Raw genomic sequence first — 140339 nt, 5'->3', positions numbered from 1 at the left:
TTCAATCATTTTGCAAATTTTTGCCATTATTCTGATTACTTCTCGGCTTGACATTGGTCTGTCACCAAACTTAATATACATAAAAAAATAATAAAAGGTTGTCAAGTGGAGTCCAGGTTTGAGATCCCAGAAACAGCCACTAAGAACACTGGCTCTGAGTGAGCAATATAAAAGACTCTATGATTTGAAATGCTGTATGCTGTAAGCTGTAACTAAGATGAATGAGTGATTCAACTACTGAGGCTACTTAGTTGGATCAACTATCAGAAGAAGCAGGATAGGCGTCTGGATTAAGGCAGTTAGAAACGAGGCGAGTTTCCTCATCACCAACTTAAGCAGTTCTATAGAATTCTCGTAGGTCAAGGGCCTGCAGGCAGTTAGAGCTTAACCCTAGTAACGGAGAGCTGGACAAGTAGCCCCGTATGTGGTAATACCGGTGCGGAACAACAGATAGCGCCCCACAAAGGGTGGCGCCTACACTCATCATTACACACACATTTCTAGTAGATGTAACAGACACTCATTATTACACATACATTTCTAATAGATGTTTCACCTTTCTACCACTTAGTACAATGAGTTTCATCCTTCAGGACACAGTTTGGCAAACACAGGATATACAACGTTTGTTTACCCAAAGAGGAGCTAGAAACTGCCTTAGCAATGAGTTCCCACTGCAGACATCCTGTGACTAGTGTCCTCATATAACGTGGTCAGACATGCCCTGTCTTTACAGACACTGTCAAATAAGAAGGAAGATAAATCATCTACCCTTTTCCCAGAATTGTGGCTTTATTCTTAATGTGCACTGTGTTCTCTCATGCAAGCTTCTATTGAGTAGCATTTTTCATTGCAGTGGTTTTGAAAATGTCTTGGAACCTCAAATTGCCTCCGAAATTCATGCATAGCTGTCACGTACTGGCAGCAGGCATCATACCATAATCCCAGATTAAGCTTTGAAGCAAGGTTACTCAGTGATTAATCTTAGAAGCTGTACATCATTTGGTAGGTATCCATCAGTGTTTAACTGTGAGTTTCAGTTCCCCAACTGCAGAATGTGTCCTACGAAATGAAAGGATGGATTACATTAGACAAAAATCAGACTCGTTAATGATGTATCATTATGCATTCGCTCACGTCTTACTCCTTCTTTTTTGTCTTACTTTGCTTCCTTTGTCTAGATTTTTATTCTTGAAACAAGCATCACAATGAATATTTTCTTTTTCCACTTTGAAGTGCAGAACATTGATGGATTGGTGAGGCATGAAAAACCTTGTATTTTTTACAAAGCATGCCAACTTGACCGTTCTTCAGCTAATTCAGAGTGATTGCAGATCCCAGGTGCCACAAATCATCTAAATGGCAGACATGACCAGACGCACCTGGGCCAAAAGACACCAACATATAAGTTGCAGGCTTTGTGTGCTCACTTATAATAGCTGTCACTGGTAAAGCCGTCAAGCATCTGTATTCATTGTAAAGTTGTTTGCAGTTTCTCACTGAACAACCATTCACTTATTTGAGACAACCTGTTACAGCAGCTGAAAATCTACAAAATATTATTTCCTTGGGCTTTGAAAGATATTTCTCTGAAAATATTAAGCAACACCTCTGCAATTTTGATTTTGTTGTGTACAAGTGGAAAAAGTGTTGCTTAAAAGTTTCATTATCCTGGGACTACGACTATTCAAAAGGGTACTTTTTTTTTTTTACCAGATTAAAAAATGAAATGTTAGGAATTCACACAAAAATGGTGTTCAATCTTTGTCACTTCTTGAAAGTTTCATATTTAAAACTCTTACTACTGTAGCAAATACTTCCCTCCCAATAAGATCTAAATGTTTTGGGTTTTTTAAATATGTAATATCATGCAGTAGGTTACGCATTCGCTTTTTTCCCCTATACTCTCTACTTGGCTCCACTCAACTATAATAGGTTGGACTTCTGCTCCTGTAGGGGGGGACACCTATAGTATATACACATAAATATAATGGATTTTTATAGAGGGATTCAAATGGTAGGCTGCTAAGTAAACCAGTCTTTGGGATTTATTTGTTTTAATGATTCCATTCTTGCACCCTGCTTTTATTTGTAATGCATTCACAAACCACATCTCAGGTAAACAAGATTTGTTTGTCTGGCGGCTGATGGATGTCAGTGATGAACTGAAATTTTCCAGTACCCCAACTGTTAGACTCCTTAGTCATCAGCATGTAATGGCTGTGGGTGTTTTTCTAAAATGTGTTGTTTCTGGTTAAAATGTTTTGTGAATGGTTTGGTAGACAAGACATTTGCATAGCAGGACACATTTAGTTAAGGCAAAGCTGAATAATATTTGACAGATGCTTTCTCTCTCTCTGATGTTAAAAAAAATGAGCATTTGCAGCATTGAGCATTTTATAGTCCACATGGCTTTATGTATACATCTGTAAGCAAGTAAAATGCGGGGAAATCCATATAATTTATGGATATTCCATATAAGTTGACATGTAAGAAAATATGATCAGAAGCCCAGATAGCCTATGAGTTTATCACTTTTAAATGCAAAACAAAACAGAAAGTTTAATTCTGTCATTGATCTTCCGCACTCAGCACTAAAGTTTTAGACAGTGCTGGCGGCAACCAAGTCCGATCACATTTTCCAAAGACATAAAGCTTTGAAAGCGTGGGAGTACTATTAACACAACGCACAAACATCTGAAGAAAAAACACTCAGGCACTATTCGACATGAAGACACTTTACATTTGTCCTCTTATCTTCTCTCCCGGTCTCTGTGCTCACATGTAGCGTATTTTAATCCAGCCAAATTCCCCAAAAAGCTGTTCTCATTTGCATATTTTTCTGTTTCTGCTTTCAGACAGTGGAACGAGTTTAAATGGTGAGTAAAACCCCGAGTTTGTTAAGGTTACATGTCGCGTCACTCTGCACTGCCAAAATGCTGGTTTCACAACTCCAACATCTTCTGACAAACTCACTATTCACATGAAGTGAAGATGATGGGTTGCTTTTGCGGCTCCATACTGGCAACATATGATTGTTTATTTAATACAATAGCTGAACTATTTAAGGCATTTAATTGAGTCTTTTAAATGATTTTTATTACATTGTTGACATTAAGTTTAACCCCACAGTTTTGCACCCTGTCTAAATAAAAAAGCAATTTAATGAAATAGCTTTTTTAGTTTGTTTCGAGGAAGATTAATCTTTTCGATTATCTGTAAAAAATAAAAATAAAAAATTTGGTAGATCAATTGATAGATAAAATAGATAATTATACAGTAAAGCTGACAATAACAATCATGTCTGATGTCTATCCGTGAGAGCTAATGGCATTTACTTTGGCTATTCTGACAACAACAGCAATTTTACCAACTGATGCACTTTCTTTGGACACCAGCGTATATATATTTTTTTTTTATTTACCATGGGGTTTAAGTGGTATTAAAAGGGCCGAGAACATTAAAGAAGTGGACAGTCAGCGTGGGACCTTCTGCTCATGCTAGCTTTAATATATGTTTATGACTCACACTTCCTGCGTCACTTCTGTTCTTTGTGCACTTTAACGTGTCCTACATATACAATATACAGTGTAATCAGTGCCATTTGCAGCATGAATGAGAATTAGTTCTGGAGCTGTTTATGACCGACATATAACACCCACAAGGAAAATTCATACATGTACCACTGCCTGGCATAATCATGCTTACATAAACATACAATAAAGACAAAAAGACAAACCGGGACACACGCACGCATCTTTCAATGCTGTCATTGTCAGCTTGGCCTAAAATAAATTCGTAACTGTAATTGCAAAAGATAATACATTCTCTTTCTGTTTGATTAAAGGAAAAAATGTTCTGTTGCAGGACTATTTTTATACACAAAAAAATGACCTTTTTTTCCAATGCTGAACCTCTTTTTGTGTAAGATTACAGAATCGCTAATTGAAAATCAAGGTCAATTAACCCCTTCACATCATTCCTGACCTAAATCTAACAAACAGAGTTTTTTGTTTTTTTAATCACCTGTTTTTTAATAAGATTTCTGTCTACAGGATATTGCAATACAATACTACCTATTTGCTGTAATTGTAGCAGCAATGATGCTGTATTATCAACAGTGCTTTGCTGTTGGTGTGATATGATAGCTTCGTAGATACCAGCTGTTTCAGCTTCCCTTCATTTTTCAAAGGTGTCTAATAAAAATCATTTTGATTTCTGTTTGTTCTCACTGTCTGTTTTTGTGTTTACAGGTTTTTGTGAGCTTAAATCCTAAGAAAGGAAAAATCACATCCATTTCAGAAAGAAGGCTGAATGAATATCACAACAAAAGGAGTGAGTGCTCACTAAGCAAATTTAATCCAGAGGTCAGCATGACTAATGGCAGCACACACTGAGCACCACAGAGATGAAACAACACAGGAAAGATTGGCGTGTTTGAGGCCATCTTAAAAATTGAAGTTCAGTCTACACTTTTTTTTGGCTCGTTTTTGGTCTCAACCAACTCTTTGGAAGCTCTTTAGCTGCTAGATGCTCCAGCATATTTACAAGCTACTAGTGTCTGTTTGCTGTTGCTAAGAAGGAACATTTTCTCTGAAATGAAATTTTTTAAAAACCAATTAGCCTAAAAGTTTTTTTTTGTTTGTTTGTTTGTTTTTTATTTAGCTTGTTGAAGAGTGAGAGTATGCTTTAAATTCTGTTTATTGATGAAATGTTAATACAATATTTTGATGATATAAAATGTTCTTTTACAGAACTAAATACAGAACAGCTTGGGGTGATTTAGAAATCACATAGTTTGTCCAGCGGAGCAGCGCTGACTCCATTGTTTACAATATCTCTGCCCTGTCTGCAGCACATGTAGCAGAGTAAGTTGCTGAGTAGTTAGTGAAATAAATTGCTAGAAGGTTAACAATAACACTCTCATTTTTGCTTTTTAATATGACTCTAACATACATGTAAACAAAATCTGCCAATATACCACTATTAGAATTTCTTACTCCCCAAAATTGATATTGGCCCTAAAAATCCAGTGTTGATCGAGCTCTAATTTTTATAGATTATATATTGAAGAAGCTATAAATTAGTTATAAATCTGCGGTTTTTGCAGATTAAAGAAATATAATAGTGTTGCTACTGCAATAGGTTAATATTGTGTAATGCAACAATGTCATTGTATCAGTTACGTTAAGCTTATAATTCAGATAACAGCATTAGTAAAAAATCATTTTAAAAAAGCATTAGTCTTATAATGTAAATAAAGACTACAGTAAAAGCTGCTATATCATGAATTACAGTAACAGTGTAGCAACAGCACTGTGTTGTTTTTTCCACTCGAGCAACTATGTATCTGCTGTAGCATAAATTACAGACTGTTGCTGGATAAGTGTTGCCAGAAAGTTGCTGTTTTTCTTGTGTAATCTTGTTGGCCATCCGATGCTTTGGCATGGAAAAATATATCAGCAATGGCGGCTTGATAGCCAGATTGGCAATGGGTGTTCACAGTCCACAGAGGATAAATCTTGAAGCTTTTGGCTGACACTATGGCTCTATTTTGTGGTACTGCCATGCAGAGAAGAAACATTGAAAAACAAATTGCATAACATTTGAATGATGCATTTTAGAAACGTGGCAATCAAATGGGCAACTTTGTATGCATGATATTGAAAGCCTAATCCCCAGGTTTTCAGGAACACAATGAGCTCAGACATTTAACATTTTGGACTGATACAGCGGTCAGATATCAGCTGTATTTTTTCTTTGATGAGTATTACATTCCCTGAAATGACAGGTGTTGCTCTTGAGCAGAAGTAGGCTTTTATTTTGTCTCTGTGAACTTCCATATTCAATTTATGCATTAAACTCTCTACTCCACTTCACCACATACTATACATTGCCCAGGCACTTAAAGCGCACTTTACACATGCATGCGATGCCATTATACAGTCGCTACTGTATATGGGCTCTCCATAAAGGTGGTATAGCATGATAAATACTGATCCTGCAGCAGCAGTGAGCAGTCACCATTTCCTCATTAACATTTGTATGTTTCTTAGGATTTTTATCAGAGAGAAGTAAAATAGAACTACAGAAATGCGCACACGTGTAAGGGTGGGGGAAACATATGTAACTTAATTAAAAGTGACAAGTCTTGAAAATGTCATTCTGTGTCTCTGTTATTAAATAAGACTATAATTAAGAGCCCTGATTAAATTCTGGCCATCTCATAAAGACTGCACACTGCATTTAAAACATTTGCCAATTTAACTGTGGAATCTAATTAGAATGAATGACTTGTGGATCAAGTCCAACGTAGTCTGCCATGCTGCATTCACAATAATGGAAAGGGAGGATGAGGAGATTGGGGGGGATCAAGTGAAGTGGGAGAGAGAAGAGTCTTTGAACAAGTAAGAGATGCGTGTGTTGGACCATATCGAAGCTCTTGGTTTATGTGTCTGTCTGGCTCTCTTGTATTTCACTCACTACACTCTGGTATAATATTCTCTGACTGTTACCATACCTCTGTCAGTGGGACAGTTATGTCAATTCACTATAATATTATATCTAGCAGCAAAAATCTTATTTCTTCAGTCAAAATCTCACCAAACAACTCCATTAGAAGTTTCTTGAATGGAAAATATTTTATAAAATATGAGTTGAAGAATGGGTTGCAAGGTGGCTCGGTGGTTAGCAGCGTTGCCTCGCAGCAAGAAGGTTGCCGGTTCGCGTCCTGGTGAAGACACCCGGGATCTTTCTGTGTGGAGTTTGCATGTTATCCCTGTGCAGCATGGGTTCTCTCCAGGTTCTCCGGTTTCCTCCCACAAGGTCAAAAATCATGTTAAGGTTAATTGGTGATTCTAAATTGTCCGTAGGTGTGAATGTGAGTGTGCTTGGTTGTCTGTCTCTAAGTGTAGCCCTGTGATAGACTGGTGACCTGTCCAGGGTGTCCCCTGCCTTCACCCTAAGTCAGCTGGGATAGACTCCAGGCCCCCCGTGACCCTAGTGAGGATTAAGTGGTGTATAGATAATGGATGGATGGATGGAGTTGAGGAGTTGCATGCAAGTAGGCAATTTAAGGAGGAAAATAGCAGGAGGAAAACTGGCATGAAATAGATTATGATAAAAAAACAACACGCCATCTGAAAATTATTTTTAAAAAGCATAGGGAAAGATTTAGGGATGTGTGTGAGATGGATTCTGTGTTTCCACTTACAAGTGACAGAGAAAACCTATGCCCCCTGATCTAAGTGAGAGTCACTATCATTCACTGCAACACCGAACATCAGCTAACATCTGCTAATGGGCAGAGGCTGCTTCACAATTTACAACAACATAAACAAGGTTTACACTTCCAGGGAAAAGTAGCCTGTCTCCCTGCTGCTGATCATTCTGTTTCTAACAAGATAGTCAAGAACTGTGCAATCGATGAGAACATCAGTGTTTCGAGTACAGCTTCTCCCCACTCGATTCAGATTCTCATTGTCCCCCGAGTGTTATTGTTTGAACCCTGCTACTGAATAAAAAGCATGTTGCATAATGTGAATGGTTTCTCTGTGTATGAATTGTATGACGTGAGTGTTTACCTCTTATTTAACTATGTTAAACACAGGCATATTTATCGGTCACAAAGTAAAAGCATTCACAGTTTGTGACTGTTCACGGTGTGAAAGAGTAACTGTGACGTCTTTTCACATGTTGTCATTGTAAGAGGAGCCACAGAGCAGGAAATGTGCTATACTGTTGGCCTTAGCTTAAAGTAGGCGTTCCACAGCCTCTATTTGATGCTGTTCTGTTTCACAGCTTGTTATCAGTGCTGAATAATTCCTTTTCTGCAGTCACAGTAATGTCCATTAATAGAAGATGTCAGATGTTAGGAATGCCTAGGAAAAGGGAAAAAATATTATCAAGATATTGCTCTGTGTCTGTAGTAATTGGGAAATGCCATATATATTTAAAAAAAAAAAAAGGTGCAGCTTCCTGGATCCCTGAATGGTTTTGATAGAGACATGACCTCCTCAAATTCAAACAGAGTTTGCATCATTAAGTATTTATGCTCCAAACAAGAATGCTAACATAAATAAAAGTTTAAAAAGTCCATATATTTTCACTAAGAAGTGGAAAACAGATGCAGACACGGGTCACAGTAAGGATATCATCAAACATTAAGCACATGAGAAGTGACGTACACTGAGCTGAGCTGGCTTCAAGAACGAACTTGAACAGCAACACTAACAGTCACAGAGGAACTACAGATAGAAACAGAGCTGAGAGAAGCAGATCAACAATCATCCCAGCTGCACGGTTCATTAGGACTTATTCTGTTGCACACAGTTAGCCCAGTGCTTCATTGAGGGGGACAGCTAGATCATGCCCTTGTGGAATAGCAGCACTGAGCGCATTTGGGACTGCAGTGCAACAGCAAGCTCCTGTCAGACCAAGGTTTGTCACATGACGCTTCCAGGGACGACAAAACCAAAACACAACTGCGCAACACAAAGCCTCAGCAGAGGTTGGAAGTTGGTAAAATAAAGGAGGCTTCTTTGTGGATCCACATGGGGCTCGAAATCAGACTGGATCTAAATATATTTAAGAAACAAGCCTGTCACTTAGAAATTTTTGTTAATTTGCTTAGCTAGATATTGTATACACAACATTTTTGTCTTTTCTAGTGACAGAGGTGCCACATTTTTTGGAAAAAAATAAAATAAAATGCCAGTCAGAAAGGTGGCCAGGGTAGATGGTGGGCAAACGAAGCACAGGACCTTCATAGCTGAGACTGGACTCCAAAGTCATGTATGTGGTTAGATATCAGTTAAAAAAATAAAATAAAATGAAAGTGTTTGTTTAAGGTTAAAAAAAGGCAAGATTTCATGGCTAATTGTCAAAATTAAACATCAAACTCAATATCAAATTGCCACTGATGCCCCATGGGGACATGATGTATGCAGGCAAAAGGATTGCACATTCGAAAGAGTGGTTTGTATTTTTCTTAGCACCAGGTGGTGCCAATGGTGCTACCCAATCTTCCCAAAAACCAAGTAAATACTAAAAAAATACAACTGAAATCAAGTCGAATTAAAGTAAACATCCAGAGAATTCAAAGACCCAAAGCAAGTATTATGCTGATGTCAAAGTCACATCCTTTATACCACAAACTGTCCATACCAAAGTCATGGTTGAATTTTTTTCCAGAGTTAAAACATCAGCTGCAAAAAATCATTTGTCTTCGCATAAAAAAGGACGAATATTCCAGCAAGAGGTTGTTTAGAAATCATACACATGCTTCAGGTTGTTTAAAGTGTTCACTGTTCTTTTTTTGTGGTGGTCTTAGGAAACTGCATTTCTCATTGTGGATTTCTATTTTCATTTTTATGTGATCTTCTTGTTAATGTGTTAGCACACTCTCTTATTGTCCGTATGCTGCATTGGCTTACTGCCACAGTTCAAACGGAGCAGCCAGCTAACCAGCTGGAAGTCAGGATGCACATACCATGACCATGCTCTTTCTCAGTGTGTGGACGCTGGAACTGCTGTTGCTGCTGTGCTTCACAATCTAACAAACTGGCTGTTTGCCTGAACAAGAACAGTGGTCGTTGCATAAGCAGGCTTGATGTGGGTAGAGAGTCAGACACAGATCCTGCTTTGTAATACTGAGAAGTCTAATGTGTAATCGTCTCTGACGTACCATTTGCTGTCTCTGGCAGCTTTTTGAAAGATGAAGAGAACACTTCTATTTAACGTGGGATTTTTTTTTGCAATATTTTGTAGGTATGAATCCAGAAGGTTATATAATCGACAACATATGAGATATGTTCCGGTGTGTTTATGTTTACTGGTAAAACAAAAAAAAAAGAGAGAAGCAAATAATATTGGTAAAAAAAATGTTTTTCATTACTGACTTGACTCACTGGCTTCACTCCTCCAAAGTTGCTAAAACTTATCAGACACAACTCAACAAGAACCTAATGTTCCTTCAGGTTCATGTCAAAGTTTCTAGGTTACACTGATTTTCCGTTTTCTCCTTTCTTAGAGGAAAAATCAGGCCAGTGACCCTGTAACGTTGGCAAACTGTCTTCTTTGGGTGTAGTAAGCAGCCTGTGACTAAACAAACCATCAATAGTAGCTATTTCCAAAATTACATGGTTCAGAATCTACAAGCATACAGACTTGCCTACTTTCGTAGTGATGCCAACAGAGAAAGCTGTAATTATGTAATACATAGGCAAATATGAAGGCTTGCCTGAAGCTCATCAGAGATGTGACATGCATACGGGACCCCCTCTGGTAAAGAAAATAACAAGTCATTAACTGCCATCTTTGCCCTGATGAAGCTAAGGTTCTCAGCAGAGCACTATCAGGGCCTTTATTACCCACTGATGGGAGAGCTTTTCGTCGATTTGTTGTCCTTTAATCAACCACCTGCGAGCAAAAATTGACCCTCTTAGAGAATGCTTACACAAAAGGTGCAGCGAGTAAAGCAATACCTGAATTGAAAAATTGGTAGCTATCCAGGACTCTTGACACTGAAGATCTAATGAGGTGGCTTTAAGGATGACAGTACCAGTCTGTCAGCCCACTGCTCTGGGCCAAAATGAAAAACATTAACAAACTGGATCAGCTGACATTAAACAACTGTTGCCATGATATTTTTTACAGATAAACATGGTGGTCTCATGATGAATCATTATGACTTTGGTGAACCCTAACTGTCTTTCATGCAAGCAGCTTATTGTGACCCATAGTTCCATTGGGTGGGGACAGGAGTAAAGGAGGAAGTGAGGTTGTAGAGCCACAAACTCAGCTAGAATTAGTTTACTCTACAAACAGAAAGCTCTGGAAAGTTAGTAATGTTTTGAGCGGGAAGCATTCTTTTTTTATTCCCAGAATGTTTTTTCTTTAAAGGTAGGATAACATTATCTAAATACATTGTTCGACCATTATGCACCAATATTCTTAAAACATTTTCCAAATGTTGCATTAGGAATGTCCTACTTTTGTTACCATGTACCACTGGTTAACATTTGTGGTATTGTTTTACAACAGATTCTTCGATAGCGTGTTTGCTCAGCAACATTCTGAAAAAACATCCTCAGAACATTGCAGGCAAAATGTTTTACCTTTTTTAATATATCGTAACACTGGAACGTTTAATAAAAAAATGTTCTGTCGTCAGAAGATTCCATAACATACTGAAAACCTTTTTTTGAACACTAGTTTGAGAACATTCTTCCATTGTTATGTGGCCAAGACAACATCTTCCAGACATTCTTTGAATGTTACAGTTTAAGTCTACATTTACTTGAAAATGATGAAAATATCCTGAAATTCGACATTAAACTGAAACATTTTATCGAAAACCCTTGAAGGTAATATTAGCCAGCATTGTGGAAATGTTTCCTGCTAGCTGGACAGTCCAAGAAGATTCAGTCTTGAGACTGCAAGGCAGATGTGGAAATGTGTAAGGACATAAGATGTAGCAGGAAGCAAGGGAGTCATGGATGTGCATCCAGAAGCCTGAAGCCTGAACCTTAACCAGCATGCAGGCACAGCATCTTTTAATAGATGTGACTTGTAGCGTGACATTATATCTTGTATAATTATCTAGAAGCAAGTGCTATTTGTAGCGGGTGTGTCTTGGAGTCTTGCAGGCTGCAGAAGGATGCTGTTAAAAAAGTCCACTCAGGGAGGAATTTGTGGTGGATGGATGGTTCAACAAAACATTAGCCTTCAACATTGAAAAGAGCTGTTCAGTAAGTGGTTTAATTAATGTAATAAGTAATAAAAAAAATCAATTTCCTACTTTGACTGTTACAAAATCATTTTTACTTTGTCTCCTTTTCTAATTTCTGTCTCCATTATTAGCATTTTCCACCACTTATAATTACCAAACAGACATTTTGATATTTCATATCAAAATGAATGTCATCAGTCATCGTAAAGGGATGCTAACCGCTGCACATAAAATTTCTCATATCGACTTTGCGTATAGGGAATGATATTGGGCGTGTGGTATGGCGCTCTCTGTCAGAGGCAGCTAAAGTGGAGACAATCATGACAACTAATAGAAACGAATTGTTGAAGGACTGGAAGTGGAATTAGCCACAAGGATAATGAGTCATGTCTCAATGTGACTCCGTTACACCATGCCAGCACTGCAGCACCTTATGCCACTCTAAACACTGCTGCCTAGTTGGCAACTCTCTGCTCACTTCTGTAAGTCAGAAAGGACCACAGAAACCTGCTTAGTCGGCAGTTTTTCAAATAACAAGAAAAAAAAAAACTGACCTTCAATATTTTTAGGAATTGGCACTATGCTTTTCAGACCTTAAATTCACTGTGCAATCCAGTAAGTATATTTGATTTGTATAAACGGATTTACGTGGAAAACGCTGCTAACCTGCTCTGATGTGAGCAAAAACTCAAAAATTCAATTTTAAAAACACCGGTCAAAACAATTAGGCGTATAATATAAATATACAAGGATATATGTGAGGGCTACAGTGCTATTGTAGGTATTTCTCTTTGCCTGAATAGCATTTTGGAGCTATTTTCTTTGATATTTTAGAGATAAAATGCTTCCTTTAGTAAGATGTAAAAAGAAATTGTTGTGACTGCAAAGAGGCATTTGGTAGAGTCAGTGTGATGTAAAGTAACAACAACACTGTCTTCTGTGTTTATTGCCAGTGCAACACACATGTTTACGAGAGTGTGTGCTTGTCTGCGTGCAGATGCACATGTGAAGCAACACAGAAATGGCTTAAAAGCAAAATGCCACGGCAGAATTGCTTTCTGCACAATGGACACATTTCTCAACAGCATTATTACAGAAAACTTTATAAAGAACTGTTGTTTTTGTTGTTTGCTGTTTTGTTCTGGGTAAAAAAGAGAAACTGCTCTCCTCTCCTCAATTATTACAGTACTTTGCCAAAACACATGATTCTGCTAGAGCCACTACACACTGAAAACCAAGTGGGGCACATCAAGAGACAATTGCGTATATCATACAGTGGGAGCCAACGTGGTTGTACAAACTCTGCCGCTATGATTTGATTGGAACGGAAGGAGAAAGCTGGAGAGTTGTTTATTTGTCCCCTGCCCTCAAAACACATGGAAGCGCACACAGACAAAAGCACACAGACACACGTATTCCTGAGCCAGATTAGATTTCAATCCTTTGTCACAGTTCCAGTCAAGCCGTGGACATAAATGCTCCATATTCTGCTAATTTTGTGCATCCTAAGGGTCCCTAGACAAGATGCCAAAATCTTAAACCCTCTCAAATGTTGTTACAGATAATTACGGACTAAATACCCCACTGAAAATTGTCAGATGTGAGCAGCGTGTGTGTTGGTGTGCGCGCTTAAATATGTGAGGAATCCTGAAGCCTTAGTGTTAATAGCTTGCGTTATTAGCGTAAAAGACTGATTGGAGGCTTTTTCCAAGAAATTATCTGTAATTTTGCCGAGGGAAACACATAGCAGGTCTCATTACATCAATCAACTCATTCATATCAAGGTTCTGCATTTTAAAGCGGAAACCGTGACATCATGTGCAGATGCTGGGTAAAAAAAAGCATGTATGATAATGACAAGTTCTATATGAACACAGTTTTAAAATCATGCAAATTGCTAAAAGCGGTAAAAGCAAGTAAATCTGTATTTTACACGTCATCAGTTTTTGCAAACTTTAACAGCATACGTGAGAAGCTGATAAAAAAGCTGCCGCCCCGGCTAACACGACTGTAAAAATTCAAGCCAGAAATTGCAGCTAAAACTAACTACCCCACCCAAAAGAAAGACCAACTTTTATTTAAGGATCGTTTTTTGTTTATTTATCATTCTGGTAGGTCAACTATGAACTAAGTTTCTTAATTTATTTGACAACCATTGAGGTTGTGGCGATCCTGAAATAAAAGAAACTGAGAAAATAATCGTCTTTTGAGTGTTTCATTCGCTGCGCAAGGAAGGTCAGTCGTCATACAGAGTGCAAAGCAGTCTGCTGAGGAAGAACAAAGAATAATAACTACTGTTTACAGAAACATGGAAAACCCCCTAGACTACCATGCAAAGGCTGGTTGTTAGCTATGCGAGTTCAACCATCGGACACAGGTTAAACAGCGGTCTTTAGTGTACAGAAAAAGAATACTACCACAGTAAAAAATTACTATTACACCATTTAAAATTCCATCTATTATCTATACACCACTTCATCCAGCCATCCATCCATCATCTACACACCACTTAATCCTCACAAGGGTCGCGGGGGGGCTGGAGCCTATCCCAGCTGACTGAGGACGAAGGCAGGGGACACCCTGGACAGGTCACCAGTCTATCACAGGGCTACACTTAGAGACAGACAACCAAGCACACTCACATTCACACCTATGGACAATTTAGAATCACCAATTAACCTCAACATGGTTTTGGACTGTGTGGGAGGAAGAACCCGGAGAGAACCCACGCTGCACAGGAAGGACATGCAAGCTCCACGTAGAAAGATCCCTGGAGTCCTAACCAGGATTCAATTTTTGGTCATTCTCAAAAACTTTTAATATAATTCATGTAAACATTGCAATTTTTGGAAAGCTGCTTGCCCCATTCTAAACTGTTTTGTGTCCTCATTTTCCTGAATCTCTTCAACGTGGGTGGAGGTTGCAAAAGCAGCCACGACCCACAACAGCCACATTAAAGGGAAATAAGTGAGGTTGAAGTAAAGCACAATTACCCTTTCAAAGTGAATACCCAGCAGACACAGTGTGACATTAGCACACATTCTTTAGGAGTATATTCTCACTATTTTAAATGTAAGTCCAGCATTTAGCTGAGTTTTTTTCTCCACCGACTCCTGAGAACAATAACTGTCGTTTGCTTGCTGAAAATGTACCATCCCCAACATTGTCCGTCTGCCTCGGTAGTGTGCATTGGGTTAGCAGAGATCTTTTTTTTTTTTTTGTTAAAAACAACTGCCTGCTGCTACTGGAAATGAGGTTCATGAAAGCACAGTGATTGAACCATACATTAAATTTGCTGGCCGTAAAACTGAAAAACAGAGCTAAAGCAAGCTGTACAGCTCTGTAGAGACGCAGTCTTTGTGGATTCATCACTTTGAGTCCCCAGTTTCAAATGATACATGTTCTTTTGCTTTGGCTTTAAGCGCGCATGATTCTTCGTTATGGTAAATATTTATCAACTCGCAAGATTGGATACCTTACTTAATAAGTTGCATTCCACTAGTAATTCCTCCTAAGGATCAGAATCCAAACCCAGGTTCAATGATAATAAATTATAGCTACTAAGAAATTCTACATGTGGTTGGAAGATCTCTTGAGAGCTAAGCCACATTCAACTTTAATCAATGGATGATGTTCCAGGGAGAGACGGCAACACACTGCTGAAGGGAAATACGTGGTAAAGTAGTAGTTGGAGTACGGGGTCGAACGTGAGATGGAGCCGTGTATATCATATTAAGCTTGAGCTAACAGTTGAAGCCCGAGGTTCTCATCTGTTGGGTTAGTTCTTCCTCGGTGCGCTAAATCAGGTTCCCAGGAGACTTGCATTCAAGCAAGAAGCCCTAAGACATCAGAGTAAAGGTTCTGTGTTACAGCAAAAATTAACTAACTCCAGTAGCCTACTTTGAGTTTACTTTAAAGCACTTTCACACACACACACACACGCTGAGAACACGGCTCATTATGTGCTCATTATCAGTGCTGCGGTACTGTAAGATAAATTCTACTAATACGTAAACAAAAGTACAACCCGACAAATTTACTAAGTCTCTTTGTGCTGTCAGATCAATCAGTGTAAACGCAAGAGACGGTAAAAAGAGAAGCATGTCACACCCACTGGAGGGAGTAAACGGAAATAAAGGGAATTAAGATAAACAAGAGAATTTAACGCCTTTCACATAGAGAAAATCCGACTTGAAGCACTTGTTTTAGTGGCTTCATGGGCTCAAATAACAATTTTAGATATACCACAAATAAACTCCTCTTCACCACTTGGGGGAAGTGGCTGGATGCCATTTCTTTTGTTGTGCAGAATAGCAAAAGAAGAAAAAAAAAACATTTGTGCATTCAAAACTCTAGATTTGTGTCACACTCACTTTTATTCACTGTCTCTGCTTTGTTTGTTGGAGATATTTTATTCATATCCAGGGGATAATTGGGGATTATCAGCTTTCCGGTATAGGACAAGGATGGGAGCCTTTGTGAAAACATGAAAGTATGTAGTAAGGGAAACAAGCGACCTCAAACTAAAATGAAGTTGTCCACCCAATTAAATCCATCTCTTTTTGTCATGTAAACTATTTACGCAGCCTTTCGCTTAAAGTAGCGGCAGATTTTGCTGGATTTTGTTACTGGCTTCAGTTGGTTTGTGAGATCCCATTAAACTGTAGATTCTTCTTGCGGTTTATGATTGTATAATGAGATTTGTTTTTGTGCTATTTTGCCATGCTTGATTGTACAAAATTGTTGTTATTCAGTGTCTGTATATTGTAGATTTTTCTGCTGCTACTTCGCTTTGCTCTGTTCAAACAACCAGCCGAGAAAAAAAAACAACAAAATCAGCTCTCAGATTTCTTTTCTTTCTCTGTCTTTAAAGAATTAAAGGTCTAACAGTGCCTGTATAAATGGTTGTTTATTTTGAAAGGTCAGTGGACGTCATATAATTGGTCAAAAGTGATAACTTTCTCCAACGATCCTACCGATTATATACGATAATGTATAATAATGCATTTCCCCTAATCCCTCCCTGCTTTAAATGTCTTGCACACTTCTTGCCTGAAACCATGAAAATACCAAAAGTTCACCTCCAGCTCTTATGCGCACTGCACACTTGACTACACTTCACATTTCATTTGCTGATTCACAAAAACAGAGCTTTTCTATCAGTGTTTTGAAGAACAGGTGTTGCAACTAGCTCATTTTTACTTCCATGGTCAATTAAAATTAGAATTTAATATAATTAGGTTTAATATTTTTTTTGTCTGACTAACTCTGAAGGCTAGGTAGTCAGAAAAAAAAAAAAAGTGCAACCATGAGTAAAAGAATTTGAATATCATGTTCTCTCATTGCATATGATTAGTTCAGTTGTTGGAGTAGCGTTTTACCGTTGGCGCTTCTCATTGTGTCATTTTTTTTTTTTCTAAGGTGGGTGAGTGAATGAGTAATGCATAAATTGTTACATTTCTGTTTTTGCTATCCCACCTTACACCCCCATACACTATTCAGCATTGCAAACCATTCATTCTGTGGCCCATTGTGTACAGTCCTGACAAGTTATAAAACTCATTTTCATCCAGCACAATGGCACACTCAATTTGTCTCTCCCTCACTCGCTCACGCTCCCACTCTCCGATAGTTTCCAAAATGTCATACTTTCAGAAACTTTAATGTTGTTCAGAGTTTGAGGTTGCTCCGTTATTGCTGCACTTATTATTTGTCTCCTTCCATTTATTCTTCAAAAGAACCACTGAACTTTTTCCCCAAACATTGGGGGTAATGAGGAAAATCTGAGGCACACATAAAAGGAACAATCGAGGAACGGTGAACAGGGTGAAAACAATCATTGCGGTTTTCTGGGTGGGTCACCGTCTTTCCCCAAAATAAGTGCAGAAATAAAAGACTGCCTCCCCCCAAAATTTTGAGTCCTAATACACTATTTTATTTTTCAGTCCAGATTTCAGTCAGAATTCTGTGATGGCTAGGAATGAGGTGTTGATCTTTCTGTCTCGTGGTCCAGCAGCTCAACAGGTATCGACTGTGGTAGGGTTAATCACAGTTCCTGGAACATGTTGTTCACTTGGAGCTCCTTGAAACTTGGAGCAGCGTTACTGGTCAAAAGAACGAGGCAGGGTTTTTCAACCAAACAACAGCCATTATATAAGTTGAGATGACCTTTTGAACTGAGATTCACGGTCTCCAGAGGATGTAGCCAAATGGCTTTGACATTTGGATACATTTTCAACTATTTTAAATTAAATTTGTCTAAACATTTGTGTGGTTGTCACTGTCAGCACGACGGCATAACATTTAGCTCAAGTGCAACCTCACAGAGACACTGACTGTAAGCTCTCATTACATCTTTACAATATCCTCCATTCATAATTAAAGATTGTCTTACATGTATGAAATATAAATAGCCGAGCTTTCTAAATAAGTAATTGTGGGGACACAGAGAATCCCTGTCAGAACTGCCAAGACTGACTTTTGAAAGCAGCACTGTCACAATTTAATTGGGATGTCTGGTTTTCCAATTGCACCCTCTAGGAGGCCACTTGTTTCAGTCTTGGTGGTTAGAATTTTACATTCCAAAAAAGAGAACAAGTTCATTCCTCAGTAGGAACGCTTAGAGGGACAGTAGCACATGAGGTGTAAATGTGAATGGGGACTGAATTCTTCACAGCCGAGGCTTTTACAAGTGGAGTTCTCAACCTGCATGTGAAAACATATAACCTGTATGTAGCTACAATCAGGGAAGGAAGCACGTTCGCTGCTATAAATGGATTCAAGTTAACCAACTCAAGAGCCTCTACATCTGACACAGCTCAGCAATGTTATAAAAATGGACATAAGATTCTATAGTACCATGGCTATACAATACCGTAATAACCACACTCTCTCAGCCATAAGGCCTTCTGGCAAGCTATTTGAACATGAACGTGCAGCATAAATTGTTAATCTTTCTCATGGGGTCATAGAATACCTTCCCCAACATAAGATCTTTAGTATAGTTTCATATTCAAACCACTTTTCTACTATAATCAATGCTCTGATCGGATGATTAAAAATAGATCGTCATTTCTTTTTCATCTGAAGTTTAGAACGTGAAATCAATCCAAGTTGCACTTAGATTAAGAAGCAGCACAACAAAACGGCCTCTCGAGGCTCTGACTGGTTTGTAGTAAGACAATCTGTATAACATGCCCATGTTTTTAATAATACATTGCCTCTAAAAAATCACATTGTTCGCAGAGATAACACTGCGCTCGCAGCGAAGTCTGAGCAGCAAACGTGTCTAAATGAGCAGTGCAGAATGTGCGAATGTGTATTAACACTGGTCCCGCACACAGCCCTGAGGTCAGCAGATACACAAACATATACCTCAACACAAACGCACAAATATCTACACACAGAGTTGACAATTAGTGTTCTGGTGCAATATGCTGCAAAAAGTGCAATTTGCTGCAGGTCACAGGGTATCCAGGAGCCCTGGGGACTTTCAGGGCTGGCGTGACCTCAGTGTGGAACTATTACGACTACTGTGTGCAGGAGGGGGGCAGGGTGCGCCAGCAGGTTACAGCACTTTCTTTCCTTCTCGGCACATCAAAAAAGGAAAAAAAAAAAGCCGGAAACAGAGCCTACCTACTAATACCAGTGATTTTCTCCATTGTTGTTTAACTCTGTGAATGTGAGAATAACTCTTGTTTAATAGTTTCGCTCAGGAACGCTGTGAATTGATCAGAAACTACAACACTGCTAATTGTTTGGATGCTTTTCATTTTGTTCTCAACATTTTTCTTGGACCACTGAACGAAGTAATCACAGCGATGTCGTGTGTGTGTGTGTGTCAGAAATTGTTGAGACTTTCAAGACTCCCGAGGGAAGGGATGCTGCCCTTATCAAAAGGAGCAATACAGCAAGGTCCCCTTACACGTTGATAAAACACTGACAGAATACTGATAAATCTCCTATAGGGTGGCAGTGACTCTTCTAAGCCCTAATATAAGTTATAAAGGTCAGGCGCAGAATATAACTGTTAAATTATCAATCATCTTAAATGTAGTGCTGGGTCCACGGGGAGTATTTATAATGAATGAAGGGTAGAGCTCATAATATGTGGAGAAGAGATAAAGAGAATAAAAGGTGGGCAAGCTGTTTGGATATCAGCATTTTGTGATAGTAATAATTAAAATTCCTTTTTCTCTGATTAGCTAAATTAGATACTGGAAACTGTTACATTTACCTTTGAAAAGCATTGCTACCCATTCATCAAACATGAATATCAACAGGTTTTTGTTTTCTTTATCTTAAATCCTTTAAGAGCAAAAAAACATTTGCCGAATTATCAGCTTCTTCTTAGCTTGAGCTCACTATTATGTAGATATGCACAAAGCCTTTGGTTAGAAGATTTAAACAAAATTTCCCACTTTATTCTTGTGATCTGTGCTAATTGGACATAGTTATTTGAAGCTATTGCTCTCAAAGCTGCAGACAAATGATTCCATTTTCTTTGAAGAATTAATTCATGCATTTGAAATTCAGTGTTGTGGCATTGTAATAATATTATGCAAGGAATAATATTGCTTGCATCTAATGAATATGGTAAACATATTAGGGTAAAAAGTATTTATAGGAGTAATAAAATCACATTCGCCAAGATTGCAAATTATATTTGTGATGTTTTCTTTTATCTCTCGCTGTCAGTGGAAGTGTGACAAGCTTTATAGTTAAGTTCTGCTCTAAGACATTAACCGCCGACAAGCACAGAAGACAAAACAAAGGCAAATAATATCAAGCGATCACTTCATCTGATGTTTCAGTCATAACATTTGTGTGTCATATATATACACAAATACAGAATGCTATAATGTGCAGTGTTTCATGAAAAGTAAACAAACCAAATGAGGGGACAGTCAGATTTCTTAGTCATGCTGTCTGTTGAGTAGGCAATGAACATGTACTGTGTATGCATGCACATCGTAGTCACAAACATTCGCCACGTGTGTATGTTTTCATATGTGTGTTTGGCTTTTAATAACCAAGTTTGCTTTGTGTGTTTGAGACAGTTGACCCATAAAAAAAAGCACACAAAACAAATACGAAAGTGCCAAAAACTGAAGTTCCTTCAATAGACACTTGAGGCTGGATCTGAAAGCAAGTCAATCCATATAGATCCCCATGATAAAATATCCAACTTTACAGTAGATATAAACATGTTTACAGCCTCATATGAAAATAGTTTTGGTCTCATACGCTGTTTCAGAACTGCTCTCCAAAAATCCTATGGGTAAAGTTACAGAGGGTGTCTCCATTTTATATGCAACCAGTGACGTCTACGTTCACATGGCACTTCAGTGTCTACAGTAAACATAATGGTGGCAAACAAGAAAGTGACATTGTTCAGGAGTCACAAATGAAAGTCTGGGTGAATAGATGGGCCAAAAAAACACTGTAACAAGAGGGACTGCCATTAAACCTGTGCCTGTTTGAAGTTAATTAGTAAGAGAGAAGTTTATTTAGATGAGCATAAATTAATCTTTCAGTCCTGTTTGGGTTCGGGTGTTCCCTTGGTATCATTCTTCCTGGATGATTTAGATCATTACTGACGTAATCCGAAATCAAATGAGTTATTGTTCTGCATTGTGTTAGTTAGACCAGACAAAAAGAATAAATAATGATAAGAACTGCAAGATCTATGTTTTTTGCAACTACGTGCTCTGCACCAGGGTTTTTTTTTACCACAAAGCTTTAGCACTACACATATGACTCACTCTGTCTCTCTGTGTGGCTTCCTGTAAAAGATAGGTCGTCCTGTTCACTGTCTCACAGTCTCAGCCCGACACTTTAACCTCAGTTGACAGTGCACTGTTTCTGTCTCTGTTGAATCCCTCAACGAATTCAGCCTGATTGATCTAATGAGTTTGGGGAACTCAAACATGGCTGGAAATGCACAGGGAACGGCCTTCTCTCTCCTGCTTCTTGCCTCTATTATTCAAGGTAATCCTGGACATCCAAATGTGATGTAGCTCATATAATATACCAGCAAAGACAGGATATTCACTACGGGTTTGAACTGTGTATTGGCTTCTGGTGTGACAAGCTGCCTCAGTATAATGCTATGATTTTATCTGCCTGCATCCCAGCGGACTGCAGTCTGTATTATCAACTTCAAAGTGTAAGTGATTTTGTCTCCTCACTTTTCTTGCTTCTAACGCTATCTGAATTGCCTGACAGGGCTCCAGAATGTCGAGTTGTTCCATTATGAAGCGCTGGAAGCTGTAGAGGGCCAGAACATTACCTTACCTTGCTTTGTAAAGAACCGCACTGATGCAAAGATTGCAAGTATTGAATGGAGTATAAGAAAACATGGAATTACAAAGCTGGCTCTCTACAGCCCAGGTCATGGATTCCACCTGTTCAGGCCTAATGTCACCATCCAGCTTAAGAACAATGATGGAAAAAATTTGACTGGCTCCTATCTACACCTTCCTGAAGTGATGAAATGGGACAGTGGCGTCTATGTTTGTGACCTTACAACTTTCCCTTATGGATCCATCCAGTCTGAAACAGTGCTAACAGTCAAAGGTAAGAAGAAGCCCTTATGTCAACCAGCCTCTGCAGAAAACACAGTGTTGAAGACAGAAATATATACAACATGTTTCTATCTTATTGTCCATTGTATACATTTAGTGTTTCTCCTGATTGCATCAGGCTACTGCTCCTCTGCCAATCTACGCAGTGATTTACTTCAGAGCAAATGCACGTAATAATTGCAAGAACACATCTTGGAGCTTTGTTTGCCACAAGCCACATCTTTTCAATTCTCTGTTTGGCCTATTTTTTTTTTCTTTCTCATCAGTCATGTAGTTGTCCCATGACGCAGGCACAATACGCAGCTCTCTTCAGCTCTGAGTGAAGTGAAGGGATGTCATGATCATAATCGAGGCAGAAGACACTTTACAGAATGTGTTGTGCAGGTGTTTTACCACCAGACCAACAGCAGTATCAGTAATTAGCTAAGCTTTACCTGATATTTGCTGCATTTGATCCACAGTGTTGTATTTATGTTATCAAGAACTCAAATAACGTCACCTTTTCTCTCCAGATGACATTAAAATAATGTGTGACACGGATGGCCCTGTTGAGGTCCATAATGGAGAAAATGTGACAATTCGCTGCACATTATACCCTCATGCACAGTACAGCTGGACCAAGGTAAAGAAAGAAAAAAAAATCTGCAGCCCTTTCCTGCCGTTTCAGTGAACTTCACTTCATTCAATGAACATCAAGATGATTCGATTAACTCTGACATCAAAACCTACATCACAAAAACATATTTTCAATATGAACGGTATTTATGTGCTACATAATCTTGTTTTGCCCCAGAACAAGAAGCTGGTGTCAGCGAAAGAATCTCTGGAGCTCTGGTGGGTGACTGATGCTCTTGCAGGGGTTTATACACTGACTGTCAACACAGGAAACAAAAGTCTGCATAAAGAGTTTATCATCACAGTGCTAACAGAAGCCACAAGCTTAAGGACAGGTGAGCCTCTTTATTTCTTCGCTGCTATCTGCCTTTTTGTGTCGTACTCAATTTCATCATCTCCTCAGGGCTGGATTAACAATCTAGCAGAGGGCCCAAGAGACTGAATGACTTAATAAACTGCAGTGGACCAGAAAGCTGATACTTGAACTTTTATTATACTGTAGCTCACTCAATTTTAATTTTTAATTAGCTGAAAGGAAGGAGAGAGATTCAAAGGATTTTGGAGCTGCCAGCCATGTTATGAGAACATACTAGTAATGGCGAATAAATGGGGAACTACTAAACTTTAAAAAAAAAAAAAAGAAAGAAAGAAAGAAAGAAAACAGTGACAGTTCTCAATTATTTTAAATCAATCCGTCCCATGAGAGTTGAGTGGGAACTAAACTAAGCTCAGCCAAAACAGCATTCACAGGTCTACACTGTAAAACAAGCAAACTGCGTGTCATCTGCCACCACTGGTTACAAAGCTTGGTATAGTGCTGCAAGCCGGCTGTGGTCAGGTTAGAAAGGAACTTGTCTACTTTCTCATCCTGTATACACGTTTCCCATGAGAATTTGAAAATGTAAGAAAAGCAAAAAGAAAAGTCACACAGACGTGAGAAGTTACTTCCTGTTCTTCCCGTCTTTATACTTTCAAAACCACAAGAATAAACACAAAGCAGAGCCTCAATGCAAACTCTGAATCATGGCATGGGGTGAGAGCACAATCTGTTGGACAGATTGGAGTAGTACAGCACATGAAGGTTTTGAAAAAATATTGAGATAAGCTACTTGAAACGGGCACAGTGTAGTAATAGATCACGCTGCCTGGCAGCATTACATGACATTTAATATAATTCTAAATTAGCAAAATTTTGCGTAATTGCAATCTCTCGGGTGTGTCTTGTTGGAGATGTCTACATATATGTGTTGACAGAAAAGCAAAAAGCTGACATGCAACAAATAAACTGCCCTTAAAATGTAGGAATATATATACAACATACCACTGAATTTGCAATTCACACCCACACCTTTGCCTCATAAATCTGTACCCGTGGCCTCACAGTCTGGGTTCTTGAATGGATTTTACTTATATTGATTATGCATGTTCTCATAAATGCCAACTCGGCCCATGTTTTAATGATGTATCACTGTGTGCTGGGTATTTTAAAGTTTTGTGGTACATTATTTATAATTCCTGCTCTATATTCTGGTCCAAAGTGAAGTTCATTAAAGGAATAGTTTGATATTTTAGGAAATACACACAAAAAGTGAAGTAAAAAAAAAAAAAAACAGCAGCTGTTTTACGGAGGGGTTATGTGGCGGACCATTTCTTACCAGGAGCAGTTGCCTGGCAACCAGCAAAGACTATAGGAAATTATTGTTCCTAGCGAAAAATTGTTTCAAGCACAACTCCCTGTGAAAACACAACTTACCATTTTAAAGGGATTGTTTGTGCTGGGATTGAACAAACAAGATGTTAAGTAGCAAACTTTAGGTGCTGAAATACACATTTTGTTACCTTTGCATATCCAGTCTTTATGCTAAGCTATGCTAACAGGTTTCTGGCTTCAACTACATTTTTACTGGATAGATATGAGTGGCACTGACTTTGAAACCAATTATTTCCCAACACATCAAACTATGTCATAAACCTGAAATGCTGCAAACATGCAGAGATTCCCATGTGACAGGTAGAGTTTGTTCCATGTCAGTCTTTTCAAGAGAGTGACTGCTCCAGAGCTCCAGGAAAGTATGTGTTTGATACGACAGCAAAATAGTACAGTATACTGTTGCTGACAGCATGTTTATTGTTCCTTGTTTTGATCCTTTCAGATCTTGTGACAACATCACCACAGGGTTTGACTGAATCAGCAGACAGCAGCCTTAACACATCAGCGACTACTGGGTTCTTAACCCATGCAAATGTGAACACGAATACGGATACTGTTAATCTAAACACAAGTGATTTTACAATCACAACTGTAGAGAATATAACTTCTACGGAATCAACACATATCAGTGTTAGATCCTCCTCTGCCACGCACTCCACAGCATCCAGTTATGGTAGAACAGTGTTCAAATCAACACCAGAAACGGCCAGTGATGAGACAAGGAATGAGTCCACATCGCACCCAGAGGACACTTTCTCAGGATGGCCAGAGGGGACCAGCACCTTAGAAAACCTTTCAGAAAATTCTGAAAATCCTGACGCAGCTTCAACTCCAAGTGTTGGAACTATAACTGTATTTGAGGACAAAGGTAATATTTGGCTTCCTTTTATCCATGAATGTCACTCCAACAAATGTGTTGGAACCGTTTAAGAAAAATACCTTTCATGTAACAACAGCATTATGTATTACCAGTCTGCCTCTGACATCCTGTATCTACACTAGCTTGTTACTGATGCTATTAGACTGTTTGGGGCATATCGTTTGCCCTAGGGACTGTCAACAGTGTGGGTAGCTTTGTTCGTGGCTATCAAGGCAAGGCCACAGGGCTGAAAAGTAAACAATAAAAACTGTTTGATAGCAGCAAATAACTACCCAACAGCAGAGCTAAATGCTCAAAAGGCAAAAACCTGACAATCTATGGGTGAATATTAGCTGCAGTTTCTTCGCCTTCACCATCTGCATCTTCATCACATGTGGAACCTTTGCAGATTCTAGTTTTTCTCAGCCTCGGGCTAGATGCCTTTTCGAGGTAGAAAACTCATTAAACGCAGTGTCTACTTCAAGGGCCGGTGCACAAGTAACTGAGGGGGAGGATTGTGAGACACACTTTGCTGCCACAAGGCAAAAAGTTTCGCATTGTAGCGTTCCATTTATTATCAATATTTGTTGGAGTCTGCTCGGTTTCACCAGAGCAAGATGATCAATATGTTAGTATCTGTTGTTGACTGTTTATGTCCTACAAAAAACACATTTCCCTTTACTGCAATCTGCTTCCTAGATGCGGGACGGAGTCATCTGTTGCCGTTAATCATCGTTCCAATGCTGGTATTGATTGCCGTGGCCGGCTTTCTCTACAGGAGACAAATGATAAAGAAAAGGTAAAACTGTCACTATGTATCAGTCAACCTTCCTCTACACCTGCTTGTGTGTATTCGAGGTCGTACGCTGGATAAATAGTATTGATATCTCTCATATTTTTGGATAGATGCACATGACCTATAATTTCGACCTGCTTCCTGGGTACAGTTAACTGTCTAGCAGTGCCACCAGTCAATATCTGTGCTCTTACTCTCCCCCTGCAGAATGGATCTACCACCTCCGTTCAAACCCCCTCCACCTCCTGTCAAGTATGCAGCTGCAAGACAAAGCGAGAATTCAGCACCGCTTTTCCCCACTTCAAGGTGTAACTCAGTTGCAGAATCGAAAGATATGCAACAACTGTTTGTTATGATATGACATAAGGAGTCATTTGGGAAATATGGTTTGAGCAGGTGCGTCGCATAGGGATTTCACATGTCGAATCTTTTTGCATTGGTGGGTTACATTAATGGCTAGGAACACAAATGTAAATAACTTCAATAAACATATATTATCGATTGTTACGGTAAAGCTAATTACTTTTTGATAGGTTATGTCTAGAATGTTATCAGAACCCCAGTTCATCACTGTAAATGGAAAACAAAATGAAAAGCTTCTGTCAGGTGCCATTCTGACACAACAAAGGAGTACATTAAACTCCAGTTGCACATGTTTTTTTTATTGCTGAAAGTAACAGTTGATACTGTATTACGTCATCACCTGTGCATGTTAATCTTGTCTGACGCAGTTTTAAGATGTACTTTCTTTTTTTTTATCTTGTCTTGGTTTTACAAAGAGTTACAAAATGCATTACTTTCAGTTGTGGCCAGTTTTAAACTGCAGTTACAACCCTGTCACAGGAAACTGTGGATGGGTTCCTTGAATAAAGAAGAGCGTTTTTATCATTTGCTTGTACTCTGGCAGATATGACATATTTTGTGATGATTTTTGTTTTGTAGTAAATGGATTAAAATTCAGCATGTTTTGAATTATTTCAATAAAAACTTGTTCAATTTGACTACAAATTGATTCTGAACTGCTACACAGCAGGTACTTGTGTTCATTTACTTCTTGTGACATTCTTGCAGTAATATGTATTCACTATGCTTTGAAATGCAGTCATTTGGATTTGACGTTCCAACTCTTGTATCATAGGTTAAGCGAGCATTCTATTCATAAACACTAAACTGTTGAAAGTACAGGAAGGCTTATTTTTTTCTGTCCTTTAAATATCTGCAGCTTCTGTCGACTTCCTCTTATGTGAATCTTTATAAGTGATTTGGGAAATTTACACACAGCTAAGTGTTAAGGACCGCCGCTGTCCACAGGTACCACAGAGTGACAATTACAAGGTGGCTAAAACCACAAACCACACAGGCTTAATGGCTATGAAACATATCGACCACTGGATGCTACCAAAACACACACCTAAAATGAGTTTTGCAAAGGTCGACGATACAGCTTTCCATATTTTTGAGAATTTAATAATTTCTTCTTTTTTTAACTTTTTTTATTCCTGTGTGTTAAACTTGTCTTTAAATTTATTTCAAAATTTTGCCAGAGGCTAAATTAGGTGGGCCCTGCTCCTAATTTGGTTACTCACCAATGTATTTATTCACATAAACTCTAAATGCAAGCACGTATTTAGCTGTACTGAGAACCCTGCAGTTTTTCTTCTGATTTTCCAACCACACTAGCAAAACCACAATGCACTGTGTGCATGCATGATATAAATTCATGATATACGCTCTGAAGCCCCATGAACATGAGCGTTATAATGTGGAAAGCTCTCCTGTACTGTACTAGTTCACTGTGTTGTGGTGCTGTGTTAAGGTTAACACATGGTTGGTTATGGTCAGAATCAGGATCAGTGAACTAAAGTCCAGAAAAGGGCTTTAGGCTGCCAAATAAAATTAAGTGAAACATTTCTGCCATTATATGTTGAAATGTCTATTTTTTTGTTTCTTTGTTACTGTGCTTACATTTAAAAATCTACACAATTTGAATAAACATTGAATTTGCTAACACTCGTGATGTCATTATAATAACACAGTGATCCGTGTGAAATCATATTGCACCCCACAACAGCACGGTGCCTGCTTCAGAATGAGGTTACATTGCTTCCTGTTTGTAACTGAAGAGCAGCAACTTTTCAAAGCTCTGTGATAACAGAGGAGTAACTAAGGCAGGGTAAAAATAGACTACAGTGTAGCACACCTCACTGATTAAACCCAGTGATGCCTCGTAGCCTGAGAGCAATTGTGTCAGACAGACAACCTGTGTTATTCAAGACGGCTGGAATATGAGCGAACCACCACCAGGTAGGATCAGAGCAACTGTTAAAACTTCTACAATTATACTTCAGATATCAACCTAATATTTCTACTTTGTACATGTCAGTGTGCGCGTTTTATGTATACCCAAGTATATTTCTGTAAAATGTTGCTTTTACCACGAAACTAGAAACAGCCGGATGGTTTCCAAAGCACATGTCACAAATATGGCAGAACAAAAAGGGCAAGTAAAAACTGGAGGTTTACCTCGAAACAAAACAACCAGTTAACAATCATAACTTTTACATACGTCATTGTATTTTGCTTTGCCTGTTGTCGTATCTCACATGACACTTTTCAACCAAATTATTTATTCTTTTGCTTACACAGAAGTGATGATAAACTCAGAAAAAAAAATTTAGTAGGAAAACTTAATTTCCAGTGAAATTCGTCAGTTTTGTGGCGTTGAAATGAGGCTGAAAGGGAAAAATAAATTTCTGAAAATCCACCTGTTCTTTATGCAGTGAAATATACATTCATACCTTTACAGTCGTCATAACATTCTTGAATGGTGTTCTATTTCTCATCTTCAAGCTCAGGGTTTGTTAAAGGATTTAATGTGTGTCACCAGCGCAAAAGTGATAATGACTTTTTTAAATGTTTCATCTTCTCTGTTTGTTACTGAGAGGTATATTAACGGTGGTTAATACAAATGTAAGTCTCAAATTCTGTGCACAGACTCAGAACTCTTTAATTTTTAAGTTCTGAGGTGTTAAAAGCCATTTTCTGTTGTTCATTTAGCCTGTATCATTTATGTGGTGCCTCTGGTGCTGTTGTCTCTGGCCCTGTTGGTCTCCTTGTGTCTCAATATCATCCTTTGCATCAGACAAAGAGCCACTTTGTGCAGAGGTACAGTAACTTTTCTTTTTTTTGGTCATATCGTTTTGATTTATTTTTTTTTTTTAATGTAGTCCTTGTTAATTCTAAACCTATCTCAGCTTTTGCAAGGACAACAGGACATTGTTTAAATTGTTAAATATTTTGTTCACACAAAAACAGATGAGTCCTGCTACCCTGAAAATCCTCAAGGAGTAACGTATGTTTTTTTCAAATAAATTTTTTATATTCTGCTATTCAGTCAAGTGTTATTTAGTCAACTACATACGAATTCATAGTCAGTAATATTAGGTAACTCCCTGTTTTCATTTTCTTTCTTATGTACAAATTACAATTTACAAATTATACAAACTGTGACATTGTTCCTTCATGTCTTGCTGAAGCCTGACACAAAACGAAGGGCAATATTTTCATTACCTCAATCGTGACGAGCAACAGGAAAATCCCCACGATCATCATGAGCAACAGGAAAATCCAATCTACGGCAACATCAGCACAGACAGCAGAGGTGAGCGCAGGCCTGCATTCTGTCACCTTTTCAAAAACATAAGGGGAAATCAGAACATGTTTTTACAATAACACCTTATGACTCACACTGGCATGAAAAAAAAATATATCCTGTCTTTGCTGTACATGCTTTGCCTACACAATCACTTTTTTACTCTCTCTGTATTTATATACAGTATATTTTTTCAAATGCTAAGCATGACCAAAAAATTTCCAAAGCCTGTATCAATGTAAGCGGAAGGTTTGCGGATCAATTTCACACAGGGTGCACTTTAGATGAGTTTAGATGATTTAGATAAACCTGTGTAGATTTGCGTAAACCAACTATTTAATTCCTTCTGACGTTCAAGTTTTAGCAAAACTGCTTGGTTTTTGTCTTGTGTTCCTTGATAATGACAATCGTGATTTACTTTAGGTTCTGTAGAGGGCTGCTATGAGATGATGACCATGCAACGAACACGAGACTGTGAAAAGGTAAATGCCGTTCATCAGCGTATTACAACGTCTCTACTACTTTGTTTCAGTGGATGTCCGTGACTCTCTAAATGCAACATTTCTTCATTTCGTCTGCATAATTTGCAGATTGTTTTCATCAGTTATGGTATAATTGCATTATGTTTCATTTGTGTTGTTTGTAATATAGTTGAAAGCACGCGTACGGGCTGTCGGCATTATCGCAGTGAAAACATGCTTCTCCGTGTGTGTGGTGAAAGTTCAAATCTGCTAAAAGTCAATGTCTTTTTACTGATTATACCTGGTTTACAAGTGTTTTTTTTTTTTGCTAAATTTCACATTACGTAGAATTACATTGTTTCCCCTTTCTAAGGCATCTTCAATAAGGAGATTGACATCAAGTGAGCATAATATACACTTGAAGGCAACATGCAAAAACAGGTCACAGGTCACTCGTGTACAAATAATCATATTCTAAACTGATTGAGTATATTTGGTTAATGCTTGTATTTTAGTGATTTTTTTCAGTTTGTTCACACTGGAACTAAATATATAAAAACATAAAACATTTAAAATACATCTGCAGACCAGTTTAGCCTGTGCTAGTAGGACTGCTTTCAAAACGGAAAGTAGCTGACACCAAAGACGCATTGTGGTCAATGAAACTGTGAAACAGTGAACACAATTAAGGACAAAAGGTTCTAAAAATAAACTCGACAAACTCAAACGTATGAGAGTCTGCACAGGCATCATTATTTGATATACATACTGGTCTGTATAGTTACTGCATTTTTGTTTTAAATTGTCCTTATAAACTATTTTACCAAATCATTTTTTCTGGAACCAGCCTTTAGAGCCTGACCTGAATTACGCCTCGTTGGATCTGAAGATTGCCAAGAAACACAAGAAGAAGCATCGCCACCAGCAAAGCCAAACGCAGGGACGAAACAAGCTTCACGAGCAGCTGTCGGTCGCCTTCACAACTCCTGTGCCAACCTTCTTGGAGGTGGACGCAGATGTGGATGCTCTTCTTCCTTCTAGAGACACCAGCACGATGGTTTCACACAGCAGCATCTACCTGAACAGTCAGCAGATAGCCCAAGAGGCAGGGGAAATGGAAAGAGGAAGGAGCACAAACATGGAGAGGGAGAATGTCGGTTGGGATAGTATGCGAAGGTACGAGGATAGGGGAAGTAGAGAGTGGAAAGGAGATCAAGAGAGTGGGGAAAGAATAGTCCAACAAGATGGTAGCAATGGGAATGTATGTCCACAGCTTTCAGAGGGGGAAATTATTAACTGTGACAGTGGCCAACACGATTAGACAAATATCATACTAAGACTTTTTCAGTGTTTCAAACTGTTCTGAACTGAATACTAGAGCACCTGAAATACTCAGGAAACTACTATCTATCACTGTATCGCCAAGAGTAAAAAACTGTGTCATCTTGATTATTCAAAGAGCTTCACAAAGTTGAGTAATATCCTGTTTGACGCAGACAAACTACCTCTTGAACTCTCCATGTTGGGCAACTTAGGAAAATATCTTTCTTTCTTTTGTATCTTTCTGTGCAGAGGACGCAATAAGTGTAGAACTTATCAAAAGAAAAGGAAAGTATGTCTGACATTTAGAGGTCAAGAGCCACGTGGAAATTTTCAATTTGTTGCAAAAGACGTGGAAAATCTCAAATCATCACAGGACACAGAAACAACTTTCATTGTTTTGATGCCTCATAATCACACATGAACGGATGTCTTATAAAAAGGTGTGAAGTAAAAGCTAATCTTACACTTATTTTCCACAGCGTAGGCGATGGCTTAATCACGACAAATCTTGTTGCCTGTTTCGGGCAAATGAATGAATTTGCTTCTCAGTCCTGGTAAAACTGAAGATAACATTGATGTGAAGAAAAAAATTAAAGGCAAGAAGGTGAAAAGGGGAAGGCTGTAAGTGGAGGCATTTTATTCTCCCTGTGGGCAAACTGTTGTATATTGTTCATGCCACATGAAAGTGATCATCATGGCCATTACCTTTATAATCTGTTGCACTTATGCGCCATCTGCTTAAATGATTATTTCGCTCTCAGCAATCCTCGTTCTGGGCGGATAATTTACTGGCCTGCTTTCTGCTGAGGGAGCTGAGCTCTGAAGTGAACTCAGCAGTCAAAGGCCTGCAGCACACTAACTGTTTGGTGACAGTTTTTCAATAGCTGACCATGGCCTACTTTCCCCTCTATGGATTAATTTTCGGCTTGAGGCATTTCCGATGTAACTGCTGCCGGTATATGGGAAGCCAAGAAATAACACCCTCACAAATGATAGTCTACTGTAGTGATAGTCACATTTTTTTCTAAATTGTGCTCCCATAAAGACCAGCTCAGTCATATACAAAGTTGTATTTAGTCGTCTTTTTCATAATGCATGACTAAATATCAGCGATATTTGGGCTATAAGTAACATAAATGACTCATCTATGAGTCGCTACATTGCATTTTACACTGTGTACCCAAGTTGGATTGCACAGAATATTTCCTTGTTTTTGTTGTTGTGGGTGACAATAAAAGCAGTCACTTGTTTTTTTTTGTTGTTTTTTTTTTATCCAGCTAAAACAGAGCTAAAGCTTTTAAAGGTTCTTGCAATGGCAGATGGTGGCATGATGACAGGTAAAAGGAAAATCATTTTTGGCTTCCCCCCCCTCTTTACAAAACAAAGGCATATGTCAAGATAACACTGAGGTATGATCGTTAAATTGACAGTGACGGCTTAATGTGTACAAATGCTCTTAGTTTCCGCCCACGAGCCTCAATGTGGCTCAGAGAGAATATTTTAATGCAGTGGGTTAGACCATCAAAGGCTCTCGCTACAATTTAATGCTTCTGTCGCAGCGTGACAATAAATGCTGGTTGACAAAAGGAGGATATCATTTAACTTGATAAATGAAGATGACTTTTTTTTTTTCCAGAGTGTCTATGGTTTTCATTAAACGGTTATGCAATGCATAAGAATGGTTCAATCAAACTGAATATTGCCTGGATTTCTTTCTCTTTAAAGACTTTGCTTTTTAAGGACTTTCCTAGCAAACTTTGCTTGTCGACAAGTGATTAAGGCCGTTCAGTGATATTTTGCGGTTGTCTGCAAGAATTCGGAGAACACAGATCCCAGAAGAGATCATCTTCCATGCTGCAGATTTTATGGTTGGTGAGATTACACAAAGCCAGCTGTGGCAAAACAATGCAGCCACTTCCTATGCCCTTGCAGCTGAGCTTGTGGTTTGTATGCGTTTGTCATCTTGATGCAACTGTAAAGTTTGTGTAGGGTGGCCTGCAGTTGCCCTTGTGGCCTCATGCAACAGCTCTTACTTCATGATTTACTTTTAAACTATTTTGCAGGAGCACTTTTTTTGTACAATAAAGAATAACAAGAAAATCAGGGACGGGAGAGCGGAGATAGCGGAAAGTAAAGCCAGACAGGAAATGGAAGACACTGCAATTTGTGATTGACTTGCAAGATAACACCAAAATGACCAGACAAAACTGAGTCATAAGTGTCCACTATAATCTGCTAAAGTTGATAAGATTACCTTTAGGAAATTAAAAAAAACATTGGCTCCATTTTTTAAATTAGTGTATGACACAACACTATTTCTGCTTTTGCTACTGAGACATTCTCATATCCGGTCACATGAAGAGGATATGAATTTAAATTGTTTACACAAATGACCAATGTTGTTGTTGTTGTTGTCTCCGACACATGAGGAACCCCAAGTGTATTCAGACAACATTATGAAAAAATAAAAACGTCACTCAAAATGTGCTTTTATAGTATTTTACGAAACAAAAACAACAATTCTATACCGAATTTGTGTGTTCAAATACTATTGGAAAGAGACATTGGTGACTTACCTGTTCAGCTTCCAGGAAGAAGACGAGCTAGCGCTTTTAGCTTTTTGGCTAAATGCTACAACGTCATTCAAATAACGGTTTAATGGCTCAGTGTCATATTTTACCACCACAGTGGCTAATAATTCAGCTTGGAAGACGGACAAAATACGTTGTCATTTCAACCCAGAGTCATTGTGGGATACTAGCTAAACATAAGCTTAAAAAACAAACAAACCAAAAAAAAGCTAAATTAAATAAAGTTTTGACTACTATCTCTGTCAGGCTGTAAGGAACAGTCATTTTAAAATAGGGACAGTTTGTGTGTTTTTAAAATGTTTCTCAAAAATAGACATGTATTGTTATTTTTTATGTATAACTCAGAAAACAACTTTGGTAGAAGTTGAATGCAACTCCAAAAGATTACTGCATACAAAAAAAGCTAAATTTCCATTTTGCAACCCGGAAGTGTTTTTTCGTACGTCACCGAGTGAGCCCTCTCCTCACCAGCGGAGACGATCTTCGTGACAAACATGGCAGCCCACATGTGAATGTCATGCTATTCCAATCCATTACCTGAATCAGTTCATTTCAGTTTCAAGACGCCGGTGCTCACATGCGGATCATATCTTGCGGAATAGTGCCTTTATTCCTGTCAGACAGCCGAAAGCCGGGGAGACTATACATTTCTGAATTCTTTAGCTGACTAGCGCTCATGTTAGCATATTAGCTAACCAGCTGACTACTTCCAACGGAATCGAGATGGAGCCTGACCAACAGCTGAGAAATGTGAGTTGTGTTTGCGGCTACGTGCGTGCTTATTTGTTCATAAGCACAAATGGTTGTTGACTTTAAATATGTCTCTTGCAGCTGCGGGATTTTCTTCTGGTTTACAACCGCATGACTGAAGTCTGCTTTCAGCGATGCACCAGCAACTTCAACTACAGAAACCTCACGATGGACGAGGTAAGAAGAGTTGAAATCAGAATTAATTCCTATCTTGATTACTCTGTGTGTACATACATGTTACACTGGTCTGCAACTCTTATTACCGTTGTTTTGCACCACTCTGTTTCAGATCCCCTTTTTCGATTCATTACATTACATGATAATTACATGACTAAAGCTAAATAACACCTTTGACATGGATATGCAGTTCAGCTCCTGCTCTTCTCTGAGGACTTTACACCAGAACCTTGGTACAGGAGTTTTCTGCTATTCAGCCCCAAGAGCATTAGTAAGGTTAGGCACTGAAGTAGTTGAGTATGTTTGGACCTAATGCAGATGATGGACGTGGCTGAGGTCAGGGTTTTGTGCAGGCCTCTGACCTTGATTTGTGCAATAGAGGCATCGTCACTCTGACAGGCCTTTACCAAACTACTGCCATAAGGAAGGAAGCCCCCTGTTGTTTAGTATGACATTGTATGTTATTGCTTTAATATTTTCATTGATTACAGCCAGGGGTCCAGATCACTGAGAAAAATGCTTATGCATGTATAGACAACAACTCTCTACGCTAATGATCAAGTAGTGTGTCATTCATACATGCTGTAGTTGTCCACTCACTACCTCAATTTGGTGCTGTCTTTCCAGGAGCGCTGTGTGGACAGCTGTGCAGGGAAGCTGATTCGCTCTAACCACCGGCTGATGAGCACCTACGTGCAGCTGATGCCCCGGATGGTGCAGCGCCGGATGGAGGAGATGGAGACCAAAGTCAAGGCAGCAGAGGAGGCAGCAGCAGCAGCAGCAGCAACACCCGCAGCTGTTGGGACTGTAACTACAGAGGCTTCGCCAGCACTTCAAACCCCGATTACCTCATCTCCACCCCCAGAAGTACTTCCACTTTTAAGTCCCTCAGTGACTGATGCTGCAGCAGAGGTCCATGGCTCAGTCTTAAAGCCAGTAGGATTAGATATTCCAGCTGAGCTGGATGCTGCTGTACCTAAAGCCACAACAGCCATAGATGTGAAATTATCAGCTGCTGCAGCACTCACACCTACGACTGAAACAGTAAATCCCTCAGTGCTTAACAACACTGGTAATGGACCTTTATATACAGCAGGATTTCCTCAGCCGCCCACACCTGCTGCCCAGATTGATTCTGGGAGCCCAGCGCCTGTGTTTATGCCACCTAAACCAACATCCTTATCAGAAGATGTAGCTCTGTCAAGTGTAGCACCTACAGTGTCTAAATCAGAGAGCTTGTCAAGCCAAGAGAAACCGTCACAGGTTCCCCCGCTGTCAGGCCAGTAATGATGGCCAGTCTGAGTCAGTCTTAGTGGTCAAACTGTGATACGGCCCGACTCCCACCACGAACAGCTGAAATCTGATGAGCAACCCATTCATGGTAGATAATGGATAGGTGGATATAAACTATAAAATAAAATATCAGATTTTTAGTTACTATGATATATAATGGCATCATAACAGATTACATTTTGTTGGCTTAAGTCTCTCAAATGTCAGCATTTGCTGCTTTTCTCTGTTTTAGTATTGTAACTGTATTTTTTACCTACAACAGAATTGCAACGTCACTATTGACCATTAACCTGAGATGAGGGTTGTATTTGAGTTGTTTTTTTTGTTTGTTTTTTTACATTTTTGACACATCAGTAAATAAACTGTAAAACATTAATTTATCATCACAAGTTGCACTTCTGGTGCCCTGTGATCTACAGAAAACAAGTCGAGCCCTTCTGAAAAAGCGTGGTAGCAGTTAAACAGCAATTTCTGACACAGTACTGAAAATATTTCATGATTGTAAAAATAAAAAAGCTGGCATTGAAATCCCAAGTGTAAAATGTTATGTCATTTGGAGATGAGAGGCACAAACAAAATGTTGTTTGACTGTGTGTGTGGGCGGGTGGTGGGCAATAATGATTGAAAAGTGATTTTAGTAATATTGCCAGTAAAAGCTCCACAGAGATCAATCGCCACTCTGCAGCCCTGGATTATGGAGGTCTGATCACATAAGCCTGGAGGGCTCAGTCTGATGATGACCCAAAAACACAGTGAAACACAGTAAAAGCCAAAATAAAATAATCTTCAATGACAAAATGAGTCGAACTTTTTTAATGTTTTCCTTATTGAAGATGCTCCAATGACAACATGTTGTATTCATTGTTTGAACACATTAAAGGCCCTCGTGGCTGCTGGATGTCTGAATGCAGCAGCGAGTTGTGGGGCGTGTGCCACATGCTCTTGAAATTGTGGGTGTGAAAACAGTTTCTGACCTTTGTCATGCAGCCTCATCTCCTCCCATCATTTCCTGTCGTTGCACTGTCAACAATACGTACTCTCTAATCCCGTATGAAGGCAATGATAAACAATCCTAAAACAGCATTCCCAGTGGCTTTACTCCTCAGACACAATCTTCATGATATAACAGCTGTGACAGTTAAGAATTAAATAAGAAGCTGTTTTTTTTTTTTCTCTTTCGGCTGCATATGAAAATATTTAGTTCAGATCATTGATGTTTGGATGATATGGTGATGAAATAGTCCGTTATGTTTAGTCACACTGTATCTGTAAAATCAGAGCCAATGAGATTTACAGTCCCTGTCAAAAATCTGAAAGCATATTTATCACAGTGACACATGGAATAAATAACATGTTTCTGAAAACACACTTTACATTATTTAAACAGGGTCTCTCTTGGAATTACTGATGATTGTCAGTCTTGTTGTGTGAACTTTACAGTCACGAGATGGCAAAAAAAGCACTACATACACATCCAAGTGTGACAGAAAAATGAAACGTAATAGATTTTAATTTGCATTTATTGCTGTTTCATTATAGAGGTCAAGCAACATAGACTTAGACTGACTTTATTAACCCCAGAGGGAAATTGAGGTGTTACAGCAGCATGACTATTCAACAAAGGGGGTAAACAAAGCAGAACGACAACACAGAATACTAGGGTAGGATGTAAAATGAAGGTAAAATAAAACAAGACAAAAATATAGAAAATATAATATAGAAGAAAGTCAACAAAATTTACAAGAATATATAAGAGAGATACAGAAATGTGCAAATGAATGTGCAAAAATATCACCCATTATTATTAATTCTCAACTGTTAAATGTCCAAATGTCAATTATGGATTTTTTTTCTGTATAAACACCCAAATATACAAACAATTTTGCAATATAGAAATAAAAATTTAAATTTCATGTGATCAGGGCGCCAAAAAACTACAATAATATCTGAGGGGAAAGCAAAGGCAGAGGTATGAGAAAGTCACAAATAATACAAACTATCTGGAATAAATATAGACTTGGGATTGAGATTCATGAAACTGAAATCATGATACAGTTTGTTGTTTTGTATCGTTTTTCTTACAGACAGGAAGTGCGTTGCAGGCCTCACGGAAAAGACTAGTCTGGTTTTGTGGATAAAGAATTTTCCAAGCAACAAAGTCATAAACAGGAAATCCACAGACGTACACAATAGAATAGATTCATCATTAAAAAGTCAAAAATCTATGTGGGAAAGTTAGAATAACTGTGCTTTAGGCAGTTCAGACAGAGAAACAATATTTCACTTGTGCACTAGAACATTTTATTTTGGATAGATATGAAATAGAAAACTGGGTATTAATGTATACATTAATGCATTTTTGTTTTCAGTGAGCTGAATAATCAAATCAACAGTTTAATTTAGTTATTGATCATTGTTAGCAAATTGCATATCCATTAATTAAAAATGATATTGCTGTTTTTCATTGTTTTTTGAACAAAACTATGTGTCTGTAGATATCAACAAAATATGAGAAAAGACCATTTTGCCTTTCATTTCTTCCTCCAGAGGTCAGAAAATGCTTCTCTGAGCAAGTCCTTCAGTTTCCAGCCTGTTGTGACGTCACAAAAATATGGAACTGGGATGGAGCATTATAAATAACTTTATTCAGTTGAAAACATGGCACAGTAGTTTTGCATAAGGTGCATTTTAGGTCACTTAAACACAGAAAAGTATAGATTTTTTAAATAAAGAATTTTCTAACAGTAAATCATTAACAGAAAATCCACAGGTGTAAATAATGAAATAGAATCAATGTCAATTTAATTATCAACCCTTCAAGCATGTACGTCTTGAGGTTTTGCTTAAAAATATAAATGGAGGAGGAACTTTTGACTGAATGAGGGAGGTTGTTGCAAAGCTTTGGAGAAACACACATTCTGGGGAAAAAAGGGGAGTCTTATGTTAACTTGTTAAAAAAGACTTTCAGTATTTATCATACATATTACATTATATTACATTATATTACATGGGCATTGGCAGGGAGTCAGTGGGTCAAACATATGGTTGTGTATTTAGAAGGAGGACAGCTCTGGGAACTGGCAAAAGTTGCCCTCCTTCATCATTATTTTCATTCTTCTATACTTTCCCTCTTCATTAAATCATGTGATAAGTCAGGGTATCACATAATGCATTGGAATTTTCACTTTCAAGTTTAATCAGCTTTTAAAAAATCTAGAACATCTCATATTGGCTGTAAATCGTAGATCTTAAAACGCAAGCAGATGACCTGTGAAACAAATAATCGATGTAAATTTATGTCTCCACTAAATCCCTGGTGTCATTAGTGTTCTCCAGCATCTATTTGGAACAAGATAGTAAATAGGAAAAAAAAAAACGAGTCTGTTGGTGGTATTCTCACAATGATCTGGCATGAATGCAGCCAGTCATGACAAATATAAAGCCCAGCTCCACTGCACACCTCGACCTTCACCTCAGGGTGCAGTTTGAGGAGCTGCACCTCCTCGGTGCTTCCAGCAGGGGGCGCTAGTACCGCTGTGTCCGGGCCCATGGCTGCCAGTAGCGGAGCTCCTCCAGCTTCTCCTCTGCAGCGGTAGCAGCACATCCAGAGCGGCGGGGCGTGGACTCAGACCCTCCATTCCCTTGCTCTGAGGAGACGGCGGCAGACTTTCGGCAGAAGGAAGGAGCTGGGGAAGAAAAAAAAAAAAAAGAAAAAGGAAAAGGAAAACTGAGAAAAGCCGAGAAGAAATCGATCGTGTAGCAGCTGGTAAGAAGTTTGATCAAGTTCATCCGAGTGCTTGAAAGTTTTGTTGTCTGGTTGTGCGGGTGGGTCGCTTTTTTTTTGTTTTTTTTTGTTGTGGACTTGACTTTAAACAATGGATCCAAATAGGCCAGCCCATCCGATTCAACAAGGAGGAAGATCAAGACAGGAGAGGAAAGTTATTTTAAGTGTTTCCCATCAGGATTTATTTGTACTTGATCCCTGACAAGCTGATTCTTTGATGTGTAATATGTGAGGATATTTCAATGCTACATGACCCACTGTCTGTAACCATTGAAATGAAAGTTGTGGTGATACTACTGATGCCATCCAGTCAGCCAATAGGCTTTGAGGGATGTCTGATTACCTGCTGAAAGTCTTTTTTTTTGTTATTGCAGGATTTATGGTCCTGATCTTAAAGGAAAGAAAGTGTAGAGAAGCTGCCTCCAGTGCCACACACCCATGGATGACATCTTCACACAGTGTCGAGAAGGCAACTCGGTGGCGGTTCGTCTGTGGCTGGACAACACAGAGAATGACCTCAACCTGGGGTAAGCACACTTCCGCCGAAAAGCTGTGAAAGATGCCTGCAGGGGAGACTCATCTCTTGGATGTTTAGAATCCAGTTTGTGCAAATGACTTCTGCTCACTTTTTAGAAGACACACCACATTTGGTATGGAAGGCAAGTGATTCTGTGCCGGTGTGTGTGTGTGAGTGTTTGTGTGTGATCCTTGGCACATGGAGGTGGTCAAATAGTTTCCATATTGTGCTCCCTCTACAACTCTGCCGAACGTCACTTGGCTGCAGTAATTCCAGTCCAGTTTTATGATTTTTTTCTTTCCTTTTTTTTCCCCCCTCTTCTCTTCTCCTTATGATGTCATCTGCAAAAAATTGTGGATAAAAGCGGCGGATGATTGCGGGGTGGTTGCTTGGTGACATGGATGAGTCAAACAACATAATATAACCTAAAAACTCATCCCAGGCTGCACTCGAGGACCATTCAGCTGATTGAAAATAGCTCATCTGCTGACCACATAATCACTAATCAACTACTTTACTTTCTATATAAATTGGGAATAAAAGTAATTAATTCATCTAATGATTAAGCTTTTTGCTGCATCATTTCTTTTCATTTTTTTAGTCTATACAAAGCAATGCTGCCTGTTTACATAATTTCTTTGCTAGAAAGGAACGAGAAGACCTCACTGCGAAAGACCTTGGTTATCTCATTCTTGGGCCAGGCCATATATGTGCAGTTTGTTGACGTTGAGGGCTGCAGAGCTTCTAGCCAACCACGCAGCAGCCAAGGCCATTTCCTCTGTTCAGCTCCATACAGGGCCAAGCCCTCGCTGACAGAGCTTCTCAGGCGGCTCGCTGCAGTCCCACATAAACATCTGAGAGACCAGTCATTATGCTGGAGGCCTCCTTTTGGCTGTTACTCTGAGGAGGCACAACTATGTGGGCCGGGCCCCCCCTTCACCCCCCTCCCTCCTTTAGAATATCCAATAATATGTGGAAAAAGTGTTAACAAGGTGGGAAACAGCGACACAAGAAAACTCATGAAACAAAGCGAGACTTGGAGGGAATGTGAAGCTCAGGATTCCAATGTGTATTTTCCACCCCTGTCATTCCTGAGTTGTTTTTTTTTTTTTTTCCCTCCTTCCCCTCGTTACTTTTTTTAGCCCGCGGGGTTGGTCAGGCTATGAACTGTCTGTCCACAGTAGCTGGATCCGATTTGACAGGGAATGCAGGGGCTAAACTGTTATTTCACTTTAGTGTGAGCTAGTACTGCAGCTATTTCCTACAGGCTACACAAGCCCTCTTGAGGTTTATTGTCGAATAGCGCGTAGAGTTTGCGGCTTTGCAGGGAGTTGCGAGAAAGCCCCTGCAGCTGCCTTGAGGTGGGGTGAGGGTGGGGTGAGGGTGGGAGGGGGGTCAGGTAATGTAAAGGACTCCCATGGGTGCAGGAGGGGGGGGAGGCCAGTCACACGGAGGTGATAGTCTGGCTCCAGCAGTGCTATGTACACCCTGAGTGTTTGCGTCTTTGCATATGTTTAGCAGGCATTCCAGCTCGCAAAGACATATTTATCACCGGGCCAGTCATCAGATGGGTCGAGGCTGCCGGCGGGGCGAGGAAGCATGTGCTTAAGTCTAAATAAAGATTTGGTGGGTGTGAGAACCGGTGTGACTGTGTGTCAAAGAGGGAACCCACACAAGCAGTGTTTTGTCAGCTGATAGACACTTGTTAAGAGATCCCACCAGCACCCTCCCACTCACCCTTCTGTCAAATTACAAACAACATATCCACCACTCGGACTTTAAAGTATTACAAAGCAAGGTTATCGCAGCTCCTCACGCTCTCCCTTTGTCTTGTACTGCAGTGATGACCACGGCTTCAGCCCGCTCCACTGGGCCTGCCGGGAAGGGAGGAGCGGCGTCGTCGACATGCTCATCATGAGGGGCGCTCGCATCAACGTGATGAACCGCGGGGACGACACGCCGCTGCATCTCGCCGCCAGTCACGGGCACAGAGACATTGTGGCTAAGGTACCCAGACACAGCCGAACGCATTGTCTTGACGGAATGAGGTTTGCAGTTTTTCTAACTTTGTGACCTGCGATTGTCAGCTGATTCAGTGCAAAGCGGACCCCAACACAGTCAACGAGCACGGGAACACCCCACTCCACTACGCCTGCTTCTGGGGCCAAGACGAAGTGGCAGAGGTGCAGTGAGACACACCCACAGACACTCTTTGATTACTTTGGCGTGATCCGTTGGCTGAAAATGCCCTCTTCTGGGGAGAAATGGCCACTACAGTGCTTTTTTTTGTGTGAACTACAGCTCCCTGTGTCTGCACTTTTAAAGCAAAAGTTTGTTCTATTCATAACATGACATGCAACACACTGTTTCTCAGGACTTGGTGACCAGTGGCGCCCAGGTGTGTGTATGTAACAGATATGGACAGACACCTCTGGATAAGGCCAAGCCTCACCTAAGACAGCTGCTACAAGGTCAGAGGTCACTCGTGGGCATTTAACACACACTTATAGGTTTATCCTTCCTTGTATTCTTACATCTTAATTGTTGTTTCCAGAAAAGGCAGAGAAATTGGGTCAGAGTATGACCAAAGTCCCGTACAAGGAAACTTTCTGGAAGGGCACCATGAGGACACGACCTCGTGAGTAACTTTTTTTTTTTCATACAGCAGGAACAAATTGTTATATAAAATCAGGATGTTTGCTGTATTATTCACTTTTTTTTCTCTCTTATAGGTAACGGTACCCTCAACAAGCAGGCCGGTATTGATTATAAGCAGCTTTCGCTCCTGGCAAAGATCAATGAAAACCAGTCTGGAGAGGTAAGATGCGGTTTGTGGCTGTGTGCCAGTATTTTTATTTTTATTTTGGTTGCTCACCTGAGTACGTGTTCTGTTTGTAGCTATGGCAGGGTCGGTGGCAAGGGGATGAGATCGTAGTAAAGGTGCTGCAGGTGAGAGACTGGACCACCAGGAAGAGCAGAGACTTCAACGAGGAGCATCCGAAACTCAGGTGATTTACACGTCAGTATTCTAATCATAAAGGATTGTGCTTTCTGTCGGCCCCTTACAGTATCTCTCCTAGTGGCTGCGCACAGAGCAGAGATATCGTGATTCAAGTATTGATGTCACAGTGTCATGTGCTGCAAATCTGCTGAGTTACATGAACTGATGCTGAAACATTTAGTCTTCTGTGTTGTTATTTTGAGCTTGTTTACTCGACTCAGATAGAGCCCAGTGATCGTTTGGACTCGCTATCGAAGCACAGTTTGAACAACGTGAGGATGGTTGCGACTGATTAGTGGGGATTGAGGTCAGCGGACAAAGAGCGGTCGGGATCTGGCGAAGGGTTCTTGTGCAAGAAGGAGGTTTTTTTATTGGGAGACGTCAAGGGAATAGTTTTTTGGTCGGAGCTGTGGCGAAGAAGTCGTTGGCAACTCTTGATTGCGTGTTGTGCTAAGCTCTGCAGCATGAAAAACAAATTGCACAAACCTCCTTCCATCATGGTAAACAAGAAATCAATTATAACGTTTAAATTAAATCTGTCGGACTGAAAAACAACTTTTTAATCCTGTTTGTCATTATTAACTCCGGTTGAAGGTAATATATCAGTTTGTGTTTTGTCATGGTTGTCGCACTTCACTATTGCTTAGAAAGGAAACGGTTGTTTGTAATGTTGAGGTTTATGCAGAGAAATGCAAGAGGGCTAGTGTGCTGACAGACGTGTCGAGGCAGGTTGAGCAGGGCCCCCAGAAGGACCGCTGCATTCAGGGAATCACCATTAGCATAGTTATGGCTGTGTTAGGAGCGAGACAAGATAATATAAGCTAGAATAAGAAAGCATCATGACATTTCATTTACAATATAAATCAAGCAAGCAATAGCAGGAAAAAAAAGAAAACACACATAAAGAAAAGCATAATAGCTTCATTATCTCTCCTGGCCGCATTTAATCAGTCTCCCCAGCCTCATATTCTCATTAAGTGACAAGAAAAAAAAAGAAAAACTTTGGAGCAAGCCAAGTGAATGAAAACCCTAAGTGTGCAATCGGAAGGTTTTGGCAGCGGGCTTTCATGCTGGCTTCACTTCTTACGCACTTTTAAGAATTGATGACAACATAAAAGTGCTGGCAAAGAGTGCGCTGAAAAATCCAGAGGCAACATAAGATCTGGCGTGTATTGCAAAAAAGCTTTAGATAATGAAAGCATAACACCGCTGTTTAAGTTCACTTTAAAGGGCTGCAGATGATACAAATGTGTCGTAACACGGATTCCTGATTGTTTTCTTTATTCAGAACAAGCTTTTAGGGTATTTTTTTAGTGTTTTAAATGGAATCTCCACCCATTGTGATTTGATTTATCACATGAGCAACTTGATCTAAGAATACTGACTTACTTACCTTTTTAACTCATTTGTTTTTTGTTAGCAATAGTAAAAAATGAGACTTTTACATTTTCCTTTTCTACATCTGTCTGTCATTCCATTGTGTCTCCATAGGATCTTTTCACATCCAAACATTCTGCCTGTTCTGGGAGCCTGTCAGGCGCCTCCATCCCCTCACCCCATCATCATTACCCACTACATGCCATACGGATCCCTCTACAACATCCTCCACCAGGGCACTAGTAAGTAGTTTAATGTACAAATGTATGAACAGAATGGATACAATTGTTATTAAAAAGTGCTCCAGGTCCAAAGTGCTACACCTGAGGATTGCTACTGTAGGTTCATAGACAGTCTACACCTGTCATCCTGCTCTTTAACTGTCAGGGGGGGGAAGTATGAGATCCAGTATACTTATTCTCTAATTCACTGTCTGCTAGCTGCCTGTTCTGTGCGTGGGCTGTCCAGTGTTGAAGCCTTGTCTCTATAAATTGGAAACAAACAAAGTGACTCAGACTATTTCACACAATACTATTCCAGTGAGTCCTCCTCATGTCTGGACAGAAGTAAAGGGAGGAGGTTTGGAGACTGGTAAGAGGGAGCAGTGGCTGTGAGGATTGCAGGAATATTACTGAATATGCTAATTAGCCATCTTCCTTCAGACGACTCGACCTTTAACAGTTGCAGGTCAATGCACATCACAGATACATTTAGGAATGACATCATGTCATTACTGGATCAAAGTTAAGTTTCAGTTTAACCACATGCATGTTCTCTCTAGTGATTACCCATGTGGGCATACTTTCCATTTCTCTCTCTCTGTCTCTTGCTTCCTGTCACCTTTTTTCAGCCTTCAATGACATATTTATTTCCAAGTGAGGCATTGCTTTTCTCTTTTGTCCGTCTCTTAGCTCTGGTGGTCGACCAAAGCCAAGCAGTGAAGTTTGCATTAGACATCGCCAGCGGCATGGCCTTCCTCCACACCTTAGAGCCGATGGTTTCACGGCTTTACCTCAACAGTAAGCACGTCATGGTAAGACGCTATTTCTGTTTTTGACCGCTGCTAACATAAGAAACCACGATTACAAACTCAAGTATTCTAATCTTGTTCCTCATTGGCTGCATGATTGCTGTGGTTAAATTGCAGATTGATGAGGACATGACAGCCAGAATAAGCATGGCAGATGCTAAGTTCTCCTTCCAGTGTCCTGGTCGTATGTACTCTCCAGCGTGGATGGCCCCTGAAGGTATCTATTCCTTTTTTATTTTTTTCTGCCTTTGTCCTCCTTATTCCCGCCTGCTTCCTGCTCCCGTCATAATGCCTCCTTCAACTTTATGAGTCATTCAGTCTGGAACATACTGTACCGTATAATTTAGCGCTAGTCATGCTGTTCAATCTGGCCGTGTTCCACAACAAAAAGGTGAGTTATAGTGTCATGTTTATGGTTTTCTTTCTCCTCTCAGCCTTGCAGAAGAGGCCCGAAGACATCAACAGAAGATCTGCGGACATGTGGAGCTTTTCAGTGTTACTGTGGGAGCTTGTTACCAGAGAGGTCCCCTTTGCTGATCTTTCACACATGGAGATAGGCATGAAGGTAAGTGGGCGAAGTACCTCATCTCACCGCAGGCTAGTACTGCGTATCCACATCTACATTTCTCGGAAGCGCAGCACCGAATGCACGAAACACCATACCTCAGAAATATCCCAAGGCTTTTTTTTTTAAACAGTTTTCTGTTTTCCCGATAAGCACAGCGGCTGTTTGTCTTTTATAGGTGGCCCTCGAGGGTCTTCGGCCAACCATCCCACCCGGGATCTCGCCTCATATCTGTAAGCTGATGAGGCTCTGTATGAACGAAGACCCAGCCAAGAGGCCCAAGTTTGATATGATCGTCCCCATCTTGGAGAAGATGCAAGACAAGTGAATGCCTCAGCAGCTGTTTGTCTGTTTCTGTTATCTTTTTTTTTCATCAAACCACTCTTTATCTTCACTTCAGTCATGTATCTTGCTAAGCCACTGTAAATAACGCCAGAAACCACTTTAGCCACACACAGTTCAAACAGACAGTATTATATTGCTTTTCTTGTATAAGTTAAATTTGAGGTTTAAATGTTCTTTACCTAATGTCGCCCTTTCATTATGGCTAAAGCATGATCACTGAAATATTGGCGAAACTCTTCAATCCGGTGTGGATTATATTCAGTGTTCAGTCAGACAGAAGCAGAACCAAAGAATTGTGTATAGAATCATTGCTTTTTATACACGTTAGCAATTGCCAATGCAATAAATATTTTATATTTATGACAAATTCTTGTTCTGTTATTTGAGATGTCATCAACTTTTTTGTGATAATGCAGTCGTATTTCCTGCTTGCTAAATTATTTCAGACAAATCTTGTTGCCTTCTTCAGCTGGATGATGGTACCAGTGGGTGATTGATTGTTTTTGAACAGAAACGGCTCAATTGGAGCATCTGGTTTCTCCAGAGGAAACAAGAAGCACGTACATGGGGGATGGCATGTTAACAAAAGGGATGTAGGCTCAGGTGGTAGAGCGGGTCGGTCAATGATCGGAAGGTCGGTGGTTCGATGCTGCCCTGTAACCTGTGTCGTGGTCGTTGTGTCCTTGGGCAAGACACTTCACCCACCTTGCCTGGTGTTAATGAATGGATTGTTCGAGGTGGTGGTCGGAGGGGCCGTAGGCGCAGAACGGCAGCCACGCCTCTGTCAGTGTGCCCCAGGGCAGCTGTGGCTACAATCATAGCTACCACCACCGGAATGAATGTGTGTGAATGAATAGTTGAGAGTGTAAGTGCTTTGAGTTACTACCTGAGTAAGAAAAGTGTTATATAAATCTAATCAAGTATTATTACTATTATTATTATGTACTGTGGTCATTTTGCAACAAGGGGGAAGGGGGTCACTCAACTACTGAGTGGCACAGATAAATAAGTTTCTAATTTGGTTCTTTAAGTAAAATATCCTATTCAAATGAAGTGCCAAAATATATATTTATGGACTATTTTCTTGTGTTTTGTGGAGACATATTGTTTCACAGAATTAAATTATTACACTCATACACCTTAAATTAACTGATAGCTCTGCAGTGAAGTGGTTTTATTTTACAGATTTGAGCTAAATTATAACAATCAAACACCTTCAATAAAGTGTGAACGTATGCTAATAATAGTCTTGTTTTAGAGGACAGAGTGCACACCGCTGTTGGTTTCAAAACACTTGTGTTTAATTTATTCAGATCAAAATTTGTGCAAAGGCACCCAGGAGGAAATGAAAAACAGAAAATAGCCTTCTCTCTGTATCACCGCCCGGCTCGTGGGATGCAACACAAAGAGGAGATTCGACACCAGAGATTACAAAAACAATAGTTTTATTTCATTAAATAAATATCTAAAGTGAATATCTAGGGGGATAAAGTGTCAAAATAGAGGCAACCATGAGAGGATAATGAGCTCCAGCAGCAAGAGGGTGATGACAATACGAGACTCCCCAGGCAGGCCTTTTATCCACACCTTCTCAGATGGGGGCATTTAATACAATTTAGCCCATGTACACTCCTAATCTTCTGCACTGCCACAACAAAAGCAGTGGGATACAGATGCATGCCTGAAAGACTCAACCTCAAGAGTAGTGTGTCTTTGCACTATTTATAAAAAAATAGGTCTAAACATTGTGTTGGAGGTAATGAGTTCAAATGTAAAACCATACATACATACATACATACATACAAACTCATAAGATACCTTAAATGTGCTTAGGAAAATGTAAAAATGAATAGAGTTGCATATTTTATTACAGATATTTATTGTCATTTTACGAACATGTGTATGCATTTTAAGAAAGCAGAAAAATATTGTAGCAATAATAAAGAATTGAAAGGATTCAAATGCTTTGTTGTTATATGCATCAATAAACAAGCTATTAGTGCAATGAAATTCTTCGTTTCTTTGTGGCTCTAGCTCATGCTGTGATTAACGTATTTACAGAATACACTCAATCTGTCACACTCATCATCTGCATCAGTGCAAAATAGGAGTTGTATGAAAGATGAGTATACCAAAAAATAAAGAAAAAGTGTAATATTTATGGTGCAGAAAAGTTAAGATCTGGAGGAAGGCGATGCTGAATATGCACAGTGCAGTGCAAACACGAATATGCAGGAGAATTGTGTAAAATTAATAATGTGCAATATTTTATGGTGCAATGGTTGTGCAAAAATATACAGTAGTGTATGATTGTATGAAGTCTTTTAGTCAGAGATGGAGGGAGTAAATTAAAAAGAAAGAAAGACTTAGTTGTTGGTTTACAGATAATATCCAGAAGTTTTCAGATGTATCTGTACAGTTTTTAAAAAAATTTTTAAAAATCTTGTTGTTGGTTTTGAGTGTGTGTGTTGTGTTGTGTGTGTGTGTGTGTGTAAGTCAACACTATACTAATAAAGGCCACAAGATGGAGCTGATAGTTCTAGAAAACTTAGAGAAGATGGAGCATGTGTTAGGATTTTTTTTCTTTCTTTCTTTTTTTTTCTGGTCAAATACCAGGGTCTCAGTAGTGATTCTTCAAACCATATATGGCCTCAGATTCACAGAAGATGTGAACAGCTGTGTGTCTCATGGGAGTCCTAACCCTCCTCCATGCAGGGCAGCATCAGCTACAGCAAGTTAAATCCCCGATGAATTATCTTGGAATGAAATGTTTATTATTTTTATTTGATTTTATGACGAAAATCATTTGATCAGCTGTGTATTTGGGGGGAGGGTTGTAGCCACTGGGCTGTTAACAGATGGACAGATGTGTTGGTCAAAATAGATGAAAAAAGGCAAAGATCGTTAATCTCATCAAAGCATGTAGCGTGATCACAACTATCTGACCCAGCTGGAGTTTGTGTTAGTTTGCTCTAAAGATTGAGATGAGGAAAAAAAAAACGCTTCACGTGTTCACGTGATGAGTCAGCTGACCCTCCCAGCCGCTGCCCTTCATAAGAACAGGCAAGAAGAAGAAGCATCCCAACAAGCAGCAGCAGTGGAGCAAACCGAAGAAGATCCTGCTAACGCGGGGTCAGCACACTTCTTTGTGGAGGTGGAAACGGGACTGTGTTGAAGCTCCTAGCCTGCTTGAGCTCACCATTCCCAGCATTCACCCCGGACAGACCGCGACACTCCATTTTTTTTTGGAGGTACAGTTTCAAAACATTAGCTAGCTAGCTGCACTGTTAGCAGCCGGGTGTCTTCATGTGAAATGTTTTCCGTTTGTGACTCATTTACTCCGAGGCAGAAGTGTGAAAACCCACCAGCAGACTGTTACACCCTTGACAGCTTTTGTGTGTTTGCTTGCCAGGTCCTTTTTATTGAAGCTGACGACTGACAGTTCTCGGAAGACATCTGCTGCCGGAGGGGGACCATGACGCTCCACGGGCTGCTGCTGATAACCGGCTCTCTGCTCTTAATGTCGCCGCTGTTTGGCTCCTGTCACCCGGCGCAGCTCTCAGCAGAGACCCGGCTGGTGTTGTTGGAGCGATTCGGCCACCCAGGGCTCGGATTTAACTGGAGAAACATCTCCTGCCCCCTCTGCAAAGCGGTCTTCACCATGCTTGACATCGCCCTTCTGGTAATATCCTAAAACGTCTATTAGCGAGGCTGCTGCATTTGGTAGTTGGTGCATTGATCTGTTGTGGGAGTGAGACGAGCAGGTCCAGGAGGTTCTGAAAATGGTTTATCAACACAAGCATGAACAAAGAAAGGAGATATTCAGTGGCACATTCAAACTGTTAAACTATTGTTTTATGATTAGACTTTTAGTATTAATACAGTTTATGATAAGATAAGCCTCTCTTAATCTCACGGTAGGGAAGTTTGCACAGGTACAGCTGCAAAGAGGAAGATTACAAATCAGTAAGAAACATCCACAAGCACTGCTGATGCTGGACAGATTCTAACATGCTTAGAAATTTGCACAGATTCTGAACAATGTTGCACACAAATTATGAGATTGCATGGATTCTTTCATGAGTAGAAAATCTGGTTATTAAAAGTGCTGATTCTGACACAACAGACCATTACTAAGGTATGTTATTAAGTTTCTATTACAGGATGTTAAATCACCGTCACTGTCGCTCTGGAGGTTACGATTGTGGTGTTAGGCTGCATTATATTATACCGAGAGTTGTTTCTATTATCGAAATACATTGAAGAAATGTTATGTTAGACTGCACCTTTCAGTGTGGCTCAACAGCACCATCGCATACCTTAAGTTTGAACAGACATGCTGTTAAATCAAGCTTGATGGTGATAAACTTTAATGGTTGCTGTTTTTACAGATACAGCTCCTTCCTTCAGTTTGTTCTGATTATGATCAGTGAATGTTTTCTGACTTCCTGGACTAAACTAGGAACTTCTTATTGTAGCTGCTTCTTAGGTTATAAATGTGGTTAAAAACTGTGTTACTGCTCGGTTGGTAAGACAATACAGTGATTCACATCTTGTTGAACCAGATTGGGATGACATTTAATGTAAGTTAACACCAGTTGCATCATGACACACATAGGGTTACTCAATGTAAATGGAGCATGTGACATCAAGGACCCCGAATGGAGAAGGCTTAGTTGTTTTTCTGACTCTTGAAAAGCTCAGCTGTTTTTATGTCCTGTGTTTAGCACAAAAAAAAACCATAAGAACTCTGTATCATATGATGTCTTTGTCGACCTGAAGTGCCCTCATTGCCATAGCTGTTGACCTGAACCACACACTTTATAAACTGACAAGATCTGTATTCATTTCAATGAAAGGTGTAAATATTCCACTTCAGTTCTGCCCCGCTCCAGAGATGTCATGTGATTTCTAGTGAATTATGTTATGGTCTAGTAGACTGCTATTCTTGCTGATTCAAACAGATTTCAGCTTGTTTTTCAGAATTTTTAAGGTTTTGACATCAGTCTGTGCAGCATTTTTTCATAGGACTAATTTAATGTTTACTTGTATTGGCTGAACCTCCCCCCCTCTTTCTCTGTTCCTGTTCTGCTGTATCACTTCATCAGAGCGATGCAAATGAAGAGCGAGTGGCACGTGCGGTCGGCGAGGCCTGCATCCGTCTCCATCTGGCTGATGAGCAAGTGTGTCGACAAATCACAGAGCTGTTCAGGGATGACTTCATCAGGGCTCTCCAGGAGTCGTTGCTGTGGCCCACCGAAGCGTGCGCCCTGTTGCTGGGCTCTTCCTGTGGCAAGTTCGACGTGTACGCTCCGTGGAACATCACTCTGCCAAAGGTTTCTAAGCCTCCCGTTACGCCGCCCTCGCCTCCCAAACCTGGCTCTCCGCAGAGCAGGGTTCTGTTTCTAACTGACATCCACTGGGACAAGGTGAGTGTATTGTGTTGAGAGATGAACCAAAGCAAAACTGAAAGTAAATTAACACCTTGCAGCAAGTGCTGGAACACAGTTTGACACTTTATGATAGCACCTCAGGGTCAACAGTGAGAGAGTATATATTCAAGGACACCAAACAGTGTATAAAAGTATAAAGGTCACACTTTCTGTGAACACAAGGTTGCAGTTATTGATTTAACTGAAAGAAATGGTTGTAGTTTAACAGGAAATTAGGGATCACTAACCGGAAAATAATAGGATGACTCTGACCACCTGACTTTGTTTTGGATCAAGTCCTGCTCTTGAAACTCAACCTCTCTGCCGACAGGAGTATGAAGCCGGCAGCGCTGCAGACTGCAAGGCCCCTCTGTGTTGTCGTAAAGACTCTGGCTTACCCAGCTGGAGGCGAAGGGAGGCCGGGTACTGGGGAACCTACAGTAAGTGTGATCTACCTCTACGGACGGTGGAGAACCTCCTGGAAAATGCTGCCAGAAGCGGACCTTGGGACTGGGTCTACTGGACTGGGGACATACCAGCCCACAACGTTTGGTCTCAAACCAGGAAGCAACAGCTGTCTGAGCTTACAGTCATATCCAGACTCATCCAAAAGTAATTTTTCTTGTTTTGTGGCATTATTATTTTCACACGTAACGTTCAGCTCCTCCTGCATATTGCTTTGCCAGCTGCCACTATCTAGGTACAGTTTTGTATTGAACGGCTGATAAAACATGGTGTTGCAATGTCCGACCTTTTAACTGCACTGGTTTAGTTTGAAGGCTGCTATTGGAATATCTTAAGACCCCTAAATACTTGAGCTAATTTAACCTCAAAATGCCCTTTAACTCTGACTCAAAACACGGTGATAACATTCAGAATGTCAGCTTTGTTCAGATGTTTGTAGTGTGTTATCTGGAATCGATCCAAACAACTATCAACTCTTGTCTCTTCTTCCTATCTTCTGTCCAGACACCTGGGCCCTAATGTGACAGTTTACCCAGCTGTAGGAAACCACGAGAGTACACCAGTGAACAGCTTCCCACCACCGTTTGTTCACGGCAACAGGTCCTCCGCCTGGCTCTATGATGCAATGGCAAAGGAATGGGGGCCATGGTTGCCAAATCAGGCTTTGAAGACTTTGAGGTACTTAAACTTTATGGTTTTTATTATATTTTTATGTCTTACAATGTTATGTGGGTCAAGACAATCCTGAAGATAATAGGTAAGTGATTAAAATGAAAATGAAGATAATTTTCAATCATAAAGAAGCTGTGGTTATGCTTGTTCTTGCACTTTCTATTTCACATCCCACTGCTTTCAAAGAGAAGTGGTAACAAGTCTCAGAATATTTTTGTGGTTTGGAACTTTGATGGATGGCCCTGAGCCGAATTTGACTTCCTTCAGTTATCTCTCTGTAATTTTAGATACGGGGGATTCTACTCGGTGGAGCTTCAGCCAGGTCTGAGGGTTGTTTCTCTCAACATGAACTTCTGTGCGCGAGAAAACTTCTGGCTCATGGTGAACTCCACTGATCCTGCTAACCAGCTGCAGTGGTTGGTTCATATTCTCCAGGCCAGTGAGGACAAGGGAGAGAAGGTCAGTTCACTCACTCAACACTGCAGAGCCAACAAAACAAGTTGTGTGTCCCACTTCCACCACACGCTTCATGCTTGACGTGGATAATGTCTGTGGCTTCCTTGTTTTAATTATCTCTCATTGCTGTCGTTGAGCACGATATAGCACTAAACCTCTTTTTTTTTTTTTTATTAGTGCTGTAATCTTCCTCAATTTGATGCCATTTGTTCCTTTTATGTAGGTCCATATCATTGGTCACATCCCACCTGGCCTGTGTCTTGGCAGCTGGAGCTGGAACTACTATCACATTGTCAACAGGTAGCTGCACTGGTCTTATAGACTTTACAATGCACAATCCCAGAACTGTTTAAAATAATCAAGGTGTAGTACAGTAAAGAGAGCTGCAGTAGTTTTAAATTTTAACTGCGGTTTATTTGCTATCGTCACTGTAAGATGGAATTTAGGCCAATTAAACATAGCTGACTTATTAGCAGTAACAGTTGGTTTCACTTCCCTTTTTTTCCCCCTGCATGGCCATGTCTGGTGGGGTTTTATGTCTGAATTGCTAATTTGTTTTTTAAAAGCATGCTAGTAAAACCGTCAGCACGTGATAGCTTGGCTGTTTGGAACCTGTTAAAAGAAGATAGATGGGGGTTTTTTTTTTTAAAGGAGACTTTCCAGTTTATTTCAAGTTTGCATCTTTCCCATTAAAGTGCCATGTTAACTTGACACTCCTTACCTCTGGTGTAGAGAGTTGGAGAAATGAGGAGTCATACAACAAGTTTGATCAAAAATACGCTCAGAAAGTAGTAGCCTGGATTTATCAGCTGCATTAGTTTAATCTCGCCGGTCTCTGTCTTTTGTTCAGTTTGATTGCGGGCAGGTGAAACACTATCCAGGTTGTTATCAAAGTCACAAATTCATTAGTTGTCGCTCCGCAGCTGAGATTAGTCACATCTGGAGATTTTCCAAGTCTTATCTCAACAGGTGTCACTCGTTGCTGCAAAAGTTTTCCTCCTCAGTCACCAGCAGTAAAGCGAGCGCAGGCACACAGCCAGTTTCACGTTGTCTTTCAGGACAGTCCTATTGTCCGTCTGCATCTGTCCTCATCCCACCTATCTCATGTTTCCTTGTCTTAATTTAGCTGCTTGTTTGTGTACCGTTGTTTGAATAATACAGGCGACCCACAAACTGAAATGACCCACTATCATCCTCCTACTGGTCCATGGTGTCATCCACTATTGGATTTAAATGCTGAATTTGCTCAGAACACAATGTACACAGTAAAAGAAAAAAAGCAAAAACAAAGTTTTAAAATGATTCATGGTTCAAGTTTGTGTGACTTCTTGTTTCTCCTGAATTTCTACAACAGGGAGATGAGGGAAGTTACGTAAATGGGAATCACACCAGGCTGAAATAAACCAGAATTACCACTCTTTCTTTGGTAAAAATACTTAGTTTGCTTTTTCAGATATGAAAGCACAATTACCGGACAGTTTTTCGGCCATACACACCTGGATGAGTTCCAGATGTTTTATGATGAGGAAACGCTGACTCGTCCATTGGGAGTGGCCTTCATTGCTCCCAGCGTCACCACCTATGTAAATCTTAATCCAGGTGAGTTCATAAACTAGCTGATGTTCTGTATCTCCCTATATTTCAAAAGCAAAATGTTCACTCACGGTTAAATGTGAATTTTCAGGATACCGAGTGTACTATGTCGATGGGAATTACAAAGGCAGTTCCCGACTTGTGGTCGACCATGAAACCTACATCCTCAACCTCACGGAGGCAAACCACAGTCCAGGGGCGTCACGTAGCCCAGTACAGAACCCTAAATGGACCCTTCTTTACCGTGCCACAGAGGCCTATGGACTGTCCAGTCTGTTCCCCTCTGACTGCAATGGACTGATGCGGACCTTCATCAACGATGATCGTGTTTTTCAGAAGTTTTGGTACTTGAGACATAAAGGACACGTGTCAGAAACCTGCAAGGAGATCTGCAAAACCACTCTACTGTGCTTTCTTAGAAGCGGGCGCTATGATGAGCTGGAGCAGTGTGACCACCTCAATGGTTTTGGAGGAAACTTAGCTCGGGCGGCCAGAAAAACTCTTTGTTGATCTGAGGAAGGTCTGACTGAATGGCTGGGGGGGTGGGGGAGGAGGGGAAACAATCAGACCAAAAATATGACACTGAGCCAAATAAATAGTTTTCTCTGTTGCAGGTCGGTCAACAAGATTTGTTGTATACAATCAGGTCACTAGCACTTGGACAGTGTATCTTCGTAATTTTGCCTCTTTACTCGACAACAGTGGACTTGAAATGAAGCCCCAGCTGTATGTTTGATGACTAAAATTTACTTGAGCTATTACTCAGTACACTGACGGGTTATGTGGAACTTGAGTCTGAAGAGTTTTCAGTTTTATGCCTTTTAATCAGTGATTTTTTTTTTTTTTTTAACATTCACTGTGTTTGGCAACAGGCCTTGGATTTGTCAACTGCTGTTTTGCAATGCCAGTTGTGCAAAGGACTGCTTGTAATTGTCCTGAAAGATGCTCTGTTTACTTGAAATGCACAGAATGGTAGGCGTTGTGTGGATTGTCTAAAGCTGGCATGATTTCGACAGTTCTATTGAATTGGGTGCCTTTTTTTTTGTCAGGGAACAAGTAAACATATCAATCCCTAACAGCTATCCTGCAACTTTTAACGCTACTTAAATGGTCTCCTGCAGAATAGCATACATTAAATGTCACTTTTAAAGTGATGTGACAATTATCAAGAGGATGGCCTCCAAAAAAAAAAAAATCCTGAAGCCTGATTTTCAATGCTCGAATGTAAATTGTGACACATAGTGGAAAGTTTGAGGATGGATTGTTTCACAAAGCAGAGTTAACGACGTTTTAAGGTTGTGAAGTGATTCTGCTGCTGGCCACTTTATCAAATTCAGTGCGTACTAACTTTGATATTCCTTTGTCAGCACCATTGTGGGTAGTTAGGTCAATGTTTTATGCATCTACCTTCATGCGTAGCATCATCTGCCTCAGCAAAGAAGTCTTGCAAACCAAACATGAAGCAGTGTTTCTCAGTGAGGTTTACTTCTGCCTGCACTTTAATTCTTTAATTCCTGACAGAACAAGTTTAATGGACCCGAAATGTGAAAAAGACAGGAGAGTTCTCAGATGTGGGTCTGTCATGGTATAATGTAAGCATGACAAGTAATGCAACTTGTAAAAGAAGCAATAATTTAAAAGATTGTATAAATAAAGGATGAAATCTGATACTCTTGTCCACTCATTTTCTTCTGAGTAAAAAACAAAATATGAATACGAAAGAAAGTTATTTATTTTGTGACGATACATGTGACATTTCTCAAATGTAAATAAGGCATTTACTTTTACTGCTTCAACGGGGTGTTGACTGCTGAGCCTTTTCTGAAAAATACCAAAATTCACAAAAACAGATTGACAATGTTCCCTTTTGTGCTAACATTCACATCCAAGTGGCTCTTTTTGTCACAAAAACATACAAAACGGAGTGACATCTACAACAGCAGCTGTCTCCAAAGCTCAGACTTTAGCTAAAGGTGGACTGTGTGACATCTGTTTGCATATTGGTTGCTAATGTGTCATCCTGTGTTCTGGTAAACTGTTCTGTGGTTTGTACTGTTTCCGTACTCAGGACACCTCATATGTAAGATTCACTTCACTGATCAATCACTTGGTACATGCAGTAGTGCTTAGATCAAAAAAAGCTAGTTTCAAACTGAATCAAGAAAGAATTAATTTACAACAGCTTTGGGGACTAGTTCAAGACTAAAGCAATGAACTTTGATAGGAGCAGCGTAATCTTGGAGCGTCACAAGTTCATGATTTCAGATTTTTTACATGTAATTTTAGGACACAAAAAGAGTCTACACTCACACAGATATGATTTGATTCACTGAAAGACATCACTAGCAGTTTATCCCTGATAAATTTCAACGTGCCAAAACGGTGCGGTGATTTGGCTCAGTGGAGGATCCTGCTGCACTTGACATTTAAACAGAAGTAACCGTATGCCTCGTTCGTTCTTGACTTAGTGTTCAATTTACCCATTTTCACTCACCATTGATCATTAAAACTACCAGCCATTTTTTTTCTGTCTTTCTAAAGGGCTTTCATTCAGACTCTGAGAAGAACATGGTGACACCAAAGTCCTCCTTGTACAGGTCCCAGGTCTTTGGTTTGTGCGGGTTGTCCAGCTCCTCCCTGGATAAAAACAGCCTGTTTGAAGGAAATGGAGAATTCAGTCAGTACTACAGTCAGAGAACAATATGAAAACTATTAAGTTAGTAATTACAGACATAATTGCATCAGAAACATACTTGTTATCCTCTATGAAGGAAGTATTGAACCAGAAATAGAAGGGAACATCTTCGTATCCTTTTGGAAGTCCCTAATGGGAATGATGAAAACAAATAGAACATAAATCATGTGACAATCACAGTAAACACAAGCTTTTCTTACACATGTAAGTGAAAGATGTAAAAAAATAAGCACTCACAGCACTTGATTCAAACATGACTTTCACATCCCCTTCAACCACAGGTCCATTCTGTAGGCTGATGACTGCTGCATTATTGCCCACATCGGGAAATACCTAAAAGCAACCAGAATACATTGTCACCCCACTAACTTATGAATCCTGATATATGACCTTATGAGTGTACGTGCTGAGTGTGTGAGTCTTACTGTGCAGTTCTCCTGTTTGGCACAAACACACTGAAACACAACATCATTCTTCACAAGTATCTTCATCTTGAGATCGCTGCCATCACCTTTACCCACACCTGGACAAAAGCAGAAATTTAAAAAAAACAAACAAGTTATGTATCTACTGGATTTCCCTGCTGGCGTAGGTGTATTCTGACGTGCTTCGGGTTCGCTGGTTTACCTGCTATGGAGTGGATGCGGATGCTCTTGATCCCGAGGCGTTTAGGTGGAGGCAGCTGTCTGTTGAACTTGGTCTTCATGACCTCATAGTACCCCACGTACCGGCTCTGTGGTTCAGACACAACAAAGCTTTACATATCCAGTCTCTAAAGAGCATATAAATATATACAGTATGTATTATGTTTTTATAGAGTATGGCTCAGTCATTGTAAATTAAACCTAAAACGATTGATTGAGCTGTCATGAATTGTCAACTATTAAATAAAAGCCAACTATTATTTGTCGTTTTCAGTGATTAAGGGTCAAAAAATGTGAAATTCTTTTATTCCAGCTTCTGGAATTTGAGTATTTTCTGGTGTCGTTACTCGGCTGTGACAAAAAAACGTAATTTCTTTGTGTCGTGGACAAAAGCAGACTTTTGAGGGATGTCATTTTTAGAATTTTTTGTATCCATTTTCAGACATAATGTAAAGCAAACAACTTACTGATTAAAAAACTGAAAGATTACCCAGAAATAAAAATATTAATTACATGTAGCCCTGATGCAAATATTGTATAAAAGAAAAACACAAAATAAAATGTAACTTTAAAGAAAACTGAATATTTGGGAAATTATTGCATTAAATATGATGCTGATAAATCAAACAATGTAGCGCCTTTGAAGTACTAATCTGCTGTAACTAAAAAGTAATACAAAAAGATTGATATGCAAAATGGTACTTGTTCAATTATCATCCATAGATTTAAGTTTCTGTACGTAGAAGCTACGTAGCTGTTGTATTGTTCAAATTACTCTGATGGCATAAATTCTTGTTTGTGAAAACTGAGACAACTTGGAGAATACAGCCGTGACTCAATAATCCAACACTAAATGTAAAACCTTCTTTTATGTCGGATAGCAAAGCTGTCGGCTTGTCAAGACGGAGGCCGAGATACAAGGAGGGCTTGATGCCTGAAGGGCAATTTGTTGTTAATATTCAATGTTTATAGTTGTTATAATAACTAGTAGGGCTGGTCTGAATGGCACTCTCTGGACTTAATTAATGATGACTATCAGAATATTCGGCGTGGTCAGGGGGCGGGGGCACTTCCACCCTGGGGGTGTGCTCCGACGGGGTGGAAATGGTTGAAGTGGTTGGAACACACAGGCAGTACTTTGCTGCTGATGCTGACGCTAGTGTAGTTAGCGGTCACACTTCTGTTTATGCTATAGATAGCAGCAGGGGTGCCACTTCCCCGTAAACACTGAGCACGCCGGCTGCGTGTGACAACGTTGTGTCCTCTTCTGCGCATGCGGGACGCTTTTGGGTGGTGTGAAGTTTACATAGCAGATCACATACAAGTTGTATTTAACTGGAAATGTGAACAAACTTGCAAAAAAATCGGATTTCACAAAAAATCCGAATTGAGTATTAAGTCCTGCAGTCTGAACATAGCCAATCTGTTGGATTGTTAAGTCAGGTAATACGCTGCTATCCTTATTTGTGACATAAAATGTCATGTCGGAGTCGGAAACCAAGGCTGTCAGTATGTCCTAAAAACCTGTCGGATAGCAAGACTTTTGGATTGTTAAGGGTCACGGATTATCAAGTCACGACTGTATTTGTCCTCTTTATTTTTTGGTTTTGTCCTTCTGTCTGCCACAGGGAGGCGCTATTTATTAAAATTCTACACCCAGTGCTTTCAGTGTAATCTTAACATGACAACACTTCTACCTCCACTAAAAACCCGAGCGCCTTGCTCTTACCTGAGAGGGCGTCTCCACTCCTTGAAACTTGGAGCTCCGACTCTTGTCTGTCCTTCTCTCACCAAAATACTCCAGACTGTCCTGGTGTACAAACAGAAACGAGTATGAGGAAGGAGCCCTGTTTCAAAAATGTTCTGATTTATCATTAACCCGGGCAGAACAGATCACTAAGAACGATGTACCTGTGCACTCTCAAACTGGTCACTGTCAATTAGCCAGGTGCACACCATCGTACCTGTGCGTCCTGTAAAAGGCAAAGGTAGCATGAAGGTATAATGTAGATACTCCAATGATTCACAAAGTGATAATAAACCAAGTAGAGATCATCACCTTTTCCTCCTTTACAGTGAATAGCAATGATGTTTGTGGGGTCAGCTGACATCCACTCCCTCACGTTCGCTGTGTATTTCAGCATGTCCCTGAAACAGTCCAGTGCAACAATTACACAGAGATAAGCTGCTAAAATATTGTAAAAGCAGGAATGCAAGTTCGTGATCTCGTTTCAGTCTGTAGTCATAATATTTTATAGAAATCCGTGTGGACTTTACACAGAAATAGAAAAAAACTGCAATTAGGATGAAGGTGCTTTTCAAGATAAGATAAACCTCACTGATAGCAGGCAGGAAAATGTGTCATTTACACCTAAATATGGTTTGCTTTTTTATAATTACAAACAAAGAAGATGTATCAAACAGAAACTCACTCCAAGGAGGGGACGTTGTGGTCACCAATGAACACCCTTTCAACCCTGTAGTGGAAGAACTGGGGGTCGTAGCCTTTTTCACCTGGAAACAAACAAACCAACAAAAAAGTCACATTGGCAAAGTTTAATTAGTTCTGCATTAAATGGAATGCAGTATGTGTGACAGAGGAGGTGCCAACTCACTGCACAGGTTGTAAACTTTATAGTGTCCTTCGTGTTTAGTGTCGAGAAACCTCGCCACCTCCTGCACGGAAAGAAATATGTCAAAAAAAACCTGTGGTGTGCACCCAATCTTTGAGGGATGCATGAATAGTAACTAGGAATTGATTTATTTTGATACTTATGTGTGTGATTATATCTCAGGAATGAGGACTAATTTAATGCACGTGTGCACACAAGTCCAGACCTTGATTGGATTCCTGTAGAAGGACTGCTTCCCAGAGGAGGGGAAAGACATGGCAATGACACGATCTAGAGAGGAAACAAACGGTGTCATTTTTAATAGTCTATTTAAGATGGATTTTACGTGTTTGTGTGGTGCAGCATGTGACACATACCTGTTACATATGTAAGATCAAGGTCAAATCCATCCTTCTGATAACGCCGCTTGTTCTCAGAAATCTGAAAAACAAACACAAGTTACTCTTACAAGGATCCTCTCTTGACCTAAAAAGCCACAAATGTCGAAGACAACTAGATCAAGCATCCGTGGTTTTACGTGCTTCCTTATAGGCGACCTTACCATCCTCCTGGTGACCTTCTCCAGCTCTTTCTTCTGAGCTGCCAGTCTGAAAACCCTCACAAGGATTATTATTCTCAAGAAGCGCAGAAATGACACGACCCTGGCAAAGAACAAGAAATATGTGGATCATTATCCAGAAGTATGCATCAAAAGCATTCAAAATTTAGTACTGAAAGAAAAAACATTGGTAAATGGCGCCCTATGTACTCTACGCAGGATGACAGTATATCAATACAAAACGTTTAGAAACTAAAACTGTGTTTCGCAATATGCTGAGATATGCTGTTTTTTTAAATAAACTTAATTTAATAGTAGTCTTTAGGGCCCTGCAAACTCTCACTGGAGTTTTCAATATATAGTCATATAGATCAGCTTGAAGGTGGACAGAGCTACGATAGAATACTGAAGAAAGACAGATGTATAAAAACAGGTGCAACGAAACATGACAGTTAGTATAATGTCAATAAGCACACTTTGTACACAGTCCTAAGAGGTCATGTCTGGTTTTGTAAGTGAAAATACAAGTGTGGGTGGGTTATGGATGTATAGGAGCATGCTACTCCTTCAATTTGAGAACCTGGAATTTAAATTAATTTTCAGGCTGTAAATGTAATACATTTGAACTCATATTAGAATCTTCCACAAGATCCGACATGGTCTTCAAGTACTTAGATGTTTTTTTTTCCTTAACCTACAGAGAAAGCCATTATCTGGGCATGTGAGGGGAGAAAAGGTACCTGGGGATGAGGCTGGCACCTGACAGGTCAGAGAAGGTGTAGATCATGGTGACCACCAGCGTGACCACCACAACACAGGCGTCTACGATGTTCAACTTGGAGCTGAAGTACACTTTGAAACTGAAAGGAGAGGTCAAGAGATGTCAGACGTGTAAATAACATAATGCAGAAAAACTGCTCAGTTCATGCAATGAACATATTAAACGACTGGTGTACTCCGTGACACTGTAGGCATTACATTTCCCGATCACTAGCTAAGCACACACCATACATTTCCTGTCAAGCTTCCTCTTCATACCTTCCTGTTTAACAACTAATCTCCCTTGGTTTCTGCTGACACAGGTTTTTGGGAATGTTTGCATCACTCCTTTGAAACATTCTTGTTCTCACTTTCACAAGAAAGCCGTTTTTGCAGCGACAACTTAAGATTGCATTAGACTTTTTGGTAGTGTTTCCAATATGTTGCAGTCCTTTACAGCAACAAGAGTGAAACCCTCTTCAAACACAATCTCAGCAAATGATAGTAAACACTGCAAACTTTACAAAAGGTAATATTTATGTGTTTTATTAGGATGCCCGTTAGCTTTATCAGAACAGATGCAATTCTTCCTGATGTCCAATATTATTGGAAGTCTGTAATTTGATGGCACAGGTGCTAAAAACATACAAACAAGCGTCTGTACTGATACCCAACTGCATGCACGGCCTTTCTTCTTCACTCACCCTTCCACGTAGACTCGCAGGAGAACATCAAGGAGGAAAAAGAAGGAGATCGTGAGGGACACAGCCTCCAGAGCATTTCCAACATCTCTGCTTTTGGCTGGCAGCGACAAGTCCACAATCACCAGCACAAAGTCCACGATGATCAGTACCGTTCCAAGTAAACTAGAGAAAGAAAAAAAAGATGTAAACATGCAAATATTAGCTTCATTACATACAACCAGGCAGGGAAACATTCATTTCAAATTCACAGAAAACACTCACCGAAATCCAAAGGACATAACAAACGGGGTTATCTTTGTCCGAACATTGCTGCGAAGGAGGAAAAAAAAAGGGGGGGATGATGCTTGTTAGTAAACTCGTTTCTAAATGTAGTGTTTTATCTGACCTCAAATCTGTGCATTGCAAGCTGTGTGAACTCACTAGTACAGTGTGTCTGGGAGCGCAGTCTGATCCTTTCCATCATCAATCTGCACTTGGGCATCCTCCATTTTTGCAATGTTTCTGGCAGGAATAAAGACATTGGAAAGATATTTTTAAAAGCAAGGGCTGGAAACTGTACACATCAACAGATACAGTTAAACATTAAATAGAAACTGTGCTGCTCACCCATTTACACCTGAATCCGACCCCGGGTTGAAGTAGACGGAGGACATTTATGTGTGTGTGTCTTCTTCCTGGCTTTGCTGTGAATGTGGAGACTCTGGATTTGAAAAGAGGAGATTGAATGGGTTACAAAGTGTAAAACTTGGGACAAGAAGTGCACAAAAACACTGTTCTGTCCTAAAGTACTGCATCTGTTCCCAACACCCAAGGCTTCCACCAACACAAGCAACAGTGATGCAACAAAAAAAAAAGTGCAAACACTGCTGCAGGAAAGTGAAGCATGCACAGTTTATTATCAAAGTTAGCTCTAGATACATTTTAGCAGCACCTACCACTATGTGTGCTAGCACTTTCCCACACTTTTGTCTTTTTCTCAGCCTGTTTACCAAGCTAGCCCCCCAAAAAACTCTAGCTAAACCCGCACCGGTTACTTACCGTCACGACTGTCATTCGTGAAATTATACGAGCCTCCGTCTTGTGACTTCTTTCTCGCTCAAAGGAAGACGGTTCAAAGGTTAACCGGGTACATTTTTTTCTATCCATCCACTAGTCCTCATCGTTTTTTTTTTGTTATTTTTTTTTGCAAACGTAGCGGTTTCAGGCTTCCTGGACTTCAGTAACAAACGCTCAGCCCCCTTTTTTTCCCTCCTCCGTTACTCATCTTTCCTCCTCAAACCACTTTTTAACTGCAGAAACTGACCAGAACCTTCCTCCTCCACAGCAACGCATTTAAAGAACCAGTACTTGTAAAAAGTAGGCCAACAGGAGGCTGTTCCAGCTACTCTCACATCTCCCTCCTCTGTCTGACATCTGGTTCTGATTGGATGTGCATTCCCAAAGAGTCCGCTCCTGGTTTGAAAAGCAGCTGCATGACAGAAATTTAAATTTAAATTAAAAAAACAAATAAAAAAGACGTCACGTTAGAGGTCTTCTTTTTATGTTATTTGTTGAATTTCTTAATTTTATTTTTTTGTTTTTTTGTTTTTTTAATTTACATACATTTAACTGAATAAAATAAAATAAGAAAATAGGCGTCGTGTCTTTATATTTTATCTTATTTGTTTGATTTTTTATTTTTTTTTTAGCTAAATGTATGTCACAGATTTTGGTAAAAACATTGGGAAAACACAAATTAATGTTAAAACAAACTGAGTAGTAATAACCTTTATTTGTATTTCTTTTGTTTTCATTTTTAATTTTTAAAATTTTATATTTTACGTTTTACATCAACACACTATAACTGTAAAATAAAACAGTCATCAAAATGTATTTTAAACTCAACGTGATATATAAATAATAATGTAAGCAATTACTTTAATTGTTTAAAATTTATTTTAGTGCAATACTCAAGAAGCAACACAAGAGGGAGCCCTTCTACATCACACGTTGACTTTCTAGAATTTACTGCTTTTCTCTATTTTCTATCATTATATATTGAATTTATTTGACTGTAAGTTAGATAAAATGCATTTTAAAATAAATAGTTTATTTTCAATGGCGGCTTTAGGTATTCAAATTGGGTAGGTAGTGTTGGTGAACCTGTAATAATATAGATTTTTTATTTGTGTATTCTAGTCTAGTTACATTTTTTACATGGTTGCATTCCCAGGAAATGTTTAGAATTAGAATAGAATAAAACTTTATTGATCCCTTCGGTACAAGACATCAGGGAAATTGCTACACCAGAAAAAAACAACACAACACCAACATAAAATCAGCAACAACAACAGCATTCAAAATTCAAAATCAAAATCAGCATTCACAGAATGTTTGTTTACACAGAAGTTCTGATAGACTACTTATTAAATGAAGAATTATTACATTATAAGATCAACCAGAATATATTTTGTAAAGAATAATTTTATGTTTCAATATGTTTCTGTATGATATTAGGGGGGTATGTGTGGTATGTGAGGAATGATGTCCTCTCAATCTGTCTGTTACAGCTCCAGGATCAGCTGTTCTTTATAAACACTGCACTCCTGGATAAAGGAGGAAAACAACAAACTGGCCAGATTTCAGTATTTGGCAGGATTGTTCAAGCATGAGTCCTCTAATGTGGACCATGCAGAACTGACCCAGACTATAAATAATGCTGACAAATTTTCAGAAGAAAAGAACACTGAACCTGGAGAAAACAAGGGGAAAGGTTGTGAAATGAAGGTAGGCTTGTAGTTTGAAGGTTTTTCAGGTACACAGAACTGTTTTCTAGACTCTCGATCTGTTTAACCCTAAATCTTGAATATATTTTTTTTGTATTTATAATTTCAGATAAATATTATTGCGGGGCAGTTTTTCCTGAAAATCATGCCAGTGTTGCTGTTGTTGGTTCTGGTTTGCCCGACCATGGCTTCTCCTTCGCAGCTGTCTGTGCGTAGTTACTCTTTGAAGGAATATATTTCTGTCTTTGTTTTTTGTATTGAATTTAAAATGTATGATTCAAACAGTAAAAATTACAAACATAGCTGTTAGAGAACAGACATTCCTAGAAGGTCAGAAAGCCTCCATACCAAAAAAAAAACTTTCAGAGACTACTCCCTCTTATCATATTAAACACAGTAGCACAAATGCATATTGTAACTTGAAGTCATTTTTTCCTCATTTAAGGCAGTAGACGCATGTGGACCAGAGGTTGCAGCTCTCAAGCGCAACATAAAGAAACTGGAGAATCAGCTCTTCATCAGGACTTGGCAGGTTGAGCACTTGCAGACACACAAATACTTCCAGCCACTTCAGCCTGTTGTGTCTGACAGTACAGCGCCAAGTGACGCAGCCTCTGACGTAAACCGCAACAACAGTGTGGGTTTGGACAACACACTGATGAAAGCACTCCCATCAGCAGGCAGTTTAATCGTCTATGACAAAGGTAAGAAAAGATTAGTGAGCTGGGAGTTTATTCTTGGGATACACTGCATGAATTATTTTTTTTTTCATATGATATTTACTGAGTTTTGCACACCATTTATGTAGTTTACAGGTCATTAATATCCAACATAAAGTTACTGTAGCTGGGATGATAATCAACAACTTCTAAAGCCTTTTTAATGCTGTGTATCTTCCCAGACTGTTCTGAATTGCTCGACAGACGGAACTCACCGAGCGGCTTCTACCGCATCAGACCCAAAGTACACCAGGATCCTTTTCTAGTCTACTGTGACATGGAAGACGGAGGAGGGTGGACAGTGTTTCAGAGACGTCGGCATGGAAAAGTGGACTTCTACAGGTATCTAAGCAGAGAAAGCAGCACATGTGGCTGATAGTGTGTGGGGAGAAAGTCATACATTCATTGCAAAGTTCTGCATGATTACAATGCAGATGTAACTAAAGCTCACACAGATGTTTTATTTGAGATGATACGCCAGCGTGATTCTCATTTTAGAGACTGGGTGGACTACAGAGACGGCTTTGGGGAATTCAAATTGTGGAATGATGAGTTTTGGTTGGGGAATGAACACATTCATTCTCTGCTCTCAGAAGGTTAGCAATCATCTGTTTCCGAACCCAAATACAACCTAATATAAGTCCCTGTGTTACATACTTTTATGTGTTATATTTAATTTGAACTAATTGCATCTTGTGTCTGATTGGTTGCTTCCTTTTTTTTTGCTTTCTTTGCTTGAAGGTAACAACCTGGTGAAGATAGATCTGATGGACTGGGATGGAAAGAGAAGCTACGCATTTTATGAGAACTTCAGGATCACCAATGAGGCTGTAAGAAAAAACAATTCCACATAACTCCTCCTCTGTCTCCAAAGATCCACTCAACAAACACTATTTGCTCTAAACACCATTCCAGGATAAGTATCGCCTCCAGTATGGGCAGTACAGTGGGCCGGCCGGAGATGCACTGACGAGTAGTGGTGGTGGGGTTGTGGAGCAGTGGTCCTCCTGCCTCAGTGGCATGCAGTTCAGCACCAAGGATCAGGTTAGTCTTCCATCCCTCTTCACCATTTGATATTCTTAGGGTGCTTGTAACAGATGATGATGATGACTGTGAAAACACTGACAGGACAACGACCGCTACCGTCATGGAAGCTGTGCGCAAGAGAACAAGGGAGGTTGGTGGTTCAACAGGTGAGACCTGCACTGTGATTTTTCTTTCTGTGATTGTTGCAGAAGCTATTTGCATTTCTGTAGCAGCTTTAAAAAAAATACATTACATTGAAATAGTTTACTGCCATTCTATCTACAGATGTCATGCAGCCAATCTAAATGGAAACTTCTACCGCAAAGGGAAGTACAACTCCGAGTATGACAACGGCGTGGTGTGGGGGACCTGGAAAGGCCTTTGGTATTCCCTGAGACACACCGCCATGAAGGTGCGGCCTCTGGTTTTCTTGGACACCGCGGGCAGCGGAGGAGGGGGAATATGAAAAACACTGTATTCACTTCTGTAAGGCTAAAAAATAAGAGCATAGACTAATAGTAATGTTTCAGTTCTTTACATTTTATTTTCTCCCTTTTCTTCATTTTTTAATCAAACAGTATTTTTTCATTTTCCGTGAGCATTTCTGTCTACAAAATGTATATTATTTCAGCATTAAAACAAACAGCATAACAGCTACAATGCCTCACTGGTGTTCATATTTGACTCTAGTTACAACCGAACACTGTTGCTCTAACTTGTGCAAATTCCAGGAAAATATGTGGTACTGCTCAGATCACACATTCAAAAATGTCCCTAAACCACATCATAGATTGAGCGGTTGTCACCACAGAGCAGTACTGAACAGTGGGACTTGACAGCAATATAAAAAAAAACAAAAACAAAAAAAACATCACATTTGGTAGCACAGAATAAGAAAATAAAACTGTCTTCTGTTTGTGGGCTTGTGCTTACCAGTGCATGTAGATGCAGGTACAAGGCCATGTTACATGTGACTTATTATGGCAAAGTGTTTTGAAAAGAGATTTTTTTTTACATGAACTATACACAGATTTACAATGATAACTGCAATATAAAAACACAAATAATAAAAAATGCAACCAAACGAACTTGTCTGAAAAATACAACTACAATATCAACATTTTTCTCTCCATTTTATAGATAAATGTGTAACAATACAATACAATCCTTACTGATATGTGGGTACACAGATGTACGAGGAGGATTTAGTTTAGAGGCTGAGGTAAACAATAAATCTAAGGTTCCCTCAGGTGTAAAGCTACAAACCTGATCTGATCTACTCCTCCTCCTGCACACACACTGAGGACAGATCCAGGTCCAGCATCCTCTGCTCTGCCTCACTCAGCCTGTAGGACGAGCCACCGCTGCTGCTGTAGTCTCCAGACATCGGCAGAGAGCGGCAGCGACTCTTTCTCTGCTCTGAAGATGATACACTGAAGGTGGAGCTGCGCTGGCGGCCCTTGACCCCAGAGCAGGACTGAGCCTCCTTTAATTTCCTGGCAAGCATGTTTCTCTGGATAGGCGATGGGCCGCGGCGGTTCCAGTTCTGCTCTGCCCGCTCTATACTCAGCTGATTCACTCCATGAGAACCGGAAGGCCCCACAGCCGGACCCCCAATCCCTGAGATCGGCTCTCCACTCTTTTGTCTTTCCCCAGTGCCATTGAAGTCTGTTTTGGTATGTTTCTCAGATGCTGTCATGCTGTTTGTGTTGGTTCCTATGTGTTTTACTTCATTATTGTGAGTAGAAAGCGTCGTTTCCATCCAGGGCTTCCTCTGGTCATTCCTCTGAGGTCTGGATTTGGTCCACTCTGAGGCTCCATGTTCTGGAATGGGGTAAGAGCGATATGGTTGTCTCTCCCATCCTCCTTTGTTCCAGCAGCTTCCTTCAGGAAGAGTGCGAGATCCCACCTGAAAAGGACAATGCGTGACAAAATGTTTGGTAATCTCGACCAATTACTGCACTAGTAAGATCTACAAATACATAAATCAAATGCAACTAAATAAAATAATAAGTGAATGGGTGACCTGAGTCATGCTCCTTTCTCTGAACTGTCTGCACTGTGCAGACGACGGTGGCTGGAATTTGGTGTCATTAAAACTGGACGTCCGCCTAAAATACGGATTCTTGTGAAAGGTGTTTCCGCTTGCTGCATCTCCTCCTCCTTCCCTGGCACCTGCTAACCCGCTCCTCTCTACCATTTCCACCCAGTCAGCGGTGCGGTCGCGCCATTTTGAACTGCCCCCACTCGCATGAGTAGAGACAGGTGGACCCAAGATTAGATCCACTCTGGGACTCAGTCTGTCCGGCGTGAGTCTAGAATTGAGTGGTGGCAGCTCAGAAATGGGAGTTGCAATACAAAAATGGTTGTGGTTAGCATCATCGTGCAGGCCCAAAGGGAGGGGAGAATGAGAAAATCCACCCGGCGTATTAATAGGCGAGCTGGTGGGCGAGGCAGATGTCTCAACCATGGTGTCATGGACAGGACTTGAGGAGACGTGATACAGCTGTGTGGCCTCTTTTAATCCCTTCTTCTTCATCTCTTTCAACTGCTGCTGAGCCAACCGGTACCTAGACAAACAATGGTATCTCATTTTCTCCAACTGGCAGGTGACAAAATAAGTTTGACAATAATGTTCTGTTCTTGATGAAAGTAATATAAAAATATTTTAAACATACCCAAATATAGATGGCAACACCTTCTGACCAGTTGGAGACAGCCTTTCTGGGTCTTGTGAGAGTGGCATCACCAGAGTCTGTGAGACAGGATGACTTCCCAGGGAAGGCCTGTCTTTCTGTGCGACACCCACACCCCCAGATGGGCCATGACCGTCACACAGACTGGGTCTTTGGAGGCTGTGGCCACAGATGGAGGCCTCATCTGAGAGCTTGCGACCCCCAGGAGAATGCATGGAGCCTCTGCGGACAGAGCTGCACTGAGGGGTCTGGCAAAACTTTCTCCACACGGTCACCACAACAGTGGCCATAATCACGGCCAAGCAAAGGGAGATACCGACCACCACGACCATGTTACCACCCAGGGGTGTAGCTCCAACAGCGACAGGCGGGAGGGATGGAGAAGGAGAGGGTGACACTGGGGAGCAAAGACAAACAATGAGTCTTCAAAACAGACAGATTTCTGAAAGTTGGATGCAAAAATGAAGAGGCTGGATGTAGTATAGTGGACTGACCGACACAGTTCTCCAGCGAGCAGAGGGACTGTTCCTTCACCATGCCGGTGCACTGCAACCCTCGCACACCAGAGGGCAGTACACACTCGCGCACTCGTTCCCTCACCCCTTCTCCACAGCTCACGCTGCACACGCTCCACGGCTGCCAGGGCCCCCATGACTCTGCAGATTACAAGTCAAATGTGAGATTGCAGATAAATGTAATGTTTAAAATCCTTAACTCTGTGTTGCTATTTTTCTAAGTTACCCAATTATTGCATGCCAACTAGCCCACAATGCTCATCCATATTGTCAAGAAAGATTGAGGTTTTTACTGGGCTACTTTCATGCAATGCTGGGGCCACTTTGAGGTAATAAAATGCAAGTGGTTGTATAGCAAATTACTACTACACAGAGCTGAAAAAGACTCAACCATATCCCATGACTTAAACCAGTTAATCTTCAAAACAGACCAAGCGGGGACACGGGTACAAAGCATCTTTTTATAATGAGAATTAGATAATTGACTACTTTATTATGAATAGCCCAGTTGTGTGTCTCTAAAGGGACAGAGTATTTTTTAGAGTATAAATAGTGGCACAACCTGTTGGCAGCAGGTTACAGGGCTTACTTTGTGTGTTGTGGAGATAAACTGTGGTGACACTGACATAATGGTTTTGTATGATTATATACAGTTCCACAATTTCCTAACATAAGAGAACATGCCAGCGTAGTGGCTCTAAATCTGACAACTCAGATAATGAGTGATGTTGTCATATTACTGGGACATACCAGTTAACCCTAACTTCATTGTAAAAAGCCACGGTGGGTCTCAAGAGGTTATTGCTCTTTACAGAGAACAAACTAATGAAAGTAACTTTAACTGAAATTGTGTGAAATCTTCATTTGATGATTCTGCTGGGACATAACAGAACATTTATACACACAAAATCAGTATCAATAGATAGTCGTAACTACAAACTACAAAACAAGGCAACATTTTAAAAAAAGCACTTTTTTTGTTTTAATCATTAAATACTTGAACTAGCAGTTGAGTTTTATCCAACACTGGATTTTTAGCAATCTGGGAAAATCTGGCTGAATAAACTAAAGCAACTCTTTCACTCCCTCAAAACTCAAATCCCTGCACCCTTGACACACTGTTGACACTACTGAATGACAAGCAGAAGTGCATTGTTAATGTATTCTTGGCAGCTACCAAATGTGAACGTGTCTACCTATTAAATCTCACCTGCACTCCTGTAAACCACCAGACAAGTCTGCGCTGGACTAGGGGAGCGACTGAAGTTGAAAACAAAGCGAAAGCAGTACTTATTTCTTCCTGGATAAAACAGGGAGCAGTTGAATTCTGTCTCGTTCTCTCCCTGAGTCAGCCAGTTATAAGCCAGTGGAGGAGAAGAAGGCTCCTCTGATCCAATCACTGCAGAGGAAACAGCAACACCTCTTCCAACGCCCGCCTCGTTATACAGCAGTATTTTCCCATTGATGCTTGCACACGGTGGGGTTATCATTTTAACAGTCATAGTCCCTTCACAGCCACTCTTGTAAGCGTTGGCATTTTCCACCAGCAGTTTATAGGAGAATATACGGGACAGGTAAAGAGGTCCGGAGCTCTTCACCTCCTGCGATGTGTGAGGGGACCGTAGAGCCACTCTTATGAAGTCTTTCTCAGTGAATGGGAAGGCACAGGGCAGTGCGACGCTCTGGGAACGGAGAGGTTTGATCGGGTGTCGAGTCCTGGCTCTGACCTTGTCGATACTGTTTCGCCCTATCTGGTTGTACTCCATGTAGCTGACTTCCAGGAAGAGCGCCGAGTCAATGCCGCTGGAGCAAGACTGAAAGTGTTCATTGGTGGATATCCCAACCTGGAAAGGGGTAAAAGATGACAACCATTCTGATCATCATTTCATAGCACAATAAGACAACATTCTAAGTTAAGGTTGAGATCTTGTTAGTCTTGCCTGAAAAGATCCTGAGTGGTTTCCAGCTCTGTCCACAGCAATGTGAAAGGTGGGCCACTGCACCTGTAGTTCTGAACTCCACCACCAGGTAGTGCTCTCTACGCTGTCGGTTCCATTAGCGCGAGAAACAATGGTGATGCTGGTCTGCCTCAGCAGGAACCGGAAAGTTCCCGCGTATAGGAAGCAGGAACAATCAAACTCCACCCTGCCGGTCGGTTGGTTGTTGGGGAGAGTCCTGGTCAGAAGGGTGGTGTTGGTCTCCGTGTTGACCAGAGACAGGCTCATGTTGCGGATGCTGCCGTTGCTGGATTTTGCACTGAAGTCCACAAACACGCTGCCGTTGCTAAGGGCAACGTGGAAGGAGGGCCAGATGCTGAGCCCAGCAAAAGCTACAGGAAAGAATGCACAGAAGTAGATAAGGAAAAAGAGACAGAAGAGTTCACCAAGTGTTCATGAATGTTTCCTACAACTTCTGAATATGTCCACGATGGGTAAAATGTAGTCTCACTGATTTCGTACTTATTGAGTTTTTTGTACTCATGTAAGTTTTGTGATGTGACTTTGTCAGCTGTTACTCTGCCCATTGGGTGTATTTCTGGTTCCATTTACTGCTCTGATTCAATGATATGACATTTTCTTGCAGTGGTATGTCCTACTATCTGTCTAGGTGTTGCTATTCATAGGTAAAGCTGTCTTATTAATACTGGATGCAGGACGCAGATATAAGCCTCCTACTGGCCACTAATTTCACGCGGCTTTGTCTTTCCCTTATGCTTTCAGTGTGTTACCGTTTTCTTCACTATCAGAAACTACAACAACCTCCACGCAGCAACCTACCACACTAAAAATTTCAGGTTTTGCCGTAAAGCAGCCCTGCTAGTTTTTTTGTTTTTACAGTCTCTCATCTCCCTACATGCACCTAAAGCAATTCCACCTGTCACTATTTTGAGTAAACACCAAAGCTGCATCCTTCACGTCGCCTCGCCCATCATGAATGTGTTGGGCTTAAAGAAACACAGAGTATTTTTTCTTCTACTGTTCTGCAGAATGGGCTGGCAAAACGTGACTATCTAATAATGACTGGACTCTATGAAAAGTGGAAGTCAAACGGGGACTGTCAGTTTTAGTTGACATCTTCACAAAATTTAGAAAGCATTCTGTGGTAAATGTGAATTAAATGCTAAGTGGTGTCACTTTGGACAACATAATTGTGCATAATGATTCATATTAGAAAAAAAAGTCACTTGTGTAAGAATACATTATTTATAAGCCTGCTGATATATTTTCAATATCCAGCATCACATCCAATGACCGCACAACCACAAATGATGTCATTTACTCAGCACGGATAAATACTAGTTCTCGGTACAGACACAGTGGATCAGCACCCAGTAACAGTTGATATGCATCAGAAAGCTACACATCATACAGACAGTAAGTTAACCAATCAGTAGTTCACTGATGAGCAGAACCTCTGCGTATATTAGTATCAGAGTAGTACTCTGGGAAACAGAAGTAGTAGCATGTTATTGTAAGAGCTATTGTGTTGTGTAGGGTGTAAATCCTGTTATTCAAACCTCACATCCTCACAAAGCTAAGGGGGTACAAGAAAAGGAAGAGGCTGACCCTCCATTACCACCATTCACTTGTCTACTGTTTCCTTCAACTCAGCTTCCCTCACCAGTTGAAATAATCTGATGCACATATTAAGGCTGATATGTCCTCTACCCGTTGCATTAAAAGTCTGAATTTTTCCAACATTCAAAAGAGACCATGACACTCACCATATCCCATGAGCACCAGAAGAAAGGGCAGCAGTGAGACAGCCTGTGGCATTCCGATGTCTGTGCCTCTTTTTTCTCCTACACCACATGACCGTCCTATTCCACCATCCCTGACCTCTAGAAACCAGAGGCAGAACACAACATGAAAGAATGAGGAAGAACCTACAAGAAGGCAGCAGTGTGTGTAGGAGAAGGCATGGAAGAAGAAGTTGACTCCTTCGCATTTACAAACAGGAAGGCCTGAGAATGTCACAGTGGACATGAGTTTTCTGGATTTACTGTGGCGTCTTCCTCTTCCTTCCATTTTCACAATGGGTAAGGGGGAGCTGCCGTCACCACAGAAGTCCTCATGGGGGAGTGGGCATTGTTCACAACAAGCAGTTATAATAATAGCAGGTTTAATAATTAAGGGTTTTTTTTATTTGGAAAAAAAAAAAGATTAATCGCAACTAAAAAATCTAGTTATAAAGTGCTTCACAAGGCGGCAAAATAAAATTGGTAAAATTATCAACCAAAACAGTGTTGGAAAAAGTAGAAACTTTAAAAAAACAAAACAAAATAAAAGACAGTTCAAAGGAAATAGAAGAGGTGTGCCAATAAAAGAAGGGATGTAAATGTGCTTATTATTTATCACATTTAGTAGTGATGAATACTCACGCACATATTTATTATTATGACTTTTAATGATTTTCTGTCCCACAAAAAAAGAAAAAAAGAAAAAAATCACTCAAATTTAGACTATTAAAGGCTGCTTTGAATGTCATATTAGGTAATCAGTACATCTTTAAAAAAAGTTAATTTAAGCTTATTATCTTAACAACACAATAACTTATTGGCTTTTCCCCCCTTTGCAATCTTTTTAAATGCTGTAAAGCACTTTGTGTTGCTTCTTTGGATGAGAAGTGCTGTATAAATAAAGTTTAATTGGATTTGATTAACAAATTGGTACAACCATTTTTTTTTTAACTTTACCATAAAGCATTAGTCATAATTTGAAAGCTGAGTAATGGACAAAAAGGATAATGTTCATTTCTGTTCCAGCCATCATTAATGGTTCAGTGTATAAAGGATGACTGAAACACATTTTACTTACTAATAAATCTGTCATATCACTAGTAAACCCACTTCAACCTCCTAAGACCTACCTGGACATCACANAATGATTTTCTGTCCCACAAAAAAAGACAAAAAGAAAAAATCACTCAAATTTAGACTATTAAAGGCTGCTTTGAATGTCATATTAGGTAATCAGTACTTCTTTAAAAAAAAGTTAATTTAAGCTTATTATCTTAACAACACAATAACTTATTGGCTTTTCCCCCCTTTGCAATCTTTTTAAATGCTGTAAAGCACTTTGTGTTGCTTCTTTGGATGAGAAGTGCTCTATAAATAAAGTTTGATTGGATTTGATAAACAAATTGGTGCAACCATTTTTTTTTAACTTTACCATAAAGCATTAGTCATAATTTGAAAGCTGAGTAATGGACAAAAAGGATAATGTTCATTTCTGTTCCAGCCATCATTCATGGTTTAGTGTATAAAGGATGACTGTAACACATTTTACTTACTAATAAATCTGTCATATCACTAGTAAACCCACTTCAACCTCCTAAGACCTACCTGGACATCACAGTTTGGGTTATATTATCACAGTAAGATTTTTTTATTTTTTAAATTAATATTATTGCATTATTGTTATTTGTCGTTATTTTTTAAAATATTTTGTATATGTATATTTATTTTCTTTATGTTTTTTTATTATTATTCTCTTTGCTATTTTATCAGATCAAATAGCAAAGAGAAATAATAATTTTAAAAAATGCAGGTTAAGTGTATACAATAGATATAACTATAAATTAGTGCTAATACTTTTAGCTAAAGCTAGCATACATGGTTAGCAATACAGATGCAATTGAACTTGGGAAACACAGCAGCCTGCATTGTTTTGTGTAAACTCGCTGGAAAATAAAGCCGTTTTACTCACATGTCTCGTTGACTCAGTGAAGTATTATTCCTCGCCACTTTTCCCAACACAAAACCCGCAATAAGTGTCGCTCCATGCGCTCCTCACACATCTCTTCTGCCCGATACGCGCCTCGGTGTGGGTGAGCGCTGCGGCTCCAGCTGCTCTGACGGTCAGCAGCAGCGGCAGAAGGGCGGGTTGAATATTATTATGTGCAACTTTCTCTTTTTTTTTTCCTCCCCTCTCATAATACAAACGTAGGCTACAGCACTTCTAAAGCTTAATAACGAATGCCTCCCTTTCAAATCATGCCAAAACTTTATGTTATTTGTCTTTTAATACAAGCCCTTCACATTCCTGCCTATGGGGATAATAAAAAACCAAAACATGCAAAAAAACAAATAACAGGACACTCAGTGGTTTGGAAGTGGTTCTGACACTTTTGGCTCTTTCAGAAACTTAACACTCCCATTATGTTACTATTTTAAAAAAGGCATTATAGACAAACTATTGCACCAATAGAAGATCCTCCTCCAGCTCTGGCAGTTGAAGCGCTGCATTATGTGAAGTGAATCACTCTGGAGATTGTTATCAGGTTTAACTCCAGGCACCTGGATCATCAAAAGAGGTGCCTGAGGAAAGTCGCTGCATGGTGAAATATGTGAATATGTGAGCCTTGTGTAGTTCAATCCTCTCTGCGGCACATAAATCAGTTTTTAATAGAAGGAGGTGTGAAAAGGTTTGATATAAAAACTAGTGGCTGCTTATATTCATGAGGCACATTGGGAATAATTGTGGATTTTAATTGCCAAAGCGTTTGGGTAACAATAAACATTTTAATGCAGGGTAGTAGTGTAATCACGTCACACATAGAACAACTTCTTCTACACTCATGAATGAAAAACTTCCCTTACATGAGAAGACACTAAAACCATTCAGGAGTTGTTAAATTCTTTGTGCAGAAAGAACTCGTTCAGTGTCATGCAGGAATCTGTAATTATGATGATCAGACCTGGCCCAGTTCAACTCTCAAGATTTCCTGAACCAATTGACTTATTCCACAATCAATAAGTGAGCCACATGGCAGGCTAATCTAATCAGCTCTGCAGACCTTCACTTTTTCCTCCAGAGAGAGCTGGCAGAAAACAGGAAGCTTCTCTGGAGGCCGAACACCGTTCAGCTCGCTTCACAATGGGAACAAAGAACTTTTCTAATCCCCATGTAAAAAAAAAAAAAACCTCTACGGTGATAGAGGCACAGTTGCAACATGCCCATCATGAGTGTAACTCCTAGATATACTCAGATCAGGTTGTATTTATTACAGTATGTTGATGTTTCACACATTCATTTTTACTTCTGCTGTTGCTTTTTACACACTATCCTATGAGGAGATATAATGAAGTGATAGAATTTACAAGCAGGTGTTTTCAAAACTCCCCTTTGCGTGTTCTAAAGGTGCTTAACTTTTAGTTTGGCTTCCATACATTCACATTTCTATAAAACATTCTCACCACTTGAAGGTTTAACTGCCTGAATATTTGGCAGCGTGTTCCGTGATATCTATGCTGTAAACTGGATTGACAGGAGGTTAAACTGGGTTTTTTTTTTTAACTATCTTGTCCGGTCTTGAATTTAGATACTGTTACATTCACCACAGGTTTGCTTTAGGGAGGACTTAAGATTACAGATTAATCGCTTTCAAATTGAAATTATCATTTGAAATAATGCAATTAGCAAAAGGCATAGTGAAGGACATATATCATAATGACTTTGTCTGACCCCATCAAAGGTTTCACAAACTCATGCTGTCCTCGGTCACATTTTTGATGCTATCTCATGTGGCACCGCTCCATCGCTGGTATTAAATCTATTACACAGTGAATACTGAAGCATGACTTTAAAAATTATACTGCAAATCAAATTCTCAGAAAATTTGCAGTGAGGTAGTTTCCCCATTTCATTTAGCCCTAAAGGAGATAACAATCAATTCTGATGGACAAGATCAAAAGACCCACAGAAGAGGAAAGGTCAAGAAGGGTGTCTCCATTCTTTGAAATCTGGACATCTGACTTGTTCTTGCATTCTTCACAAGTTAAGACACCAGAGCGAGCTTTAGTTAAACATTTATTTTTAATATATATATGCATATTTTTCTTTGAAAATGGCTAGCTTTTCATAACAGAACACTTGTAAAAAGGTGACCCAAGATCGTGGAAGAATGAGCATAGAACACAATCCCAAACCCATTTATTACTAACACGCATTACAGTCACTCTACCGAGCAGAGTAAATCTAAATCCCCTTCGCTTTATACGCAATTTTTGCCGTTTGTCAAACTATTTCTGGAAACTGATCCACTCGACTGATTTTGAAGACAGTGTCTGGTCAACTTGTAGCTCGAGATTTAAAAAAAAAAGTTTTACATAGATTTACAGTGCATCAGAACCATTCAAACGTCCAACCAAACACAAGTTGATACTGGGTAAGAACACGACGGCAAGTATAGCGGTATAAACACCCTGCTGCACGTGTAGAGGTCAGATGATTGTTTTAATGCATCCGTCTATCAGCAGAAACAGCCGCTGCACAGTTTTATTGAACGATAATCACGGAAAAGAGGTCAGAACAGGTTCGGGTAGAATCTCAAACCCTCGACTGAGTCGTCTCTACACAGGTGGCCCATCTTCTCAGCAAGCAACAATCTGGAAATGTGAAGGGAACGAGAAAGAAAGAATTGAGGAAGAAGGAAAAATATGCACGGTGAAGAACTATATAATGAGAAACAAAGACATTTTTCTCATTGTTCCACAATATTTTGAGGGAAAACAGATTGACATGATGAGTCTTTTGTGTTGTGAATACTCTTCATTTTAGTGTTTGATTATTTATCTGAATTTATGAGATAACTCACCGCTCTTTGGACAAAAGAACAGAAAGACCCAAGAGTTTTGCAAACTCCTCTGCTGTCAGGGAACCTTTGTCGGACACCTGTATGAACAAGGATGCAGAACAGTGGAACATAGTGTTTGGTCAATGTGGGGCATGGTCACGTCACAGCCACTATGATGTCTGCAGCAGTTGAAGCTTACATTGTCCAGTGCTGAGGCTATCATTTCCTCTTCGCTGTGAGACTGCAGCTGGACCACCATCACACCACTATCAAACACACGCAGTCTGCACAAAGGAAAAGACACGTGAAAGATAGAGAGTATATATATGTGTGAGTGTGTTTTATTCAGCTAACACGGAGAGATCGCTAAAGACCAGCAACCAGTTTGTGAGCAAACAGGGAAACAGGCCAGTGTTTCTTTTGAAATGCTGGGAAGTGACAGGAAATGACAGCTGCGGAGGCCCGAGCAGCCCTTCCAACAACAGGAAGGCAGGCAGGAAGAGCCTGGCCTCTGTGAATGAGGCACCGACCCAGCCCTATACTCCTTTAATAAACACGCAGTCTGGTCTAAACTCAAACGAATGATAATTTAAACAACACAATACAACGTCAAACACGACTCACGCTCACCTCAACGGCAGCTTCAGTGACTCAAACACTTTGCAGGCGTTTACCAAATCTTCTGGAGATAAAAGCTGTGGAAAAAATAAAAATGTGTGAGCGTACAGATTGCTGAACGCATGTTTTGCGCGTGCACTGGTGTGAGCATCACCTCCATCCCTCTGGCGCGGTTGACGAGACAGTACACCTCCGTGAGAGCCATCATACCGCCGCGCTCCTGAGGGAGAAGGGAGTGATCGAAAGAGAGTAAGGGATTAAAACGGACGAGGGAGTAAGTGAGGACGAATCGAAATACTTTATGACTGAGCTTATGAAGATAGAAAATGTACAACTCCCACCAACCTCTAGTGGGGCCTGCAGCATGTCTCCCAGTTGCTTAGCAAGCTGTAGGTGATAATGTGTACCTGATCCATGTGTTTCCCTGGTAACCGGGTTAGCAATACCCATGCTCAGAAGGTAGGACTTAAACCGTATTGTCTACAAAAGAGAACATAACTGTTAATAAAAAAGAAAACTACAAAAAATCATCATGCAGTAACATTATTATGTTATATTTGCACATCAGGCCTTAGATGAGAAAAGTTGTTTGGATCATCTGATTATTCACTGACATCTGAGATTATTACCTACAAGCATTTTAGATTAAAAGTGCATGTGTTGTAATTTCCCTTCTGTTCCTATGCTTTGAAACTTCTCACCTCATCTTCTGTTATGTCCCCCTGCTTGTCTTTGATCTTGTTGGCTATAGATCTGGACAGCTCCACCATCTCTTTGGCCTGTTAGTGACAGAACCATTCATCAAATCTCACTGCAGTGAACAAGCTTACCACAGGTGAGACATTCATAGTCAGGATGTTTAAACAAGTGTCGACAGATGAAATACAACCTAAAAAAAAGGTCAATAAAGCATTGTTTACCTTCACCATCAGTTTACTGAGGTCCTCAAAGGCCTGAATAAAAAAAACAGAGGCTAAATGGGTAATGGTGCTCAAAAATGTTCACAATTAAGTAAACCACAAAACCTCATGGTTACAGATACAATTTAAATATCATTCCACAGCATCCCCCCCACCCTTTCTCTGTCAGATGTTAAAATCAAACATTCTCTCTCACTTTAAACCCTCATTTGTTTTTTATGTCGTAAGTTTTGTGAAGCTAAAATGTCATTTTCATTTAAATGAATGCATATTCAAGACAAACATACAGAATGTGCAAATGGAGGTCGTACAAACACATAGTTGTGGTCGTGGTCAGCTTGAATTCATGTGAGTTACAATAAATTCCGATGGTGACAAGATTCATAGCCGAAAAAAAAACAAAAAAACTGTTCTAAAAATTCATAGAAATTTCTTTAACCGAACCACACCGTACTTCCAGTATATCCACGGTCATTTTAGTCCAAATGGTTTTGGCTGAACACAAAACTTCGACAAGGCGCTGATTTTTTTTTTGTCTTACTGTACCTCAGAAATGTTCTTATCCATTTCTTTCCTCTTCTCCTCTATCTTCCTTTCAATACCAACAATCCCCACTGCACGTGTATGTCCTCCCTAGATGACCACAAAGGGAGAAAAAAAACACACATAGTAAAACACAGCCTACAACAAAAGTTGGGAACAAGCCTCAAAGAACAAGGAATAAAGAAACAGCAAGGAGGGAAGCAGTGGTGTTCAGTTGCTGTTATGGCACATAAGTGAATTTTGGTGATTATTATTTTATAGTGTTTTAAAAAAAATAGGATTAACATAATTTAATTTGAAGACACATGATCTAATAAAGGTGAAGTCTCTGTCCACACGAAGGCCTAATTTTACAGACTCTGCAAAGCAGAGTGCTGCTTCTGTGGCAAACTAAACCTGATTTAATGCATATGGATACTGAATCTTTTTAGGAAAAATCCTAGAAAAAATAGTCAGAGGTAAAACTTTTTTTCATAACTTAACAGAAAAGCCCCAAAATAAAGTGGCAACACTGCCATCCTGTGGAACATAGTTTAAACTGAGAGCAAATCTTACATTTAGTTTATTAGCTGAATGTCAGAGTTCTGCCATCTCAGTATAAAAGTCTCCATAAATATAAGACAAAGGAAATGAAGAGATTACAATAAAATGAGGAAGTATGTTTGCTCAGTTCCTCACCCGAGATCCAGCTACTGGTGGGGGGATGGATTGTGAAACCGGTGTATTCTCCCACCTTTTCAGAGTCATCTCCTCTGTAAGCCTCCTGTAAAACTGCAAGCATATGACACCAAGTCAGTACCAAATAGTCAGGAATGAAGCATTAAAGATCAAAGTTAGTACAAAAAGACTACCTCAATCTGCCCATGTTCTTTAAAAGACAGCTTTATGTAGGAGAACTTGCTCTTTTTGTAGGGACCCGGTTCCTTGTTGGCAGGTGCTGGATGCAGGTGGATGACTATTTTTGCACTAAGAAATAGGAGACAGCAATCACTGAGAGATACAGTTTTCTGCTTTTCATTGTTGTAGTCATCAGAGATTTTAAGCACATCTTACAGTCTACAGGATAATAGATTCCTCTTCCAAAGTTACACGCTTTGCATAATTGACAACTAAAACATCTCCATGACAAGTAGGGCTGCACAATATATGGATGTGTGCATGTGCAACAATAACATCACAGGAAATGCAACATGGAGTAAAGCAAATGAACTCAAATACATAATGCTACTTTTTTTGCTGCTTGATACAAAAAGAAAACTCACAAGACTCTCATTTTATGTGGCTAATCCACAAGAAAAGTCTGTCAAATAGAAAATAATTTACTCAATTTGTTCTTAGATACACTGACTTTTTTCTACATTATTTACAAAAAACCAAGTTTGTTGGGATGCAGGCTCCACATATGCACAGAAAAAAATGAGCAAGGAAAAGTAAACAAACACTGGAAAGAAAGATTTGGTTGTAAAAAGAGTCACAATGTCAATTGTATGGAAATATTTGAACTACAGAAGGCATGACGTCAGCCATAAAGAGGTACTGTGTCGGTGGTGTATTTGGAATTGTTGCCACTACACAAGGAAATGTATGTAATTTATTTGGGCATTTCAATCAGCTCATCCCAGCTGACTTAGGGCGAAGGCAGGGGACACTCTGGACAGGTCACCAGTCTATCGCAGGGCTACACCTAGAGACAGACAACCAAGCACACTCACATTCACACCTACGGACAATTTAGAATCACCAATTAACCTCAACATGTTTTTGGACTTGTGGGAGGAAGCCGGAGAACCCGGAGAGAACCCACGCTGCACGCAGAAAGATCCCGGGTGTCCTCACCAGGACGCGAATCGGCGACCTCTTGTTGGGAGGCAATGGTGCCACTGAGCCACCTTGCAGCCCCCAAGTGATTGTCTGTATGGATATTCCATAAAAATCCCTCCAGTGGCATTTGAGACACTCAAAACCACCAATATTGACCGAATTATGGTGCTAAAGGAAGGTCAGTGATCTATACATTACCAAGCCACCTTGCAGCCCCATTGCAAATCAAAGAAAAGAAAATATCACAATGTCAGTTTTTTTCTAATATTGTTCAGCTGTAATGAGAAGTGAGCAAACTTAACCCCAGTTACTCAAAAATGTTTTTTAAATGTCATATATATGCTATACACTTGTCATATTATCTATATTACATATATATATGTGTGCAATGTCATACTAAAACCCAAGGTTTTATCTTGTTTTTAGTGATGCTTACCTCTTTCCTATTCGTGCTGCCTCCTCCTCAAAGAAGATGATCTGTGACAGGGGGATGGACAGGCAGGAATCCTATACATGGCAAAGGAAATACAGAAGTCATCACACAAAATGCAAAAAGCCTGTGAGCAACAACAGCAGCTCTCACTGGTCTTACCTCGTATTTGATATCACTCCAGATCAACCGATGGGTGGTCAAAAAGGCAGTTCCGACATTCAGCTTAGCCTGGTACGACAAAAAAGACTTTATTATTTGCAATCTTCACATCCCGTTTCACTTTAAGAGGTCTAGTCACCTTAAACTACACATCTAACCACCTGAAACTACAGTGATACACAAAGAACATTGTTTCAAATAAGTTTTAGCTGCCGCGTTGTTGTACCAGGCCATAGATGTGGCGATCAGAAAACGCACCTTTTCGTCGCCGTCGTACAGTCTGACACCTCCCTGCTCGATCACATAAGTTTCATTTAATTCTAAGTGCGAATTTGTCCACGTAAATCGATCCATTTTTGTCTGAATGCAAAAGCAGTTTAGATTTCTCCCTTTTCCTCTCCTACTCCTCTGCTCAGATTCATGTTATGTTTACTTCCTGCAAGCTGTTCAGGATTGGCCTGACACTGCCTGTAAAGAAATACTAAAACTGAACATAAAATACAATAAATGCTTAATTCAATTGAATTTATTATTATTATGGTTAAAATATATTATTTTATTGATATATATAAATTGAGTTATCTGTGACTTTGCTATTTTTACAGTTCTTGGTACACGATTTGTTTTCTGACCGGCTGTCTCGGAGGGGTCCTCTCGGAGTGACGTTCCTAGCGCCAGCTGTCAGACGCTAGTGTCTTTCCTAGCGCGTTATGTTGAGATTTTCATTAATTTGTATATGTTTAAGTCCCTATTGTAATATCGCCAGCAAGGGATTTAAATTAAGCTCGGATGAACAGATGTGCAAATATCGGTTTCGTCTTTTCTAGTGTGTTTTTGTTGTGCTGTGCTCGGAATTGAGGTAGCTCCTGCTAGCTAGCTTGTTGTTAGCTGCGGATAAATCTGGTGCAGACAGGTTCTGCTCTGCAGACAGCTTCTCTTGTTTGGAAGTCATTGTTCACGGGCGGAAAAGTTACATCGTGTGCAACGACTCGAATCACCATGCGGTTTTTAAATAACTTATTGCGAATAATTATTGCTTTAAACAAACGTGCTTTCGCAGAATTATGAATTTAAATCGGTAACTAGGGGTCAGTAGATTATTTAGATGTAAAGTCACCCGGATACATTTTATCTTACTTGACCTCATTTGTTGTAATATAAACTGTGTATTTACCAATAGCGTGGTATAGCAACTGCTCATTGTCAAAGCGTTTGTTTAAGTTAGCAAACATGGATAAGAAATCATTTGACATTGTCCTGGACGAGATAAGAAAGGTAAGCGTCGTCTTGTAGGACAATTTCTGTCCGACTTAATATTGGAAATCGTTTCAGCTTCAAGCCTCGGTGACTCTTTGCTCTGTGTTTTAGTGCGTCCTGACCGATCAGCGGATCAGAGCCATTGAGCAGGTGCATGGGTATTTCTCCAGTGAGCAGGTAAGTGCCCCAACAGCAGCACTGCAATGTTTGCTCTTAACTTATGTGACAAAGCTCTTAAGTGACATGAAAAAAAAAAAAAAATCGAAAAATTCTTGCCTCATGTTGGGCCACTTATTAACAGTGCTGGATAGACTTTAAATTCAAATGCTAAAGTAAATTGAACTTTGTGTTAGTCATGATGATTTAACATGCATATGCAAAAAAAAGTATAATTGCATAAAAAAAAACAAAAAAAAAAAACTACCATGTGGTGAAAATCCATTTTTATTGTTTTCTGTGATGATCAAATTGAAGGTATAAAATAAATGCTGTTAAGATGTTACGAGCTCGTGTGAATTTGACTGAACTGCTGTACATCAACTAAGAAACCAATCGTCATTTTCTCAAACGTTCTATAAGTGGGTCCTTGCCCGGTGGTGAGCCATCCAGGATCAGCAGTCCATCATGTTTGTTTGTTTGCCTTTTAGAGCTGCTTCTAACAATTCAGTGTCTCTGTCATGAATAAAGCACACCAAACTTTATGCTGTGGACTGCAAGAGTGAACACAAGAATCTTAAGCACTCCCAGCACCTGAGGGAATGAAGTACCCAGTGGATTACTTTTACTATTGATGGCAATGTCACAGCAACAACATTCGTTAGTGTGGTGGTGTTAGCATATTGTACGGCTAATGTGACTAACGTTACGTTGAGCTTTGATTGTAAGTATGCAGTCCTGAGTGTAGGTTAGTGTGTTTTAATGTTGCTTGAGTGCAACCAAAACACAGCCATGCCAGTCTTTTACATCTGTTTACTTCCCTTCTGTGCTCTGTGCTCACATAGACTGAACTTTAATAAGGCAGAATTCCCAATAAAGCTTTCCTCATTTACGTATATAGAGAGAGTTGTCTTCCTGAAGAGGGCATGGGCCTATGCAGAACCAAAGTTATTAAAAAATAACAGTTTTTGCAGCATTATGCCCTGAAAAATTGTGAGACGATCATTGATTTGCTGACGGGGGAGCACAATATTGGACCTTTACCTTTACAACCAGCTCTGTATATGGGTATATTTTCAAATGTAATTCTTAAGTAAATTGAACTATGTGTCAATTATAGTTTATTATACATATTAAATCAACTCTAATTATGAAACTTTGTTAGATTTGTTGTGTGCAGCTATATTTTTTCACAAGATAAAGGTGTGATTGCAACTAAAAGAGGACAGCTCGTGTTACACAGTGTCTTTTATTAATAGAGGATGTTGTCAAAATGTTCATGGTTCTTCTTCGCCACTCCCGTACTCAAACGCTGTAGCTGTAGTGTTATTGTAAGCTGTAACAATGTCCTAAACATCTGCAGGTGATGGAAATACTCAAGTACTTCTCATGGGCAGAACCTCAGATCAAAGCAGTCAAAGCTCTGCAGCACGTGAGTAACAGTTGGTTTTAGTAATTTTGGATCCATAACTGTTATGTTTTAAAGTGTTACTGAAATATGTTTCTCCATCTGTTGCCCTTAGAAAATGGTTGCAATCCCTACAACCAAAGTCGCGAATATCCTGAATTGCTTCACCTTCTCAAAGGACAGACTGATTGTCCTGGAACTGATAGCTTTGTGAGTAATTTTGAAAGAAGCCTGAACTGTTTTTGCAACACTGTCGGTCAAATTTTGTAGTGTAATATCTCCTAACCGACTAATCATTGAATGTCTCTGTTTGCATACAGAAACATTTCAGATGCTCAGAATTATCGCCCTGTGGAGGATCTGTTTCGCATACACTTGTCTGAGAAGAAGCGTGCTCGTAGGATACTGGAACAGGTTGGTGCACCTTTAAAAATTCATCTTCTTGGTGGCGTCTGTGCTCTAGGCAGGTTAGTCTATTTGTTAATCTCATTTCTAGGTGTTAAAAGAGTTTGTGAGGTCCTTCTCACAAAGTCCTAAAAGACAAACGTACGGGATTGACAAGGCAAGCAATAATGCGGTTAAAAATGTAACGATACAAACTGAAGTCAAACATCCAAACTAACAGGGTACGTGTGTAAATGCTTTACCCTTGTTCCTTTAATTTTTAATAGTTTATTGCTTATACATACAATCATCTTTGTGTCTTCTTAGGTGTGTAAGGTTGGCTGCAAAGCTCCTGTAGCCATGATCTCCTCCTGTGGAATGATACCAGGAAATCCATACCCTAAAGGCAGACCCAGCTTGGTCACTGGCACATTCCCTGTAAGTATGTGCAGAACTATGCCGAGCATTCCTGAAAGTAGAAAAGAGTCTTGAGCTAAAAGATTTTCACCTTTGTCGGAAGTTTGTGAACAGATACTAGCTAATTAGCTTAAATAAAAATTAAACTAATTAAACAAGAATTACAAAATAATACAAAATAATTGATTTGCTCATAAATAGATGATTTGGAATTAGTTTTTTTTTGTCATGTAACTTTAGTAGAATAAACTGTTGAAAAAGTTTCATAGAGTAATGTTTTTCTACACACAGTAACCCAAACCATTTTTGATTACAGGGTATCCCTCCCATTAAAAAAGAAGGCGAGAAGAAAGACGACACCTCAAACAGCATGGAGGGGAAAGGAATCGCTTCCCGGATTATAGGACCATTCAAACCTGTAAGCTCTAGAATCACAGACTAGGATAATGTAACAGAGCCAGGATGCCGCAGAGAATACTAATGACAGAGTTATAAGGCCTCACATGACTAATTACATTACTTACACATGATGAAGCTGTCATGCAAGGTTATGTAAGCTAATGATTGGTGAGGGTGCTCAGTGGCCTGGCCGTAGCCGAACAATAGAAATGCAAACAGAACAGATATATGAGTAAGAACACACGCACTCTGCACTCTAGCTATTTCAATATAATGTTCTGGTGACTGATGAGATTATGAAAGATTCTAAAAAAATAAAAAAGAAAAACCTGCTGCACCATCTGCTCCGTTAAAATGCTCCACAGCTTGACTGACAAAACAGTGATTTATTTCTTTTTTTAAAATTGTCTTCTTGGTTCTCACCTTGTGTTCTAATCAGTGTGTAAGTTGCCTTTAATCCATTTTTGGTGTTTGACTTACAGATTCTAGTTTGACAGAAGTGAGCAATTCAGTTAATCGTTTTGTTTTTATGTTTTTAGTTTCCGTCGTCCTACAACCCTCATCGGCCTGTTCCTTACCCTATACCGCCGTGCCGACCCCATGCCACCATCGCACCAAGTAAGAGCAGTTAAACACACCTCTTCTTCTCTTTACTTGCCCTGTGCAATATTCAATACAATCTGTCAGTGATTTAAAAAAAGTTACTTATCGAGCTGCAAGACTACTGAGGAGTCAATAATGCTGCTTTGAGGGATGCACATAGCCATAGCCAGGTGTATTTTACTGTTGGCATCTGGGACTGGTTGAGGTACAGTTAGTAGTGGGGTGCGTTGTGTGTGATTCTTTTGTATGTGTGCGTATGTACGCGTGGTGGACACTGTTAATATGTGCAACTGCTACTCAGGTGCGTACAACAACGCAGGCCTTGTTTCTATGGGAGGGGTTATAACAGCCAGCGTGCCCCCTCCCCCCTACAACTCCACCCACAAAGTAGCAGGTATGATTCGATGGATGCGAGTGTGTGCGCGTGAGAGCAAATAGACACTTCTTGAAGCTTGCTGCCTAACTTGCCGGCATGTTGCTTACCTGTGCTTCTCCAGTTTAATGTCTTATTTATCAATTGAAGAATGCACTTTTTTTTTCTTTTTTTTTTTACCTCTGTTGAAGTACACTGAGTGACCAGAAAAATACAATCCCTCGATTTAACCTTTATTTTAGACTTGTTGGAGAGAAGTTGATTTAATTTGGTGTCATGTTTGAGGGCGTCTTGCTGGGTTAGAAAGCATTGTTTCAGTGTGTTGGACTAAATAGAAAATTACACCAGAACGTCTTTCAGTATAATGTAGTGTTGCAGAACACCGCCACAGATGACGACCTAAAAATCTACCATGGAAATGAGTCAACACACAAATAACAATAACAGTGGTCTCACTGAAATCGATTTGGGGTCGTTCATTGCGGCACATCTTGCAGATATTTCTGTTTTCTGGTCAGTCGGTGTAGAAGTATATTTTTGGTGATTTGTGAGGATGGAGTTTGGGTTGCTTGAACAGGAATACTTTCAAACTAATGTCAATAATCTTTTTTCTTTCTGGAGTCATGCTTTGTGCTGGCATTTAACATGCATCGCTTCGGATAACTTATTTTTTCAACACAGCGTCTTATCAGTTTTCACAATTGAAATACATCTTTTATGGCCTTTGGGGAGATTTCTGGATATAAGGACAAAGACTCTTGGTTTTATTAAATTGACAAAAGTCCAAACTCAGATGTCCAGATGGGAAAGTTTTAAGACATGACGAAAGTTCATTTGAAGTTACCAAACCAAATCAGTTGTGTTATCATTTCCCCAAAGGTAAGAAAGAAGACATATTTTAATCTTGAAAATTTATTTGAATTTCCATGTAATAAGTTGCACGTAGGGATACTCTTTGGCTATTCCTTCTCGCTCTGTTTCTTCTCTTCATTTTTATATGTGAGTGAATTGGCTCTTTTACAATCATTTGTGGGCTTTAACCTGTTCCGCCTATGTCCTGCTATAAAATCTGTTTTAAACAATCACATTACTGATGAGAAATACACAGAAATAAGTACCTGAACACAACTTTTTGTCTTGCTGATATGCAGTTAATTTTCTTAGTTAATTCCAACATGATGTCTGATTATAGTAGTCTTCATTTCAGATTACCTGTTTGCCAACCATGTTTTTCCTTTAATTTCCAGGTTATACCAAACCAGGCAATCCGCAAAACACCACACCTGGAGTCAACAGCGGGCCCCTCCTCATTCCTCATGGCTCCACACCTTCTACCCCTGTCCCACCCCAGGCTTCTCCTGCCCAGCCGCCTCCCACAACCCCCATCACACCAGTTTTCCCCGGAATGGTGCCCTCTCACAACCCCAATGCCCCCTCGCCTTCCCCTGCTCCCTCCCCGTCTGTAATCAAAGCAGGACCACAGACCCCCAGTGGGCATGTTACACCTACACCCTCATCTGTCATTAAAGCCCACACCCCCTCAGGCACTCCTTGTGGAACTCCAGTCCCTGGCAGCGGGCCCTTCTCTTCCCCCTTCCATGGCGTTTCCCGACCAGGCACTCCCGCCACCTCGCGCAGCGGCCCAGACTCCCTGTCTCAGACGAACTCCATGGGCGCTACTCAGTCGAAGGTCTACGCCCAGTCCACAGACCACCAGTCAGGACTTGTGTTTCCTGGCATTCACCCACAAACAGGTAACCCGTCTGGGTCAGTGATCCGAAGTTACACCCCCTCTGGACCACCGTGTCTCACTCCTGGATCTTCCACTCCAGTAATTCCGAGCTGTTCCACCCCAGGTCCCAGTCCCAAACCCTCCCCTGCCCATCATGCACAGGCTCAGGCTGTCATGGCTGGAGCCCTGAACAGACACGCTGGGGGTAGTAGCAGTGGCAGTAACAGCCCCGTGCCCTCTGCTTTTAAGGGAACCTCTCGCTCTGGCACGCCGTCTGTTAGCTCACTGGTGGCACCAGGTTCTGCACAGGCTGCCCTGGCACGTTCCTTGGGTCTATCACACCCATCAGGTTCTCCTCAAGTCTCTCTCCCTAGTCCTGTTGCTATCGCCGGCCTTCAAGCACTGTCTTCCAGCCCAGCACCCTCTCATTATCCTGGCCTGTCACCTTTTTCCTCTATTCCTCCTTCCACCCTCCCTACATCCATGCCCACACTACCTCCCACTACCAACATTTCCAACCACCCACCAACGTCCATGTATCCAGGCTTGGCTCCCAGTGCTACCCCAAATGCAGCCTCTCCTTTTGGTCTAGGCCTCACCTCTGCCCCCTCTATATTCCCAGGCCTTACGCCTGGGCCTAACCCCACTGCCTTCCCTGGACTGGGTGTGTCAGGGGGGCATGGTGCTGGGAGTCCTGTGCTACCTTCATTCATGGGAATACCTGGGGCCACTCCGTCTTCAGTGGCGTCAGTGGCACCGCTGCAGGCAGCAGCGGCAGCAGCAGCAGTTGGGGTTCCATCATCATCGCCAGTTTTACCAGGTTTTGCATCTGCCTTCAGCTCCAATTTCCAGCCTGGGTATGTTAACTTTGCATTTTTACTGACCAATATATGCATACTATGACATAGTCTATCAAGACACTAAGGTTGATCTCATATTGGTTTCCAACACATGCCTTGCAAAGTTTAAATGAAAAGACCATAAAAGCAACAGAGTTTGAACAGCAATCCTGTTAGCTATACTCCTATTGTCTCCCTATTTCTAGTAATTCCAGAGTACAGTAGACAATGGTCAGAACTAACACTGTGTCAAACAGAACATGTGATGAGGATTTCCACTTGCTTGTAAAGAGGCTGAAAAAAAGGGTGTCATAAATCAAGTTGATCAATTTCCTTTTTTTTCCATTGTGAGTTTGACGTGATAAGCGACACACTTCACCTACAAAGTGCAAAGTCCACTTGTAGTCCATGAAATGTCATCCATAAACTTTGGTTTATGTTGTCTCAAAGAAAGCCCTACCATCTCTACGGGGTAATTGCTGCAAGTCAAAGTTAGTTATGTTGTCTTGTCATGGACAAAGTATCGCAAGCACAAGCCTCACCTGTGTTGACATTTCCTACACTCAAGAGACAGGTGAGGCCCTTTATTGTAACAGCTGTTGAATGAGCCGGCAAGTTGGTAAACAGCATTGTATAGTTCAGTGTGGATAAAGAAAACGTATATCCAGAAAAGATAAATTACATACCAACCATACACCACACTTATACTAATAGTTTTCAGTCAACGTGCTATGGCTTCAACTCGCTTTCTCATTAAATATAAACACAAATATTGGTAAATTATAATGTATGCTGATACCATACATACAGATTTCAAGTAGGAATGCTTATTGTTTCTCTGGCAAGATTAACTTCCTGGAGTCTCCAGTGGTATCTGGTCTACTGCTCAGTTATACTGCAGGCTTTGTACAGATTTAAAAAAAAAAAAAAAAAAAAGAACAAGATAGAACTTGTTAGTTAATGAGCTGATATGCTAGCTGTTATTATAACATGGACAGATAAAAGCATGCTATCGATTTGTCACCATGCTCCTTCGTTAAGAGGGAAAGTGAATGTGTGTATAAGAGCAACAAAAACGATACTCATTAAGCGTTCCACGTTCTGACGGCTGTTGTTGTGCATCTTTCAGGTTGAGCAGTGGACTTCAGCCTCCAGGAAGTAGTGGCTTCCCCGGCTTGCTGTCTTTCCCCGGCGTACCAGGCTTCTCCCCCTCTGCCTCCCCTGCAGCCCTTGGTGGCCTCCACAACCCAACCATGCAGTCTGCTTTGCTACAGGTAGTTAGACACACAAAATGTTCTCTGGTCACACTATTAGAATGACACAGTTTGATAAAGCCTCACTGCAACAAGAAACATTTGTGTTTCTAATTCCAGGCTCATCCTACATCTGCTTTGGAGAGCTTTCCCCCTCAACCCAACAGTTTCACCAACTATCCTCCAGGTCCAGGAAACCCCTTCCCCCTCCAGCCAGGCCTGCACCCCCCGTTGGGTTGGCAGTGAAACCTGCTGTACCCTTGGAAACAATAAATAGATCTCTGCAGTTCACCCTGACCTACCCCTCGGCGGGCGAGGCTTTTTATTTTTGGCCTCACACTCTGAAGACCACAGGACACAGAACAGACGGAAGAGTTTCATTTCTGTGCGTGTTACAGCAAAAATGGCTTCATGATACAAAGAACACTACTTTGGAAAAAGGTGAAATTATTTGTGGGGGAGAAGGCATATTTGTAATATTATTCATAGAGAATAGTTGTAAATATCAGTTGTCGAAGTTGTTAGGTTCCACATGTAGACTGTGACTGGTTTTGTTGTTAGCCCGACTTGCCTGTTTTTAATAAAACTCCTAAACACTTATTAATGAATTATAGAAAATTTGACAAAATCTACATGATATCATGTAATGATTTGACAGTATCCTGATAGAGTATTTCATGTCCATTCTCAGAGGAAATGTTATGAACTTGCCCTGAATCCCTGAAAATATTGTGACATGAACTTTTTCGCTGACTTATATTATATGAAGTCACATTTTGAAGTGGGCATACCATAAATATATTTTATCACTTGTTTCAGGGCTTAGAGTGTTGACCACAAGAACTTGCATTTGGCAGCTCTACTCATGTTTTGTGTTTTTATTTTTTTTAATATTTGTTGCTGTCGGCAACTAACTGTGATTTGCATTTTTTTTTATGTTTACAAAGTTCTTTTGACAAACGTGACACTGCTAGTGTTGTAACTGCAGTGTCTGATGAGATACTGTGTGCAGATGTTTTCCAACTACATGAAGCTTTGTTGGATTGATTTGTGGACTATGATATATATGACTATGACGTTTTTCTTCACAAACTGAGTGAAACCTGTACTTCATTTGCTGTAAATGTCTGTAGTAATCTTACCTACAGAGGTTAACTCACAGACAGTTACTGTATTATTTGAGAATAATAGACATTTAGTTTGTTACACTGTTGGTTTTGTTTTCCCATTTTTGTATTTTGTTCTTTTTTTTTTTTGGTTCCTTTTTTTTTACTTTGACAGTGAACTGCTGGTTGCTGTAGTATCTGTAGTCTATGTGATGCCACGACTATCAGGCACTTCTTAAATAAAATTACTGAAGCTGAAAAACTTAATGGTGAATGATGAATTTCATGGAAACCAACTTTATTTTACAGAATTACAAAAACGGCTAGATGTGCATATTTTAAAGTTAACGTCAGGTGTGAGGGTATAAGTACCCACAGTATAAGTACTTTGCTATACTGATAGTGGATTAATGTGGTATAGTGACATCCACACGGACACAGTTTGATAGAAATATATAATATTATTAAAACAAAGGTTTATGGATAAAGAAACACAATGCTGTGAATATTGTGGTTCTGCTTGTGATTATTTCGTCCAACCCTCCACATTAACACTTTTACAGTCTCTTTATGGTCCATTTAGCGCTGCTTATCAAGATCATCCATGATGTTGCTCAACATGTGATCAGTCATGTGTCAATGAGTAATGAGACTTCAAAATGTAGTAACGGATCTCGTCGTCACAGATTTCATTTCTGAAATTTTCCGTTTATACTTTGGCATAACTAAAACTATTAAATAAACATTTGCAATCATTGAGCATTTGATATGTAAAAAAAATTGTGGTTTCCTAAAATAATACCAATTTAATGGCATTCCACATTTGATTATCATCTGATTTCAACTAGTTTTTCTTTTTGTAAGAATTTATCTTTTTTGTCACGAAATAATGTGGATATTTTAAATCCCATAGTCTAAGAAATGCTTCAACTTGATTCATTTGTATTAACATTTACAGTAAGTACATTACAGATAGAATTATTTCCCCTTTTAATGGTATTTATTCTGAAGAAAACTAGAATAAAATGTAATACATGTACACAGTATATTCAACATTATGTTTACACCACTACCGTCAGTGTCTCTTAAATGGGGAATTTCCGTACCTTGTCTTTCTTTTTTTTTTTTCTTCTGTGGTTTCTCTTTTATGCTTTGTGTGGTCTTTAAAGGGGTAGTACAAAGTATTTCTGCATTCACAGTAAACATTTCCTTATTCTAGTAGGATTAAAGGAACTAACAGCACGTGTACACGAGAGAAACACCATCAGAAATTATTTTGAGATTTTTAACTAGATTGAGACTGACCAGGCTCAATATGCCAAGTCGCAACTGGACAGTAAAATGTATTCAATACAGTCCTGTGTCATACTGTGTATATTTCCACTGTTTTAATTACTTCTTTTATGTATTGACAGCCAAGTAAGATTTTGTTTCCATCCGTTTCACACATAAAACAACCTCTGAGATTATCCATTGACCATCATCATGACAGTTGTCCTTTGTGGATGATCAACTCAGAGCCAGAACCACACCTACACCTTGAACCGCATTTTATTGCGGCATTACTGCTTTAAAAGGCTGGGTCACCTCCTCTTGATTAGTTGCACTTCAACTAACTCACTCAACGCACTTCCTACTGCCACTCTCAGTTTTAACCAGTACATGGAAATGGAGAGCCAAATGGAAAGTCAGAAGAGAAGAGGAATGAGCAAAGACGACCTCATTGGTAAGTTAAATTTTAATTTTTCTTTTCTCTACTAAGTTTTGATGCTACATAACCGGTTGTGTTGGAAATGACTAAAAACAGACTTGGTTCCAAGCTTAGATCAACAAAGGTGTTGTTTACTCTTGAGCTCCGTGCTATATGTACACTGCTGTTATATTATCTGTTGTGTTAGCAGGAGTGCTTTATGTTTTCTATATGGATGGGCGCTTACCTGTGCAGATGGAAAGCAGCCCACAGTGGTTAGGACATAGTGTAACTCCATCGTCATAGAGACAGAAATCACATGTCACAGAGGTAAATGGTCCCAAAAGCATGTGACCGTGAGTGTTTGTGTGTCCGTATCCATGCTCTGTGAGGCCAGGTGAGCAGGGAAAGCTGTCATCTTACACAATTTGCATCGGCTCAGGTGCATGTAAATGTTTCCAAACGCAGTTGTTGATAAGGGCTTCTTTTCATATCAGAGCCTCATTCTTCAGGTCTTGATTATCTCCAACCTGTTGGACCTGCTTATATAACAAAGATAACTGTGTGATACATTACTAATTTTAAGACATACACTGGGTGCACAGATTGCCGTTTTATAATGAAGACTGGTGTAAGCTATGATTCTGTCGTAACAATCCTCACAAACCTTTAACCAACATTTATATGACCTTTCTCATTGTCCTCCATAGATCATGCGAAACAGTGAATTTGCAAAGCTTTGTGGTGTGGAGTAATGCTTTCTCACAGTTTAATGCAGTGGTGAGACTTTCTTTAGTTCAAGAAGAGGAGACGGTTTCCTGTTATTGAATGAATTTCCTGTGGTTTGACCTAGAAAGACAGAATAAGGAGTTTTTATTGATATTGCCAGGGCCAAGGAAATGATAGCAGAAGCAACATAAAGGCCATGAAATTGAGGCTTTACATCAAAATATGGTTGTAGTCCTCTGATATAGTGTAATTCCGCATGCTGCTCAAGTGACAACTGTGAAGTCAGATGTCATTGTGTAATGGCTTTATTGCAAAACATGCTGAGACAGAGTGATAGAAGCTGACAAATCAGTATGACAAACAGATTCTCTCTCCCATCTGAATGCCCTTTTTTTTTTTTTTATTAACAAAGAAGAACCGCAAAGATCATATTGCACAAGTAAACATTTCACTATTTGCACTGTATACAGGAGAGTTTCTGTGTGTAAACAGAAAGTTGATCTGTGGCTTGGGCTTTTATCAGCATCTATTATGACCTCAAGGATGACATTAATTACAACCCTTGACACATGCTTTTTTAAAATTTATCTCTGGCTTTTATTTATCTCCACGCTCTTTTGTATTGTGTGTTTGACTAATGGGCAGTTAAGAGCTAAAAGCTGCCCTGAAGGTCTGCTGTGTTGTGGATACAGAGAGCCTAAAAGCAACACCTTTCAAAGTGGTCCAAAATAACTTCAAACTAGTTTCTGAAGAATATCTGTCTGAAACCTTATGGATAATTTCCATATTTCTACTCATTGTGATTTTGGTTATTCTTCTTCATGTCACTTTTGGTTATGGGTTTCACATTGTACCAAACGCATTTGCCACCATTTTGTCTTTCTCTTTAGCTGAACGAACGGGGGCTTTAGGATGCGTTGGTTGGCTCATTGTCATACTCTCTGGCTTGTTCACTTTTCTCCTCTGCCCCTTCACAATCTGGTTTTGTTTCAAGGTGAGTCAACTCAGGAAGCCTCACAGTGGGCTGAAGAGCAGAAACCACTATTTTGTTTACTGCAAGTCTGAATGTGAACTGAGCCTCTTTGCGGTTTTGCAGATAGTTCAGGAGTATGAGCGTGCTGTCATGTTCAGACTGGGCCGCATAACAGACAGGAGGCCCAAAGGACCAGGTAGGAACGATATCAACTTATACATTTTCTGTTTGTGGATCAGTTACATACAAAAAAAAGACGACATATATGAATGTGTTCTCCTTGTTTTTTTTGTCTGTAGGGATTTTCTTCATTTTGCCATGCACGGATTCCTTTGTGAAAGTGGATCTGCGAACAGTTTCCTTTGACATTCCCCCACAAGAGGTAGAACAAAAAACATTGCAAAACTGTCCTTGAGGAATCATTTCATTACTTTGGTTAAAAATCTGTGGACGCACACACATGAACTTGCATTTCCACTCTAGATCCTGACCAAGGATTCAGTCACAGTGAGCGTGGACGGTGTGGTGTACTTCCGCGTCAGTGACCCCATCGCCTCCGTGGCCAACGTGTCTAATGCTGACTTTTCTACCCGCCTGCTGGCACAAACCACCCTCCGAAATGTCCTGGGAACTAAGAACCTTGCAGAGCTCTTGTCTGACCGTGAGGGCATCGCTCACAGCATGCAGGTACAAAATCCGACGCCCGTTTAAAGCGAGAAAGCCTTTGAAACTACAACATGTCACACACCTAAATGCACAAGCAGAGATCAAACCTAAAATAAATTTGAGTGCCTCAGTAAGGTAAAGTGGATTTGACACGTGGTGCTGTTAGAAAGCTGTGATGTTGGTCTCAAGAGATTTTTCAGAAGCTAGAATTCCCTTTTAGATAATTGGTGTTGACTGGCTAGTGTGATCCATTTTATTTTTGACAAAGAGGCCTACTCTACATCAGTGGGATTTCTTTTGAGACTCTCTAGTCCCAGTGAACAAAAGCAACATAGGAGGTCACATCTGGTTGGCTTGGTTACCTCATTCTCCATCCCTAATGGACAGCTTTATGTTTACATTTCCTATATGGTTGCCATGGGAAAATGTCACTGTTTTTCTCTAGATGCCCTATAGAAACCAAGAATGTAATAACGGCCGATAACGTAATAGATTTGCACTTTTTAAATTTATGTAAGTTATTATGTAATTTAAAAAAAAATTCTTTGCAAATGTAATAACCAGCCAATAACGTTAGAAGTTATTACATAATTGGCCAAAAGTTATTACGTTTTTGGTGCAGGACTTTTATTACGTTATTGGCCTATTGCGTTTTAAAAATGGTAAATTTGTTATGTTATTGGCCGTTATTACATCATCGGCCATTATTACATTATTGGCTTCTACATGCCCTACAGAGACATATATATATATATATATAGATATATTACACCCAAAGCTACAGATGTGAGCTCTTCCTTTTCCTGTCTTTTCCAGAGCAGCCTGGATGAAGCCACAGACCACTGGGGCATCAAGGTGGAGCGCGTGGAGATTAAAGACGTGAAGCTGCCCCATCAGCTGCAGAGAGCCATGGCTGCTGAAGCAGAGGCCGCACGAGAGGCCAGAGCTAAGGTCAGGACACAAACACAACCCGCATGATGCCTACAGTATTATACGAGCATTTGTTGCAGTTGCACAATGTGCACACTCAGGCGCTGAACGGTTATTACAAGAAAGCTAGAAGAGGTTTACATTTAGGCTACTTATTGTACACTGTGCTGACATTTTTCTCTCTGGATCTATAGGTGATTGCAGCAGAGGGTGAGATGAATGCATCACGTGCCCTGAAGGAGGCTTCCCTCGTGATCGCAGAGTCCCCGTCAGCCCTGCAGCTTCGTTACCTGCAGACCCTCAACACTATCGCAGCAGAGAAGAACTCCACCATCATCTTCCCGCTGCCCATGGACGTGATGTCTCACTTCATGCGGAAGTGAGCTTGCAGGCTCAGCGGTCACTCTGTGTACTGATTACCATAAAACATGAATCGGATGAGGTTGGGGTGGATTTCTGTGCCTATTTTTAGGGCGCAAATAATGCTGACGCTGCATGGCTGTTATTCTACAAGTGATCACAAAAGACACCTTTACGATTTATATAGTCAAGCTGTGATCAGGCCAGGCCTGTTAACCACTGTGATTTAGATTCATTTCAGAGTAGTTGCTATAATAAGATGTTGTTTTGAAATTCTAAAATTTATTGTACATCTTTCATTATACTATACAGTGCAATACTGAGCAGCTGGGTGTTTTGATACATTACTGTGAAATACTGAAAATCTTTAGTTTTATTCTTGCAGATGCTCTGTTGCCTCTTGATTCGTAAATTCGTGTTAACCCCATGTACCTTAAATAAAGTCTGTTTTATTCATTTTGGCAGACTGGTGTTTGGGCTTTTTTCCTTTCATCCTAACTTTGAAACAGGTCACATTTGGACTTCAGGTCACATTTTGAAACAAAAGACCCAGTAACAAAAGGATGCTTCAGTTTTGTTTTTTGTTTTTTGTTTTTTTTTTGCATGAAAAGAAGAAATGTAAGAAAATATCTAAAATTGAAAACAGTAAAATTGACATAAATAGTCCTTTTTGAAATGTTATTTTGTGGAATCTTAAAGCTGAATGTTCTTCCAATGTAAAAAAGAAAGAAAGCAGGTTGAACAAATAAAATCTAATGTAAAAAAGCTCAATATGAGTAAACTCTAAACCTGTTAAGTCTGTTTAAATACAGTGATACTTTCAATCAAAGCCAGTCCTGAACATAATACATGCAATTAAAGACACCTTCCAGTCAAAGTACAGATTTTTTCCCCTTGTTGACATGTCAGCCTGTTACTATAACTTGTGAGGTGGGGCTTTTCAATCATTATCCCTTTTCGGAATCGATTTCTGGATTGAACACGTATGGTTGAATATCAGAACTTGCCATCGTGTACTGTAGTTTCACTTTACTGTTTGAGCAGAGTTGTAGGTGAGCTGGTGTGCTCAAACTGCAGCAAGTGGCAAAGGGATAGGTGGAGACCTATTAATTATTTTCATGAATTGATTGGAGCACAAGAATTACCCTTAATTAAAACATGTACACATTCTTAAACTTTCTTAAATATTTTAATACTGTGTTCTCCCCAAAAAGTACAAATAGGAGCATCAACATACTGTGTGTACATTACATTGATGAACTATTTCATTCCTCGTCTTCTAGGTCTCCTACGCTACAGTTACATTTTGACCATCACGAATGCAGAGAGGTAAAAGAAGAGAAGAGAAAAGGGAGAGCGAGAAACAGCGAAGACAGAAAAAAACATGCTTCTATTACTCTGTCGGTGCACTAAGACACAACTCATGTTGTAAATGTATTTACATTCAAACGTACAATCAGTGCCAGAACAAACAAAATTCCGTAAACTTTGTCTCTGGACCAAATCCAAAAGGAGTAATTGTATAGCTTACCTCCACAAATTCAAATTGTAGTGCTGAAAGTTGACAAGCCATGGAAACATTTGCTACAATAGCATTTAAATATCAACATGGACGTTTTACTCCCTAATGAATGAAATACATTACCCTTGTTTTTTTGTGTTTTTTGTTTTTTTTTTCTTGTGGGGAGGCTCGACCAAGTGCTACATATTAAATAGCTGCTACATCGTGGTCAGACAAGAGGTCCTTCAATATTAAACAAAATCATAGGAATGACTTGTATAAAATGCAGTCATTCTATTTTTGACATTCAGCGCATAGTGAGACACAGATGTCCACAGGACACATTGAAGGGTCATTACAATACCAGTTCATTGTTTAGAAATCATAGTCCATTCAAAGGTGAAATATTCATTTAAGTTGAAATCGGTAACTCTACGCTGTCATTTGTAAACAATACTTTTGTTGCATCCTTAGACTGTGGTTTTTGCAGCTGAAGCGACCTTTAGGAGGGACCCTAAAGAATCATTCAATGACATGGGTCCTGTAATCCTAAACATTTGAAAACACAGTGACTTTCTGACTGGTATATATTCTTACAATTGATCGTTATGCAAAGACATTCTCAAAATCATTGGCGTAGGTACAAAATCAGTGACAATTGAGATACATTTTCTCAAATCTTATGCTGCACCTGACATTCTTTTTGTTTAAGAGCATTTAACCTTGTATTCGCATCATACAAAAAAAAAACAAAAATCTTGAAAATCCATGAAAAACAATCGCTTTTTTTCCTTTTTTTAGTTTTTCAAAACCGTCAAAAGTGCTGGTATAGCAATTACAGGTCTACTGAAAAGTTTAGTACTGAAAAACTGGTAACTCAGAAACATCGTCCTTTATATGCTGGTAAAAAGGTTACATTTCCATCTGTAACTTAACAGAACATGTAACAATGGGCATTGTAAGAAATTTCAAAAATCTGTGCCAGACCTCGTTAATGAAGCCCCACACCCAGCCCACCCCCCTCTCCCAATGCATCTATTTAACTATTAACAATATTACATTAGTTTGCTACCCCTAACTCATGCTCCCATTCGCAATGTGACACAGACTTACTCTCATCCTTTCTCTCTGGCCTTGTCTATTTACAGCGGCTCATTTTAATAGCCTGATAGCTTTGTTTATGCGTCAGTGAATCACTGAGATTACACTGCCTATGACTGTAGTTTTCGATGGCGACTTGCTCAAAACCAGACGAAAGATTAAGACCCTGAGGGTAAGTTAGTCAGCAGAGTACAGTACAGGAGGCAGCTATAACATACTGTATGCAATAAAATAATTCTCATTTTTATAAACCAATGGTTGGTTTCTCTATTGTATCTCATATACGTGGAAAAGTATCTCGGGAAATAATCTGGAGAGTGTATAATGTTCTGCTGAGAAGCTATACAAAAGAAAATCGAAAGTATTTCTAATCTAAATTTAGAAAACAATTCCCTGAACGATATATTTGTGTGCACTGACAGTTCAGCGCAGTTTGCAAAGTTTAGAACATAATGATGTAAGAATTAAAAAAAAGTGTCATTCACATAAACAAACCAGAATCATCAGAGGAGGTTATGAAGAGGTTAACACAGGTTCAGAAAGGTCTACACTAATCTAGTACATCACAAAGAGGTAAACAGAGGGTTAACCTGTTTTTTTTTGTTTTGTTTTGTTTTAAAAACCTACATAGCTTATAGACACATATCATATCAGAAGACAGTCCCCTGAACGCCATCTACGTACAGTTGTATGAAAAAATCTGTGCATCCATATGCAAACTGCATTCACTCTTGGCTCATCTTATAAATCTTCATGAGCCAATTATGGCTATTGAGGTTTACAATTACTGTTTTTCTCTATTTTTGAGGTTTATGAAACAAGTTTCTTAACCGTTGAAGACAGCCTAATATTTGCTGCAGGGGTTGTTTTTACTTCTTCAATAAAAAAAAATTAATGCAGTTCACTCAGGGGCGTTAGACGTTTTTTTTCATACAACCGCATGTGTGAGGACGACAAGTCAAACAATCTGCAGCTTATCTGCTTTCTCCTTGGGCACGTCACATATTCCACTTGTGTCCCGTAAGTGTTATTTTTCAAAGTTACAAACACCATTTACATCCTTCACACCTCAAGCTTAATAAATAGATCACAGCAATAATAAAGTTTCACGTTAAAACTGGAAGACTTTCACAGTACATGCTTGCTTAAGTAGCAAAATACATGTAACAAATAACTTAGATAGAAACATCACATTATAAAGAAATTCACAACATTGAGAACAGTGATTCCTGCGCTAGGTGTCCCCCTAAGCTTTGAGCTCCCTGGTAGCTGTGTGATTTTGTTGTTGTTGTTTGCTGTTGAGCTACGGAACACAACAGACTGCACATTCCCACTGAGGTAAATACAAAATGGCAGACATAGTTTTTGCAAGTTGACCTGAGGGATCCCAAAAAGTGAAAAGTAGCTCATGTGGTGAGATGCTGTCGGAAGACCTGGCAAGGTTTCTTTAATTTAAACAAAACAAACAAACAAAAAAAAACGTTGAACATTAAGGTCTTTGTATTTTGCAGGTTAAATGGCTGGGGTTCCAAGGAGGGCCGTCCCACGCAAGTAAAACTATCAGCACTGAACTAATTAGAAAATGTTAAATACACCTTGATGAGGCTAGCAAGCATGATTTGCTTTAACTTACAAACCAATTCTTTATCTAAAGTTCATTATAAATAAAACGTTGGTCGTTCTCTGCTGGTGAGGTAGCAGGACCGAGTATAAGGCGCTTTGTTCGGGATTTTTCCAGATGAAAAACGAAACTAAACCAAAAAGAAAACATTTCAGTTGAAAGCTGATTCAGTTCATAATCCAGAATTCATATATTAGAACAGAATTGAGTACAAGAAACTAATCCCAGTGAGTAGCTTATTCTACAAAGGACATGACTGTGATTTTCACATGCCAGAGTATTCTGGTGACAAGAGTGTGCTACTTTCCATCTGTACCGTTGTACTGTGCAGGACTCATGACTACCCATGCAAAGGGGAGGTTCAACCTTTCATCACTGTCTGTGCCGCTATCATACAGTATATACACTCTACATTTCAAGACTCCATATTGATACAAGTGTGAATTGGAGACAAAAGAGCTGCAGTCGTCTGTTCTGTATTTTCACATTGTAGTATGTCCGAGGGTACTGCAGAAAGTTCTCGGCCTCACCTGGACACAACTCCCATTTTAGGCCATAGCTGTATACTATAAAGCCTTTTATCATTGTCCACAAAAACTTAAATGTTTAAAACAATTAAAGAAAAAAGGAGAGGAAAGTTTCGAGCTGGTGTGCTGTTGCTTTTCCTCTTTTGTGGTCGCCATTTTCAGATTGATGATGATGTCATGCATGCCGTTGAGTATCTGTAGGCTTAAGATGCGATCTTCTATGGAGTCTGACTGTCAGTGGACCAAGTGCATTAACGCTAAAGAAGACTATGTTATAAAATAATGCAAGAACAGTATTTCTCCTGTGACATCATCTGGTGAGGCCGAGAACTTTTTGAAGCACCCTTGTATGCATGTTGTGTTGTCGTATTTCTGCGTATAGAGTTGTGTTTAACATGACGGACATCAAAAGCTGCAGAGGCTTGGGGAGTTCAACACTGTGTAACCTCATTGCTCTGACACTGACTTTACTGTGTGTCCAGTTCCACAGGTCTTGTTATTTCCTCATCAAAAGGGGAAAGAAGAGAGAGAAGAACATAAGAAAGAAAGAGGCAATGAGTCAGACGAGGAAAGAGCTTATCTCTGTAAAGAGCTAAGACAAGAATTTGAGTTACAGCGACTGGCCGGCGCCCTGTGCGTCGGTGTGGCTGGATTAGAGGAGAAATTCTGATTAACGGCTGCCCTGTGAGTGGGTGTGGCTGGTCCCGGGGAGAGATTTTGATTAGTAGCAGCTCTGTGGGAGGGAGAGGAGTATTGGGCCTGCTGGGAACAGCCGTGGCAGTGAGTGGGGGAGTCGCACCCTGCGACAGGTGAGGAGGAGAATAGCGGGGATGAGGGGACGGGGGAGGTAGAGAAGGAGCGGTGCAGCGGGGAGGAGGCGGGGGACATTAGAGGACTGGTCTGGAGACGCCACAGCAGCTCCTCGTTGTTACGACTCAGGCGCTTCTTCTCGGTGCTCTCCTTCTCGACGGACTCCTGGAGGTTGGCGTTCTCCTCCGACAGTTGCCTGCAGGAAAAAAAAAAACACAGAGGAAGCTAACATTTGTGCATAGCAAGCAATACATCATGTTACATGCTGTGTTAGAGTTCAGAATGTTTAGCTAAAAATGCATGTCTACTATGAGGATAATACTCGATCTGAAACCCTACCTATAGTGTGTACTATATGAGCTACAACTATGAGGCAGTAGTAGACTGTAAATGATCCATTACTGATAATGATGATGACTGACTGTGTCTCACCTGGACAAGACCAGGTTCATGTCAATACGAGCCTTCAGATCTTCATTCTGCTGCTGCAGAACCTGGACCTTCTCCTCGAGGAACACATTCTTTTGGGCCTGCTCAAAAGCAAAATACAAGCACAGCGCAATCTTTCATCCACCAGACACACTGACCCAACATGTGTATCCAGACCAGTGTGCATTTGTGTAAAGTAAGTGTTAAAGTTGGTTTTAAGATGGCTTATTTGAGCCTACCACTTTCTCCAGGTCCGTGATCTTCTTCTCTTGCTGGTGTATCTGCTGGTTCTTCATTTCCACGACCTCCTTCAAGCTCTTCAGATCTTGCTCAATGTGTTGGTATGGAGCTAACGCATCCTACATGTGCAACAAAAAGACAACAGCGACAAGAGTGATTGAGAATAAAACATGGGATTTAGCGTGATGGCACTCAAGACTCTGTGGATTGTAGGTTCACTTCCCACATTGGCTGTTTATTGGATATATTTACACTCACAACTATCTGTTCATCCGTACTCCTCCTCAAAGCCTCCTCAAAGCGTTTGGCTTTGTCCCTCAGACTCTGGTTTTGAAATGTAAGAGTATCCACTTGATCCTGAACAAGGACACACACAGAAACGCAACATCATACAGATTTGTAAACCAAAAATAAAACATCAAGGATCTTTATTTATGCAATCGTACCTGTAGAGAAAGCCTCAGTTTCTCAAAGTCCTCTTCCAGAAGCATCTTCTGTTGCTCGTGAGCTTTCCTTAAGTCTAAGAAGCCCATAAAAAAGGAGAGCTGATGTTATTTCTAGCATTTGCATGCATCATACTGTGCTTTTTAAATGAGGCCTAAAATCATACCTCTCATTGTACGGGCATGCTCCTCATGCAACGTTGCCATGGTGATGTTATGCATGTCTCTGAGCTCTTGAATGGCTGCCTGGTGGCCGACTGTCATCTCCTCCATCTAACACATTAATACACACAATGAAGTTGACAAACAACGGATCTGATTTCATACGAGCAATCAAATCTCATCCCATGATGCCTTTCTCTCACCAGCTCCTGCTGGTGAGTCCTCAGTTCCTCCATCTCTGACCGGTGCTCTGCTTTCAGGTGCTCTGCCTCTGCTGAGTGACACTTCCGGAGCCCTTCCTCCACAGCAGCCAGCTCAGCCTCCTGCTGCAGCTGAAGCTCCTGCAGCTCGCGCTCAAACGCCACCTCCAGTGCTGTTTTTTCTCGCTGGAGTCTCTCCCAACGCACCGAGTTGGATGCTGAGTATCGGAGTAGATTGCATTGTATGACAGTATCTCGTTAGACAATAAAGAATAATTACATTTTGTGTCTTGTACAACATTTAAAACCAGCATTTCCATTTGGGAGTCAATGATGGCATTCATGTTGTATATCTTTAAAATGAACAAAAAAATAATAAATCACTGAATAAATAAGTTTTCACCAAAGGCACCTGAACATGTAGCTGTATGAAAAACACATAAATAAAATAAAAATAATAATGGATAAATTGTGTTTAGTTGCTTCAGCTTTACACATTTGAGTCTGGAATATGCATGATGGCTAAGTGTCACGAAATCACGCATCACTGGGACACGTGAAAGTCACGATTAATGATTACAGTGATACAAGGACTGGTCAAAGTACGCAGTGTGAAAGTTCACCCTGCTATGTTTTATTTGATTGTTTACGTTTTTAATCTGCTGGAGCAAATGTTCATTCTCACTCACCCATTTCCTCTCTGATCTTTTGCATTTCCAGGGACAGTTGTCTTTGATTTTCATCTGTAGTTTTGTTCTGAAAATTGGAAACGAACGTAATTTTGATACAGTGCAAGATCCAAGAACCATTTGTACAATTCATTCTGACAGGGATGGTAATGGTGAAACAAATGACAGCGGCTGGATAATGGAAAAACATGAACCAAAAGTAATGCTGGAGGCTTTGTGATGTTTGCATCATTATCTGACGCGGTCATCGCTCACGTGTTGACGCGAATGCTGACAAAGCTTAACATCTTCCATAAGGGTATTTGTAGGCTACAGCTGAAGTTGATGAGACAAACTGATTAAACCGTGTGCGAAAAACAGATCACAGAAACGCCACTTGGAAAAACAAAACCTGCTTTTTTTGGTTTCCATCAAGCTTTATGATTCTTTGAAACAAAATTTCTCTTAGCCTTAAAAAGTAGGTAAGGTAGTAAACCAGATAATCCTGGAATGTAAATCTCCCAGAGCTGGTTGAGCAAAAACAAATGTAGATGTCGCTTACTGATATGAATACACAAAGAACGTACATGCAGTTGTATTCTGTATGTTGTTGACTGACTGATGCCAGCAGAGGGAGCTCAAACCTACTCCATCAGGCCAACACTTACAGCATTCCTGGATTCTATATCTGCACTGTAGGCCAGTGATAGCAGCACTCAGACAATGACCATAAAGAAGTCAGACAGTCCCTCGACAGTCTGGCAGCAGTATTACAGCGGTAGCACCTCCGAGGCTAAATCATTCCATCACACACCATCAGCTGGATGGAACCAGCTCGGTGACACACTGAACTCTGGTAGACCCTTTCCACAGTCGCAACCACTCGTGCTCATCGTGCTGCTCATTGACCATGCTGTGAATCTCACCTCCATGTGGTAAATACTGTATGCGACCTGTGTGTGCACTGTGCGCACGTGTGCCACACCATCCGGGCTTGGAGTGAATGAAAAGGTTGAGGCACTGTGTTGTCAATCTATATAGTATCACAGGTGAACCTTTAAATGATCTCCTGTTATGTTCTCCTGTTATTTAGAGGTTACACTGTGGAAGGAATGGAGACGATGATGATGATGATGGTGCACACTGTTCAACAAGGCGGTCATTTTAGACCAAATACATTCTCAGAAATCACTGAGAATAAGCAGAGCAGGTGCTTCAGAGCAGGTTGGCACTGTTATATTGGTGGTATTGTGGGGTTATTATGGTGTATGCACTCTATCATTCTAGTTCGCTACCTTGAGGCAATAATGCTGAGTGGTAATGATGAAGGCTTCTAAACCCAGAGAAGTCTTCCTGAGTTCATCTCGTAGCGCTTTCAGCTGCCTCTCCTGCTGCTCACAACGTCCCTGCAGCCTCTGAACCTAAGTGACAGAGAATAAAATGGAGTAGAATAGAACAGAGCAAACTCCGAGCACTGCTGCCTGCAGATTTTCTCAGAAACTCACCTCCTCCCTTTGCTCTTCTTTCTCCTTCTCCTCCGCTTGCCTTTCTCTCTCTTTCTGCTGAGCCTCCTCCTTCTCTCTCTGCAGGCTCTCCTGCTGTTCTTGCTGCAGCCTCAGGGGGGCCACACGGCGAGGGGACCCCAAGGGAGCTGACCCTCGCACCGCCGCCGCAGGCCGCTGCCCAGACTGGACTGTAGGGACAGAATAAAAAAACCAACAGAAAATTAAGCATATGTTTCTCAAGGCAAAAACACACATAATGACGTATGATACGGAAATATTCAATCATATGACACGTCACGTGCGTCATTAATTAGTCATGTACCAATTCTTAAATCTAGCAAGGACACATCTAGCCCTAATAACGGGACTGATGAGTAGTAAATCAGAGGAGATTTGACCTGACCTACTGCTAATGACCGTGTTCACATGATAAATGGCAGTAAGTTAATTGAATCTTTTCTACACAGGAAGCCTTGGGGTAGTTCCTACACCCGTGTTCCTCGTGATGGACCATCTAATCTTTTGATAAATGTGATCGCTTTCACATAATGATTGAATTGTACCAGTAATAAAAATCTATAGACACTGTTGCGGTGTAACTATGTGGGTGTATTATTTGTGTTTATGTAGAAACATAAAGGCACAATTAAGTAAAGGCTTCACTCTTTAATGATGGCAGTAATTGAAAGGCCAGACAAACAAGAAAATGCTTTTTTTTCCCCCTTGGAGGGACATGACCATTAAGCTGTAGCTGACATACAGGCAAGCTGATTAACCTCTGTATGAGTCACCTTGTCATGCAACGTGAACATATATTAGACTATGGAGAGACATAAAATTCTTTTAAAATCTAGACTAACCCTTATCTGCAACCGTCTACACACACACACACACACACACACACACACACACGCACACACACACAAATGCAATCACTGCAGCTCCACATTGGCTGCCTCCAACATATCATTCAGGCCTACTGAAGCATGGGGAGTCGTCTCCATGACAACGTGTGGCTGGGCTTGGGGTGCAGGGTCCCAGGTAATGAGTGAGGAATCGTTTAGAGGGAGGTAGGGGCGGGGTGAGGTGGATAACATGAAGGGAAGGCTCAGAGAGAAAGGTGTCGAGAGACAATGAATTCAGCAAGAGGCAGGGGTGAGGCGGAGGAGCGTGGGGGTTACCTGCAGATACCGAGTGACTGTAGAGGTGATAGACGTGCAGAACCAATTTAGAGAAAAGAGAAGAGCTAAAGGTATAAACTGAACACATAGATGGGGAGATTTTCTCTATGAAAAATCTAAGAACTACACTCAAAAAGGCAGGTGTGCTTTGATGCCATCTAATAATCCAGGCTAAATTTCTCTATTCCCCGTAAATAATATCTACCTCTTTTGCAGACACACACATACCCAGACATCTGTGGGTTCTACTTGAAAGGTTTAGAGAGAGGATGGCGAATACTAAATGAGTTTGTGTGGATGAGTTTGAAGGCTGCATGCAGATGACAGCAGAGGGGCTGACGGATGAGGAGTAACGAGGTGAGAAACAATGAGAAAAGGTGACTGCCAACCTTGCGCAGACGCGAAGCGTGTGTCTATGTGTGTTTTATAGGGTGTCATTAAAGGCACTCAGGCTGAGGTATTTACGAAGCGAACATCAGCTTCATTTCAACACACTGGCATTTTGCAGGCACGCCGTCCGTAGCAACTTCAAGTCGGAGCAACGCTAGAAACTGTCAATACCTGTAAATCTCAGGAAACGAGGAAAAAAAATGTGTGGTGCTGAGAATTACAAGAAGAAAAATGGTTTTTATTTGTGACTGTGTGGGAGGAAACAAGGTCCAAGGAGAGCAAGTAAGATGCAGTACAGAGAAGGGTGAAAAGCAGCACTTTAGTGAGAAAAAAAGAGAGGCCTGAGGAGATGTGCATCAGCTCTGCGAGGAAACATTTGGAGGCCGCTCCGCAATCCCATAAGAAAATAATTCTACCACTGCAGAGCTGAGAGGAAGGAAAGTCCAGACTGCATAGATCTAATCACAACATAGAAGAAATCGTGAAGCAATGCAAATCTCCTTCTGAAGCCGCGTACGACCGGCGCTAGACGTTTGAAATGAATGCGAGCCGCTTCTGGCTGTGGATGGATTAAGGACAGAGCATAAATATGAAAGAAAGATTTGGGAAAGGAGACGATCAGGAGAGCTGGAAAGGGGAGGAGTAGGAGCTATAGAGAGCAGAGCAGTTAAAATTAGAAGAGGACTGCACCTAATAGACAGACTTTTTACTTGTCAGACACGAGTGCAACTCACGATGTTACAGCGGAATACCTGTCATGGTTGGAAAGGTAGAGGTGTTACTAATAATGGTAATGATGACACCAGTGAAAAAGGGCCAATTATTGTGATTTTTCTGGCTGCGTGTGTTTGAGAAAGACTGACAGGTTTTCAGTGTTCACTTGCATCATCACTACACACCTGTGGATAAAGAAAACTGCTATTCTGTTATGTACAGTACGTGCATTTTGCATGATATGTTTTGGTGATGAGGAAAAAAAAAACACTCACCTGGGGACTGAGGTTTGGGGGGAACCACCGCCAGCCTCTTCGGGGAGGACGGGAGGGAACGAGTGACCTCTGAACTCCTCTGAAACTCCTTCCTGCCAACTGTTATTAAACCAGGACCAACAAATCAGTAGGTGTTAATTAGCCAATAAAAATCACACAATGACATTTGGCTAACGTCAGTCAAACATCCGCACACACACAGAAGTATGAAGCCGACCATCCTTCCCTGCCTCACTCCCTCAATTTCTTCTTTTCCATTTCTTTGCTGATTTTTTTTTCTCCCCCATCTCCTAACTTTTTTTTCAATCTTTCTGTTACCCTTCTGCTTTCATCTCCAGCTATCTCCCTCCTGCTGTGTAGTATAACTATGTCCCACAGGACTGTGGGTCAAAGAGAAGCAGAAGCGCACGAGGGAAGATGTGCCCATCACCTCGCTGCTCTTTGTGACATTACACACTTTGTAGTCAAGACAGGCAACAATCAAGAGCTTTATTGATATTGTTTCTGGGCTTGCACGTGTTCGCCTGTATTACACGTTTAATCTGTTGCGGAGTCGGTGCGGCGTATTGGGTGTAACGCAAAGGAGCTAGATTTGAAATAATTAAATGTGAAATGTGTTACGCAGAAGCTCAGAATGATGAAAACTGGAGCGTAAAAACTTGTGTAGAGGCAAAAAAAAAGGTAAAAAAGAGAGTAAAAAGAAAAGAAGTTTGAAGAGGTTAGCAGGGAGCCTGTTGTGAAGCCGAGAGGAGACGAGGAGAAAGGCCTTGAAAAGAAACTAATTAGACCTGTTATGGGAGAGAAGCCTCTGATCCTGAACAAATCCCCATATAACCCTAGAGAGATACTTCAGGCCTGCAGAGACACCGTGTGTGTGTGTTGTCTGTATGTGTGTGTTCGCTATGCATGTTTTGGTGCAGTCATGCAAATCTCAGAGTGACTCATTACTGCCAGGGCACACAAACTGTCACATCTTACCACTGTAAACACAGTGAGAGGGTCTTGATTTTGTGCTTAAATTTGGATGAACTGTGGGCTGGTGGAAAACCAAAGGATCCATACAGGCGATTATCAGTTGTCCAACTGTTTATGATAGTAGAAGTGCATTTTCCATTGACAACTTTATTCCGTGGAGTGTCATGGTTACACATTTTGCTTTTAATGCTTGCCGCTGTGGGAACTTTAAAGGACCCCTCTGATGAAAAATGTCATTTTTTATCTTGTTAACATGACCATATGGTGTTTTTTATGCGCTAGAACACATACCATGAGCAAAACAAGCAGTCTATGGCACGGCTGGATGACAGTATGAACATAATGGACTTCCAGAGTTTCATATGTAACAAATCTAAGGAACAAATCATGTCGTCTCCTGGGTTAGGATTTTTTGTATCATTATTTTTCTTCAGATTTGATTTCTGGCTTAAACACGTATGGCTGAATTACTAAAGAACTTGGCATTGTGTAACACAGGACAACATGTACAGTGTTTGAGCAGGGTTGTAGGTGAGCTGGTGTGCTTGAACTGCAGCGAGTGGAGAGTGTTGGGTATAAGTGAGGCAGGGAATCAGTGTGGAGCTACATCTAAGCTAATTTAAGGGATTATCACATGGATAAAAACTTCTAAATATGCAAGTTTGACAAACAAAGATGTGTTTTTAGGGGGTTAATTAATGATCGGAGAGTGTCTTTAAAATCTGACATTTGCTTGGCCCTTTGAAATTAATTAAAGGAGTTCAGAGAAACATAAAAATGAAAAAAATCTCTGATGACAGATAACCAGAGTTTGAGTTTCTATGGTGGGATTTTGTGTTCTTGTGTAGGATTTGGTCACAAATAGTGAGAAGCAGATTGAGAAAAAACGTTTGCATGAAATTGGATTTTATTATTGCTATGTTTTTGGTGTTAATCCTGGAGTCTGTGGTTCTTTAGAAAGATTGTTGATCTTCAGCTAGTTAGAATATTTAGGTAGTGCCACAGCTCCTTTGCCCTCCAAACCCGCTCGTCCTTGTCTTTTCCCCTGTTCTATGAACATGCATGAGCTCAAATGCTGAATAGTGTTGTGCGGATTAGTTCAAGATACTTTGTTTATTCTTCATTTACAGAGCCTGGGTAGATGTTTTTGAGCACACATGCAGAAAGGACAGCTAACAGACCGAGAAGAGATATTCACAGAATACACCTTAAAAAAAAAACAAAAAAACTGTCAATCAATTTGAAAATTATAGCGAATTCAGATCATTTTGAATTTTAAGGTTACTGTTATGTTCATACTTGGATCATAGATTATACCTTTACGTTATAGCCCACCTCATGTGAAAAGGCATCAGCCATCTGCTTGTTTGGCCAGTACTGTGAATGTTGTGCACATGATGAGTTGCTCTTTTGTGAGCACGTGTGTGTGAAGTAAAAGCTTGCTACAGAATCTTTGCACAGAACATTTTTATCCGAAACTTTCCGAGCGTTTGGCAGGACTCTGTTGAGAAGATGTGTGCCTGTGTTTAGCAGGTCTGTTCAGCTACAGAGACTTTGGAATATATTGTTTATATCAGGCGTAGTGTCTGTGCAGGACTTGAAGGTTGACAGGGAATTGCTTCAAGCAGGAACCCGCAACACATTTAAAAATCATCTCAGGACACACAGGTTAAAAAAAAAAGCTCTCACTGCCGCTACACTGTCTCCATCCCAACGTAGCAGAGCTCTGAGTTCTTTTTTCTACCAGACACTAAAAGTTTAAACACATCCAATAAATGTGAGTGACTGATATGGGATACAATAGTGCTTCTGGGGTGAGTTCCATGTGTGAAAATACACCCATGTGTGAAAAGCATTACTAGAGCTGTGCTTGTCACGCTGGTGTTAACCATGTCAGGCGTGACCCAACAAGATCATCGCATTTATTAGCAGCAGACTACGGAGAACATCTTAAATATATGGTGCTTGTATTTCAGTACAGTTGGGCTTACAAAGCTGAAAGGCTATTTTAAGCTCTTGGATGTATGTCAAAATTTCCACGGATATAAGAAAGAATGCTGTCATTATGAACAGAAATTACACGGTTCAAAAAGATGATTGCGCCCTTCGGTATCGCTAAAACTAGTCAGTACATTTTGTAAATGAATTAGAGTGAAGTAAAGTGCTCAAGTGTTAAGTTAGTGTTTTCAAGTATTTCCCAAAATGACTTTCAACAATCCCAGAGAGCAGGATCTCGTTCTTAGTTTGGTGCTAAACTGCACAAAGAGACAGAATTTCTCACTGTATAAATATTTATGTCCTTTGTGCACAATCATGTGTCTGTTCACTGCATATGTGGCAACACAAGGCAATAAAACACAATCTGTTTCTATCGCTCTCATGCATGGAGCTCAGATTTGCATAGACATTATATAGTTCCTACATACACTGATCTCTGCCCACAACATTAAAACCAATATGCCTAATATTGTGTAGGTCCCACTCATGCTGCCATAACAGCTTTGACCCACTGAAGCATAGATTACATAGGACCTGTGAAGGGGTCCTGTGGCGTCGGGCACCAAGAAGTTGGCAGCAGGTCCTTAACCCTATTCAGGACTTTCATGTTGCCATACGTAGAAGGTCTTTCGGGATCCATTAGACCCCACGAAAGAATATGCGAAAAAATATTTGTTGGTATTCATTATAGACTTTTATACCATGTTAAATACATTTTCTGATAAGTTGACGTATTTTTGGTTCCAATGCATGACAAATGTCCCTCTTTTTATATTTAAAAAAAAGAATCTTAAAAAATAAAAAAACAATACCTGTCACCTAAACCAAATGGTCTGGGGTCCAAAAGACCCCAAAAGTCCTGAATAGGGTTAAAGCCCTTCAGGTTTCCAGGTGGGGCCTCTGAGGGCCTGAGCTGTTAGAAATGTCATTCCACAGATGCTAAATTGAATTGACATCAGGGGACTTTGGAGGCCAAGTCAACACTTGAACTCTTTGTCATGTTCCTCAAACAATTTCTGAACAACAGTGTGGCATGGAGGCACCTGCCCTCAGGGAATATCATTGACATGGAGGGATGCAACAATGTATAGGTAGGTGGTTAAAGTAACATTCACATCCAAGCCAGGACCTAAGGTTCCTCAGCATCACACTGCCTCCATTGTTTTGTCTTATTTTCCATCGTGCATCCAGCTGTCATCTCCTCCCCAGATAAATGACACAAATGCACTGGCTGTCCACATGACTTTAAAATAAAAAGTGATTAATCACACCAGGCCATCTTCTTTATTGCTCTGCGATCCAGCCCTAATGCTCATGGGTCCATTGTTGGCATTTTCAGCAGTGGACCGGTGTCAGTATGGGCAGTCTAGCCGATCTGCGGTTACGCAGCACCTTACACAGTAAGCTGTGATACACTGTGTGTTCTGACACCTGTCTATCAATCTATCATTGTAGCCATCAAGGTTTTTGACAGTTTGTATGACAGTAGGTTTTCTGTGCTGTCAGACCACAGGGGCAAGCCTTTGGCCCTCATGTGCATCAAATGAGTCTTGGGCACTTATGGCACTGTTTCCAGTTCATTGGCTTTTCTTTCTTGGACCACTTTTTGTAGACACGAACCACTGCAAGAAAACCTGCTGTTTTAGAGACCCAGTGGTCTAGCCATCTGTGTACTGTTCACTTGTTGCTAATATATATCCCACCCCTTTACGTGTGCCATTGTAATGAGAGAGTTAATGCTACTAAAACCTGGCTGATCTGTGTATACTAAAATGCAAGTTTTGGGAGATCTCGGTTTTTCAAATCGTGGGTCTTGACTTATGTTTGTTAATGCTGAAATGATGCTGAGCCAACTTACAGAAAATTCCATTTTCACTTCTATCAAACAAATGAATTCTGCGTCTGGACTAAGAATAAATGAATCACTCTCTATTCTTCTACTGACCTCCAGGGGAGCTCCTTGGCTGCGGCGGCAGGTAGCGTCGGGGCAGGGCCGGGGTGGAGGGAGGCTGGAGGCTGTTGCTGCGACATGGTGCCCCTCTCTGGTGATCTGTCGACGCAGGGCCTGTGGTCACTCTGTGAAGAGGAGGCTCCTCGCTCACACTCAGACCTGGAAAACACCAAATTAGATTTTTTTGAAAAGGTTTTTTTTTATCTCAGAAGTTTCTTAATGTATCATGGTTAGGAAAAACCTTCAAAGTTCCATTTCAGATTTTCTATATCTAAATTGCCATCCCTTTCTTCCACTTACAGTCGGCTGTTTTCTCTACAGTCTGCTAGGGTTTTGTTATGTCTGGATTTGGGTTCACTGGACTGAGAAATGGTTTGTAACCTTTGGGTCTCACTGCTGCTGCTCTCAATCTTCTCTTTGTTAACCTGGAGGGCAACACACACCCACACATCCACACACTGAGCCTGACACAAATGTTTACACATATCCTCCATGTGTGCACATCCAAAAGGAAAACACAATGCACACTCACGCATACCACATGCAACAATCGTTTCTCATGTTGGCCTTTAGTGCAGCTCTAACCTATCAAAGGAGTTGGTGGGTAGTTAACACTGCTCGTCTCCAGATTCCTGATCAATAATGACACAAAGGACTGCCTCCACCTTCTTTATGTGGCAAACGGGGATGAACAAGCCACGAGGTAGTGATGAAGCCATACAGCACAACTTGTATTTCTGTGCGACCCAATTAGAAAATTTAGGAAAACAAAAAAAAAAAGCAGATGCTTGGACAATTTAGATATCAAGGGTTTCTTTTGGTCTGCTCTGTCTTATGCTGTGCCAAGCCCCTTAGGCATCGAGGATTAGAATAGTTCACTGCAGGGAGCCTCATTTACTCAGAGGAGCAGCGATGCCATGGGTGGGGATTGTTTTGATGACCAGAGTACTCTATCTCTCTGCATATACACACAATATACACTGTAAACTAATTATGACACAATATTTCTTGCTTCCTCCAGCATTCGCTGCGCTGTACCAATGTGATGTAAATATAAATGCAACGACACACTTCTCAGGTCTTGAAGAAGGCAAAGAAAATGGAGGTAAATGTACATATAGTGTGGCCAGGAACAAAGCACTGGTCCACATATCATTGTAAAATCCATTATATTATTTTCTACTAATGACTAATAACTACTTCTACTCCTTATTAACTTCTAAAGTCACTCAAGCACAACAAAACGACTCTTGGGTGCATGTGTATGGAATCACACACCTCGGGTAATTAGAGACCATATTAGACCCACATTCATTTTGGTCAGTAAAGACTTTGAGGGTAATGTTGTTCAGGAAAGCTAACAGGTAATTTTTCATTTGCCTTTATCAGTGGACAGGAAAGCGAAACATGGGAAGAAGAACACGCAGCAAACGAGCTGCTGGCTGGACTCTAACCATGGCCGCTGCTTTGTGGACTGTAGCCCTTGTACGTGGGTCGCCGTCTTATCCGGTTGAGCTACTGGGGCGCCCCACAGGCATTGCTATTTTAAATTGTAGTTCAGCTTGTGTTTAATAGGAATTAGTCTCTAAGGACCCGAGGGAGTGTTTGGAGAAAATATAAGTAGATTAATGTTGCACACATGCGATTATTTGCATTTTTGGCTTGTGACAGGCTAAAACAAAACAATATCTTCTTTGATATCAACAGAACTGACTAAGCAAGTGTGTGGATTGGGACCAGACTAAAAAAAAAAAAAAAAAAAAAAGCTTACATACTGTAGCTTTTTGCATTGCTACGTCACTAATATATTCCTAAAGCTTCATTGTCATCCCAGAGCTCCTCCAGGTCAGGATTGCTGAGGCTTCTTACAGTAGTTTCCTCCTCATTAACCAGTATAGGATATAAGCAACGTGTCAACTCCAGATATGATCTTGGTAAGAGCGCTGCACGACTGTCATGAAGCTCTGCAATTGCTGCCGTCAGCATCCTATAGGTGATGATAAGGATTAAAATTCAGGGACTTAGAGAAAGAGAGAAAAAGGGATGTGTTTCATTATCAGTAAAAGCACACTGATATGCATCACTGATTGGCAAAATGCCAGCTGATGATGGATAACAGAGGAAGACGGAAGGAAGAGGCTGGCTACATGGGATGAGGAGGAAGCTAACAAAGGGGATATAAAAAGAGCTACAAAGAAGAATAAATGAATGGTGCTGCGAAGGAGCCGGCGGCAGGCTTGGAATATTATGAAGACGGATGGAAAATACCAAAGATATTAAAAAGGGACTGTGGACAAGAGGAAACACATGAGAACAAATTATAGCAGGTTTTTTTTCCAGCTCAGTTGGAGGCCATTTTATTGGAGCAGCTTGCCCTTCAGAGCAAAACTAATACCAGTAGAATAATGCTGACTTTCATTTCTGGGTCCTCTCTGACTACAGAGGAAACAAATACCGAAACCACAAAATAACAATGGAGCCGTGTACATTACAGTTCTCACTTGATGTGAAATGTGCCATTGTATCATTTTTAATTTGACAGCAAAATGGCAAAATTGTGACCTTGGCGCTTTTTAATTTGACTGCAATGTAAACTGTTTCATGCCTGTCAGCTAAATCAGCACATTCACATGCTGCTAAAGAAACTCCACTGCTGTCCTGAAGGAATTGATCAAGTCTATCCAGGTTTCAGGCAGCACAAGCACATCCAGGTGCACGCACAAGTGAACCGGCTGCACAGCTTGCAGTGCTGACGCACCGAAGAAGTAGCTCTTATTCTTCAAAACCTGCACCCCCTGGGAAATAGGGGAATAATTTAGATTGTATTATATGCTTAAGGAAACAGAAGCACCTGGTACAGACTCATTGAGGTGTACAGGGGATGGCTGATGAACTGGGGTGGTTGTGGAGGCATGGGGAAGTTATGTAGTTCCTGATTTATTTCGGTAGCATTTTATGTGCAATACCAACTGTAACGTAGGCACTTAGGTTTACATTGCAAAAACGCTTTATTTCAAGTCCTGTACTGAAAAGTGTTACTGCCAGAATTTGCTCAAAACAACGAAACTACTACAATAGATGCATGATATAGAACGACAACATATCAGATTTTTTGATTGTTATTTATGCTGCACTATCACAGCTTTTTAACATTGCAAATTGAGCTAAAGCCACTGCATATGTACTCAATGTTACTTCAGTTCAGTTTTTATGTACATGTACGTCTAAGTTTAGTAAATAATTGATATGCTTTTGGTTGCCACTTCTTGACTTAAGTTTATTCTAATGAGTAAAATGTGTTTTCATATACAATTTGTGTGGATAGGATTAGAATTTGAAACTGAGGTTTAAAATACCGACGTAACCTGATCCTCCACAGAAATTTTCGTTTGTTCAAAGAAACTGCTGATTCACAGATTTTTGTGTAGTTATTTGGTTTTAGTTTCAGTTGTAGTTGATTTTGAAGTTGAACAGTAATACCTGTGAGAGAGAAAAACCTCAGGCCACAGACGGGGCGTCATGGATTTCTTTATATGGTGATCTACTCCGGGCACAGCATGTCTACAGAGTCAAACTATGGTCTTCTTGGCAAATACACTGTATGAAAACATTCTCATAAAACTGTCTACTTGAGTATATTACAGGTCTTTAATGTGCTCCAGCATGTAAATAACCAACGGTGCAGTGAAATACTGTACGTCAACATTTCCACTTCAGATGGTATTTTCGTGCGTTTCACACATTTACATCTATTAGCATGGGCATATATAGAAAAATGTTTGTGACTGAAAGACTAAACACTCAATTATTTCACAGATACTCCTGTAATGTGTTGCTGCAGATGTTCGTGCTGTCCATACATTTTCCCACATCAGATTCATGTTTAAACATATATGATTTTGAGAAGTTTCCATTTCCAATCAAGAAAGACAAATTATATTACGTATTAATTTTTTAGTTTGCTTTCAGAACTTCTGTAGAGGATGAAGCGGTTCTTGTTTCAGACTGTAATTGAACTACGGGGCTGCATTAAGGGCCAGCTTAAGATAAATAAGGTGTGCACTGTGAGTCATGCAAAGGGACTGTAGTGGAGCCACAAAATAAAAATAAAAACAGAGCTGAAAATGAGCATAATAGGTCCTCTTTATTTTGCTTTTTTAATTAGACCACATGTTCTCACAGACAGATGTCAGCTTCATTCAGTGCTGTGCAGCACAAACGACAATGTGTGTAATTGAGCTTGAAGATTGTATTCATCAGAGCCTGTGATTTGTTCTGCTTATTAAGTGTTGCTTCCTGTCATTTGTTTGAAGCTGGTTTTAAAATATCTGTAATATCTGCCCCTCTGCATTCACCAGTCATGAAGTACGGGTTTCTGTATTCGGCATGAATAAATTTTTACTGTGATCTTTTAAACATTTGCTTTGTTCCGAGTCTGCAGGATAATTCACGCTGTAAAGAAAAATATGGAAATCTGTCTGAAGCAACATTTCACTTAATATTTAGATTCGGTAGCACAGGGTTAAAATATTACTTTTAATTAAAGTGGGCCCATTTTGGGCACCAGCACAATTTGTAGGAAGTGATGTAGAGAGCTTTGTTATTAAAAAATCATTTACTGTGACATTAAAGTTTATATCCTCTGGATGTAATCGGAAGATATCTTAACTCAAAACCTATGAACAACTGCATCCTTTCACCAAATATCTCCTCCTAGCAACCAAAAAGATCTGCAAATGCAAATGTAACACACACACACACACGCCCCACATCCTTCACACTTCAGGCCCTTATTACAGCAGTGCACATATTCAGGGAATGAAAAGTACACAAGTGCGCATCTGCGGTGTTGTGTGTCAAAGTCAAGGGTAAATCTGAATACATAAAGCTCAAACTAATGGCACTGCAGAGGCAGGACCGGGCTTGTGGACGGAGGGAGAGATAGATTAGATGATAACACTGAGGCTGTAGCAGCGTCAGGCCTCCTCTGCTCCCTAAGGACCCAGATGTCAAGAGATTAAAGGTTCATTCCTACTAAAAGGACATGTGAAGTATCTCTCCTTTCATGGTCAACAAGAGAGTGATGTTCCTCTGTAAAGAAACAAGCATTTACTAGAACCAGTCAAATGGCAATTTTATGGCAGATAAAGTTCAATTTTAAGGACATACAACAACCATACAATACTGCTGCCGGGCTCTGGGTTTGAAGTGAAGTATCCCTACTAAGGAGAGACTCGAGAACAGAAGAGCAGTTGTGAAAATATCAAATGTAATCAGGAAAGAAGGTAAAAAAAAATAGCTGAATGACTGGGATGGAGCGAGACGGCAGCAAAAGGAACTGTTCAAAAAGGCGGCGACGGCCAGACTCATCGCTGCTGAAGTGTCCATGAAGGAGGCACCAGAGGCCAGATTTACAGAAGACTCCCATAAAAGCTAAGCTTTATGCTGCATCTTTCTTTCAGCTTGTGCTCGCAAGCTGCATAAAATGATCATCTCCCTCAATAAAGCTACAGTGAAAAGAGGATATCTGCACTCTTTTAGCGGTGCTTGGCCTCTGTCTCCAGCCATTACTCATTCAATATAACAGGTTAATACATGTTTTTTTTTTCACCACCACAATCCTGTCTGCTGTATAAATGTGCATCAGCCTTCTAGAAACTGACAGTTTTTTTTTTTTTACACAAACACGATCCGCGCGCACTATGAAGCGTGCTGTGGTAAATTTAGCACAGTTACTAAGGCTTTTGATATAACATTAAAGAGCCAGTTCAATTCTATGGAGGAACAAAACATAGCCGATGGATCTTCAAAAGCTTGTATTTGGTGTTTTCCAGCTACAGGCTGAATCGCATTTCCTTTTGAGTATTGACAAATCACATAGGGTATGATTACGCTTTTAGGTTTTAGTTTGATTGTTTAATATAATTCAGGCACATATAAAGACACACATCCCACAGGTGATGCATCTGATAACAGCACTGAGATTTCTACTTCTGTACATCCTTTTGGGAAATGAAAGTGATGAAATTAGCTTTTTGAGTCTGTTGCAATCCAGTTTCATGAGCTGTGTGGAATAAAAAAAAAAAAAAAACATAATGAGGCACTAACAGTAAAGAAAATGATGAAAATGAGCACGAGAGATAACAAATACCTATTGGCTGATATGGGTCTCTAGTCAGGTGGAAACATATTGTGAATAAAGCATTAGGCATCAAATATTCCCAACAATTTACCGTCAAGAGTGTCTTCGCAAAACAGTTCATCCTCATTTCATGTCTTATTATTCCAAAATGTTTCCACTTTGCACAGTGTTACCGATGTTTCCCCACAATTATCCCATTAAAAGGATATTTACAGAAGCTACCTGCTTGTTCTGAGGAAGACAGCAGTGCATAAACTGAAGCAAAGTGGAAAATAATTGAAAACAGTGAGAGCTAATGCGGAAGCTAAACGCTCACAGAATGAAAACAATTTTTCCGCTCTTTGTTCGGAGGAAACACCAGACTGAGAATATTATCGAAGCCAGGGAGAAAAGCCTCTACATGATGATGATGAAGAATAAAAAGGAAATGACAATGTAGACGGTAATGAGGGGTTGCTCGGTAGGAAAGCGGATGAAGAACAAGGATTCTGTCTCCTGAATAATTACGGGACATGAGAAAAAAAAACATGGCAGCTTAAGACTGTTTTAATTAAAACTAAACCTGTAAGCTAACCAACTACAATCAGTGTCTGGGTGAGACGAAGAGTGAAAGCTTAGACTGAGCGTATGAAAGTTCATCTGATTCCAGTGTACCTGTTTTTGTCAATCTGGACCATCAGTTAAGCTCATGAATATGATTAACAGGGAGCTGGATGAAATACATTGAGAGTTTATCAGTTAATGAACAGGCCCATTGAGCCCATCCTCACTGTCACAGCTCCGCCGCTTCAATAAGCTTCTGCCATGTTAGTTTTCTCTCTTCTCAGCCACAGAATGGCAGCCATATCTAATTGGCCCATCTAATTTGCTGCTCGACTCCAGTGTGTGTTTGTGTGTACACGTTTGTGCATAACTGTGTGCGCACATGCACCACAGAAACCATCTGTTCACAGGGAGCTAGCATGAGTCACAGACCAGATCTGAGCCATGGCATCTGGGGTATGGCATCGACTCTCCTCCCTGCGTTGATCTCTCCATGCCTCTCTTTCCGTTCTTTTTTTTTTTTTTGCCTCCCCTTGTCACATTCTCCCTTCCTCTCTCCCCCTTTGCTCATTTTGACTCATCGGATTTGGTTGTAACGCTCCATCTCCTTTCGGTTCTTCGTCGTCTTCCCTCAGCTGTCTGCTTAGTTCTCCCTTTTTTTTATTTGATTTCCCCCCTTATTACACTATCACCTTGAGAGAAAAAAAGAAAGACAGAGGTGATGATACTGTTTGCTTTGGCGATTGAGTTTCCATCATGGAGTCAGTGTGGCTCAAACATGCAGGCTTCATCGGCCTCCTCCTGTTGGATTCTCCTCTCAGCTATGTAACACAGTCTGTCAATCACACCCTGCATCTTACATGCATGAGAGCACCCATGCTCTGTAATGCGCACACACTCGCATTCATGAAGCACCTTATGTCAACGCCTGGGCTGAAGCGTGGATTGGGCTAATGGCTAATCAATGTCATAATCCCACAGCCCCCCTCTATGCAAGACTAACACACGCACACTTGTGCAAACAGACGATAAGAATCAATCAACTCTACAGTTTGACTCAATGTGACCCTAATGTGTGGGTGTTTCTAAATACAGAAATGCACATGATATCATCGCTTGCTGCAAATAATTGCAAAAATATGCGAATAATTGTTGTTTTATTTCCCCAATTTTTTCATATAAAGTACAACTTTTCTTTCTCCAATACAGTTGAATGGTGTTGACAATATGGAACAGAATAAGCTGTCAGCTGCTTTACTTCTTTATTTCTTTTACATACACACAATGCACACGTACGCACCCATAACCCCACGATCAGAGCAGGTTGACGAACTGCAACAGTGGGAAGCATAAACTCTTGGGATTTTCGGCTGTAACCCACTTTACCAGAGCCTTGCAATCATTTCCACCCCGTTGCTCTACTCCTTAATGATTCCTTCTATCTGTACCATCCAGAGCCCTAATGGAGTCCGTTTTGCTTGCTGATCAATGGGGAAAACGAGCAACTGAGCTTGGCCTTTCTTCTCTCTGCGCGAGTATAGGTACCGGGTTGCCGCGGCTCCCCTGACATCCGTGATGGAAGGATGTGTGAAAACTCATCTGTCAGTCTGTCTGTTCTTTGATCCAAGTTGGAGCGCAGCGAGTGGGGGGGAGGGGGGCAAAAGATCCCAGGGTAGAAGAGGGAAATCAGGTATCGCAAACACACATTTCTGACATTTTAAATGTTTCACACAGTGCTTTGGGATATATAAGGAAATGAAAATTATTTTGAGGTAAAATTGACAACATCTAAAATTTAAATCGGGGAAAGGCTCAACTTTAAAGGAAACGTCATCCTTGTTTTGTCAGCTTTATAAAAATTTTAAAAAACTCAACATCACGCAGCAGTTAAACTTTGAGGTTCAGGCTCTGACTAATGTTTGACAACTCATACACAGCAATGGTTGCAGGGAACAATCTGAGTGCGTCAAACGCGTGACAACTCAATCCAGGTCCAAAAGAGACAAGCGCTGGTACGACTTTAAAAGTTTCCCCAATATCCTAAAGAAAGATTAGACAGGAAGGGAAAAAAAAGAAGACATCAGACAACCTTCTGTTTAAAGCTCATCAAGTGCTCACACAGCGGGAGCCAGACAGAGAAGGATCTACAGTCAAGCCCAATTTAGTCTGGAGGGTTCAAGCCGAGCGAAGAGTTCAAATGCCTCACCGATAAAGGTCACAGGCGCCACATAGAGTCGAAAGTGGAAGTAAATGTTCCTGCTTTCCCCTCCTGCCTCTCTCTCTCACTGTCTGACACACAAACACACACACACACACACACACACCGAAATGAACATCAAAGGCGCTTAATCTTTTCCCTCTCATGTCTATCATCCTTGATTCCATTTTGGTTCCACTGTGCTCTGAGCAGCAGCAGCAAGCTTCAACAGCAGGAGGAGGAACATTCTGCTACAGGCGCTACTTTAAAAAACTTTTAGTCTTCAGCGCTGTGTTGGCAGGTCTCCCTGCGCTTTGTGAGCGCGTGAGAGTGTGTGTGTGTGTTTTTACATGTGTAATATTTATAAAGTGGTCAAACTGCCCGTGGAGTGTTGAACTGGGGGGTTGATAGGCTACTGGAGCAAATCTGCACATTCATATTGCCAGCATTTTTAAATAGACAATGCCACTGACGAGAAAGCGGTTCGGTACACTCTGAATGCTTATTTTGATGATTGAGTGGATGCACTTGTTACAGCGAAATTAAGTCCAATGTGTGTTGCTGAAAATGAACTTGTGATTTTGAGCCAGAGTGGTGCAGCAGAGACTTCATCTCATTACACTGATTCATGATATTAATATTCGTGAGGTCATTTGCTTGAAAAAGAACAGAACAGATGAAGCTATCATATGGAGGAAAGGCAGGAATAAACTCATTACTGAAGTTTATGTTGGATTTGTCTCCAGCAACTAACCAATATAATATATAAACTGTTTTATATTTTGTGTTCAGCACTTTGGTTCAACTTTTGTTGCGTTAAAGTGCTTTATAAATAAAGCTGAGTTGAGAATATAGAAACAAAAACATCTACATATAAAACTCTGAGGAGCAGTTGGTGAAATGTAACTACCAAAATGCAGTGAAAGTGTTTCAGCACATCACTGTTCTGCTGTATGCTTCTCTCACATCTACTTTAACGCTGGAGAGTGGTGGCACTTTGAGCAATTGGCAAAGTTATGTAGGAGGTAAGAAGTTTACAATTAAGGAGGAGGAAACTGTAAAATAGGTTTTGCTGAGAATTCAAGTTGGTGGAAAATCCAGTGTGGTTGAAATGTGTGTCACATGTGTAGGTGATTTACGTAGGAAAGAAAAGAACTAGAATACTTAAAAAAGAATACTAAAAAGATTAGAAAAACGGGGGCCTTGCATCTTGCTACTGATACACAACCAGCAACTGAACCAATCTGCTTTTTATGATTTGACTGATTGTTTAAATCGATCAATGCAAAATTTCACATCACAGTTTCAAAAAGTTGTCAGCTTCATGTTGCTTCTTTTATCACATTATGCAAAGTTTAAAAAAATCCAAGATATCCAGCCTAATATGACAACAAGAGAAAGACAGCAAATATTCATATTTAAAGGGGTTGGAATTTGTAAATGGTGGTGCCTCTCAGCAAGAAGGTTCTGGGTTTGAATGTGCTGGCCAGCTGGGGGGTTTGTATATTCTCTCTGTGCCTGCATGGGTTTCTCCCACACTCCAAAGTCATGCATGATATTTAAAATTCTAAATTCCTTGTAGGTATTATTTTGAGTGTGCGTGGTTGTCTTTTCTTTGCTGACCTGTGACCCTCCACAGGTTAAAAAGAGCATTGCGAATGGATGGATGGTCTTGTAAATACTCGGAAAATTTGCTTAAAACATGACCTAAACAATCCATGAATTATCAACAGAATTAATATTTGAAGAGTTCATTTGCAAAAACATTTTTGTAGATTTTCAGAAAACTTCTTTTTTGTTGTTTGCTTGAGATAATATCAATCAAACTGAAGTCGAGTGGATTTGACTCAGTAGAAATGACATGAATAAAATAGAGATAACTTAAGTTTGATTGATATTGTCTCAGGTAGACGATGGAAAAGTGGGTTTTCTGAAGCTTTATAAAGATGGAGTTATCAGTTTTTGCAAATGAACTCTTTATTTTCACATTCGTGCGTCAACACATTTTTTCCAATTAGAGCTCCACTCAGTGATTTTTCTTCTATTTCTTCTATGTTTTTGCCCAACCATGGAGGAATCACTGATAAAAGGGATTATAAAACAAGTGTATGCGCCTGAAATAGACACGACTAGCTTTGTAAGAAGATGGAACTTCTATATTTATGCCATTTATTTTAAAAATAAACACATTCTGTTCAGGAGACCCAAGGGATTCCTGTTTTCCCTTCTTGACAACAGCTGAAACGGTGCCTCCCCCACAACACCGCACAGTTTGCATTCATTTTCAACCAATGGGAGAAAGATAAGAAGGATAAAAAAAAAAAAAATCAAGCAGGACTACAAAAGGGGGGGAACGAGGGAAAGGAGTGATGACATAACAGGGGGGGCCTGACGTGCGTGAGAGTGGAGGTGCTTACGTCAACTGTAACTGGGAGAGGAAGAGCAAGCGTTCCCTATGTAGGTCACATTAAATACACATGCAGCTACCACAAAATTCAGCCAACTAACCAACCGGCCTGCCAAGCAGCATCGAGATCACAGCTGTAAAGACTTGCAGTCCTCCCGCAACTGTGAAAACGAAGCAATTCTCGCCCCCCGGTTCAGTCGGCAGCGATGCAAGTCAAGCATTGGGTTATCTCTGCTAACGCTGACAGAATGTGCAGCACAGACCTAGTTAGGAGCCTGTTAAATTACTGATGAGTCTGGGGAATGACATCATGTGTTATTTTTACATATATTTAAGAAGAGAAGGTGGTTACAGGATGAGCTGGAGGAGGTATGAATCAGTGGATTATCACTGTTGCAGTAAACAGTGGGAAAGTCATCACCCTTCAGTCACGAGCAAATCGAGCAATTAGCGCCAATGTCATGTTTTGAATGATTGTAGTTGATTATTTAGGTTAAGCATGATCAAACACATGCTGAAACTTGGATGCATTTAAACTGTTTCTAATCATAGCACCCAGTTAATAACAACTATTATGTGCTGTAGAAAATGGACCTCTCAAGCTCTGCGTCCGTTAATCACACGGAACTTAAATACAGAGAGAAACTGTAAGTAGGGAGGAGCTCAGAAAGCGAAGGCAAACTGCAACATAATGAATGTGGGAGGGGGCTGTTTATGCAAACCATATTCATGAGGGGAATTCATAGAAGAGGGCAATAAAAACAGTATAATGATTATGACAGTGCACTTGTGCTGTAGTGGTGAGCGCACTGGTGAAATTAACAGATTAATAAAGGGAGATTGTTAAAAAGATATTCCTGAAAATAAAGCAAAAAAAAAAAAGGGTAGAGACTGGTGTCAACAGATTTTGCACTGAGCTGACTCACGGTGAGCTGTCCTGCAGGGGTCACTCTGTGTGCTGTCAGCAGAGTGGGCGGACGAGACGGAGGAGACGCTGGAGCTCCTGACAAAGCCGAAAGCTGCCAGGCGGCCGGCGGGGAGGCGGCTGGAGCTGTAGCCTGGGGGACGCAGGCCCGACTGGCTCGCTTTGGGAAGCAGAGACCTGGAGGCTGCAGCCTGAGGCTGGGCTGCTGCCGTCGGGGCAGGAGGAGGAGCGGCAGGGGCGTGATGGGTAAAGACCTGGTCATCTGATAGCAAAAGCATAACACAAACAAAAAAAACATGTTAAATCTACACATGGGATCCTCAGGTGACCAGACAAACCACGGTTAACATCTTATCTGGTAATTTGCTGCATTTATGATCCTTTTGTTTGAGCGTCATGAAGATTACGATGCAAGATTGCTTCCGTGCAACTTAACTCATTAAGCGAAATATATGCAGATTATTCAGCACAGCTATAATGTTTATTTCCCCTGCGAGTCATTCATCATACTGTGTTGACTAAGCTCTCAGTGGGCACCGGAAACTTTGCTGTGTTACGACTCCGACTGCTACAGCAAACAAATATAATAACTATACACACAACAACCTGTGAACAGCTGTGTTTGGCTCTGTTCATGCTTTCAGACTGGGCTAGTGGCCAACAGTTTTTCTAACGCCGGTGCTGCTATGACATTCAGTGTGACACTCACGGGTTTAAGGCATGGGTGGTAAAGCTTTCTTAAACGCGATTTGCATGTGTTTTAGTCGAGTGCTTTATTAGTGATTCCTTGTCTTTGTAATGATTCTAACTGCAGTCGGCTGTGGTCCTGCGATCCAGGTTTCCAGACTTTAAAGAAGGCCGAAATGAAAGGTGTCAAGAAAATGAAAAAGAGAGAGAACGTCTTCACAGAGAAAGAGAGAGAAAATACAGGGAGTCAAAGAGACAAAGTGAGGATGAAAAAGTAATCATAGTCCCACAGTGGCAGCTATTGTCAGAGAGCAATGGGGAGAAATCTTCCCACTCAGTAATCTATGGTTTCCAACAGCAAAACAGATGAAATGTGCAGGCATGAACAACCATGGCTGCACACGTACACACACATGGACACAGTGGGCAGTGGGCAAATCCTCAGGCCTTGGATGAAAGCCCCATCTTGGCTACCCCAGCCTGCAGTACAAGGTCTAGATCCTGGGCAGAAGAAGAGCATTATCCCCTGCTGGCTGCAGAGATAAGGTAGGCAGCCCTCCTTTCCTCTCCATTTGGCACAGCTGTGTGCTACAGTGCATGCTACCCAACACATCAGGACGAGAGGAAAATGAAAAAAAAAAAACTTCGAGAGGGAGAATGCAAGCTCTGTTTGTAGACAGAGGAAAAAGTGGGGCAGAAAGAGGGAGGAAAAAAGTCTCCAGTGTAACCCCCCTCCCTCCAGCATCACGATATCACACTTATCACCTCTTTCCTCCATCCTTCAGTATCTGCCTGCGTGCCGAACGGCCTGTTTATTAGATTGAAGCTTGCTCCTCTAGAGTGAGAAGGTCAGGATCATTAAAGATAAATGCCCTCATTTCCATCCTGCCCCCTCCAACCCCCCAATTCCTTACTCCACGCGTCCCCCTCTGAGAGTCGAGGGAGAGAAGTGAGCCTGGCAAACATCCGCCTTAGCCTAGATATTACAGACACAGGCTCCTGCTAAATGAAAACACACATTATTCATAACAACCAAAAAAAAAGAAACAAGGGTTCGCTTTCTAAAATGACATTGACTGTCCTTGTCTCATCTTGCATTTCACTGTATCCTATTCTCCAAACTTATTTTTTTCTCTTTCTTCGTGCTTTCTTTTATATTCGTCTCTTTTTCATTCCGTACAATAGACCTGCAACAATACATTCTACCAGATAAAGTGGCGCTCAGAAACCATGACACCCAGGTGTTTTCCTCTGCTCCAAGGATTTGAATAAAACCACTTTTTTATCAGCTATGAGAGAAAGCAAGAGCATCCTAACTTTGGGTTAATTATGTAAATTACGTCCAGGAAAGTCAATGGGACAGACAGCTGGGAAAAGTACTATAATGACCAGCTGATTTTAATCACAGCCAGAAGTTAGCAGCGACAACCCACATGAATTTCCTACACAAAGCGTTAAATTGCATGCTAATAAATTTAATACCTGACTGCATTGCAATCTCACTGGCGCTACTGGAGCAAAGCATGGGCTTTAAAGAAGGGGTGGATGAGAGCTTCAGCATGCAGAAGTTACTGCAGACTTTAATGCAAACGTCTTGTCACGCAAGTGGACGGCCCTCATTATCATAACAATGAAGAACTTAAAATCTACTCTGTAATTATGTGAACAGGAACAGCAGTTTGACAGCTGTACAATAGCTATACAGTGTAATTGCTTTAATGTGTGTATGACAGACTTAAAGGTGATTCATACTGACAAAAGGCTAAAAAGTTGTAATTCGCAGTCGAGAACAGGACAAAAGAAAAAGAAAGATTACATCTCAGATTTCTCCAGAATACGAATGAGAAATACGACCTGCAAAAAAAAAAAAAAGCCCAGCAGGAAATCCCTCAATTAGATTATATACAAAGACAAACGCTGATACACACAATGCTGACCAATGCTACACTAAACAGTATTTTAACCGGTGTTTATCCATGCAATGTGCATCGGGTAAGGATGACTTCAGCAGGAAGATACTGACATTACTTAAGCGTTAATTGCTTTGCACTTCAAAGCTTGCAGTTCCCAGAGGGGCCAAGCAGCACGGAGACACTATGCATATGTATTAATAGGGATTATGATAAGGAAGCTTGGCACATCATAACACTATGCTGATCAATTCTGTGTGTACAGTTTTAAGGCTGTGTGTGTGTGTATATATATATATATATACACATATACACATGTAAGTGTATATATGCACGTCTCTGTGTATTTCTACTGTGTGTCCGGGTGAGCACCACACTCGGGGACAGACCACATCAAATAAGCGTGGAGGCGATAAACGGCATAGCCTTCCAGCAGTGTGCAGGGTGATGAGAAAATGTCATACTCATACGATATTCCATTGACGGTTGAGCAGCGGCATAAATCTGAGTTAAACAGTCAGTGGTGGTATCTGAATCATCTGAATTAGAAATTTGCAGTGTGTGAAGAGAGAAAGTGTGAGCAGTTATTTATTTGTTTTGTTTTGTAGATGGCAGCCAAAAAATGAGTCCCCTCGGACGATCTCTCCCAATCAGATCAGCCAAAATTAATCTCAGAGAATGCATTTTAATGAGCCGCCTTCATCTTGGGCCAAGTCGAAGGAGAGAAGGTCCCACAACTGCCCGATGATGCCTAGGAGAAGAAAGATAAGCCTGCACTCTAGCTTGTAAAATTTTGGGTTTGCTGAAATACTATCTGACACATACTGTAGCTCCTAAGAAACCGTCTGCATCTGGTATTCTATCTGTGTGGGAATGCAAATCCAGTTTAAGAAACATAACAAGAAGAAATGTTTAATTTACCGGTGTTATCTTGGCCTTTCTGACTGGTCGCTGGGCTGACAGGTTGGACTGGCTGGCTGAAGACCAGTGTTGACCTCTGGCCTTGACTCGGTCCTCGGCCCTTGGCTGAGCCTGTAGTCGTCCTGGCGACGGCTCCCAGGCCCAGACGCAGACCTCGGCCAGAGCGCAAGAGGCTGCCGCTCCCTCCAGCCTGAGCAGCCGTCCTGGCCTGAAGTGCATCTTCAGGAGAGCTGCCTTTAAAACTGGTGGATCTTCCCACCTAGAAATCAAAAAGAATAAACTACCTTAAAAATGCCCTCAAGATAACTGATGTCTCACTCTGAAGTCATTATTGTACAGGTAAATCATACCAAAAGACCCTGTTAATTCTTCTTATGGTAAAAGAAATACAGTATTTCAAATGGGGATTACAACTAAATATTGATTCAAAGATTTATCGTATCTATAACAAGTATTCACTCCCTTGGATGTTCTCTCAGATTATTACTTTTCAACAAAAGATGGTCAATATAATTTTTGCTTTTGTATAGAATTTACCCCCCAAAAAAACCCTGAAAACACTCTAAGTAGTCATAGCTGTCTTCGTGGCCTCCCTCATTTATCTCTTTCTTATATAGTCACTCTGTTTTTGAGGACGGCTTGTTGAAGTAGATGAGTCACTTTAAACCCGGTGAATACCAACCCCTATACCTATCACTTATTTTATGTTTTCTAGTTTTCATATGCTGACTTCACATTGTAAAAATATGTTTTCACTTTGGGATGAAATAATCCTTTTTTTGTAAATTGCTGTCACAAAAGCCAAATTAAATGAATCATGCTTTTATGTTGAAATGCAAACAAAGGGGAAAACCTCCAACGGGGATGAATTCTTTTTTATAGGAACTGTACACAGTGTATGTAAAATGGGAACCAAGTAGGATTTTCTACTGGCAGTCATTTACATATTGTTGTGTTTAACAACAAAGTCTGGCTGCCATGACGGGTTTCATTTTGTGCAAAGCATTTGATGGACCCAGTAATCGAATAGCAAACACTACAAAAAGCCGGCATTGTTTTCTTTAGCTCTGAACTCTGCTGCATTGTGAGTGCAACATATAACACAACGAGTCAGCCTTTATTAACTCTAAAAGGAAATGCAACACAGCCCTGCAGGGAAACTGAGATCCATAATGTAAACTGTTTAATAGAGTTCTGTCTCTCAACAGCGTTACCATGTACTATGCAAAATGCTAACATACATGAAATGTCATATGAAGCACTGAGAATTGTCCTGTCCCTGTGGGCTTTGTGCCTCAGCAAGCATTAACTATTCATTTCCACATGTTCGTGTTTGACGGCATATGAATATAAATGCCAAATGAAGCTATTTTATCAGAATCAATAAGGAATGATTTTAAAGAGATAATGAGCGGCTCTTCTGAGAGTGGGAATAAAATGCAGAAGATCTGTGATCAATTATACATAAGCTGTGATATAAGGAATGGGCATCAGCCGGAGAAATTGGTATGCAGAGTCAACAAAATTAATAGAAGGGGTTTGACTTTGCACTTAATATACAGCATACGACACACTGTATATTTTACAGTAATTAGCTAATGCTTATTGATGCAGGAACCATTAAAAGTTCATTCTTTTCTTCTTGTTTGAGTAAATGTACTTGGGATGGTGGACTGCACTGGATCTCAGCAAGTCAGATAATGCTTTGTTGACTGAAAATGAGTACAGAAGTCCATCTTCAACAGAGATCAAAATAAGCTTCCTCCTTGTGATAAATATTTCTTTTAGAAGGTAAGGCCTGTACACAATGCTCACCTCTGATGGTGTCCCGTAGAAGTTGTCTGCTTTGCTGCCCAGTTTCGGGGGTGCAGTGTGGCTGTGTGTGTGTGCAGGGGGGACAGTGTTTGTGTGTCCAGGAGCCCTGATATTCCTGCTCATCATTCCTGACGGGAAACTGTTCGCTTGCATCTCTTGGCGGTACTTGTCATACAGCAGATTGGAGGCACTAAGTACTGGGGCTCCTCGGGTTTCTGCGTCAGGCTTGGAGGGATCTTTAGGTGTGTCTTTGAAGGATGTGGGTGTTTGGCTGTGGGTGTATGTAGACAGCCTGGATGGTAGAGAAGATACCTGATAAGGACCGTCAGAAGCCTGGGGCTTGAACTGAGGATTCTTTCGGACATAGGTAATGATTTTGGGCCGAACTCCTTTAGGCTTCAGTTTGGGTGATGGGGAGCTCTCTTTGGGGGAGTTGTGGTTAGAGTTGGGGGAGCTCTGCTGGTTGTTAAGAGGCGCTTTGGGGATTCCACTTGTGCTTATATTAGTTTTGACTGGTGCTCTCAAGCAACTGTTGCCATAGCCCTGAGCTGATGTTGGTACAGCAGGGTTGCATCCTGATGGGATGTGTCGAACCACTCCAGAGACATTCCTGGAAATGAGGTACATGGAGGGTTGCCTGCGTGGTGAGCCCTGGGGTGTCCTGAGAGGGGAGTGGGGAGGCGTAGATGACCTGGAGTCAACGCCAGTCCTGTTGGGACTGGAGCAGTTTCTTCTATATGTGAGCTGAGTCTGGGGTCTCTTCTCTAAGGTGGAAGGGTTCGATGGACTGGAGCTATGCCGTGCAGTTGTTGCTGGTTGTTTATCCGCTGGTGAAGCCTCCCTCTGGGATGCCTGGCCGGGCTGTCGAAGCTGGGAGACTATGGATGTGTTGTAGAGATGGGAGAAATCCGATGGTTCACGTAAAGATGATCTTGTAAACTTCCTGTTTGACCCATTACTGTGTGAATCTGGAGAATGGTGAAGGGATGAGGGCGTAACTGTCTCGATTTGATGAGAATGGGCCTCTGCTAAGCTCCTTGACCTTCCCATCTCTGTCTGACAGAGAGGTCTGACGAGCTGTTGCCGTCGTGGGGGCAGAACTCTGTCGTCAAATCCAGCCTTTCTCCTTTGACCCACCCCCCCATCAGAGGACAATCCATTTCTGTGATGACTTCCTTCCTCATTTCTCTGATCCTGGCTGCAGTATTGAGGACAGCCATGTTTTTCTTGAACATGCGTTGGTGGAGAATTCTGATTGGCATCTAGAGGGGCTGCCCTTCTTCTGGTGTGGGCTGAGGTAGTGTTGTTGGTATTGGGATAAGGGTTGGTCTTGGACATAGAGACGAGAGTTGTTTCTCCACTACTATCCAAAGCACTAGACAAGCTGCCACTGAGAGCTACAGCTGACAGACTGGAGACAAACACATTTGTCTCAGACTTGGACTCCTTCAGACCTCCCTTCCGTCTCTCCCTGCCTGACCTGGTGTCCCTTTTCTCAATTGAACCCGTCACACATGTGTCAAGCTCTTCAGTGCTATGACAGGCAATCCTTTTCTGCACCTCTTTGCCCCTCTGTATTCTGCTCTCCACTTTGTTGCTGTCGTTGTCATTTCTTCGCACGCCAGTCGAAGCAGAGCTGGCAGTTGAACTGGAGGAAATGGACATGGGACCTTCATCTTTTTCATCCCTTATACTTCCTCCATCGTCTTCCTCCTCATTTTCCTCCTGACTTCTGTTTCCCAAGAATGTATGTATCTCCTGCCGCTCCAAAAGCTCAAACTGTCTGAGGTCAGGCTCCATGCATTGCTGCTCTGAGCCCCAGATTACTAACTTGTCTGGGGATTCACTCTGAGAAACTAAAGGAGGAATGGAGCTTGCGCTGTACCCCGAGTCTTCAACCAAATCTCTACCTTCTTGATTACTGATCGAAGACAACTGATTGGCGTTATCATCTCCAGGCTGACTGAACTGGATCTGGGTTTTACTTCCAATCTTTTCTCCTCTGTCAACATTGACCCTCAGTCCCTGGTAACTAGTTGGAACACTCATGTCCGACTGATTTTTTTTTAGGCACACTCAGAGACACCTGCAGGGTGCTGAGGCCATTTATGGAGTTACTGAAGCTGCTTCCTTCTCTTTCTTTCCTCTTCAGGGTCTACGTGATGACGGCCCTTCAGCTGAATAATGCAGGGATGAATTGTCATCTCATGAAATCTGTTTCACTTCAATTCACCGCTTGTCTTGCATTTACTGTGATTTAGCAAAGCTGTCTTTGATGGTCTTTGAGGGAGATGGAGGTCTCTTTAGTCTGAAATAAAAGACAACAGAGGAAACTGTAAGAAAGAGCAACAAATGTGTTTAACATGCAGCCATCATTGTAGCAAATATCCTTTTTTAACCCCCGCTTAAAAGGTTTTAGATATATTTTTATCTGTGTAGCAGCGAATTGTGAAATCAACTGTGTTCATGACCCACTATCCTGTGCTCTTTATGTGTGTGACTCGTATTGCTGATTGGTTATTTGAAATAAAACAAAAGTTGCTGGACAAAAAAAACACCAGAGGCATAACAGAAAATGACATTTTAATGGCATTTTTTTCCCCTAGCACATGCTACATCAAATTATATTTTGAACAAAGTTGTGTTAAATTGCGAGTACAATATGATGTGGCAGGTCGATGAATACATTCAAGGACTAATACTAATAATGTTCACATTGTAACCAGCATGAGCAGCGAACACGAACAATGACAATGGATGCTCAGTTCAGGGCTGGAAGAAAAGAGATAAGTGCAGAGAGATGTGGAGGACTGCTACTCTTTGCATCTAAGTGAAGGAGTCACCCTGGGGATGCCTCATGAAGACAGGCAAAGAGGAAGAAGGAAAAGGGTGCGAAGTGTTTTGTAATGAGCATTTTTTCTCTCAAGAGACATCAAAAAATAGAAGGCAGGACGGGGGCAAACCATGTGCAAAAAAAAAAGAAGCATTTTCCAACCTTTTTGGTGTTATAGAATGTACAACGCCAGCAAACAACAGTTTGGGAGGAATAAATCCATACTGTATTCTGATCACTACAGGAGGTTAACAGTGTTCTCCCAACATGTCTTCCCCAACACGACATACGGCTGATTAAGTCAATGTCGCATTCTAGTTGTACACAACAACAGCACATCCGTCTTCAACAAATGACTGAGAGGTCTGACTGCCACGTCTCTGCTCTCGCATTTAAGACTTCTGGGCGTCTCTTTAAATTTCTTCATAATTATACAAGAGCTCTATGAGGAATTCTTCTTCTGCCTTCAACCACAGAATATTAATGGATTCAGTTTCATTGCCCAGAAGGGTGAATATCCTTAGTTACTTGTTTTGCAAGCCTGTTTCCTACATCATACTAGGTGTCATATTTTAATCTAATTCAATCACAGCTGTCAGGTAAATGTGCTCAGCTATCACCGTCGTCTGTGTGGGCAGAGAATATTGTAAATTTAGACCAAGATGGTCATTAGAGTCAAATATGTGTCTTCAAACCATCACACTGAATATCTGAGCAGTTTCCAAAAGTTGGAATAGATTTCCCACCTTCTAATTATGTTTGCAGCAGGGGTGTCTGTTCTCATTAGCAGGTGGCTTCACTGTGTGTCCTGTGGCAGCAAGTGAACTGACTGCTAAGGTGGCAGCTCCCACCGCCTGTGGCACATTTGATGTCGCTCAAAATTTGACGAGCCAAATGCTTTCCAATTGCGCCGGAAAGGGAAACATTCAAATGTGATTTGAATTTCCTCAAGGTCATCTCAAAAGTAATTTAGAGATATCATCGCAGTTTTGAGAAGAGTCTGTTAAAGGAAGATCCGCTTTGGGGAATTGGGTGAGCTGAGTATGGTTAAAAAGGCACTTTTACTTAAGGTTTGCAATCATGGAACCGCAATATCAGATAGCGTCAAAAAAAAAAGCAGTTCTTTAATGTACTGGTATTCTGCTCGAGATCAAAAACTGATGAGAGATGCAGGGAAATTCCTTCAACCAGACAAACATGTAGGCTCATTCGCACACTGTCTGCCCCAGTCAGCCTCTGTGTACACTGCTAATATTTATCCACGACTGGTGCACACAATCAAATAATTAGCTAATTATAAAGCACACACAGAAAAAAAAAAGAGGCGGGGAAAGGAGAAGGACGAGAGTGGGAGACAGAGACTCGTGTTGTGGTGTGAGAGAATTCTCCGAGAGGACATGGTGGCAGATCGATTACGGCACTGATGTAGCGCCACGGCTTGTGCTGATGACAGCAGTCTGGGGAGGCTGAGCGCTAAGCTTGGTCACAGTGGCTGAACCAGAATAAGCTGTGTTTCGCCCAACAGCGAGGCTGACAAAATCAATCTGGCAAAACCCTAAACACAATAAGACAAAGAGCAGAAGGACCTGTCTGAGTATCTGAATAAAATGACCTGTTGTGATGATAAAAAAAGCACAAGGAAGAAACAAGCAAGCAAGAGGGAGACAGGGGAAGAAAAAAAAAAAAAACACTTGGCAGGTTGTCTCTGCTTTCACACTCTCTTATTTTGGTGAAATACATACTACGATGCAGTAAGTACAGAAGATCACATGGGAGGGAGAGTTGGACGAGAGCTGGGTTGATGTTTTCCTTTGACAGAAATATGAATTATGCAATTACAAATGTAACATATATCTTTGATCATCGAGCCTCTTCTGTCTGATCAGAGAAAATTCTGCAAATAAGATAGTCAGGGATAGACAGGGATCGTTTTTGGCTTCATAAGTTGTGCAGGCACTATTGCCAACAGTGCTGCAGGCAAACAGTTCATTTACATTATTGTAATTAATATTTTTTTTACTAGTTATCTGCAAAGAGTAAATAAGGATAAAGTCATTCAGTGATGACTAGTAACATATGCCAGCACCAAATTGCTAAGACATGGCACTGATTTTTACCCTGCGATGAATTCCTGAGCATCCCAAAGAGGACATTATCCCCTGAATATATGCATGTTGAGGTGATCTGGGCTGGAATATGTAATGAAGGCGAGCTTTGTTTCACTTGATGGTGCGATTGACTAGTTTGGGGTAACTGTTCGGTCTAAAATCCTCTCGGGGAAACGGGAGGAGGCAACACCTAAGAAAAAAAATTGAACAGTCTTGCTTCTGTTGTCATGGAAATGCCATATCCCTGGGAATTGGAGAGTACACATCCTGACCCCTGCGTCTTCCATCAGGGAAAAAAGGTCAGTTGGAAGCAGACAGCCCGACTCTGAAGGTCAGCTTTATGCTTTCACACTCGCAACTCATGCATACATTCTGCTGTGCATCGCTTTCACATGCGAACTCACACCCACGCACGATGAAGATGTACGCGACCGCGCACACACACACACACACGATGCCCATGAGATACACAACTGCTAGAAATAGCTGAGTGCAGGATGCAATCACGTCCCTGCAAAATGGGCAGACAGACGCATCGCTGAAGTGATGAGAGCGCGGGGCAGGATAAGATGATATCTCAGCGGTGATCAAGTTCAGTGAAGGACTTGGATTTGCGATTTTCACCAGGCACCTAACCTATCAAGTGCTGCATTTAACCAGTGAAAAGCTCTTCTCAGAAGGGGAGAAATGACGAGCTGAGAACATGACGTGATGGGGGTCTCAATGAAATTCGAGGTGAAAATCTAAAGTGGTGTACAATTGAGAGGAGAGACAGGCCTTCCTCTGCCTCACTTTTTTTTTTTTTTTTTTCTCTTCTCTGGATGTGAGCAGGAATCAGTCTGTGTGGGCGAGAAACTGAGACACAAACCTGAAGGTGGGAGAGACGAGACAAGCAGATGGATGCAGAAAAGAAGAGGGCTGTTGCAGAAAGGCTACAGCGTTTTTAATTAGGCTGATGGAAGCGAATACATCATCCGAACCTCTATAGATTAAACTATAGAGCCCTGAAGTTTCTGAAGTGACTTGCTGGGAAAAGCCCAGGAGAGGACAATGAAATAATTATTGAGAATCCCTCACCAGATAGAATGCTAATTAGTCCTGAATTACTCTCATTGATGGAGTTGGGAACATGTTTTTTGCATATTATAAGCTTCTGTTCTCCAGGTAGACATGTGAGTCTCATGATAACTCAGAATTTAAAAGGTGCAGCTGGATTGTTCCATCCATCCTCCTCATTTAGGGGCTGAAATAGTTCAAAAAACTGTTTTCATATTTAAAGTTACAGTGAAACAGAAACTGGAGGAGATGAGTCATCAAAAAGGCTTCAACGTTTTCGAG

General features: G+C 40.5%; 12 protein-coding genes across 14 annotated transcripts; 8 read left to right on the top strand and 4 right to left on the bottom strand.

Annotated features, from left to right (window-relative positions):
- The first annotated feature begins 21551 nt into the window (after positions 1–21551).
- On the top strand, positions 21552–27323 carry LOC103354483 (mucin-22). Of its 2 annotated transcripts, XM_008277864.1 has the most exons (8): positions 21552–21721; positions 21959–22309; positions 22830–22939; positions 23111–23267; positions 25086–25184; positions 25272–25511; positions 26202–26301; positions 26506–27323. In XM_008277864.1, the coding sequence occupies exons 1-8, from the start codon at positions 21640–21642 to the stop codon at positions 26657–26659; spliced, it is 1293 nt and encodes a 430-aa protein (XP_008276086.1). In that variant the 5' UTR covers positions 21552–21639; the 3' UTR covers positions 26660–27323. The 2 variants fall into 2 exon arrangements, with proteins under 2 accessions (XP_008276086.1, XP_008276085.1); XM_008277863.1 differs by having other exon boundaries at positions 25086–25511.
- Positions 27324–28442: 1119 nt separating this feature from the next.
- LOC103354482 (uncharacterized) lies at positions 28443–33426 on the top strand. The gene is made up of 6 exons (XM_008277862.1): positions 28443–28602; positions 29356–29463; positions 29614–29650; positions 29835–29959; positions 30374–30432; positions 31259–33426. Exons 1-6 carry the CDS (start codon positions 28584–28586, stop codon positions 31730–31732), a joined length of 822 nt encoding a protein of 273 aa, XP_008276084.1. The 5' UTR covers positions 28443–28583; the 3' UTR covers positions 31733–33426.
- Positions 33427–34800: 1374 nt separating this feature from the next.
- Positions 34801–37346, top strand: timm10b (translocase of inner mitochondrial membrane 10 homolog B (yeast)). The gene is made up of 3 exons (XM_008277861.1): positions 34801–35075; positions 35157–35252; positions 35880–37346. Exons 1-3 carry the CDS (start codon positions 35049–35051, stop codon positions 36537–36539), a joined length of 783 nt encoding a protein of 260 aa, XP_008276083.1. The 5' UTR covers positions 34801–35048; the 3' UTR covers positions 36540–37346.
- Positions 37347–40165: 2819 nt separating this feature from the next.
- On the top strand, positions 40166–47531 carry ilk (integrin-linked kinase). Its single transcript, XM_008277860.1, has 13 exons — positions 40166–40311; positions 40704–40856; positions 42688–42853; positions 42934–43029; positions 43221–43317; positions 43401–43484; positions 43579–43664; positions 43745–43854; positions 45339–45466; positions 46136–46257; positions 46372–46471; positions 46689–46819; positions 46998–47531. The coding sequence occupies exons 2-13, from the start codon at positions 40768–40770 to the stop codon at positions 47145–47147; spliced, it is 1359 nt and encodes a 452-aa protein (XP_008276082.1). The 5' UTR covers positions 40166–40311; positions 40704–40767; the 3' UTR covers positions 47148–47531.
- A 2693-nt stretch (positions 47532–50224) lies between these two features.
- smpd1 (sphingomyelin phosphodiesterase 1) lies at positions 50225–57450 on the top strand. The gene is made up of 9 exons (XM_008277859.1): positions 50225–50415; positions 50577–50846; positions 52273–52593; positions 52928–53208; positions 53566–53739; positions 54021–54192; positions 54413–54489; positions 55643–55788; positions 55874–57450. The coding sequence occupies exons 2-9, from the start codon at positions 50640–50642 to the stop codon at positions 56290–56292; spliced, it is 1797 nt and encodes a 598-aa protein (XP_008276081.1). The 5' UTR covers positions 50225–50415; positions 50577–50639; the 3' UTR covers positions 56293–57450.
- Positions 57451–57496: 46 nt separating this feature from the next.
- Positions 57497–65012, bottom strand: tpte (transmembrane phosphatase with tensin homology). Its single transcript, XM_008277858.1, has 19 exons — positions 64794–65012; positions 64362–64455; positions 64176–64256; positions 64017–64064; positions 63756–63917; positions 63033–63152; positions 62296–62395; positions 62111–62174; positions 61960–62024; positions 61737–61797; positions 61554–61635; positions 61181–61269; positions 61033–61094; positions 60851–60931; positions 59105–59210; positions 58903–59000; positions 58715–58810; positions 58536–58606; positions 57497–58434 (listed from the first exon to the last, which is right to left on the bottom strand). The coding sequence occupies exons 2-19, from the start codon at positions 64406–64408 to the stop codon at positions 58329–58331; spliced, it is 1539 nt and encodes a 512-aa protein (XP_008276080.1). The 5' UTR covers positions 64409–64455; positions 64794–65012; the 3' UTR covers positions 57497–58328.
- A 1410-nt stretch (positions 65013–66422) lies between these two features.
- Positions 66423–68922, top strand: fgl1b (fibrinogen like 1B). Its single transcript, XM_008277856.1, has 9 exons — positions 66423–66521; positions 66630–66728; positions 66966–67224; positions 67422–67581; positions 67738–67835; positions 67981–68069; positions 68155–68283; positions 68368–68432; positions 68551–68922. Exons 1-9 carry the CDS (start codon positions 66516–66518, stop codon positions 68729–68731), a joined length of 1086 nt encoding a protein of 361 aa, XP_008276078.1. The 5' UTR covers positions 66423–66515; the 3' UTR covers positions 68732–68922.
- Positions 68787–77437, bottom strand: thsd1 (thrombospondin, type I, domain containing 1). The gene is made up of 8 exons (XM_008277857.1): positions 77185–77437; positions 75201–75317; positions 73417–73805; positions 72687–73320; positions 71456–71617; positions 70944–71358; positions 70292–70835; positions 68787–70174 (listed from the first exon to the last, which is right to left on the bottom strand). The coding sequence occupies exons 2-8, from the start codon at positions 75250–75252 to the stop codon at positions 69542–69544; spliced, it is 2829 nt and encodes a 942-aa protein (XP_008276079.1). The 5' UTR covers positions 75253–75317; positions 77185–77437; the 3' UTR covers positions 68787–69541.
- Positions 77438–79274: 1837 nt separating this feature from the next.
- vps36 (vacuolar protein sorting 36 homolog) lies at positions 79275–84982 on the bottom strand. The gene is made up of 14 exons (XM_008277852.1): positions 84806–84982; positions 84548–84616; positions 84392–84462; positions 82986–83100; positions 82813–82905; positions 82138–82224; positions 81592–81624; positions 81373–81450; positions 81017–81151; positions 80826–80891; positions 80684–80748; positions 80253–80337; positions 80075–80151; positions 79275–79865 (listed from the first exon to the last, which is right to left on the bottom strand). The coding sequence occupies exons 1-14, from the start codon at positions 84899–84901 to the stop codon at positions 79784–79786; spliced, it is 1152 nt and encodes a 383-aa protein (XP_008276074.1). The 5' UTR covers positions 84902–84982; the 3' UTR covers positions 79275–79783.
- A 222-nt stretch (positions 84983–85204) lies between these two features.
- proser1 (proline and serine rich 1) lies at positions 85205–94741 on the top strand. Of its 2 annotated transcripts, XM_008277854.1 has the most exons (12): positions 85205–85822; positions 85916–85981; positions 87324–87392; positions 87484–87578; positions 87689–87782; positions 88080–88190; positions 88486–88587; positions 89108–89186; positions 89473–89565; positions 90792–92133; positions 93245–93389; positions 93489–94741. In XM_008277854.1, exons 1-12 carry the CDS (start codon positions 85778–85780, stop codon positions 93612–93614), a joined length of 2367 nt encoding a protein of 788 aa, XP_008276076.1. In that variant the 5' UTR covers positions 85205–85777; the 3' UTR covers positions 93615–94741. The 2 variants fall into 2 exon arrangements, with proteins under 2 accessions (XP_008276076.1, XP_008276077.1); XM_008277855.1 differs by lacking the exon at positions 89473–89565.
- A 1326-nt stretch (positions 94742–96067) lies between these two features.
- On the top strand, positions 96068–100286 carry stoml3b (stomatin (EPB72)-like 3b). Its single transcript, XM_008277851.1, has 7 exons — positions 96068–96200; positions 97784–97887; positions 97990–98062; positions 98166–98248; positions 98350–98553; positions 99349–99483; positions 99657–100286. Exons 1-7 carry the CDS (start codon positions 96137–96139, stop codon positions 99843–99845), a joined length of 852 nt encoding a protein of 283 aa, XP_008276073.1. The 5' UTR covers positions 96068–96136; the 3' UTR covers positions 99846–100286.
- A 4896-nt stretch (positions 100287–105182) lies between these two features.
- mtus2a (microtubule associated tumor suppressor candidate 2a) lies at positions 105183–136109 on the bottom strand. The gene is made up of 17 exons (XM_008277893.1): positions 134164–136109; positions 134061–134121; positions 132246–132504; positions 128716–128989; positions 116508–116665; positions 111590–111688; positions 109093–109217; positions 108820–108945; positions 107546–107612; positions 106860–107074; positions 106662–106767; positions 106498–106571; positions 106310–106408; positions 106051–106170; positions 105815–105912; positions 105372–105578; positions 105183–105219 (listed from the first exon to the last, which is right to left on the bottom strand). The coding sequence occupies exons 1-17, from the start codon at positions 136107–136109 to the stop codon at positions 105183–105185; spliced, it is 4071 nt and encodes a 1356-aa protein (XP_008276115.1).
- Between the last annotated feature and the right edge of the window lie 4230 nt (positions 136110–140339).

Source organism: Stegastes partitus, unplaced genomic scaffold (assembly GCF_000690725.1).
Source record: "Stegastes partitus isolate 25-593 unplaced genomic scaffold, Stegastes_partitus-1.0.2 Scaffold109, whole genome shotgun sequence".
NCBI lineage: Eukaryota > Metazoa > Chordata > Actinopteri > Pomacentridae > Stegastes > Stegastes partitus.
This window is presented reverse-complemented; position numbering and strand designations above follow the sequence as displayed.

Excerpts from the sequence above, each read along its gene's own strand:
- LOC103354483 (XM_008277863.1), top strand. The coding sequence starts at position 21,640 with ATGAGTTTGGGGAACTCAAACATGGCTGGAAATGCACAGGGAACGGCC. Across the intron at positions 22,940-23,110 it reads CACAGTACAGCTGGACCAAG|AACAAGAAGCTGGTGTCAGC; the intron begins GTAAAGAAAGAA and ends GTTTTGCCCCAG. Across the intron at positions 25,512-26,201 it reads AACTGTATTTGAGGACAAAG|ATGCGGGACGGAGTCATCTG; the intron begins GTAATATTTGGC and ends TCTGCTTCCTAG.
- LOC103354482 (XM_008277862.1), top strand. Across the intron at positions 29,464-29,613 it reads AAGAGCCACTTTGTGCAGAG|ATGAGTCCTGCTACCCTGAA; the intron begins GTACAGTAACTT and ends ACACAAAAACAG. Across the intron at positions 30,433-31,258 it reads GAACACGAGACTGTGAAAAG|CCTTTAGAGCCTGACCTGAA; the intron begins GTAAATGCCGTT and ends TTCTGGAACCAG.
- timm10b (XM_008277861.1), top strand. The coding sequence starts at position 35,049 with ATGGAGCCTGACCAACAGCTGAGAAAT. Across the intron at positions 35,076-35,156 it reads CTGACCAACAGCTGAGAAAT|CTGCGGGATTTTCTTCTGGT; the intron begins GTGAGTTGTGTT and ends TGTCTCTTGCAG. Across the intron at positions 35,253-35,879 it reads GAAACCTCACGATGGACGAG|GAGCGCTGTGTGGACAGCTG; the intron begins GTAAGAAGAGTT and ends CTGTCTTTCCAG.
- ilk (XM_008277860.1), top strand. The coding sequence starts at position 40,768 with ATGGATGACATCTTCACACAGTGTCGAGAAGGCAACTCGGTGGCGGTT. Across the intron at positions 43,665-43,744 it reads ATGAAAACCAGTCTGGAGAG|CTATGGCAGGGTCGGTGGCA; the intron begins GTAAGATGCGGT and ends TTCTGTTTGTAG. Across the intron at positions 46,472-46,688 it reads AGCGTGGATGGCCCCTGAAG|CCTTGCAGAAGAGGCCCGAA; the intron begins GTATCTATTCCT and ends TTCTCCTCTCAG.
- smpd1 (XM_008277859.1), top strand. The coding sequence starts at position 50,640 with ATGACGCTCCACGGGCTGCTGCTGATAACCGGCTCTCTGCTCTTAATG. Across the intron at positions 53,209-53,565 it reads ATATCCAGACTCATCCAAAA|ACACCTGGGCCCTAATGTGA; the intron begins GTAATTTTTCTT and ends TCTTCTGTCCAG. Across the intron at positions 53,740-54,020 it reads CAGGCTTTGAAGACTTTGAG|ATACGGGGGATTCTACTCGG; the intron begins GTACTTAAACTT and ends CTGTAATTTTAG.
- tpte (XM_008277858.1), bottom strand. The coding sequence starts at position 64,408 with ATGTCCTCCGTCTACTTCAACCCGGGGTCGGATTCAGGTGTAAATGG. Across the intron at positions 62,396-63,032 it reads GGTGCCAGCCTCATCCCCAG|GGTCGTGTCATTTCTGCGCT; the intron begins GTACCTTTTCTC and ends GTTCTTTGCCAG. Across the intron at positions 59,211-60,850 it reads GAGTGGAGACGCCCTCTCAG|AGCCGGTACGTGGGGTACTA; the intron begins GTAAGAGCAAGG and ends TCTGAACCACAG.
- fgl1b (XM_008277856.1), top strand. Across the intron at positions 67,225-67,421 it reads TTTAATCGTCTATGACAAAG|ACTGTTCTGAATTGCTCGAC; the intron begins GTAAGAAAAGAT and ends GTATCTTCCCAG. Across the intron at positions 67,582-67,737 it reads GGAAAAGTGGACTTCTACAG|AGACTGGGTGGACTACAGAG; the intron begins GTATCTAAGCAG and ends TTCTCATTTTAG.
- thsd1 (XM_008277857.1), bottom strand. The coding sequence starts at position 75,252 with ATGCCACAGGCTGTCTCACTGCTGCCCTTTCTTCTGGTGCTCATGGGA. Across the intron at positions 73,806-75,200 it reads TCTGGTGCTCATGGGATATG|CTTTTGCTGGGCTCAGCATC; the intron begins GTGAGTGTCATG and ends TCTTTCCTGTAG. Across the intron at positions 71,618-72,686 it reads GGTGGTTTACAGGAGTGCAG|AGTCATGGGGGCCCTGGCAG; the intron begins GTGAGATTTAAT and ends TGTAATCTGCAG.
- vps36 (XM_008277852.1), bottom strand. The coding sequence starts at position 84,901 with ATGGATCGATTTACGTGGACAAATTCGCACTTAGAATTAAATGAAACT. Across the intron at positions 80,892-81,016 it reads TGCTGCAGGCCCCACTAGAG|GAGCGCGGCGGTATGATGGC; the intron begins GTTGGTGGGAGT and ends CTTCTCCCTCAG. Across the intron at positions 79,866-80,074 it reads GTTCTTTTGTCCAAAGAGCG|ATTGTTGCTTGCTGAGAAGA; the intron begins GTGAGTTATCTC and ends TCACATTTCCAG.
- proser1 (XM_008277854.1), top strand. The coding sequence starts at position 85,778 with ATGGATAAGAAATCATTTGACATTGTCCTGGACGAGATAAGAAAG. Across the intron at positions 85,982-87,323 it reads GGTATTTCTCCAGTGAGCAG|GTGATGGAAATACTCAAGTA; the intron begins GTAAGTGCCCCA and ends AAACATCTGCAG. Across the intron at positions 92,134-93,244 it reads AGCTCCAATTTCCAGCCTGG|GTTGAGCAGTGGACTTCAGC; the intron begins GTATGTTAACTT and ends TGCATCTTTCAG.
- stoml3b (XM_008277851.1), top strand. The coding sequence starts at position 96,137 with ATGGAAATGGAGAGCCAAATGGAAAGTCAGAAGAGAAGAGGAATGAGC. Across the intron at positions 96,201-97,783 it reads GAGCAAAGACGACCTCATTG|CTGAACGAACGGGGGCTTTA; the intron begins GTAAGTTAAATT and ends CTTTCTCTTTAG. Across the intron at positions 98,249-98,349 it reads TTGACATTCCCCCACAAGAG|ATCCTGACCAAGGATTCAGT; the intron begins GTAGAACAAAAA and ends TTTCCACTCTAG.
- mtus2a (XM_008277893.1), bottom strand. The coding sequence starts at position 136,109 with ATGAGTGTTCCAACTAGTTACCAGGGACTGAGGGTCAATGTTGACAGA. Across the intron at positions 108,946-109,092 it reads TGCAGAGAGAGAAGGAGGAG|GTTCAGAGGCTGCAGGGACG; the intron begins GCTCAGCAGAAA and ends TCTGTCACTTAG. Across the intron at positions 107,613-108,819 it reads CTCAGCATTATTGCCTCAAG|AACAAAACTACAGATGAAAA; the intron begins GTAGCGAACTAG and ends TCCAATTTTCAG.